The sequence below is a fragment of the Polyodon spathula genome, chromosome 17 (genome assembly GCF_017654505.1).
Source record: "Polyodon spathula isolate WHYD16114869_AA chromosome 17, ASM1765450v1, whole genome shotgun sequence".
Taxonomy (NCBI): Eukaryota; Metazoa; Chordata; class Actinopteri; order Acipenseriformes; family Polyodontidae; genus Polyodon; species Polyodon spathula.
The window spans coordinates 9881319-10015309 of NC_054550.1; the positions used below are offsets into that span (position 1 = coordinate 9881319).

The 133991-nt window shown below is 37.8% G+C and overlaps 4 protein-coding genes across 8 annotated transcripts; 1 reads left to right on the forward strand and 3 right to left on the reverse strand.

Annotated features, from left to right (window-relative positions):
* Positions 1–10594: 10594 nt before the first annotated feature.
* Positions 10595–16907, reverse strand: LOC121329587 (ras-related and estrogen-regulated growth inhibitor-like). 2 transcript variants are annotated; one of them, XM_041275242.1, is made up of 5 exons: positions 16239–16312; positions 14689–14847; positions 14130–14186; positions 12813–12886; positions 10595–12355 (listed from the first exon to the last, which is right to left on the reverse strand). In XM_041275242.1, exons 2-5 carry the CDS (start codon positions 14708–14710, stop codon positions 11873–11875), a joined length of 636 nt encoding a protein of 211 aa, XP_041131176.1. In that variant the 5' UTR covers positions 14711–14847; positions 16239–16312; the 3' UTR covers positions 10595–11872. The 2 variants fall into 2 exon arrangements, with proteins under 2 accessions (XP_041131176.1, XP_041131175.1); XM_041275241.1 differs by lacking the exon at positions 14689–14847 and having other exon boundaries at positions 16239–16907.
* A 2767-nt stretch (positions 16908–19674) lies between these two features.
* On the reverse strand, positions 19675–26780 carry LOC121330262 (39S ribosomal protein L21, mitochondrial-like). Its single transcript, XM_041276635.1, has 7 exons — positions 26647–26780; positions 24346–24406; positions 23981–24066; positions 23672–23835; positions 23220–23272; positions 20889–20992; positions 19675–19929 (listed from the first exon to the last, which is right to left on the reverse strand). Exons 1-7 carry the CDS (start codon positions 26741–26743, stop codon positions 19865–19867), a joined length of 630 nt encoding a protein of 209 aa, XP_041132569.1. The 5' UTR covers positions 26744–26780; the 3' UTR covers positions 19675–19864.
* A 42-nt stretch (positions 26781–26822) lies between these two features.
* ighmbp2 (immunoglobulin mu DNA binding protein 2) lies at positions 26823–53096 on the forward strand. Its single transcript, XM_041276634.1, has 16 exons — positions 26823–27060; positions 28025–28114; positions 28549–28718; positions 29789–29984; positions 30827–30924; positions 31385–31548; positions 33334–33534; positions 36633–36780; positions 38000–38174; positions 43808–43990; positions 44939–45057; positions 46296–46390; positions 47507–47630; positions 48464–49279; positions 50401–50594; positions 52682–53096. Exons 2-16 carry the CDS (start codon positions 28038–28040, stop codon positions 52871–52873), a joined length of 2952 nt encoding a protein of 983 aa, XP_041132568.1. The 5' UTR covers positions 26823–27060; positions 28025–28037; the 3' UTR covers positions 52874–53096.
* Positions 53097–59086: 5990 nt separating this feature from the next.
* LOC121329642 (synaptotagmin-12-like) lies at positions 59087–119519 on the reverse strand. 4 transcript variants are annotated; one of them, XM_041275341.1, is made up of 9 exons: positions 119229–119519; positions 113535–113565; positions 85656–85716; positions 80600–80793; positions 78032–78421; positions 66979–67194; positions 65684–65804; positions 63552–63685; positions 59087–60658 (listed from the first exon to the last, which is right to left on the reverse strand). In XM_041275341.1, the coding sequence occupies exons 3-9, from the start codon at positions 85699–85701 to the stop codon at positions 60485–60487; spliced, it is 1275 nt and encodes a 424-aa protein (XP_041131275.1). In that variant the 5' UTR covers positions 85702–85716; positions 113535–113565; positions 119229–119519; the 3' UTR covers positions 59087–60484. The 4 variants fall into 4 exon arrangements, with proteins under 4 accessions (XP_041131275.1, XP_041131276.1, XP_041131273.1 ...); XM_041275342.1 differs by lacking the exons at positions 113535–113565; positions 119229–119519 and adding exons at positions 103370–103449; positions 103540–103645; XM_041275339.1 differs by lacking the exon at positions 113535–113565.
* Positions 119520–133991: the final 14472 nt, after the last annotated feature.

Consider the following 133991-nt stretch of genomic DNA (forward strand, 5'->3'; position numbering starts at 1 on the left):
TCAAACTTCAGTTATTTTCATACACTGACATATAAAATTAAATATGAAAGTGTTAAGTTACATTTAAAAAAAAAACAAGGTCCATCAGTGTGAATAATGTCTGCCGTAATCGTACTGTAACCATTAAAAATCATGAAAGATTATCATTAAGACTATATTCTTTAGCCTCTTCAAGGTTTGTAGTACATTTCTTTGTCAAGTTAAAACACCGCCTGAGGTAATGTTAACACAGGCTGGGTGAGTTTAATTAAAAGAATAGACACGTCTGTCATTCAAATATTTAAGCAGGTCTAGCGGTCGCCTTGGGATTCTTTAATTCTTGTTCAAACTACATTTTGTTCAGAAAAAGATTAAAGTACCAATAGATAAAGGGCCTTTAATTAAGAATTACTGTGAGAACTGATTAGTCTGACCACATTCTGCACAAATGTTCATTCCCCTTCAATTAGGACAGGCCTTCCACTGAAACACATACATTTCATCCAATTGGAAGGCTATTAAAAGCAACCTATTCTGCAGGGAAATGTTTTTAATCTCATGCCACATGACAGGGACCTCTCACCCTGCCACAAACTGCTATATTTTTTACATAGAAACAGGAGATTTAAGGTTGATTTTTGCAGCTGCTATCAGGATGCATTTAATAATGACCGTGTAACAGGCAGTGTTGTTTGATGCACTGACATTATGAGTCTGTCCCCTCCTGCTGGGAACAGATGGGCTTAAAATTGAGTGCGAGACATTGAATAGCTTGCAAATAATTTTGACATAGAATGTCTCTAGGGAAAATTTTAGGATCAATCATTTTTTTGTACAGCAGTTCCTAGCAAAGAGCTGTAAATGAAAATTACGTGCAAGGTTTACACAGGGGGTGATAATGTCTCCTCAATCATTAAAAAAAAAAAAAAAAAAAACCCACTTACACAAGCTATTCTGTATCCTCAGGGGGCTGCAGCTTAATAAAGTACTTCCTTTCAACTTGTTTGTTTTTGCCTGCCTGTGGTTCAAATTAGAGTTCACTGGACTGTCACTGAATATTTGGGGTGACCTGCTGTAAAAGGGGTGTGGGAATCCGCTGTGAGAGATTGAGAGAGAGAGACAGATGGATGTAGTTAGGAAGAATGCTTCTAAAACTTGCCATCAGCACTTCTTTCTTTATCTTCATTGACTTTAATCGAATCAAAGACTAGTGTATTGAGTTCACCATTAGGCGTCAATCTGACAGGACCAGCAGACTTCTGAGCATTTTTATGGGAAGATCAATCTGAACGGACCAGTAAATGTCTGGGGATCTCAATGAGAAGATGAATCTCACAGAACCAGCAGATGTCTGGGGATCTTAATGAGATGAATCTCTCTGAATCAGCAGGCATCTGAGGATCTTAATGGGAAGGTCAATCTGACTGGACCAGCAGGAGTGTGGGGATCTGTGGCAAAGTGGTTGATAGTGTGCAGGTGCAGGTGATTAAGGAACAGACAAACAATTGTAATCCAAAAAACAAACACCAAAACATAATGTAGGTAAGTAATACAGCAGCAACTCCGGAACGTGTTAGCTGTCTAGTGATTTACAAACACATACGATTACTAACAGAAACAAACAAACAAAACACTCACGAATATTCTTAAAATTTCAGCAGTAGTTACTGCGTCTCTCACGGTCCTTCAGGTTCAAGATCAGAAACCAAGCGAAGGAACAGATTACGATTCTCCGCTCCCTTATATGCTGTCACTCATGACCCCTTGGTAAATGAATGCAGCTGCCTTTACAATGTGCGGCTGCAACATTGTTTCCCTTCCAGGTCGATACTTCCCGCCCCGGGGAAAGAACTGTCAAGTCAGTGCTTGCTTAGCAACCTCACAGGTCGGGAGGGAGATTTAAGGTTCATTATATTTCTGTCACATGATCTCAATGAGAAGGCGAATCTGACTGGACCCGCAGGTATCTGGGGATCTCAATGAGAAGACGAATCTGATAGGAACAGACGATAACTGTTTCAGCCTCTGAGAGGCTGAAACAAAGTTCATTACCAATTCAGGGAGAATTTTAAAGGAACAATTCATTCAGGGATTCAATCGGTTTGTGGTTATCAGCCCAGTATTGTATTTTGGAATTATCTCTTGAGTAACCAGGTTCAGTAGTGAAATTCCTGTTGTCTTTTGCTCTTAAGTAGCTACAAATGTCATTTGTAATTTATTTTTACCTTTTGTGGTAAAGCCCCTTCGTGTCAGGCATGGCCCGAGGCTTTATCACCGTCTTATCTATGTGCGCCAATAAACTCTCCAAGTCTGCAAGGTACATTTTAGCGCATGTTTATTGTTTACACAAAACAAATAAATAAGCCATCAAAAACCTAACTCCCATTGGAGTACTAACTAAACTTTTTTTTTTTAAACCCTAACTAAATGGGGACAGGCTACGCCCATTTCCCCAAACACAGCCAACATATACCACACAGGCATATTTTGCAGTCCACACAGGACTAATAAATACAAACCCTCACTCAGAATAGTTGTCTTCTTCGCGTCTTGTCTTGTCTTGTCTTGTCTTGTCTTGTCTTGTCTTGTCTTGTCTTGTCTTGTCTTGTCTTGTCTTGTCTTTCCTTTTCCTTTTCCTTTTCCTTTTCCTTTTCCTTCTCCTTCTCCTTCTCCGCCACACTCTTCCAATATCCATAGGATTTTCATTCAATTTATGCAGGGGCTAAGTGTGCACAGGTGTTTCAATTAACTAATAATTAACCCCTTAGCTAATTTAACAATTACCCAATTTCTTTCCTAAGATGGCTGCCTCTTGCAACCAACTTCACCAAGATACAGTAGATGTTTCCTAACCCCCAGCGTCCAAAAGCCACCAAATTAAGGTCGGAACACCGACTCTATCACACTGTGTATGGTATTTGCAATCATTCAGTATGGTTCTGGATTCTGTTGTTGCAATTATTTTATTTGCCTTTACCTGGCTTTGAGCTGCTTTGAGCTTGTGTGGTGAATCCCAAGTGCTGGTAGTCTTCCTCATCCCACTGAAATCATGTACTATAATGTAACCTTTCAACTCTATCAGCCCCACCTACCCCCTCTGTCTATACATACTGTATGTAGAGCAGAGAACCCAGACCCACTCAGAAAGGCTACAGACTAGGAACTTAAATAAAGCAATTAAAAAACATTTGACGTTATTCTTTAATATTTTTCATGAGTGGCCCCGTAGTTGCTCAGCATTACAAATGTGTTAAATTTAAGAAATAAGTCATTGTGGCAAGTTAATATCCAGACCCTGATTATTTCAAACCTTGGTAAACCTTATTTTTTATGTTAGTGAACCATTTTCATGAACAAACAAATAGTGAATCCAACATTTATAAATTAAATACTGATACATAACTTTCCAAGCATATGACAGCTTCTAATTATTTTGCACATCAAATCTCGGGAATGTATAGGTCTGGGCTAATAAGCACTCCCAGTTTTCATTGTTAACACATTTACTTTTCATGAGCTGAGACTTTTCTATTCCTAGCAGTCTAATTAAAGTAATTGGGTTTGGTTGTTTTTCGCAGAGCCGCAGCAGAAGTGATTTAGGATCCTGTTTTCTGTTTATTGACTTAATTGAAGTTCATATCAATCAGGCTCCTGGTTGGTGTAAAGGGAGAGGCCTGGATGAGTTTGTGAGTGATGCTGTATTGTGAGGTGCCTTGGAATTGAAATGTGCCTTCATGATGGACATCTTTCCGCTGAACATTTTAACTTGTGTTCATTATTACATTTAGAACTGATTTGGTTTTTAATGATGAATAACATTTTTGTTCAAAGACTGAACTAGTTAATGTGCACCCAGCCTGCAATGTTATAGTTAATTAACTACTGATTCACGAAAGACAATTAAAACTGCTATTGATCATTTAGAGCCCTTTATTGGTTCAAACCAAAAGAAAATAAATATATGTCAATATTATGAAATCCACCCCAGTATTTGTCTGGTAAATCAAATTAAATATCAACAATGTTGTTGCAACCTATTATAGTTTCTAATTATTATTGTTTTTATTTAAAACATATATTAAAAACATAATTTAAACCATGACAAATATTTTCATTGCCCACCTCAAAATTGAAGAAGCCTTACTTATTCTTGGTCTCTGTGTTCATCTCATTCTAAATCAAGCAGACAATATGTCCTATTATTTCCTGGAAGCAGGTTTCGAGTAAAGTATTTGACTTCATCACACAATAAAATTTCTCCTGCTGAAGAAGAGGTAGACAGGCCCCAGTGGAGGACCTTATTGAGGGCCCTCCCAAACTTGAATATAACACTTGTTTATACACATAAAACAACATGCCAAGTCAAGTGTTCAGTTTTTAACTATATTTAATTCTTAGAATGTTAACATGCATGACACAGTATAGGACTACATGTAATAAGAAAGGTTTCAATCACTTATTTGCAGGTGCGTCATTTTCTATAGCAAGGGGATCAGTTTTCTGAAATGACGCCCCTGCTACTTGAATTGCATTTTGCATTCATCTTTAGACCCAACACTACAATATTTTTAATCACAAGTTAACAAGTTTAATCACCAGTCCCTTCAAGGAAACTCATTTTAATTAATTTAGCAACAGAACCAGAAGAGGGCTATATCATCTGGTAAGGCCCGCCTCATGTCGTTAAATGTCTCCAGCCGAAGGCGAGGGCAGGCATTTAACATAATCAGACGATAAAGCCCTCTTATGAGGGTTCTATTGCTATCATAAATTGTAAACTTGATTGCTTTTCTGCAAGGAGAATCTGCCCCTAACCAATATGTCATCAGCAAGCACATAAAAGCTCTCTGTTATTCTTTCATGTCGCTTCTTTTTGTTTCGGCCTCCATCCTCCCCAGCCACCACTTCGCAGCGTGCCCTCCCAGTCATTGGGTCCTAAGCACCCATCACAGTTCATAAATCATCTGCAATTGCAATCATCATTTAGTCATTGCCATTCAGTCATAGTGGATTCTCCGTGCTGAAATGGATACACACTGAAATGGATTTACACTCATCTTTCAAGCCGGAGACTAGTTGTTACTGTACTGCCGCTGACAGCAAACCCTGTTCTCGATTATTTATTTATTTTATTTGCTGTACTAAATTTAAATAGATAGATAGGGCAACAAAGAATCAGAACACTGTACACTGACAGACAACCTGCAGAGGGCTTGTACAAGAACAGAGATTAGTTTCTGGAGGATTGATTTGGAACAGTGATTAAACATAGTTTGAAAGATGACATTCAAGGTTCTTTATCAGAGATTTATTTCCTTGTATTGGTCAATCAGGTTAAATGAAACCTCCGATCCATTTTGATTTTTTTTTTTTTTTTTTTAAAGATTAGCGATGTTGCAAAGAGGGAAGATAAAAAGTGAATTTCTGGCACTGGTATCTACATGATGCAAACATGAAGATCGTGACATCTGCAAATCTAAATGTGAAGGATATTATCACTGTTAAATATTTTTTGGGCCCATGTGCAGTTGTAATGTTATTCCTCTGCCACTGGCGAATGTATTTGTAGTTATTACTGCACAAAGTTACTGACACACTGGCTGCCTGCTGGCTGTTCACATTTGAAGCCAGGATAGCATCATGCAGGAGGTCATATATATCTTTGCACATAATTATGTAAGAACATGGAGTTTATAAGGACAATCTATTACAGTGCATGCTCACTGTGTACCAAAAATGTCAGTACATCAGCTGTGATTCAATGCAAAATCTGTTTTGTTTTTTTTTTTCCAGTTTTCAGGTTTGTAACCTTGTAAGTGTTAATCTGAACCATCTCTTGTTGTAGAGCATCAGCACAGGTCTACACCAGTTTCACTGGTTTAAAAGCTACTGTAGTCTCAGAATACTTCGTACAACCTAACTTTCATGTTTCAACAGCAATAAGAAGCTCAGACTCTACACAAAGAATGCTCCTTGTACTCACAGTTTGACTGACCGGCGAAAAGCAACCAACTAAAAAAGGTCACCATGAACTGTAGAAATGGCAAAGAGATAAATGAAACTCCCAGGCACAGATAACAGCCTCAGTCATTAACAGCCTCAGTTCACTTATCAAGATGTCACCCTCGCATTGTGAAGAAGAAACTGCTACATCTCATCTTGGCAGGTCTCAATGGGAAATTGTAAAAAAAAAAAAAAAAACACAAAACCCCTAAAAGAATATACTGTACAGTGTAGGTTAAACATATGCTTCTGGTTATAGGCGTGCGTGTTTTGTTGTTAGAAGCTAAACTGCATTCACATCAGTGCTCCCCTTCAGGGAGAAAGCATGTAGAATTAGTTTTTTTTTCCTATTGGGATTGCAAACCATCTGAGTGCAGTGTGCTTCTCCAACTTGTGACGATCTCTAAATACTTTTGATAACTCTGATAGCCATGCCTGCAGGCAGTGCTGTTTGTTATGTCTGGTACATTAGAAAGTATGAATCATCAGTTTGGCTAGAAAAAGCGACAGCAGTGCAGGAACAGGATTATGGATTGGAGCACTGGGTCTGTAATTCCAACAGAGACACCCAGTAGAGGGATTCAGCTTTTAATATCCAAGTAAATTACTTTTCAGCTAAGGTGTTTTACTGAGCTATTGGAAAAACAACTATACCTGTTGGGTGTGTGTGTGAGAGAGTCTTTCTCATAATTTAACCTACAGACAGATAACAACATCTTACCTAATATTAATTATTGTTATTTTGTATGTCTCACATTTTCCTGTATAAAAGATAGATGGGCATTCAGCAACCAATTTCCTAATGAACATCGCACAGGTAATTAACAATAATTGTTGTTATTCAAAAGGAAGAAAATACTAAAAACATGCATGTGCATTTTATTATGTTGTACATAGTAATATAATATTAATTGAGGCTCATAAAATAAAACCATGGCAGTCACTAAGGATGAACCCTAACCCTAACCCTGAGCAATGAATGAACAAAATGTACTGATAACTTCTTGTGGCACAGCGAGAGCTCTGCCATGTATATTTATTGGTGTTAGGTGGTGGTTGGCAGGGGTGGGGTTAATTCCTCCCTGCCAAAAACATGTGAGAATGTGGCTAGAGCCTTAATTAGACAATCACTATTTATTGATTAATTAGGCCCCAACCACAAAAGGTATCCCAGGGCCCCACTAGAGGAGGAGGTGGGACCACATGGAAAGTCTGTTTGGTTTCTTTGATTTCTTACATCAACGAAGGCATTGCTCAGCCTGACTGTTTGATTTGTATTTGTATTTTTGTGTAAACCTTTTGTTTGGCCCAGTGCCTATTTGTTTTGTGTTTTTGTTTTATTTCTCTTTAATAAATACTTGCTTCCGCACTTCACTCTGCAGTTTTGGTGACTGAGAGTCTCTAGGGGACGCTATCCCACTACTAACACAATATGTGAGAGATAGAACAACCAGACAGAGACTGCAGAATGACGCGCCAAAGCACGTATTAAGCTGGTTTCACAGACCTGATTAGCATCAATCTTGCTACCTTATGTTACTTTAAAGTAGTCCCAAATTTCTGTTAATCAGGATGTGTGAAACCATCCTAGGTTGTCCAGGATTAGTGATACTTGATATCTGTGAAACTAGCTGATAAAGTTCAAGTGTGGCATTATATCATGGGATGTAGTTTAAACAAATGTAAACCCTTCTGACGCCACTGCCTGCTCCATGGCCTAATCGTCTTTCCAAAATGGCACAATACATAATGAAAACTGCCACAGGAGGCAGTGAATAATACATGAGATTTAACACGCATTAAAGCAGAGATAAAAATGTCATAAACATAGTTTCTGGAATCTGTACAGGCAGAACAACTGACAAGACAATGACAAAAAAACACTTCATAATGAGATTTAACAAACCACTGGCAGGATTGCTTTGAAACGGTTCGATGAAACAGATATGGACTGAAGGGGAAAGTACTCAGGGATAGAAAAACAAATACATGTTATACTTGTTATAATTCGTTACAACTTCAGCAATGCAAAATACAGATTTAATAGTAAAAGTCAATTTTCTAAAAGGTGTCAGTTCCAAATACTAACATGCATAAATAATAATTCATGTTTGGGGTATTTTTTATTTATTTTTGATCCACCACTGTTTAGCTTAATTATATAGACCCTTAGGGTTTTTTTTTTTTTTTTTAATATAGAAATGAATCAGACAATGCAAACAATTTATGAATCCTATATAATATGACATGAATGCATGGTCTACCCCAGAATATACATGTAGGGCTTCATAATGGTGTGGGGATGAGTTAGGTACAGTCACTGGGTTTTATAGTTCACGCCAAAATCCCAGCAGTTGGCTAGAGTATTAGATTTATAGCATAAGGATAATCATTTACTTGCACACAATAACATGATTAGCTGTGTTTTGCAAACACCCTTACAGTAGACTAACATTATTTATAGGAAAGACTTCAATATACAGGCACCTTAACAACACTGTGGCTACACTGCACTTACATTAAGTAAAACACATACTTAAAACACATACTTACAATAAATAATATGACTAGCTGTTCCATCCTCATCATCACAGAACTGTGTGCCAAGTGCATGTAGTACACTGTATTACAAAGGTAAAAGCACTCTATTAAATGATTTAAGTATTGTAATCTTTGTTCATTTCCTTGCCTGTATTAGCAACAGTGTCCACAAATTAAAATGAGTAATCTACATGTAATTCATAGTAAAATTACTATTCATTTTCAAGTCTGTATTAATTATAATTTGAAAGAAAAATCAGTATTTGAATGCTGTGCTCATTACTTTTGTTTCAATGTGTAAAACTTGAGTCCCCATCCTTGAAGAAGATTCTCTTTTTCACCCCTTTGTGATGTCATGCTGGAAGGAAGCCTATCTATTAGTCTCAGTGCAGACAGAACACGAGGCTGCCAGCTAGCTATAAACATATCAGATGGCGTTCTCAGTCTTGTCTGGTTTACAAGTACAGAGTGTGGATTACTAGCAGCCAAGCAATCCTAAACAAGGTTTCACCTACCACAAAGTTTCATATTCTTCCCTACATGCTTTAGATTTATAATCTGTGTTTCACTGAAAACTAAAAGCTTGCTATAACTTGACTTTGCTTTTTTAAGTGTGCACCCTGGTAAGTACAGATGAAGATAATAATGTGCTTATTATTTCTACTGCCTTTGAGTTCAACTTACCCAGAAAGCCAAGGATGAGGCACCCTGTAGGGAAGACTACAAATTCAAAACTTAAAGGTCCAGTAGAATTGAGATGGTTAAGAAGTGTATGACTCTCAACTCGTGTGTGATGCATATTGTTTGCAAATTGTTATATGTATTTAGCATTAAAGTATTCTCAAAAAGCTTCCGAGTGGCACATCTGGTAAAGGCACTCCACGTGGAGTGTAGGATGAGCCCCATAGCGTGGACGTCGCCGGTTCGAGTCCAGGCTATTTCATTGCTGACTGTAGACAGGAGCTCCCAGTGGGCGGTGCACAATTGGCTGAGTGCGGCTTGGGTGGGAGGAAGGCTTAGGTTGGCCAGGGTGTCCTCGGCTCACTGCACACCAGTGACCCCTGTGGTCTACCCAGGCACCTGTGGGCTTGCCTGTAAGCTGCCCAGAGCTGTGTTGTCCTCCAATGCTGTAGCTCTGAGGTGGCTTCTGCCGTGTGTAAAGAAGCAAACAGCTGACGGCACACACTTCAGAGGACAGTATGTGTTCATCTTCTCCACTACCAAGTCAGCAAAGGGGTGATTACAGCTTTTCTATTACAGCAGTGTTTACAAAATGCATTAATGACAATCCAGTGATATTTGATAAGATTCAAGCTAATCTTTATTTTAAAATAAACTTAACAAACAATCCAGCAAACAAAATGCATTGTCTCTAGCACCCTACTGCCCCCTCTGCAACTATTACAACTGTATATACAGTACTGTAGCAGGGCAGGAGCCCTGCACATGAAGAGTGGGTCTTGTGTGTAAATAAGTGTGTAAATTGTTGTAATTAATTTAATGAAGTACCTGATGCTCCTGGGATAGCCTGCCTGCTGTGTGTGATTGCCCGCTGTGGATAATCAGCAGGTAGGTGTGTTCCAGCACAGCATCGGGTATAAAGAGGTCCTGTTTGTTCACCTCGGGGCTGCTGCAAAGCCACAGACAACGGGCAAAAGATCGTCCACGCTACCCGGACATGGAGACCTGGCTGCGTAATCCTGATCGCCGTGAGAGTAACCCGGGATCAGAAGCGAAACCGCCGACTGTCCTGCTAGTAGTCGGAAGTCGGGGTTTGTTTATGATTGAACAGAAAAGATTAGTTCAGGGATTGTAAATACCACTAATGTATAGTGAGCGAGGTGTATAAACCGGGACCTCCATGTCTCAGGGAGTAGCGCACGCCGTTATTACGCCACCTTTATTTTGATAGTTTTTTGTGCTGTTTTATTTGGCATTATTTTTTTTTGTACAGCTTGCTGTAGCAGTCCTCTGTGCGTTACCATCGCTGGTAACGTCACATGACCATTTGTATTTACTTTCACTTTCTGTTTCTGTTAATATATCCTGCGCGCCTGTGCTGGCGTTTCAACTTCAACCCCTGTCTTGATCTCCTGCCTGTCACTCAGCAGCGAATGCACACACCCAGAAGCAAGACCCTGTTACAAGTACAAAATCACAGTTTTAGAGGAGACATAAATTACAGCTGCACACCATTAGTGATCCTTTCCTCATTTCATAAATTCAAATTTAAATGTGGTTGGAAGTTAGCAAACCTGGTAAAAGAAATTAGGGGGAAAAAAAGCAGAAACCGTAGGGAACACACTTGGCAGGATATAAAGCAAAAATGAAATAAAGACTACACATTAATAGCAGAATAAATTGAAGGGCAGTTCCCTCAGTATTTTGAGAAGACTTTTATGACTGTCAACCAGTTGCTACATAAAGATATTGTTACCAAGTGCTTTTGCAGGGCTGCCTTTTATTTTCCCTCACATTCCAGGCTTTGCTGTTCATAATCACAAATGCCCTTATAGATTTGACCAATACAGTACATTTAAAATTGTACATAGCAGTTACAGTTTTGGCTGTTCTTGCCATATGTAAGCCTCTTGTAAATGTCCTGCTGTTAAACTTCCACTCATCAGGTTTCTCAGGCATTATACTTGCCCCTTTATACCAGTTTCCTTTCTAACATTGGGTGTCTTGTCATGTGTCAAAATAAGCACCATACCAACTTTATGATGATATGATACACTGAGGGGTCTGTTTACTATCTGCTGAGTGATTTTACAAAAGTGGCATTTTGTTGACCGGCTATATCTCACAGTCTTTTCTTAATATGACTCACAGTGTGAGTCACCTCCTAAAACAGAAACTGAGAATAAATAAGCTATGCATCATTATCAATTATGGGAAACAAACAGCTCCTGATACAGTTTGAGTGATCAGTGAACTTTATATTCAGTGAAAATCCTTCAGTACTGTCTTGTCACAAAGTACCCACAGTATGCCATGGATGATAAGATTTGTTCTCCTCCCAGCTTAATTGTGCTATTGAACAATAAAGCATACAATCAGGTACCTGAATTTCCCATCCCTACCCTATGCAATCAAATACATCTCACTGGACAAAGCAATCTGTACTGTGTGTGCACCACTATATTCCACTTGCAGTGCAATCCGCCACCTTGTTTTGAGCAAAATCTGCCACAAATGCTTTCCCAAATTTTACAATTCTTCCACCTTGGCTACACGTAGGGACTTTGTGACAGTCCTCTCCAAGCGGTAGAGCAGTTATGACCAGCAAACTAGTTCATCATCAGTATTGATCCGTCATCATATTGAAAAGGGTCATTAAAACGCTCACTTACTCAGGCAGGAAGTCTCTAAACGAATTGAAACTAAAGCTCCTGCCGGTGGACCCCAGCGTGGAGTTAGCATGGACCTTTGGGATTTTATCCATCAGTTTGGAAACGGCTCTTCTGCGGAAGGAGGTGGGAGAGGAGCTCAGCTGCTTCAGCATTTCGCTGTAAAGCGTGTGAAAGACCCCCACCGTTTCCTCGTAGCAGTCCCTGGTGGAGACCTCACAGAACGGGTGTTTGAGGGCCCTGGAAAGGTTCTCTCCGTCCTCAGTGGTGACCATCCTGTCGAACTCCAGATCCCGCTTATTGGCCACGATTACGATGGGCGGGGGGTCGCTGCTCCCTTTCCTGGAGTTGGAGTGAATGTGGTTGACCAGGAAACACAGCCTCATCACCTCGTCGAAGCTGCATCTGTCCGTCACGGAGTACACAATTACAAAACCATCGCCCCATTTAATCTTTTCTTCTATGAGTAAGGCATCTTCTTCCTGTAAAGAAATCAGCCAGTCAGTGTCGTTACCATACAGAAGATACCATCTAGAGCTAGCAGGATTAGAAATACGCTTTAAATCATGCAATATACATGACTTTCATTACGATTCCACATCCACCACGCATTATAAAGGACACTGTCTGCTTTTAATACACAGGCTCCCACTGACAGCTCTGCTTGAAGCCTGATGCCGAATGACTGAGCATCCTTGATTTTATTAAAACCAGGGCCTTATTACATTTTTTTTTTAAATGCCATGTAAAAGCCATCTTGTGTATTTGGAGACAACCATTTTCTAGTATGCTTGATGCACCTTTTAGTTATCATTCAAAGGAATACTATACACTTAAGATTTGCATAATATTTTTTATTGGTTTACTGTCCCACAACTTGTGTCTTTAATCATCATTTATCAAATCATGAACACAGTCCTCAGTGACTACTGTACATACCTGACCAGCAGTGTCTAAGATTTCGAAGTGAACAACTTCTCCACCTATTGCAGCTTCATGTCTGTAAATAGTTTCTGTAAATCAATAAGGGGCATATCATTATGGCTGTAGCTAAAAAAATAAATTAAAAAAACTTACCTTGTGAATTTCTATTCATTATACAGGACTCCAGATGTGCAGTTCTGAATGAATGCTATAGAAAACATGTACTTTCATTTTACAACATCTGCTATCTGCTACTATACTAGGTTCAAGAACGTTATCAGCTTGACTTCCAATAATCTATTCCTATTTCATTCATCACATCAGCAGTGTTTTCAGATCCAAACTTGTTACTACCTGTAAAGCATGTCAGTCAATAGGGGAAGCAGCTGGTTGATTGATGGCAGGTGGGGACAAGGTCACTCTTCAGATGAAGTAACCAAGCAAACAGATTTCTTTAACCAGGTTAAGTACCAGATACCAGGTTTAAAAAAAAAAATGAAAAAGAAGTCTATAACATCTGTTACAGGTGAGATGTTTTTGTTTCTATCAAATATATTAATATTATTCCTGTTTATGTTTCTAATTTGAAATACCCAATTAAATGTTTGCACAGCAGTACATTAATTCATTTTTTAATGTAGATTTATCTATTCGGATGTGACTTATTCATGTTGTGTACAAATAATAGTTAAAAACATAAGAACATTGTAAACATACAGATTGCATTGTTCTGTATGCTGTATCTATGGAACATTTCAATACTGTACGACAACTTACATACATGTAAACCTTCTAATATTGTGCTTTTATTTCCCAAAGTAATATTAAGTAGGGTGGACAAATATGACTGATATTACCCAGAGTGTTGTCATGACCGAAGTGAAAAATTGACTCTCATTACATTCTGGCCAGACATTTCACTGTGGTAATAGGAAGCAGGGGGTGACATTAACACAAGTTTTGATGATTTAAAAAATGCACGTGTCTGCATATTTCCAGTTGAGGTACTCATTTCAATGGTGGTTACCCATTTCATGAAATGTTTCACCTTGAGATAGATTTGGGAGCAGTCTAGGGTTACCTTTCTGTTTGACAGTGTGCATGTGACATGTCAGTCTAGGGTTACCTTTCTGTTTGACAGTGTGCTGTCAGTGTGCTTGTGACATGCACTCTACAGTGGGCTTACTTGGTAAAGAACAGTCTTGAAATATCCTTTTGCTCTTCTAGTCAGTTTCTCAAATCCCACCACATTCATTCTCACATTAATCATTAGCAGAAAAGTCTCCTCTTTGTTTAAGCCTGTAGGCTGTTTGTTTTTCTTCAAGTACCTACCTAGTGTTGGATCGTATTCCCCGATGAATCTCTTGGTGATGAACCGAACTGTCATGGCTTCAAAACATAAAGACATGTTTTAAATACTGGAAATATAATTCAGCTGGAACACATAGACATAGTAGTTACTGCCTGTGTAGGAGACTGTGTAGGAGTAGATGCAGGACACCAACACTAAGATATTACTGTACTGCCACACTTCCATTTGACACTGGGACTGATATGAAAAACACTTTAAATTTTGCTGAATGGTTGCAGATAGGACTGTTGACAGCAGATGAAACGGGTGCCAGCGCTGACGGAGTTTAACAGACCGGTTTCATGGTCTAGTTGGAAATGCAGCATTAGAACCACTTGTATATAGTTTCTCTAAATACAGATTCCTGGCCTAGTATAAGGATGATACTAACTTAAGTTAGTACTTTAACCGTCTGTAACCACCTACTGTTTTATTTCTTTTTAAAATGTTGGTGAATGTAGTTCTCATGGTGTGTAATTGACAATGGCATGGGCACACTTAGGTACAGTGCTGGCTCTAGGACTGCAGCTCAATCCTGACCTGAACATCCCCTGTGCGCCATTCAGTCCTGGGCATCTCTGAAGAGGAGACTGTCTATGTAACTGCGTGGTGGTTTTGTGATGTGCACAAGTGATCACAGAGGGCCAACAGTTCATTTCACTTATGACCTGAGTCTCATTCTAACCCAGGCATCCAGACCTGAAATGCATAGTGAATTAACCTGCAGCCCCATAAAAAACCACAACAAAAAACTGTGTTAAAAAAGAGCGAAAATGTGTATATTGGTACCAACATTTCCAGTACATTTTTCATTATAGTTTCTTTTGGTTGGATTTTGAGCAAAGGGATTTTACCAAAAACCCATCCAAATTCTGTAGTTGGTAGTTTAAAAAAATTATAGGTTCATCCAACACCCCCACTTTTCACATGACCTCTCAAGTAGGATGGCGCAGCTTGAATCAGTTAGCTGTTACCAGTAGGAACCAAATGTCTTGCGTCTATTAAAAGCCATTTGGCAATACTATACTGTATATATTATATTTTGTTCTGTCCCAGCTTACAAGACTATCAACTTTCTTATTGTTGTGCACTATATTTCAATGTTTCAACTGGTATTAGGCTTATGTTTAGACAAATATTAAAAGTAATAAATATTATGAGGGTCAGGAAAACCAACACGATTCTGCACTTCAAAAACAAACTAGGAGGGTTTCAACTTTTACAAAAATAATAATAATAATAATAATAATAATAATAATAATAATAATAATAATAATAATAATAATATGGTTTAAAGGGTTATTTTACCTTACATATGACTCAAACTACATTGACAGCACATAGGTTGTTTGTACTACCCCAAACAATTAAACATATAATACAGAAGTACACGAAATACAATGATATAGTATAAAGTGTATTGCCAGCATGGAATATTAATAGGAGTGTAGTCAGCATGAATAACTTACTAATTGTAGCTGAATTGCTCATGATTAAATATGAGAAGCATTTCTAATAGGAAACGCATGCAATGTATTACATACAAATTATAATTAATACACTACTAAAACATATTTTCATATCAGTCATCAATGATGTGTTAGCCATTTATTAACCCTAAACAAATAACAGCTGATGAATAGCAAGATTCAGTTATAATAGCTTTCGCCTGAATTAAATAAAAGTTCTTGTCATGCCATTGATTCTCTTTATAACTGTTAAGATCTCACCATAATTTGAAACAGAAGGATCCAGTTCTACAATTCAGCCAAATAATGCAAGTATTGATAAATAACATATAATTAACACAGTCCATGCAGGTACAGTACGGTCTTAAGTTTTGCTGATTTTGAAAAGGCACAGATTTATTATTATTATTATTATTATTATTATTATTATTATTATTATTATTATTTAAGACTGCGTTTGTTTATAACAAAGACCGAGATAACACAAATCCACTTTTGAGTGATCTACAAACTTTAAATAAACAGAAAAATAACAACAAACATTTCAGATCTTTTGTTGCGTTCGAGTTGGTAACACCCGCACATATACAACATTCATGAGAAGGTAAATGCATCAAGTACCTGTTTTTCCAACCGCGCCTTGTCCCAAGACTACTATCCGAATAGTCCTCGAGGCAGGCAGACTTCCAGATCGCCTCAATGGTCTGGGTAAAGCAAAATTAGTGCTCATCTTTCCTTCTCGGTAATAAGCTTCATAGCGAACACAGGACAACAGCAGCAACGATGGTCCTCTGACATAAACCAGTCTTGAGCTGCACTATTAGGGCTTGTTCAAATTCATAGAAGACTTTTTTTGGTCTTATTATCCAGTTTAATATTCGACTTGGCTCCCAAACTTGATGAAGAATTCTCTGACAGCCCTCATTAGGGGTGTGCACTCCAGACAGACTAACGCCTCCCTGCAGACTTTTAAATTTCCAAAATCTCCGTGTCCACTGACGACCGTAATACAGTTGATAAAGCCATAGTTTCCTTGAGAACATCAGATTACGTCATATAACATGGAAATACATCCCGAATTTCCGCTGTCTTTTTAAAAAGCCTGTTAAATAGTGCGCATGCTGTACAGACTAGATTCACTGTTTTTATAATAGCCTAATAGCCTGTATTTTTTTGATAAGTTTCATATAGTTTCAATTAAATAACTGGATATATTTTGTTTGTAAGAATGAACTGGCAGAAGAACTGACATTTAGCATTGTTCGTCTTCCCAAATCCTCCGGACAACGATCAACCTCACTAACAAAAGAAGAAAAAAAAACTCTAGTACTGCGTGCAAGCATATACAAATTCATAACACTGCAGTATAGCGCAGTTGAAAATGAAAAGGATATTGTTTTAATTAAATAAAATACTGCTTATTCATCTGTGTAGGTTTGACCTTGAAAAGTAACCCAAGGACATTAATTCATATATTCTACTAAAAGTAACAAACAAAAGCAAGTTTTAAAATATCACAGGCTCATCCAACTTTGTCAGTGAAAAATAATAAAAAAAAGAAAATGAAAAAAGTGATACCGAGTTGAAATCGTTGGAGTTTGTTTACAACTCTCATCCAGTTTAGCCTCCTGTGGAATTTTCCAGGAAATAGTAATTGTTGATAGTTCAGTTGGTTTACATGCCCAAATGGCAGCTGTAGCTGTCTGAATAAAGCTTTGTCCACTTTTTAAATCTGCAAGTTTTGCTACGAGCCAAAAAAGTAGAGCTGCGCGAGCAGTAGAATGTTATAAGTTAAATGCCCCACGCTTCAGAAAAATACCAGAGATCAGTTAACATCCTTCCTAAATTTAAAAAAAAAAAAAAAAAACCGTAATTTTTAAAGTCTACTTTTAAGTCTACGAGTTCATTTGTGGAGTTCAAATGTGAAGTAGATGCAATCTTTATGTTTACCGGCATATGTATATGTCATTATTAAAAGTAATAGTTTATTACACAGACAATCGACACCTCAGTTTTTATCAGTGCCACCTACTGGACTGTTATAAACAGTTCAACAAAAGAACACGACAATGCTCTGCTTTCCCATAGTAAATAGCCTGTTTGGGGAAAAGGATCTATTTGTACGTGTGGTGGAATGGGCAGCTCCCCCCAAACCCTCCCGCACCTGACAGGAGTTAACAAATATATGAAGGCTTTTTCTCCATCTAGCCCAAACCTCTGCTATGAAAAGGTGAGCCTCTAGCTTAGCCAAGGGTGCATTAAACTGCATGTGATCTATTGGCTGTCACACTATATAATACAAAAAAAAAAAAAACCCTAAGAATATATTATTAAATAATATCAAAACAAAAGATTATCAGTCTTTTGTTTGAAATATTATTTGAGAAATGTATTATTTGCTTATTGGAATTACAACATTTTTCTGATCATTATGTGTGGAATGCGCACTTTCTCATGAAGGGAAGGGCAGCTTGTGAAGTGTACACATTTTTACATTCATCATGATCAGTAGTGTAGGTACTGCAGAAGCATTAAAAAATTGAATTGTTTTCAGTTTGTACTGCTGGTGTTGCAGCTTGCTTGAACCAATGTCAGCTACCAAGAATGTTCAATCCAAGTACATTTAACCAACCTCTCTTTACAGTCAGCACTGTGCTCTGAGTTTACCTCCTCCCCAATTTTCACCTAATTTTTATCCTCATCAGGGGTGTTGTCAATCAGACTGCCTCCCTGACTCAGCTCTGGCAAAATTTCAAAGCAGCAGACAAGGCCAAGCACTAAAACCATGCAAATCAAAAAGCAAGTCATGTTTATTGTTGTTTTTAAATTGCAAGAGTCTTCCTTACTGAAATATTAGGAATTTTAACCAAATCCTGTTTCTGTAGGGTGGAATTTTGTGTTTGTATAAACAGAAATCTTGTGTCCCTACTGCTAACATCAACTAGGGACTGTCAGCAACCTCTTAAACACAGAATACAAAATGAGTGCGGGATAGAGTGCAGCTTTAACACACAGCCAAGATAGTTCAAATTCCTTTCCCTCAATAAAAACTTAAAAAAATAACTGGACTATTAGTTATTTTCCCAGCATGTTTATGTATTTGCTGTTTAGTTTGTAATCTGTGCTAATGGCATTTGTTTTATACTCTACTGATTTCTTGCTTTTTCTGAGAAATTGTTGAAGATACATTGCATCCTTACTGTCGGAGAAAAGCACACCCCATACTGTACTGCAGCACTCGCAAGTCTCACTTCAAAGATATCTGTACCGTGAATCAGCTGACATCACAGGAGCAAAGCATGTTTGATCTTTCTCCGACGTTGGTTCCTGAAATAATAATTATTTTTTTTAAATTCTATTTATAATTGCGGACAGTCGAAGGCTCTGGATAAGGAGGACAATAAACAATTAAGAGCAACGCTGTTTACCACACTAAGCACTCAACTCAAATGAGCTTTTAAAGCGCACATATTTTAATTTGTTTTAGCCCCCTTTTTTTTGCTTCAGTCAAGATGCCTGTTGCAAACAGTGCTCCAGACACAACACTGTTCCCAAAGTACAAGACCTTCCCAGGGTCTTCTGGACATGGCTGCCTGTAGCGCTGCCGGATCAACCACATGAATGCTAGTATCCCGGAAAAACAACACAATAGAAAAAGCTAGTTAGAAGCTCTTTCAGGTCTCTGGGTGATTGTAATCTTGCATGTGTTTGGAGGTAGGCGAGTTTTACAGAATTAGCTTTAAAATGGAGATGCAGCTCTTCACAGAAAGGGGGTAGATCTGAGTCAGGAAACATAGATAACAGTAAGCATAACCATTATAAAACGGTCAGACACATTTTTTAAAGATTACTATTTATGTTTTTGCAATCTGGATGTGACAACACTGTTCCTGAAACGAAAGTCACAGCGCTATAAATGTATCTTAACAATATAAAAAAATAAATAAAACAGGGTCCAAAAAGGACCAATAAATTACTAGACGCACATTTCAATGACTAGAAAGAAGCCGTGACTTATTGTCGCAATTTATTATGATTACAAATGATTTTCACTGCATCATTGTAAAACTTTTTTTAATGGGATTGGTTTCTGCTTGTACATACATAATGGAGTTGTGTTCACAGTACAAATACAAACAGGCCCTATTGGATCACATGGTGATCAAACTGGCTAGTCACAACAAACTGGTCAAAGGTGTTATCCAACTTCCAAAATCAGCAATATCTCTTCTTTCAGAACCAGAGGATCAGGACAAGCTTGGGGCAACTTCAATGCTATTGATCCTCAGCACTGTCTGCGGCTGCACAATTACTGAAAAACAAAATAGAGTCAATTTAGAGACAAGGAAGGATTTATTTCAGCATGTGGCTTCAAATGACATTTTGATTGCTTTTCTGACCCTTACCTGTTTATGATGTTTGCAAATCACTCCAAGTTATTTTTATTGCAAACACTAAAACATGTTTTTATTTTCCGTGTGTGTGTGTGTTTAAGGTGCTTTGTCATGAGTTTGAAGCTTTTCTTCAGTTCTAGCTCCCGACAGACATTACCTTGGCTAGAATAGTCAGTCTCTGTACTATAAAAATGCCATTTTAATTTAATTACTCTATAATATTATAATGATAATGATATAAAAATGGCAAGGCCACTACAGCTAACTGAAGATAGAACATTGATTTAAAAACATGGCTTACTTAAAGGTGCCTAAAACTAAATGTACCAACTACGTTATAATAGTTTTACTGCTAAAGCAGTTTTTGTGGCAATGGATTTTCAAATAGAATGGAAAAAAAAACAGATATATCAGTGCCATCTTAATGGATGCAGCAGGCATAGCATAGACTTCAAGTGATAGTGCCATTTCCATGATAAAGTTAATGTCTTAGTTGACTTCAACTTAAAATAAACACAGCATATTTAGGCAGGAATGGACACTTACCTACACCCTGGGGAAATCAGAAAAAACAACACCACCACAAATTATTATTTTTTGTTTGACTATAAAACTTTTTTTTTATACTGCCCTCATTACAAAAATTCTGGTATTTGTCCTCATGTAGCAAACTCACAGAACTGAATATGCTGTCAAATACAGTTTTGGACTAGTTAACTATTGTAGAGGCAACAAACAGTGCATTAACATATCTTGTATTAAAACAGCATTACTGTTGCTACTTCCTACGTATTTAATACATAGGTGGATATTTTTTACAATATTATCATCTTCAAACTTTGTTTTCGTATAGAAGGGAAACTGTCACAAAACATACTTCTCTTCCTCTGGTATCTGTGTCTTTTCCAAAAGCGCATGTGTACTTTGGGCCAGGATTCAGTCTTCTCGATGACCGTTGCCTCAACTCGCACCAAGTCTCGCCTTAATGAAGAAATAACGCCAGTTTACTCAACCATTACTTATAGAGCAAGGAGCTTAAACTGCTAAACACCTTTTTCTTCTTTAACTTAATGTTCTATAGTCTTTCTGAGTAGCTCTGATTGCCACTGCTCAAATTTTGACATGCAAAAATGCTTTGAACTTGTCTGAAAATACCAATTCCTTGTTCCAGTAAGGGACACAGAGAATACCAGTAGCATCCCTTTAGTCTGACCCCACTTTGATTCTCAAATGTGGAACCTATGCAATTTGTCTGTGTTTATTAGAGTAATACATACATGCATCAATTTAATTTGTGTTATTTGTGATCTGTGCCTTTCAACAACTTTGTCCCGGAGTTCTTTTGAAAGTGCTCATGGTTGAGTCATTTGCTTTGAAATGCAGTACCCAGCAGAGGGAACCTACAGGAACTGCTAAATTTATCCCAAAATCACGTGAATCAGTACAATTTAACACAGGTGGAGGCCACTTAACTTGGTGTGTGATTTTGAAGACGATTGGTTCCACCTGAGCTAATTTAGGATTGCTCTTACAAGGGGGGTGGACACTTACACAACCAAGCTATTTCACTTTTTATTTTTAATTAATTTTCTACAAATGTCTAGAATATTTTTTTCACTTGGAAGTTTTGGGGTAGGATGTGTAGATTAAAAAAAAAATTAAAAAATAATAAAAAATTATTTTAATTCCAGGCTATACGGCAACAAAAGTTGAAAATTTTGAAAGTGGGTGCAGACTTTCTACAGACTCTGTGTGCATGTGTGTGTGTGTGTATATATATATATATATATATAATATCTCAGATTCTGCTGAGTCAACGCCCTAGGGGCGTAAAGTTGTCTTTAAGGCAAAAGGCTGAATGATATTTACTTAAAACTACTAATGAGGCCTTTTTTTTTTTTTTTTTTTTTCAAAAGCCTTCAACATTATAGACTACTTTGGGAAACTATTCGTACTATAATAGAAAATCTATTATTAATCAGAACAAATGCCCAATATCCAAGCCCAGTGTATGGAACATCTCTTTCTGAAATAGAAACATTTTGGATATGCCTACCATCTATCATACAGTGGCATTCTAAAAATATCTTCTAATGGACTGCTTGAGTTATTAAGGTATTAAGGGAGCATTTACCTTTTTCATTTTTAAAATTAATTATTACCCCCGCTTGTCTCCCAATTTGACATATCCAATTGTATTTTAAGCTCCGCTCACTGCTGCCACCCCTGCACTGACTCGGGAGTGGCGAAGACGAACACATGCTGTCCTCTAAAGCATGTGCAGTCAACCAACCACTTTTTTTTCCCCCACTCTGCAGGCCCGCACCTCTGGGCAGCTTACAGACAAGCCCACAGGCACCCGTGCCAGTCTACAGGGGTCACTGTTTCACTGTGAGCTGAGGACATCCTGGCTGACCTAAGCACTCGGTCAATTGTGCACCACCCCCTGGGAGCTCTCTTCCACGGTCGGCAGTGGAACAGCCTGGACTTAAACCGGCGACCTCTAGACTATAGGGCGCATCCTGCACTCCATGCGGGGCACCTTTATCGGATGCCCTACATTTATCTTTTCTTTTAATAAGTAAATATATTAGGTTCATAGAACTACCTGTGATTTTAACTGACAGTGGTTAATAACCTATTCTACTCTCACTGGGATATTCATACCCTTTCACTAGCTTTAATAACTGTCTGATGATAAAGGATAATAGCTGTGCTAGACTGGGCCTACACCTCTTTCCAATGTAACACCTTGAACAAATGCATAAAGAAACCATAATCACTGACACTTTGAACAAATAAGAACTCACATTTAGAATTACAATTTTAATGTCTTCTCTTGCTAGTTCAATGCCCTTCTTTTATTATTTCTTTCAGTCTGAGCTAAGTAAAAGACACACAGAATTCATGCACTATCAAAAATGACTGCATTCTATATTCAGAACTGCCTCTCTCTCATTTAGAGATTGAGTGGTGGCACTGTGATGTAGAGGACAACATGGATAGTTAATTAACCCAGATGAATGTGTACATATAGGAAACACATATACATTTAAATATTTTAAAGTGATTCAGGTTTAAGCTATCTTTTAATGAAGAATCTGTGTCACATATGTCATTCTAAAATGTGAGTGCTCATAAATACACAGAAAACAAAGAACCCTAATGATCTTGTTAGAAATACTGTGATTTTCAGAAAAATCCTTACCCAAGAAGTGGCTTTCCTATTAAAGTGAAGTCAGCCCCACCAACCAGTAACACCTAGACAATGTGAATAAAACAGTCTGTCAGTAACATTAGTACATATCACCCTTCTAGGATATTACAGCCATTTTACAGGTGTCATTACTGCATCATGAAGAAATCCATATCAACAGCCATGCCATTTTTTTCATCAAGTTTCCAAGCCTTTAGAGAAGTTTCTTGTTAGTGGCCTAAACAGTAGGCACATAAATTCAGTTATGTAGCAAACCCCTCCAAGCAGTAAAAACAGTTCTCCTATTACTGTAAGGAAGAGTTAAACAAGTTTTTCTCCATTTCAGAAAGGACTTTAATTGTATGCAGTAATTTTCATTTCTGCATGTATCAAAATGGTGAAAATGGTCTTGCTGAAGGTATGAAGCATACGTTCTAGTAATCAGACACAAATAATAACGGTACCTTTTCCATTCTGATTCGCTCCCCGCATTCAGCATCTATGTGGTTTTCTATCAGTATCAAGTCTTCGTTTGTTACCTTCCATTGACGACTAGCAAAGTGCACAACCGCAAACAGCCTACCGTACTGCCCTGCTGCAACAAGACTGTTCACTTTCTGCACAACCTCTGCAAAGCAAAGATTCATTTAAATATTTTCAACCATGACTAAACCATGGTTAAAAAAACAAAGTAACAACAGTACCATTAGCTCAAAGACATGCTCCCATTTTACAGCAAGTAAAGTAAGTGCAATTCAGTCCAGTTACTGTACCTGCATGCTGCTTTGTCACCTCAGAAGGGTCTGGGAGTTTCACTTCAGGCCAAGGTGGTTTAGATAAGGAGGTTTCTGGGACATACCTTTAATTATATGAATTACATTATTTTAAGCAAATAATTACAATTTACTACAGATTGTGGTTTAGACGCCATGCAGCACTGAATGTGGCAAAAATATGGGATTATGATATCACACAGGTTGAGTGACTTAAACAGAATTGAAAGGTCACACTGCTGTCAGTAATAATACTGCTAATAAAAAGGTATGAAAATAGATTTCCTTCACACAAGATTAGCGGATCTTTAATATATGAATATGTCAATAACACAACAATATATCATATTTTAGTTTTAAGTTACCCAGGAATCGGTTTAAACTTCTGCGAACTTTGATGCCTTACAGCAGCTGACAACAGGGAACCTGAAAAAGAGAAATACATTAATCTACCTATAAAATATGTTTGCCATTTTGAAATTCAAGACGCCTGCAGCACAATCTGTTCTCTAGAATATCCTAAAGACGTAACTGCATCATTTAGATACTTTTCTTCATCAGAGTATATTATGCAGTCTTGAATACTGAGTCTGTTTATCAGTTTCAGTGCCAATTTTCTGCCTAAGTCTGTAAGGTTATTTATTTTTTTGCAAACCTCAATTAAACATAAATTAATCACCATGGTCCCCTATTTGGAGCCTCACACAGCTAGCTATCCAGAAACATGTGCTTCTCCTGCACATTGCCAAACTTCCCTTTGTGTCAGATTCTAATGAAAACATTTCTTCTTGCTTTTCAATATTACACTATGTGTAACAATATGCACATGTACACATTTTTTCCCGTCTTGCTTTTGAATACAGAAGTGTTCTCAATGCGTCTAGTTACAGTTAAAAATGTAAAATTACTCTGTAGATATGATATCGAATGAGAACTCCAGTACTATGTAATTCAGTTTACATTAAACACATGCAGACACAAAGCTGCATTTGAAGACTTTTGGTTTACTCTGGATCTTAAAATATTTTGTTTTCTTTATTTAAAAAATTATAAATATATCAAAAGGTATTCACTTTCATTGAAGAAACTATTACTATAACCTTTGTTCTGTTAAATATATGTGAAGCCTTCCAAACTACTGTATTTCACACCTCAAGACAAATAGTTTTAAGTTATTTGTTGAGGATCTGAGCAATGAAAAGGTCTAAGGTTTGTTATTAATTTCTAATACCTTTTGATTTAGCAAACATGGATTATTTTATGAAACTTTAATTTCAGATTTCTGTTTTTAGTAAACAATACAATACCAGTAATGCAGACTGTATACAGTTTGTAGAGTAAGTAAACCAAGGATTGGTTGAAGCTGGGTCTGGTGATTACCACTACACTAAGACCATAGCAAATAAAATAAGCTTGCTGTGAGCTACTCAGACCATTGTTTCATATGAAAGGAACAGCCTGTGCTGAGGTGCTCATTGTTGTTTTGCTTCTCAGAGCTACAGCCAAGCTTGCAGATTGTGTTTACATTATAACCCTTCTACTGGGGTTAATATTCCATATAACAGGAGCTTCTCTTTTGTTCAGTGACTGCCCAACAAGAAGTATTCAAAGAGGAAGGAATACAAGCAAACTGGAAAGCCAATACTGTGATGAAATATGAGTGCATTAAAGCATTCATAGAAAGCTAGTCACCCAAGAGTTTTTTTTTTTTTTTTTTTTGTATAACTGTACCAGGGTAAGGTTCAAGTGAAGTGCATTTGCTCTTAAATGTGATCATGAAATCATTCACCACATTTGCATTTGAATGCGTCTGCAATGTATTTGACAGATTTCGGTTGGGCAAACGCATGTGTATAATCTACTAAAACGCATTTAGCAAAGGTTACTATTTAATCAAGTCTAAGTGCAATTAATGATACAGGTATTTATTAGTGATTCGTTGTTAAAGTGAATGCAAGACTAATTGAGAATTTACACGTGTGTGAAGTCATTTCAGAACACATCGCTAATTATATGGAGCATGATGAAAGGAGGTTGTAAACAAGGAGTGCTTTGAATTCAGAGAAAAGCTTCCATGTTTGCAATTGGCAAGGGGTTTCAGTATATATTTTGACAAATGGATTTGAACTCTCTGTCTAGCATTCGCATTTCTATTTAAATTAAACTGCGGTGCATGCATTTGTAAGATTTACAAGCGTTTTTACTTGCACTTAAATGCACTTAACCCAAAAGAACTACACAGACGTGGAGCAATTATGCCCCCTCAGTTGCAGAGTACCGCGTACACTTAAATGAATGGGGGTCACAAAAATATGTACTGTAACTGCCTCTAAATCGTCACCTGATCTAACATTCAGTAATCTTAGTGACAACACACTTTGCTCTGTGACAATGACATTGAAAACAATGCGTTTGTATTGTGTGACAGACCTTTGGTTACACCAGATGACATAACTCCACAGCATCACATGCAACATGTTTCTTTGAGCACAAAGGGTTAATAAACAGTTTATACAAATTAATACATTAATATTAAAACATTTCCTAACTTTTTGACATTGACTTTGTGTATCAGTGTGTTACTCGACACATTCTTCCAACACACAGACTGGTGTTTAGCCTTTTCTGGCTCTGTCCCATTGCGCACATCCCGCAGAGGTTTTTACCTGCTCGAAGATACACCGGTGAGGGGATGATTTTCCCGGTTAACCCGCACGATCCACGCAAAAGTTCCCCACAGCACCGCACCACGGTCGCCGCCATCTTCGTTCGGCACTCCCCCGGAAAGAGAGCAGAGCATGAACCTGGGTCAGCTGAGAAAGCCTTCCGTGTGCTACAAGGAGCGAAAAGCAAGACTACTAAACCGTCCGAGAAAAATCGTTTGTTTACTGCAAGTGTTTAACTCCATGATATTCTATTAACTCAGTCTATATTTATTTATTTTAATACAAATGTACATAGCCACACACTTACTGGTAGATCAGAACGGGTTGTTTTCTATGTTGCAAGCATTTTTTTAAAAGGGTATTTCCGCTCTAAATACATTTACATTTTAAGTGTTCTGCATAAGTGGTTGGCGAGTAAGTGCTGTTTGTTTGCTTTGGAGTCGATTATACGTGTTGCATTATGTAAAATGCTTAATAAATTATAAAAAATAGATACTGTACGCATAAATTCTTCAATGTTTTGAACCAATAAATTACCTATTCTTCATTTCATGTATCATTTAGCAGTAACCAACTCGTTTATGTGTTAATATGTGTTAAAACCATATAAAGTATATTACAGCTTTTAATACCGGTAGTAAACTATTTTCTGTGGCTTCTTCTTAAGTCATAACCGCAATGATTAGTGGAACGTGTTTTACAAAATGTGTAAAGTTCACTCTAGTACAATTCATAACATAACAGTGTAGGTTATTTATCTAGAGAGAGAGAGTGTGAGAATACTGCACGGGGTAGTGTGTGGTATCAGAATTGAATGCAGACCCGAGGGGTGGGATGCTGCATAAGCCAGGCTTTATCCAAGCAGGGTTTATCCAAGCATCCCACCCCGAGGTTACACTCTATTACACCCTTCTGTGCTGAGTGGCAGTTCTGTTGTTTATTGCGGTCAGGTTTCAGTGGCAACTTTGTTGTTTTTTTTTCGAGGAGGCTGAAAAAAAAAAATGGTTAGGGAGCGTGTTAAAATTACGTGCTTTAACAGTTTTTATGTACAGCTATTTTGCCCTTTTAAAAAAAAAAAAAAAGAAAAAAAAAAGACGTGACTTACCTTCAGTCATTAGGTCTTAGCATCTTCGCCTGTAGATGGGAGATTTATTTTTTTAGTTATTGTTGAGTATCAGTAGCTGCTGTCTATACTACTTCAGTGCCTTCCTTTACAAACATGTGTAAACAATGGAGGTCAGGGTATTTGTGTCTGTCTTTCACACTGACTTGCATGTGCCTTGAGGAAATCTGATGAAAATAGATTTTCCTATTTCTCCAATGTATTGCGTCTACAGTATTCAGAGCTGCACTAGTTAAATAATTGTATTTGTTTCAGGAGACTGACAACCATGGCTGTGGAGAGCTTTGTCAGCAAAACGTTAGAATTACTACAAGAGGAGAGAGAGGCAGAGATTGAAGAAACCAGGTACAATCATTTATTCATCTATAATCTGTCTGTTTCTTTAGAAACACCTGCCATCACGCTGTCAATATCATTGTAGGACCAGAAAAGCCTGCATGGTATTTCAAACCTTCTGGAGAGTCCTCAATAAAGACTCTCTTTTAGCCTCAGGGAGGTTAGGAGAGAGAACAAATTGTGAAACTGATTTGTAACAGGGCGATGCAGCTTATATATTTTACATAATTATATACTTATACATATACTTTTTCATAATTCGGTCTTGTTTCCTCATGTGAGGGCTGCTTATTTAGACCAAAGTATGTGCTGCATATTGAAGTTGTCCCCTTTTTTGTCTCCCCCTTGTCTGTCAACATTTGATATTTTTTCCATCAGCATTATTGCAATGCCATTGTAAAGCTGCAATAGTGACACTGCTTGTAATTTGATGGTGTTTGCAGGTTATGGCAGGAGAACGTTTCTTTAAAAGAGCTACAACGCAAAGGAGTTTGTCTGTTGAAACTTCACATAGGGAGTCAGAAAACAGGCTTGTACGGGCGGCTTCTGGTAACATTTGAACCAAGAAAATATGACTCGTCTGCTGTACTGTGCAGCAATAGTTTTGGGCCAGGTAAGCATGTCTGTACGTACGTGGACTGAATTAACTAATGCCCAACAAAAGGTGAGGATCTGGAATATTGGTGGTATATTAGAATTCCCCTTGAAATCAATTTTCAAAACTTACCTTAGTAGATTGTTTTTTAAAGAAGAAACACACCTCACAAGCTATAGGTACTGTACAGCTATGGCCAAAGGTTTTGCATCACCCTGTAGAATTAACTAATTTTGCTTCATAAAGTCGAATGAAACCTACTGAATAATGTTACATTAATATATTGAATTTCATACCACTTTGTAGCTTCCATACTTGACTAAAAACTGACAAATTAAAAAATGTGACATTTTGAAATCGAACATGAAATACTGTACTGCTATCATGGTTTCCGGTAGACACTTGCAATATCGTTTTGTAGTTTCTTTGATTACATGATGTTAAATAAAATATCTAAATTATGTTCATATAGTTTCAATCCTAAAATGCTAGGTGCTACAAAACCTTTGGCCATAGCTGTACGTAAGACCGGGTCACAAAGGGTTGCAACGATTCAGCATCAACAACATGGCTAGCTAACCCATTCCATTGCACTCTCTGTGTAACGTAGTGTCTGCTACCCTCTCCTAATTCTGTCACTGCATCATTTCCAACTGTGTCTGCAATTTAAATATTGGCTGTTGTCGACTCCTTTTAAGATTTGAATTGAAGTTGTCCCTACTGTAAGTCATCTTTATTCTAGATTAAATAGATTTTATTCTATCAACTGGTCTTCATAGCTTATATCTTTAAACCCTTATTTTGGGATTGTTCAAGTACAGCTGTTTCAGACCTTTTACTCACAAATTAAGTGTTTTATGGTTTCAGTTTTGCATGCTGCTAGACCTGAAGCATGCATTGAGCATTCTGATCCGAGAAACCTTTTGTAATTCTTGAGTTACGGAGTGCAAAGGAGAGATTAACAGAAATAATAATTTTAGTTTACAGCACCACGTTGTGGTAGTTCAGTAAGTGAATATGTCAATGAGAAAAGCCTTGATTATTGACCATTTTTATTTGAAATCCATTCTGATCCCTTCTTGTTGCAGGTGACATAGTGGGTTTATGTGATTCAGAAGGAATTGGTCCTTCCTCCCAGCTTGCCACTGGTGTTGTGACTCGTGTCACGCAGAGCTTCCTGTCAGTTGCCTTTGATGAGTCCAGTGATGGTTTGAGTCTGGACAACGAGGGCCCCTTCAATCTGTTAAAGCTGGCCAATGATGTCACCTACAAGAGACTGAAAAAGTAAGTGCATCACTGGATCGAACTAAAACCAAGATGTATGTGCAATTCTTAAAAACCTTTTATCAGTTCTGAGTGTCTTTTAAAAAGCTGTTTTACATTTACTGACTTTTTTTTTTTGTTGCAATTTTTTGTCGTTACTTGGCTTTGAACTAGCTTTGAGCCTTTTCCATTCAAATAATTTCACAATGTCACCTTGCAAGCTCTGCTAGCCACACCTACTATCTGTCTGTGTAAATATGGGGGGGGGGGTTTGCATAGAACACATCGTCACAAGACTTGTTTGGAAGGCTGTTCAGTCCAGGCACTTAGCTCAAAGCTGGAACAACAGAACACAGAACCACTCAGAATGCATTCAAACAGCATAAGCTAGTAATAGGAAATACATTAAACATAAGTTTAAAAAAAAAAAAGACAGAAATAAATTAAATTACTACTAATGCATCTACAATATTCTGCTTGGGAGTCCTTCATCCTTCTAGACCCAGAAAAAAAACACCAGAAGATGCAATAAATTGGTTTTATCCAGTTAATTTATTAATGTTATATTCTGTACAGCAGGGTACACAATTCTGAACACGTGAAGGTAGTAATAAATGTAAATCATATTTCAAAACATTATATTATATTGGCAAAACCCCTGTTGCTCCACCCCCACGTGAGCTGGGATTTAAGCTCTGTTTTAGATCAGGGAAGCACAACAAAAATATAAACAGGATTGCAACAGGGGGACAAATATAAGAGGAAGGAAACGAAATACAGCACATTAAAATGAAACCGTTTTCTCCATAGCCTGACCACACCAGAGCCCTGTTTTTCACTGCAGCTAAATTCTCTTTCTCCAGTGCTTTGAACTCCTTGAACCAGTATAGTACTGGCCCAGCTTCTAATCTGATTGGGGTCCTGTTTGGCTATTCAGAGCCAAGTCCCTGCCAGGAAACAAGTGAGCAACACTTTTATTTGAGCCTTTAAAGTATTAAAAACATGTGTTATCTATCTATAATAAACCTCATGAGTAAATACATTAAATATAATGATAAAGCTACTACTTTCTAGTACCCAATCACTTCCTGTGCTACATACAAGTCAAGCTACAGCTGATCAGCAGGAAGTGAATAGGTACTAAGAAGCACTATTTTAAATGTTTTAAGTAGTGTTACAGTGTAAAGTGCATTAGAAATGCTAATGGTTCATATTTCACACAGCTTTAACCCTTGAAGAATGCCTGTTTTAAAATTAAAATACAGTGTAACTGTTCAGGATAGCTGTTGACGTCTATCAGTTCTGTGATACTGTCAAACTGTATTGTATAAGCTTTGTGAATAGGAGCTGATGTTACTATTAAAACAAAATGGTCAACATACAATAACATCATTCTAACCTTTTTTTTTTTTTTTTTTAAGAAATGCTAGACCTGTATAACACCTCTCTGGATGAGTCGCAGAAAGAAGCAGTTTGTTTTTCTTTGTCTCAGAAGGAACTGGCAATAATCCACGGCCCTCCTGGTACAGGGAAAACTACCACAGTGGTGGAGCTTATACTGCAGGCCGTCAAACTGGGCCTAAAGGTAAGCCTTTTCCCTCATGACTGTGATAAACACACACACCCCCATCGTTATCATGAAAAAGAAGATAACCATGTGCTAATGTTCAAACCAGTTTCCATCACAACTGAATAAACATTCCTCTACATATAGGTAGAAGCACACGTATGACATACAGACTGTCTGACAGCTGTCAAAGAATTTGCATAGCAAGTCTCATCACAGTACGTAAGCAAGTCTGTCTCCACTCTGTCTCTGTCACCAGAGTTTGATTGGGAGGTTGAAACTAGTTAACTAATTCAGTGAAACTTATCCTTAATATGTTAGCATTAATTGTCTTGTGTAATATTTAAATTTAAAAGAAATATATATTTCAGTCCTGAAGATGCATTTTGTACTGGGTTGTGTTTTGTCATGCAAAGCATTCATCAGAGCTGTATTTGTTATTGTAAGACAGTAGACTTGACTGCCTCACTTATGTCCTACAACATACCGACTCAGTAGCATCATAAAGGCTTTACTTTTGAAACCTCAGCACAGCTCAGCCTCCAGCCACTGAATGAAACTGACATTGACCAGCACTTTCAAAATAACTTTCTATATAATAATAATAATAATAATAATAATAATAATAATAATAATAATAACATGGCTGTATTGCATTGAAATACACTTTTTCAGCTTAAAACACTTGCATAATTGCTATACCTTAGAGCAGTGGTTCTCAACCCTGGTCCTGGGGTAACACTGCCCTGCTGGCATTTGTTCCAACCAAGCACTCGATTACATAATTGAACCCTTAATTGAACTAATAATTTGGCTAATCTGAGCTTTTTAATTATTTTAAACAGATGGAGATTTTAGGTATCAAATTGTATAATGAACATAAACTCTTAAACTCTATTTAAAAAGCTCAGATTAGGCAAATTATTAGTTCAATTAAAGGTTCAATTATGTAATTGAGTGCTTGGTTGGAACAAAAACCAGCAGGGCAGTGTTCCTCCAGGACCAGGGTTGAGAACCACTGCCTTAGAGGTCGGTTGTGTGTTAACCTCACTAATATAAACAGCCCTTGACTAGGTCGTTTATCCACTCGGGAGTCTCTTTTCTTGTCCACTTAGCAGGCATTAACCACCTTGCTCTCTGAACACATAACAACCTCGTTATTGCAACACAGAGCATTTAAATCTGCAATCAGTGACACCCCCAGAATGTTATCCCTTGACATTCAGAACAACTGCGGTTGCTTTATTTTCTTTTACTGCTTAGCAAATAGCTTGGTGGTTCTCATGGAGATTCCTGCCACTTTTCTTAGTACTACCTTGCAGACAAATATGGAATGTAGCAGACGTGTAGTGTTTTAGCTGCTGTCCTATACCTCTTCAGTGCCTTCCAGTACAAACACAGTAAAGAATGGGGCAGTCAGTGAACAAGGGTGCAAGCTGTGTTTCAGAAGAAAAGCCATAAAACATACATTTTTAAATAATGAATAATTGATATAAGGTTCTTGTAATGGGTCTCATAAACATAACACTTTTCTTTCCTGTTACTGTATTAGCACTAGCGATGTCTGTATTCGCCCTTTTCTTCTGATGAAGCTACTTGGTTTTGTTAAATGCCAGAAAGGGTCTATTTCAAATGATTCAACAACAAATAAGACCCCTATGAACAACTTGAGCCTGCAGTTCAGAGCCACCATGTGAAATCTGTTGAACCAACGGTCCCCTGTATTTAGAGTGATCGTTGTATTTGATTTGTTTAAAGAGCCCTTATACTTAATAACCTTCCCTTCTTATCCCTGTTTCAAAGGTTCTTTGCTGTGCCCCGTCTAATGTTGCCGTGGACAACCTGGTTGAACGTTTAGCAAGATTTAAAGCAAAAGTCCTACGTCTTGGCCACCCTGCTCGTCTTCTGGAATCCATTCAGAAATATTCTTTAGACGCGGTGCTGGCACACAGCGACAACACTCAGATCATCGCAGACATCCGGAAAGACATCGATCAGGCTTTTGTAAGTACTGGAAGTCGTTCTTACTGTTGTGGTTTACATAAATAATTCATAAAATGGAGAAGGGTGTTGTGTTTAGCAGAGATGTAGGATAAATGTCAAGGCTGGCTCATGCTTAAGTCTTTGAAGAATACAAATCTGACCATCATTCTTCCATGGGTCTCCAGACAGTCGCACAAGTAGAGGGAGGAGAAATCCTGAACGACGGCTGTGCATTTGAAGCATGAGTCAGCCGTTAATCCATTTGCCAGGGGTGGCCAAAGTTAGCCCTTCCAGTCCTGGTCTTTGTTCCAGCCCTGTTCTAAATTGTTTAATTGAACCAATCAAAAGTAATACAAATTGATTTAAAATGACATTTGAAGCTACTTTTTAATCAATTCCTCTTTGTCTAGTTTTTCTAGAGATGTAGAGCTGCTGGCATTTTGTTCAAAATTCTGCTTTTCACAATCCTACTTTTTATATGACTTCCCCCATCCCCCTCACAGCAATAGAAGCTCTTTATACAGTCTTACTGTCTTTGCCAGTTCCGGATGAGAAGGTGTCATTGTGCAATCAAATGAAGTCTCAAGCCTTAAAGCCCTGGTGAAGAAGAGAGGAAATCAGACAGGCTCTCCTTTGATACTCAAGCTGTAGATGAGTCTCACTCAGAGGTGTAATGGTTAACAGCTTTTGGTTTAGAGCACACAAAAGACATAGGAAAGAAACTGTAGAAGATTATAGAAGAGACTGAAAACTGGATGTTTGAATTAGGATCTGTTTAATCCCAGTAATATTTCTAAGTCTGATTTCTGTATTTTAATTATATAGTATGTAGTATTGTTAATAAGTGGTCCAATAAAGCAGTCCTAGGTGAAGGACTAATAGAGTCAAAGATCCACCACTGATCAGCAAAAAAAAGTCTACCATTCTTACAAAGTAAAGTTCCTTTGTACACTAAATTAAGTGCAGTTTTTCTACTGCCATCTCCCTACTGTTTCAACTAAAATAAATACATATTCAATATAAAAGTAAATGGAGGCTGACTGTACAGTGCCGTGAAAAAGTATTTGTGCCCTGTCTGATTTTCTGCATTTTTGCATATTTTTGACACTGAATGTTATCAGATCTTCAACCAAAATCTAATATTAGATAAAAGGGACCCTGAGTGAACAAATAACACAAAATGTTGATACTTATTTCATTTATTTATTGAAGAAAGTTATGCAACACCCAGTGCCCCCGTGTGAAAAAGTAATCGCCCCCTTAGACTGAATAACTGGTTACGCCACCTTTAGCAGCAATAACTGTAACCAAATGCATCCTGTAGTTATTGATCAGTCTCTCACAGAACTGTGGAGGAATTTTGGCCCACTCTTTCATGCAAAACTGCTTCAGCTCAGTGACATTTGTGGGTTTTCGAGCATAAACTGCTGGTTTCAGATCCTGCCACAACATCTCAGTCGGGTTTAGGTCTGAACTTTGACTAGGCCATTCCAAAACTTTAAATTTCTTGTTCTTCAACCATTCTGCTGTAGACTTGCTTGTGTGTTTCGGATCATTGTCTTGCTGCATGACCCAGCTGCGCTTCAGCTTCGGCTCGTGGACGGGTGGCCTGACATTTTCCTGTAGAATTCTCTGATACAGAGCAGAATTCATGGTTCCTTCAATGATGGCAAGTCGTCCAGGTTCTGATGCAGCAAAGTATCCCCAAATCATGACACTACCACCACCATGCTTGACTGTTGGTATGACGTTCTTACTGTGAAATGCAGTGTTTGGTTTTTGCCAGACATAACGGGGCCCATGTTGGCCAAAAAGTTTCACTTTTGACTCATCTGTCCATAGAACATTGTTCCAGAACTCTTGAGGATCATCCAGGTGCTTTTTGGCAAACTTGAGATGAGCATTCATGTTCTTAGTGAGCAGTGGTTTCCATCTTGCTACTCTTCCATGAATCCCATTTTTGCCCAGTGTCTTTCAGATGGTGGAGTCATGAACACTGACCTTAGCCGAGGCGAGAGAGGCCTGCAGATCCCTGGATGTTGTTCTAGGTTTCTTTGTGACTTCCTGGATGATTTTATGCCTTGTTCTTAGAGAGATTTTGGCAGGATGGCCACTCCTGGGAAGATTCACTACTGTCTTAAACTTTCTCCATTTGGACAGTATTGCTTTGACTGGGGTTTGGTGGAGCCCCAGAACCTTAGAAATGGCTTTGTAACCCTTTCCAAACTGATAGGCATCAACAACTTTTTTTCCGGAGGTCTTCAGGAATTTCTTTTGATCGTGGCATGATGTGCCTCTAGAACCTGTGTGCTGACAAGTTCACTGATGGTAAGGGGCAAAGTTAGTCAGATTTATATTGGGCAAGGCTGGCCCAAATCAGGCCTGATTGCTAACCAAAGTATTCAAACAGCTGACCCTAACTAACCCTTTAATTGGGTTGAGTTAACTAGGGGGGGCAATAACTTTTTCACACCTGAAGATTGCTTGTTTGATTACCTTGCACACCAAACAAATGAAAGAAGCACCAAACTTTGGTGTCATTTTTTTCTCTGACTCCCTCTATATACTACTACAACCCACAAAACGATCTGACCAAATTCAATGTGAAAAATGTGCAAAAATGCAGAAAATCAGACGGGGCAAATTTTAACTTTTTCACGGCACTGTATTTATGTGTTTTACAATGCCACATTTTACAGATTTTAACACAGGTGGAAATCACTTAAAGATGAGCTCACTTAAAGACGAAATTGAAAAAACTTTAGAAAATCCTTTTGAAATGTCTTAGTTTCCAAAGATTGTTTTTAAATGTGAAAGAAATATCTGCCTATCCCAAATTACAGTATTATCAATAGAGGTTCCTCATAATCATGCAACAAATGCACAGTACGTAAAGGGTTAAAAATATTTGTATAATCAATCCAGAACATCAATAAAATGTGATGAAGGTTGAAGCAAAGTTAAGGCAGTTATCTTGCTCACCATGTAGAGTGTAATGATTGACTGATCTGAGCATAAGAACCAAGAGATCTTCAAGTAGTAATGTTGCTGATGATACAACTTAAAACCTTTAACAACTAAAATAGGATTGCAATGCAACATTTTTGTATTTGTTTAAGGCCAATGTGAAGAAGTCCCGTGACAAAGGAGACAGGAGCCACCTGCGCAGCGAGATCAAGACCCTGCGGAGAGAGCTGAGGGGGCGTGAGGAGACGGCCATCACGCAGATTCTCAAGAGAGCGGAGGTAGTGCTGGCCACTAATACAGGTGTGTGTCCAGCAGTGCTTGTGCTTATTGAGAGCTTCCATACTGGAATCTCAATCCTCTCTCTCATACAGTATGTACTGACAGAGCGGGATACAAATATATAGTCTTTGTTTTGCTGTGTGATTCACTGCTTTTACGGATGACCCATTCAGGTGAAATGAGGTTAAAAGTGCTATAGCTGCTTGTGTAAACAAAGCTGGCCGTACATAGTGATGGATGATAATATGTTTTTTACATCGGCTAAAAATGATCATGTTATCAGGAATTTCTTAAACCATTTTTAGTAGGTCTTTCTCTTAGTAGGTCTTTCTCTTTCACACAATTAGTTTTTCCACTTTTTAAAATAAAACAGTATCACTATTCTCCCTCCAGTATCGGTCTGTGGACGAATCAGTTTTGTACAGAAAGAGGAACAAAACATCTCTGTAGAGTGGCACTGATCCTTTTTAGCATTAGATTACTACCCATAGTACGATTACCTAATCATTTTTCAGTACAATAAATAATCAAATTAGCAAAATAAACATGATTGATTATATCGTGATAGCTGATTTTTCCTGCCGTACTGTACATCAGTTGAAGCGCTTGTGTGAGGCTGCTGGTTCTCCCCTAGCATACTACCCTGTGCAGGAATCTGAAAGCTATTTACTCCATACCCTGATTAGCGTTATTTTTGTCTGAAAGGAAGAAAAAAAAAAAAAACACACCATTTACAATTCTAAACAAATAAAAAACAACTTTGGACTACTCAGAAGCCCTTAAATTAAATAAGTTGTGTATTTCTGATTTGATAACTTTATTGTTTTTGCTGTCTAAAAAAAAAAAGTTTTGGAGTAAACTTTGAGAATCTAGCCCCCTTTCTTGGCATCTTTCCAGGATACTCTTGGAAACGAGATGAGACATCTCAATTAGCTTTATCCTGGTTACTGTGTTACCCAACACCCTCCCTGGCTTGTGTTTTTGCTGTTCACTGACAACTAAGTTAACAACGTCAACCAACCTCTTCAACACAATAGAGTGATGCTTAGATTCTGACTAGAACTATGGATCTTGTTGCCTCCGTTCCAGAGTTAAAACCAAAAAGCAGATATTTATTGCATGCTACTTGACAGAATTATGCTGAAATTAATATAGGGTGTCAATGCTCCCTGTGTTTGAGTAACAGTCACATTGCAATATGTGCAAACACACTCCTATCTGGCTTGTGTTTGTTACCCAGGTGCCTCTGCTGATGGCCCTCTGAAGCTGCTGCCGAATGATTACTTCGACATCGTTGTGATTGACGAGTGTGCGCAGGCATTGGAAGGGAGCTGCTGGATTCCACTTCTCAAGGCCCCCAAGTGCATCCTGGCTGGAGATCACAAGCAGCTTCCACCCACCATCAAATCACACACGTAAGCTCCATTTCCATTCTTAGTTCCAGCATGCTATCTAAAATACTGTGCACTTCATTACATTAGAATACATGGTTCTGTTAAATCAAGAGAACGACGCTCCACTTGCTTATGAAACTTCTCTTTTCTTTAACATGCTGATATTGTTCTTTTGATCATGGTATCCTGCAGGAAACTGTTATTAGGGACTATAGTGGACGTGTTGTTGATGTAGATGAAATTGTGTTTTGTTATGTGCCTGGTTTGCTACCAAAACTACTAAAAAACATATTTGCCTGTTCAATTAAAGTACCCAAGCCTACATAGTGTTCCATCACTATGTAGGCATGGTATCGTTAGCTTGTGAATGCACAGGCAACTACAAAAAAATGCATTGGCACATATTTGATATGCAGTCAAGTATGTGCACATCAGCTTTTAAGTCCCACTTTTAGCATCTGTTTATTTGTTGCCTATGCAATTTTTTCCTCGTGTTTTTTTCATGTTCGTTGTGCGTTTAAAGGGCAGCAGAACTATGCCTGAGGCAGGATGTTCCGTGAGAAAAGTGCTACAGTCTGGATGCTTCCATTGTATGGTGTCCACAGAAGTTCACCAGGTTTTTTTCTGAAGTGCCATCTCGTCCTTGCCTGTCCCATTTGTCAAAAAGTAGATCACATATTTATCGAAGACATGTAAAACAAAAATTCCTGCCACATAGATTAAAAGCAGCTATTACAAAAATCTTTATATTGGCTGTTGCTTTTTTGTTTATCAATAAATGGGGATGTTGGCAGTGGCCCCAACTGTCTTTCGTTTATCGAGAAAATACAAGAGCTCATTGTTTGAGTTTGACGTGCTGGACTGAGCTGGAGCATGTCCTCGCTGTTGGGATACAGTACTGCTGTCCTTAACCCTTCCTATTCAATTCAATGGTGTGAGACGCCAGCTGACTGCCACGCAACTGCTGTGCCGCCATAAAATGGCACTTTTTTGTTCTATTAAAATCAGTGGTTCTACTGATTTTAATGTGTTGTACTTACTGTTTTATGTGCTGTATTTTCTTAAGTAAATTGCTGAAAAAAAATCCACAGCCATTGCAGTTGCCTATATCTTAAACTCACCTCCATTTTAGAGACCACAATTATTTTGTAGCTTGCACACTGTTACAACTGTCCAATGCATTTATTTACAGAGTATTTAAGTCTGGCACTGTTTAAAATAGACCTCAGAATTGAATAGGATCAGAGGTACTTTATTTGCTGCTAGGTTGTAAAATAAAAACTTACAATGTAGTCAAGGTGGACTATATACAGTAGATATAACTGCCCTGGTGGCTTGTGTTTGACTCTGCTCTAATGTTAAAAATGCCACAGATTATATTACAATTCTGCATACCTTATGAATAAGGGAAACTTCAGGGGGAATGTGCACAGTATTATGATGTGTGTAAGGTTGAACAAAGTGCTGTATCATCTCTGGAGTGAGGTAGGGAAGCATTTGCACTGTTCACTGAAGTCCTGTGCAACATGAATATGCTTCCCCGGCTGAAGTCATTACGGAAGCAATTTCAGCTGGAATACAATGGCGTGTCAAATTATACACCACCTCAGATTATACATTCATATTAAATCCATATGTGAATGTGAGACTGAAATAAAGTAGTAACCTGGAAGAAATACGCTGCTTTCCATATCAAAATGCTCATTTCAGTCTGTCATCATGAAAGACCAGAAAATAAACAAATATTAAAGCCAGAGGAAGCTTTGGTTCTCATTCCGTTCATTTCTAATGTCCTGAATATCTCTTTGAAATGCTGTTAACTTACTTATGCGATGCAGTAATTCCAAATTCAACTAACCGTGTCAAATTCACACCCTTTCCATACATTCAGTTAAAGCAACTGCCATTATAATACGTAATAAATAAAACACTAAGCAATGTGTACAGTAACATATAGTAGCAAGCACACATTGGTTTCATGCAGATGATGGCAGGGCAATTAGTGTCTTGAACAACAATTCAAAATGGAGAAGAGGCTATAGACAACCGTTACTGAAGAATAATGTTTTCAGTTTGGGTTTTATGGTAACATGTTTTGGAAACACTAATGTATTTATAGGGATTGCTCTTTCTTTCTAGATCTACTGTACAGGGGATGTAGTATAAAAGAATAAACACCTATACTTTCTATTCTGATTCTGTAGATGAGGGAAGCCATTTCTGGTGCTTTACACCTGTCATGACTTTACTGTGCCACCAGAGGGCACTCCAAGAGCTTTTGAATGCCACAGAGCAGTCCCAAAACTCATGTTATATTTAAAGAATATTTAAAGTGTTTTTATTACTGAAATAGTGTGCTTATCATGCAACTGTTATAGATTGTTGTTCTTTTAATAGCCAAGAACAGTTTAATGAACTGAAACCTTTTTTTTCCCCTTAAATAACTCAAGGTTGTAAAAATGTAAAGCATAACTGTAATATAACTGTTCAGTGTTTTCAGTACACCTGATCTGTTTAGTGAGTTGCAGCGACATGATTTGAATTGTGTATTTTCAAATTGGGTTGAAAAAACAGGGTTTAATTAAAGTTGAAGTACTTGGTGCCACACTTGATCCTGTCCATTCCAGCTGTGTAGAGTTGAAAGTGGTGCTTCATTATATTGAAGAACGCTTCACTGCATTATTCAGCATCATTTCCATTCAGCCTTCTCTAGATGAATCCATTAAAGAACACGATGAGTTAGTAAAGATCAGTGTGTGAGTGCATCGCTCAGCTGTCATTGAAAACTGAGACATCAAAATGGGGGTTTTGTAAGGAATCTCCTCCTAGGGGCTCATGAGTTAATAATACTGACACCAGCATAAGACGTGCACTTCCCTCTCTACTATAGGGCTTGCCCTTTAGTTGAATGGTCTTTGGAGCACATGGTTTGCGGTTTGCATCCAGCCCTTCCTGTTCAATTCAGTGGACTAAGATGTCAATTAATTGCAACGTGATAAGAAATGTTTATTAGTGCTGTTATCCTAAAGATATTATTGTGTCTTTTTTTCATATAAAAAAGTCTATCACTAGGGGTGTTAGAATCTGTTTAATTTCTTAAATGTTAAAACTTTAGAATTAAACACATTTAAATATTTCAATTTGAACATATTGGAAGAAATTTTCTAAGTGACTGCATGTTTTCGGATGTAAGACTGTATGTATGCAGCATTTCATTGTATATGGTAAAGACTGTGATGCAGTATTGAATATTAAATGCATTTGCCTACACTGTACGCACTAAATGCCGAAAACAACATCTGCACAGTATTTGGCGAATGTATTTTTGACAGTGGTTAAATGTTTAAGCAAAACCACTGAGCCAACAATTAAACGTTTAAAATCTAAATTATTAACACCCTTGCTGTTACCTTATAAGCATGTGTTGAAAATATCAGCTTGATCAGTGATAACTTTAACCAAATACTGTTGCAGGTATACTTTTTTCATAGTTATCACTTGCACTAGCAATAGTAAAAAGCTGCATTAAAATAAAAATTCAAGCTGTTCCTACTTCCCTCCAATCATCTGTCAGTGTCATACTGCAACAAGCTAAATTTCATTTCACTCAGCTTGTCTCTGAGAAAATAATGATGTGTGGATCTTGGAATATCGGTGATTTCTGATTTGCAGATACTTTAGAAGGACGGTTGAAGACTTTAATATTGCTTCTAGGTAAAATGAATCATGTCAAGATCTAGACATGATTCATGTTTGCGCTTTTCTTCCAGAGGGTCGTGACGATGCTTGTCTGCGAAGATAAGAAAGCTAGCAGCAAAGCTAGCAATACCTATTAAACCGTTACAAGTTGGAGGTCATAATTATATTGAAAGATTTCCCACCCGTTCCAACACAGCAAGTGATACATTTTGAGGATGGACAAAAAGCTGCAATATGTAGCATGTATTTTCATGTAAATTGTCAGCTATATACAAGCTGCATCTCCCTGTTGCAAGTCAGATCTGCTGCAGAGGCTACTTTGCATTCATTTTTAATGAGAGTTCCATCTTAAAATAACCTAAGTATGTTTAGAATTATGAGATGTGAAAAGGCAATTACCTTAAGTTGGCCTACAGTACATAAGACTTAATGCACATGGTAAAATATAAGAATGTGACAAATCTACCTCCATGGTAGTTTCATCAAAGCTTAAACAACTTAAATAGTAAATATTTCATTTTTGGCCATCATATGTAGGTACAATTCCCATCATCTATCTAGACCCTTGTACTTGTATCAATAGTTTGTAGTGGAGTACTAGTTTGTTATGCGGCTTGTAACCTCAGAACTTTCGTGCACCATTGATCAAGTGATCAGTCTCCAGGTCCATTACTGGGCGCTAATGGATCTGAAAAAATGTAGTGACGTGAATTATCTTGTGATCTACATCAGTCAAGGTCCATGATCACAGACAGGATCAATGCTGTGCCTATGGTCTGTTTAGAATGATTAGGACATGGAAACTACCACCTTGGTCCAATAGAGAAGAAAAAGCACTTTCAAATGTTTACAGGTATATCAATATGGATTAAAGGTAGTCTCCTTTAATCCATATTGATATTTAATTGGAGTAGTCCGCTCTGCCTGCTGCAATTCATGGCATGTTTTGTTTCAAACATCTTTATTCCTGTAATGTGTAAAATATCATATCCTTTCAGTTACCATATGATCATTGCAATCATTGGAGTGTGACTCAGGTTTTTGTTTTTTCCAGTAGCATGCATTTGGCTAAATTGAGTGATGCTACTGAATGCTGAGTACCCTGGCATTGATGTTCTCAGTGGTATACTGTGGTGAAGAGCAGTCCAGAGACAACAGCCTTTTGACTTTATGGAATGGGTACATTAAAGTCCACTGGAAGTCAGCAGTCCACAGCAGCAGTGAACTTAAGTGGAAACTAATGGGAGACAGTTATAGGATAATTTACTCAGAGCCACTAAGAATTGTTTCTAAAATCACAGAAAGGCAATAGGGATATATACGACAACAGCAATATAATTTTTCACTTAAGAGAATCAAAGCTAATTATTATTTTCTGGTCATGTAGGAAATAAGAGCTACCAAGTACACTGGGGAGAGAATGGTGCTCTTATTGGCAACAAAAATGCTTAATTTTCTAAAAGCTCATTTAATTGCTCTCAATGGATCTTTTTCCAAAGCGACACATTTACTGTTGGATATGATGTTTCTGTTTTAAATATGCCTTTCAGTGCCTATAGGTCGTCTGGTAGTATTTGAGTAAAATCCATTTTGCTTTGCTGTCAGACATTGATGCACTGATATTAATGAATGATAAAACAGAAGTGCTTCACCAGCATTATGCTTTTGCCTTTAAGCTTTATCAATACTTACTCGTTTAGTGAACGATCTCTGTTACCAAGGTTCACACGTCAAGCAGTCTAGGCTTAAAATCTTAATTATAACTAATTCACCCTTTTTAATCTTTTACCCTTTTACTACGGCATAACATCTCCATTCTGCTGATCCCTGGCAAATGTGTCAAACTGAGTGGCGTCTCATCTGTCTTGTGAGCCCTGTAAGGGATGATGTCTCTGTCATGTATCTGATGAATGACAGGCCAGCTCTCTTCACTTCCAATACTGTCTCCAATGCAGAGCCGCTGTGAAGGGTCTCTCTCTGAGCTTAATGGAGCGTCTCATACAGAAGTACGGAGACCAGGTTGTGAAGATGCTGACAGTGCAGTACCGCATGAACCTCTCAATCATGCAGTGGGCCTCTGAACAGATGTATGATGGGAGACTGACAGCCCACTCCTCAGTGGAAGGACACTTGTTGAAGTAAGTCGTGCATATTGACTCCCTTCAAGAGAAATGCGATACGGGTCTGGAATCTCACAGCTATCTTATCTAGTGAATTCTTGTTCAGAAACACTTTGGATATAATTTTCTGTTTCAGTCATCGCATCATGGAGCCTTATTCAAAATTAAAAACACCCTTGTGACCTCAGGGGAGCTCTCAAACATGTCTTGAAAGACAGTGTGTACCTGTTCACCTGTCCCACTGCAACACTGTTGTCCCCGGTGAATGTAGACACATTTCTTCTTTGTGATATTTCTTACTAATTAATTTCATGGAGCGTTGCAAGGGTGCGCTTTGCGTTGGCTCTGCCATAAAAAGCGCTATATACAAATAATTGGATTGCTTGATTGGTTAAATGTTAATGGTTACAATCTGGTACTAGGAGGGTATTTTATACCCATACAAAGTTGCTTTTTGAAGGGTCCGAGCTTTAAGGCAAATATTCAGGGAGGTGTTAAATAATGTTGAAGATATAAGCTAGCAAAAAAACTGCTCAGAATACTAACCTTCCAGCAGAGTTTGTACTACTTCTATATTGTTATCATTGTTTTATTCCACTTCCTTCAAAAGAGATCCTGTAGAAAACCATACAGTTGTACAAATGTTTTTATTTGTCACAATTTTGATTTTTTCTAATAATCATTTTGAGTAGTTGTGATCAAATCATTAAGCACCTAATATGGAGCTTATGTTTTTGTTGGCAGAATAAAAGAGGGGTACAGTAATTTTAGTAAAGTCCATTAAAGATACAGTTCATAAGAGCATTCCTTTAAGGTGTGTGGTGAATGTGTTGTAGTCTGTATGGTATCTCTTGCTGTGGTGATTGTACTGTAGTCTGTATGGTATCTCTTGCTGTGGTGAATGTACTGTAGTCTGTATGGTGTCTCTTATTGTGAGTATTAAACTGCTATCATGGTGTTTAACAGGGACTTGCCTGGGGTCATTCCCAGTGAAGAGACCAGCATTCCTCTGCTGCTGATAGACACAGCGAGTTGCGGGCTGTTTGAACTAGAAGTGGAGGACGAGCAGTCTAAAGGAAATCCAGGTACGCTGTTTTGAAAATGCATTGAAGCTGTATATCCCAGTTCCAGGGATCTGCATTATGAAAATAAAGGTAATTTAAGAATAAAATAAACAGTTGAAATTATAGCCTTTCTATTGCCCATCTTATTTAAGTCTTAAATTTAACATTACAGTGCAGTGGCAAATAGGGCCCATAGCCACTGTTATTATTTAAAACAAAGAATATTCCATAGTACTGGTTTGCCTGTGATACAAAGGCATTGATTTGATCAACCTATACCCAACCGCCAGAACTATTTTTTTCAGAGAATTTTAAAGCACTTGGGAATCCTGGCGAGGTATAGGTTGACCAAATCTACTCAAGTGTAATGTAGATACCCTGTTAGTAGGGTTCGGGGCAACTATGGGCTTCCAGGATGGAACCAGTTCAGTGTGACAAGTTTAAAAGGTGGAGGGATACGTGACTATTCCTCAAAGATTACTGCCTCTAATTCATTCAGGCAGGTGTAGAAGGCAGTGTTCAGTCAGCAACAATCACTTCAGAATCTTTCTCATGAAACATCAGTAAGAGTCCAGTTACATAAGGTACTGTAGTACATGATGCATGCCAGAGATGCTAATTGCACTGCAATGTATTAACTGTTGGTTTGCTGTGACCTGACTCTGGATTCTAATGTTGGTTAGGTTGTCGTTTTCTCAACAAAGTACAAGTTAATAATTTTTCTCTTTCCGGTTTATCCTTTAGAAACTGTAAGAGAAGAAAAGCTGTCTGTTAGGGCTAGCGCCAAATAGTCAGCTTGTCGAATAGGAAAGTGACAGTCGACCTCAAAAACTGTTAGCCAACTAATCGCACAACATGTGATTGTGTAGTTATTGTGACACGTCCGTTTTCAGATAGACGGTAGTGCAGTTGTGGTTGCAAACCATTAAAATATAAAATTGCATGAATAAATAGTTTAAAAAATGTCCAAGCATTTTTAAATATAGTACACAAAGTGTTATCAAACAGTATGTTCACAGATAGAGCACCTGCCATTATCAAATATGTTATTTGTTTTTAATGTGATATTCTTTTTTGTTTCACATTAAGCAGATATGTATCTAAAGGCAGTTGACATTTTAATAAGAATTTAGAAACAGGTTTATTAGTTCCATAAACCCGTAATAGCACTAAAAGGTAAAACAAGAAACATATTTTTATTTTGAAAGAAATCTGTCAGATTACCTTAATTTGGTATTTTGTTTTTTCACACTCTACAGGGGAAGTTGAAATTGTGGCAGCTCACATACAGGCATTGACTGAGACTGGTGTACAAGCGAAGGATATTGCTGTCATCGCTCCTTATAATCTGCAGGTGAGAGGTGTACGGCAATAGAAGTATTTTACTGTACTCGTTACGCTTCGAAATATTCATTGTTGAATAAAAGTACTTAATAGAAACTGTGAACACTGTTCAAGTTACAGTACAACAGTACTGTAAATGCTGGTCTACACTAAGGGCACATTTTCTGTAAGCATTGCAGGCTCTTTCTAAAGCTAGACATAGCTAATTGTGTTAATGAGGTGTAATAAAGGGGATTAGTGCTTAATCTGCAGTCCTAACACTGCTGGTTATCTATGAGTTTGATTGTTTGAAAAGCAAGTTAAAAGATGTGTCTTTTTAACACTAAATCCACACATTATTCCTGAAGAGCAGCAATGTATTCACATTGGATAAGAACCACCAGATCCGATTCTTAATTTAATATACATCTATATCTACATTCAGGGGATCAAACAAAAATGGTGCAGTTCTCATAGGCGGACTGCCAGAATTGTTTTGGTTCACATTGAGATCAATATAATATAATAAGATAGAATAAAGGCTTTAAACGTATACCTACATTAGCAGTAAAGATCAACAAACATCAAACACAAAAGGTAGGACGAATAACACCAAGTACTCGTACTTCCAATAACCTACCCCAATTTGAATATCCATTTGTGACATTTTTGGTTTCTAGGAGTGTGTTTCCAAAACAATATTAGTGGAATTGATATACATGCTATGGAACACACACTCTCAGAAAGCATAAAGAACATCCGTTGATATTCAAATTGGGCCCCTCTTGAACTTTTCGGAATACACACTCTTCAATAACAAACACAAACTGTAGCATGATTTTGTGCTGCACTATGTGGAATTTTAGCTGATGAAAGACTTTCATGTCCAAAACATCTTAAGCATTGTTTATGTGAATCCTTATTTTTCCAAGCAGTAAATTCAGTGCTTAAAGACTAAAGCTTATGTTCCCATCAGTAATTTTTGCATTACAGTGCTGTGTTAGCATTTAATATCCTGGCAAGGTGTTTTCAATACTGAGCTCTCAGCACTGCAGCTTTACTTTGTCAGAGCACAGCTGGGAGTGTACAATAATAGAGAAACGCTTTCTATCTTTGGCCTGGATATTCTTCTCTTGTTTACCCGCAGGTCGACATGCTGAGACAACAGCTTTCCCACAAACATCCTGAGCTGGAGATCAAATCTGTTGACGGTTTTCAGGGGAGAGAAAAAGAAGCCGTGCTGCTGTCCCTAGTCCGATCGAACAGAAAGGGTACAGCACTGAATAAAGGCTGCTGCTGTTTTATTATTGTGTGTGTGATCTGAAGAGATTACAGTGAGGGACACCTGCTCTTTCATAATCTGTGAAGAACAAAAGCATGTTTCACAGTAGGAGATATGTATTGCAGATTCAGTCACTACAACTGATATAAAAACATTTTATTAGACAATAGAACATGAACATGTATCACAGAGATGGGAATACGACTCTTGTTGCATTCCTGGTTTTAATATGTGCCTGATTAGCCCCAGTGTAATAAGCTCTTACTATACTCATAGTTCTCACAGTTCTTCAATGAAACTGTAATCAATACTATGTCTAAAGCTTTCACTCTTCCACCTCTTGCTTTAAAGTTTTGTCAGATTGATCTGGATCTTATAGAAGTCGTAGTGTTAGGTGAACTTTAGAATAGTTTACCTAGGCCTTTTCATGATTTTAAAAATAGAATACATTCACTTTTTTTTTTTGTTATGAGGAAAAGGTGTGTTTGTTTCTACACTAAAAACCAAATTAAAGAGAGGAATTGCATGTACCAAGGCTTTAAAAACATTTTTGGGGTTCCCATTCACTCACCTAGTAAAAACCTTGTGGAGTGCAAGCATGTTAAACTGTTTGCACCAAGTTTCAGATCTTGCTTGATGCAACAATAAAAAGCTGATTGGTGTGACATAGATCTACAAGTCCATCTGATAAATGGGTTGTGGGTGTGAGGTGAAATTGGGCTTTTCAAATTGGGAAGAAAAGAAATGTATGACAGGGAAAAGTGTGTGAAATTACTTTGTTGGCTACAATTACTTTTAATGTTGATAATTTTGCCTTTGCAGGTGAAGTTGGGTTTCTGGCTGAAGACAGAAGAATCAACGTTGCAGTGACCCGAGCGAGACGGCACTTGGCTGTGGTGTGTGACTCCCGCACTGTAAGACACCATGACTTCCTGAAATCACTGGTGGATTACATGACAGAGAAAGGGGAGGTGCGGACTGCATTTGAATACCTAGATGACATTGTCCCTCAGAACTACACCCGGGATGAACTGAAGGAACAAAGTAAGGCCAAAGACCCCTCCAGAAAACCAAGGGAAAAAAAACAGCAAGGAAGCCAAAGAGAAATGGACCGCAAAAAGAGCAGCTGTGAGACTGCAAAGCCACTCAACTCACGAAGAGATGAAGCCATGGAGGGCATGGCAATTAAAGACAGTTACGGAGTGTTAAAAGCCAGGATTTTAGACTATCTTAAAGATAAGAATGAGAAAAGGCTGGATTTCCCGCCATCGCTGAACTCACACGATCGGATGTTGGTACACCAGATTTCAGAAGAACTGGGTCTTACACACGAGAGCACAGGGGAGGGCAAGGAGAGGTACATCACTGTTTCCAGACCGCACACTTTTCAGAGGAATTCTAAGGCAAGCACAGAAATGAACGTCCAAGAATCAGTCGAGAAAACCAAACAAGAAGATACAGAAGAAAGGGAAGAGAAGGAAGTGCCAAAGACTACTGAGTGTACAGCTAAAGTGGACTTGAAGACATTGCACTTGGAACGAATGCAGAGAGAGCAAGCGAAAAGAGAAGAGAAGGCTAAGCTGAATCAAGCGAACACACAGACAAAGTCCTCAAAGAAATCAAAAAGTGCCACCAAGGGTAGGTGCAGTTTTACTAATAATGTGTATTTTAGTATACACACTTTTTAATACACAATGGAATGGAATAGTAAAACACAAGTTTGTCATTTTTAAACAGTAGGAGTGCTTTACAATCAATTTCACCAATACATGGTAATTTTAATTAATTTGGCTCTGTACTAGTATTTATTGCATTACAAGCACAGATTGTTCAAGTTCGACTCTACAGTATACAGTAGTTAAAAATTGTTAAATGTGGCATCCTGATTCTTAATCCCTTCCTGTGCTGTAGGTCACCTGATTTGATTACAGCTAGAGCACAGTGTATGAGTGAAATTGGCCAGTATAAAAATACAAAAAACTAATACAATCTTCAACATAGAAGCCCTTGTTAGCACTTTGTTTCATATCCATATCGCCATTGATTTGATGGCCACGCTGTGTATTTGTAACAAAGTGCCCGCCCCTGTGTATTATCTGTTATGTGTTGCGTGTGGTGTGTTTAAATGTTGGTGTATAGACATTGGTACACGGGATATAAACGGGTCTGTAACACGAGTGTTTAAAAATGTATATGTGTATTTAGGCACGAGGATTGCACAGCACTTCACGTGCAAGTAAAATGTAGTAATATGTGAGCACGGGGAATTGCACTTTATTAATTCACGTGCTGGGATTCAAGTGAATAATTAATTGGTAATTGAATCCCAGCACAATAGTATATATAGATGCACGTTGTCACATACTGGCGGTTGGGTGTTCGGTGAGCGGAGAACGGGATTGGAGACGGAGGAAATAAGGAAAGTAGTAGTAATAATAATAACAACAACAAAGTATCTGCTCACCGTGTTTGTCAGTGTCTGTCCGTGCACCGTTGTGTTAAGTTTAGTCTGTTTTCGTTTGTCTATTTATTTTGGCGTAGAGTGCCGTGTCCTGTGTTTTTCGTGTTTGTGTAAACCTTTTATTTGGTATTAAACCGGCGCCAACAGGCGTCTTCATCACTTCATTTCATCCGTCCTGTGTTCTGTGTATTGCCTTACCTTTCCTGGTTCTGACGCCGCCCACTTCGGCCGTCTCTGTGACAGTATTACATACATGCTTGATTGTCAGATTCTAATTGCAGTTTTTGTGTTTCTGTAGGAAAGGAATCCACTAAAGGGGCTGACATTGCTGCCGCTGCCACTGCTGATACAGATTTTGATGACCTCATTGCTGCTGTTGTAAAAGCTGATGGCATCTGTGGATTTTCCAAGTGCAAAGCCAGTGTGCGGACAATGGGGCAGCACTGCATACACTGTAACAAGTATTATTGCCTCAGTCACCATATCCCTGAGGTAAGACTGCCCCTTTACTGGAGCCACCAGCCACTGAAAGGGCTCTCACACATAGAGCATTTAAAAACAATCCAACCATTTGGTTAACAGGTTTCACAAGGTGATGCCTTGATACAGGGAATCTCTGCTATCCCACCTGTTTAAAGCTGCACAAGCAGCTTTCATAGCTACAATTTCAGAATGTTTTCAGTTATTTTACCATGCATAACTAAGCAATAAGACACAGAAAGTTGTTCGTTGTCTTGAAATTTCACAACAACATATAGCTTGAAATGCCTTATTGCCCATTCCAGAAGAAAATCCTTACTAGTAATAGTAAACGCTTAGTGATGAGGCTAAAGAGATCCAGCCCTTGTGCGGTATAACAGCACGGCTTGACACGTGCGCAGCCAATCGCTGTACTCTGTTAACCCAGGTCATTTTCTAATGAATAATCTTTTCTATATATATAGTAGACCACCATCACAAACCACTTTACAAGATACGAGACTAGGGTGTGTGAACTATGCATCAGTTGCAGAGTCACGTACAACAGTGTCTCACATGAAAGACGGAGCGCACAAGGAGGTTGTGACTTGCTCAGGGTCACACAATGAGTCAGTGGCTGAGCTGGGATTTGAACTGGAGACCTCCTGGTTACAAGCCTGTTTCTTTAACTACTGGACCACACAGCCTCCTAAATAATAATATACATCAAACGAAACAAGGTTGACATTTTCTTTTAAGGCTGCATTGGTTTGGTTTAACTACCAGAACCCCTCAAGTGCTATATGTAAAGTTCTGGTATATAATATTTGTTACCCTACATCGCAATATAGTTTTAAAAAATTACTTTATGCATTGGATGGCTATGTACTGTATCAAGCCACTCAGTTGGGTCCAAAAGTATTGAGAACTTCCTTTATCAATGCACAATGTGTTATTTCACGTTTGATGTTATTACCACTTTGGAAATGCAGATATGTATGTACTATACATAAAAGTTCTCCTCAACTGTAGTTTTCAATAACCATATTCCTTTGAATTTAAGACACCCTTGAATTTAAGACTTAGCCCAAATTTCCCACCCTCAATTTGAGGAAAATTTAAAACATCAAATAAAGATGCATTTACAAAGGTAGAACCCCAATTGCGCATATAGAGGCAGTTTGCATCTGTCTGCTGCTGTCACACAGAGCATTACAGTTATGTGCTGCTTCTCATTTCCAGTTGTGATTACTCTCACCTGTTTTTCTCCCAATTTGTGAACTGTGGTATTGTTTGGCATGTCGAAAAATATCGGGGTCTGATCAGCATTTCCAACCTGTCCAAGCTTGTGATGTTTGTTAGAACTGAGCCTTAAAGCAAAATGCTGAAATTGCAAAAGCCTCTCTTAGAATTCCTCAGGAAGCTAATGATGCTGCTTTGAAAATGGCTGCCAGTAATCTTTATTCATCTTTTCTCTGCAGTCAGTCATGTTGCTGTTTGTGTACTCGGGTAGTCACATCTTTTGTTGTTGATTTTAATACACGCATCACTATACTCAAATTTAAGAGGCAGGCCTTTCTTGAGAAGGAAAAATTAGTTTAAAAAGCGTGTCTTAAATTCAAAGGAATACAGTATATATTAATAACTTGAGTGTAAACACATTTGGAATACAGTATATACCAGAGATTTAAAAGTACAAAACACAACTATTCTTATTGTAGAATGTATTTTTTTATCTTGAAAAAAATTCAAATTTTTTCCAGCTCCTTGAGAAAGCCCAAATTATTTAATTTATCACAATGTAGTTAACTTTAAAGTATTCATGACCTTGTGTAGTGGATATTTCATGTAGTTTTGTAATAGCCAAAACTAGTATCAGATTGAATGTTATACCAGGCTTTGCTTCTTTAACAGTCTCAGTCATTGAAATGTATAATTAGGCAAGCAGAGGCTGCAATTGAAAAGAAAAAAGATTGCCCGAAGGTAAAAAAGAAACAACTGTTTTCATACAACTACATTACCACAAGTGCACCATTAATGTAAGCACTTAAGTGACAATTAAAAGCCTGCCATTTCATTGCTTTGCTGAATGGAAAATAATTTGTCTGGCTGTTCTGCAGGTTCACGGTTGTGGCAACAAGGCTAAGGCCCAGGCCCGCATGAGAATCAGCCGGGAAGGGGTGTTGTACGCAGGCAGCGGAACTAAAGACAAATCCATAGACCCGGCGAAGAAAGCATACATGCAGAGGAAACTGGACAAGAAACTAGACGATTTAGCAACGCAGAGGAAAACCAAAAAGAAGGAGAAGTGAAGCGGGATGTGCTGTTCCTGCACTTTCCAGGAAGATGTATATAGTCTTCATTTCAGACTTGTACTGTATGTTGTATCTCTTGGACAAAAGGCTGCATGTCTTGGCTTGAATCACGTGCAACATTAAAAACCAGGCACAACTTATTTTGCTTGCGTGGATTCTGATCTCTTGGTCTTTCATGTATTACTTAGTAGTGGTGGTGGTTAACGATATGAAAATTGTATATCGATATCGTGCACGTATTCCAATATCGATAATATCAAAGTCTTGCAAAACACAGAAAAATATAATAGCGCAATATGTAACATATATACATATATAGGTGTTAACAGCTATTTTCATATGGAAAGCGGTAACTTACTTTAACATGGTGGTGCTTTGCTTCACAATATCCATGGAGAAAAACAAAGTATTGTTTTACTTTTCTATCCTCAGCCACATTAAAACCGAAATATTTCTATACTTCACTGCTCACAGTCCTTGGGGTTGTTAATTTTCTAGACAATCCTGAAGTAATTGAATCTTCAGCTGCTTTGCATATGGTGTCATGCATTATTTTGGGATGTAATAATAGCGAAAGTAAAGTGCAATGAACCGATGACGCATGGGCAGATCTCAAAATAATGGCCATCACTACTTTTTAGTACCTCTTTGAATCCTGTACTCATGGATTTTTATGCAGCGTAATGGTTAATTGTTGCCAATGAAACTACTATTACGTTAAGTTATCGCACCACTATTACATATATTTAAGTAAGCAAACTTCTTTTCTGTGAGCTGGAGTGCTGACGTATGCTTTTCGTCACTGAAGATTGTCTTGGCAATGTGGATAACATAGCAAAACAGTAATTTGTAAAATGGGTTGATTAAATATTATGTAGTAGAGGGTGTTTGTGTACAGTAGTTCAAAAAAGATTATTTAGTACAAAGTAAACCAAAGCCTGCATGCTTTTTATATAAGCCAACTCTAGGATTGGTACTTCTTAAAGCTAAGTAGTGGGGTTCTGAAAAATATAGCGTTGTATGTCCCCACATTTTGCTACAACTGTTTAAATAACATACCTGTCTTTTTTCTTTTCTTTGTTAACGTCCTGACAACTTTTTATACAGAACTTTAAAGTTTGCTTCAGAGCTCTAATGCACTCTTGAGAGCTGTCCTCTAAATCACTGCAGAAAGAGCGATTAAAAAAAAGTGCTCTGGCTTTTCTGTTCCGTACCACATCATGGATCGTTATTGCTGTGTTACCTGCTTGACCCTGTGGGCAATAATCCTTACACTCTCAGTGCACTAGAGCAGACATTTTGAAAAGGTCTTTGAAATGGACTTTAAAGTTATAAGTGTAAAAAGTTGTTAGGACCTTAATAATGAAAATAAAATTTACTGCTACGTTATTTAAACAGTTGTAGCAACACGCGAGGTCATGTAACGCTATATTTTTTGGAACACCATTACTTACTCTTTAAAGCTGCTGTACATATAGCTACAATTTATTATAACTGTAATCCTAGGGCTAATGTTGTTTTAAACTGATTTTTTTTTTTCTTGCATATTTTCCAGTATTACATTATTCGAAAACTTCATACAGATCTTGCATTATTCACATAGTATAGCTAGAAAGGTAGATCTAGCAATTTTTGGATAAGCAATGTCTCCGCATAAAAATGACAGTCGATGATTTGGCCCAGGGGTCTCCATCTGTCCCTGTGACTGCAGCCAAGTCTCTAAAGAGAGGAGGTGACAGACCTTGTCCCTCAGTTGAAGGACACCACAGTTAAGGAGAGGATGAACTGAGACAAGAGGTAATTATTTGGGAAGATATTGCTTGAACTAAAACCCTGTGAGGTATTTATTTTAATTCAGAGTACTGTAAATCACTAGTCATCTGCTGCCTTATTTTTTTGCAGTTTTTCACAAATACCATCAAAACATTCTTACAGACATAAATAAACTACAAACAAAATCATAGTTGAAAAAAGGAGGTTGAACGATAAGCCACAGCTAGGTTGTTTTAGATCATTTTACAGCATGGGGCTTCCACCAGCTACATGAACATCGCTGGAGATTCCACAGGGAATATTGCATTGACTCGGATTCGTCAGGGAATGTTTCTTGGTGGCTCCCTGGCCAGAGGGAACTGGCTTAGCCGTGGGATTGGAGAATACCCACAGGCCTTTAGTAGTCGTAAACTGTTGTGGGAACTGCTGCAGTGAGGAAACATAATTGGCAATTCTACATTTGGGGAAAATAAATGGCTACACTACATGTAAAAAAAAAAAAAAAACATTTAAGGCTATTTTTGTTTTTGACAGATGCACTGAGTTGGAGAAAGCATTTCACCTGAGATTCTATAGCATCCTCATTAAATAATGCCGGTTAATACAACTATGGCCAAAAGTTTTGCATCACCTAGAATTTTAGAATTAAGACAGTCATTAAAAAAATAACTATATGAACACAATTTAGTTCTTTTATTCAACATCATGTAATCAAATAAACTACAAAATGATTGCAAAAGTCTACCAGGCCCATAGTGCAGTATTTCATGTTAGATTTCGAACTGTCAAATGTTTTTATTATTCTTAGTTTTTTGTTAAAACTACAAAGCGGTATGTAGTGCAATATGTTAGTGTAACCTTATTCAGCAGGTTTCATTCAACTTTATGAAGCAAAATGAATTAATTCTATAGGGCGATGCAAAACATTTGGCCATAGCTGTGTATTCTTTTGTATTTTACAGTGTGATTTGCTTTCTTTCCACATGTCACTGCAAATTGCATTTTGAGCTTTGTTGGAAGTGAATATTTAGGCTTGATCACATAAGAGAAAACTGATTTGCAGTTCTTTTATTATTTCACATTCAATTAATGTGAGCTCCGAATGTCCATCTGGGGATTGCAGATTGTGTGTAGTAGATGCGAGACTAATTTAAATGACTGTGAAAGTCAAAACTTTGTCAGTAATACTGGCTAGCAGCATTATGAGTGAGGGTATTATATTATAGTTTAAACTTCATGTATAATCAGCAACCAATGTCCTTATCGAACATCAACAACAGGAATCGATGGCATTCAGAATGGTTAATGTTGAAAACATGCACATGCATATAAAGACAGTGGGATTTCTCATCACAAAACAAATAAACGAATGAACGCCTGAATCAGGCATCACGCAAAGAAAGTACATGTTATTGGGTAGCTAGCCACCTGAAGTTCCAAATGGAGTAATTCATTTATCAAGCCATGATCAATTATCAAATTTCATTGTTACATCTCTAATCATACACTTGTTATTTGTTGCACAAGTGTTACCATATTTGCAGGCCAGAACCTTGCATCTTATTAATGTATATTGCTTGTACTGCATATTGATTTAAGATTTATTGGATCGTTTTTACTGACTACATGTAATTGCAGGAAAGCATTGTTGTTTAAGAACTTGAAAAGTCAACTCCTCAGCACTAGTTAGCCTTAGCCTTAGGTACATGTTGGATCAGCAGAATTAGTATTTGAAAAAGGGAACTATTGGCAGGGATGCTGAAACAGAAGCTGTACTTAGTGTAATTACCAGTCTCAATAAAACTGGAGCACTTTGTTTCATGCGTAGAGAACGGATAGACAAATCACGGGAAATAAGCAAAGACTCATTTGTGTTGCGCAAACTTCGTCCCAAAATGTTTGTCTAATTTATATAACCAGGTGTATTTTTAGTAGTATGTAATATCCTGTGATTGAATGTTTTGGATAACGATTAAGTACGATTATTGAGTGAGTCAGGGGTGAAGAGAGGTGATTGGCTTGACAGCTTGGATATCTCTACTGCATATGAAACCGATCAACATGACTCCTCATGATTTGTATTGCCATCTAGCACATCACTGAAACATGTTCAAAATGTGTGTTTCTGTCTATGGACACCGTTCTCTTCATTCACACGCTTCGTCCGCTCTCACAGCTTCTTAATCACCCCATTAGTCTAAAAAACAACATTGTGATGTCTGGCGTTGTGAAAAGAAACATCAAAGCAGACAATTATGAAATCTGTATTAAAATATCTTTGATAACGTGTAATTTAGGAAACCTTTATAAAAAAATAAATACATACACTATCAGAGTCAGTGATTATCAGAATTTGCTGGTTGGGTTTTTACTTCAATCTCAGCCTTTTTAGAAAACCCTTAGTTAACACTGGAAACCTGGGCATGCATTGCATTTTGAGGGAGGTGGGTACTGTACTTCATGTTTGGTTCAGAATTGTCATTGGTATGTATGCTCTATAGTTGCTGATGAATAGGGGTAGACCCAGTAATGAAATAAAGAAAGCCCAGTGAAACCAAGCATATATCAAATAATAATTTATACCACAGCTGCTCCAAAATACAACTATTTGTAGAGGCTTACCAAACAGACTGATATAGAAGGTCATCCCTGTGTTTGTGGTTGGTGTGGACTGACATAGTACTTCCTATTGGTGTATCCCATTTCACACAGCAAAGTGCAGAAGTGTTTGTGGTAAACCATTTTATATTAAACACAGGTAAGCAGCAGGAATCCCACCCGGTTTGCTTGCATGGAGAGGCAGCATTACACCCACTCAACCATTAATCTTTTTTTTTTTTTCATTAAGAAGCAGCATTAAGCTGGACTAATCAATTGCATCTATTGATTTAAATGCTAAATAATATAAAAAGGCAAAGTACCATTAATAGATATGTTCATGTTGCACCAATAGCTGACCAAGAGAAAACAGTATTGACAGGAACAGGAATTTAATCATGGTTGGTAATGCAATTTAAATAGCTTTTTAATATTAGCAGGAACTTATTTTAATTTAGTTGTTGCTCACCAAAAGCAGTTTGAAACAACTCTTTCATACAATATTAGTTTTTTGTGAATCAAAAAAATTATAACAATTTTAAAAATACTGTTCAGGAATTGTTAGTACAGTAAGAATGGATAATATTAAACCAATCTAGCAAGTTATTTAATGATTCTTAGTTTAAAAGATAAAGGTAATGGTACTGGAGCTAACAAGAGACAGACTGAACCTTTTAGAAACTTCACCTTCACAATTAATTTAGCTTAGTTTAGCCCCTTGAGATTATGTCCTATAACTAGTGGTTGGGAGACCAGATATATCTATATAAACAAAACATTCAAATAAAAAACTGGACACTGGCATAAACCACACCATATTGATTGTGACTGTTCAGCACAAAGCACAGTTTTTAGTTGTAATAATAGTTTTCTTGTAATGGGCACTTTTTGGTTTGACCAAGGTTGCATTTGATATTCATGACATTAGTTTAAGGTGGTGGAACATTTTACTCGCATCACAATTCTATTTGAGTTTGTGAAAGGTGGTGGGTTAGTCTCCTAGGAAACAGACTATATATAAAGCACAGGCAGCAGCCTTTTAATGCCCTCTTCTTCCTCCTGTGAAAGAAGAGTTACAGTTTGCATATGTTGCTGGATAAATGAATACTGCCCAAAGCTATTTTAAGAAATGGTGTTCAGCAACATTTCTCAGTTTTTGTCATGTAAATGTTGCTAAATCTTTTTGTTCATCTTGTTTTTTTTTTAATCTATACATAAGATTTTACTGGAAAAAAAATGATGGTGTATGTGGAGTTTAGGCAGTGTGATTATGCTTTAATATTATTCAAAAAGTTATATGAAGTAGGGTGAAAATGAGATGTAACTGATAAATAGGATATTAATATAATAACTAAAGTGATAATATCAGGAGCTTGTCCCAACTCAATCCTATTACTGTATATTCTGTCTGGGACACTAGCGATAAAATAACACGGGTGATATTCAGTGTGTTACTTTATATTTATAATATACCCATTTGTAATAGAAAAATGTTTTTCAATGAGTGTCAATTCAGGTAGTTCCTTGTGATATATACAACCTCTCTATTACTGTTACTGCACACAAGGGAAATACTAGAATGGAACTCGACAGGACAACTAAAATGAAATCCAATTTATTAGGGAACAGGACCTTCACTGACCTTTCAAATGGCTTAACTTCCCATCGCAGAGGTCCCTGTGGAATCTCCAGCAAAGGTCGGCAATATCACACACCCAGGACACAAACCTCCCCTGACATCCAGTGCAATGATACTTGTGTTTCACTTAAGTGACACAAGTAAAAGGGTTTTAGAAATATCACAGTAATCACATACAAATACTACTTGACAGAAGCCAATTTAAGATATATATTTTTTTATTTAAAAGAATACTGAACACAACATTTTCTTAATGACACATTCCATAAAAGTCTTTTGATAAATCTGCAAAATTCCATGCATCGAAAAACTATTAATACACTCTAGTTCATGAAACGAAGGGCTTGGGGCAAGACAATGGAAATCCAGAAATCATTACTGAGATAACAATATCAGTGACATTCTAGCCTGCAGTGCTTTCTTCAATTGTCCATTGTGATTGAATCAGGATGTGCCAATATTAATCTAGGCAGCTGAGTACACACAGAAAGCCCCAACAGACATGTGCTTGTTTTCAGCTTTGCAGGACAATATATTTTGTTATCTTTGTAGCAAATTAAATGAAGTAATGTGTGTAGAGGACAGTTCACACTAAATCAAACACATTTAATTGACGCATATTCTAAAATTCAGTCAAACGAGGTTTAAATAAATAGCTGTTAAGTTAATGATGAGTGCATCAACAGATTGAAAAAGATATGATTCTTCAGTTTTTTTTTTCAAAACCTCTGTGAGTTACCATTATCTAGCTATGACCCCCTTCAACTACGAAAATGCACACTCTTAAAACGTTGTTCCATTCACAGTAGATTTGGCACGTTCTCAAAGTAAAGTAGAAAAGTCACAACCAAGTTTTAAAATGAACCTGATTTTTCTATGTATTTATTTTTCCTGCACACCTTCAAGAGTCCTATGATATCCTTTTTGTAGACCTTTCCTAATAGAGGATATTATTTTATTTTCCAGTTTCAAATGGCATTATTTTTTGTACATACAAGCTAATAATTAGACTGGCTTCTTTTTAAATATTTATTTTCATGTTCACAAAATACTATAATAAACTACTGACCTTTTAGAGGAACATATTTGTCATGATGTGCCAATGAAGAACCCCAGTCAAATGCTGACTATACAAGGAGACTGACTTATTACAGTATCTTATGAGGTCCTGAAAAATAAACATCTACAAAGGTGCAAGCCTACTTAGAATTAATTTAGCATTCTATCAAAACAATGCATTACTACGTATAAATAAATAGTGGTACCAAAATCAAAGTTATTCAGCTCTCTATTGTAAATAACACTGAGGTCATAAAGGTGTATTATCTTTATTTAGATTATCAAAGATAAATCAATATTATACTGTTACTGAAAAGTGTTCCAGATGAAACGCCTGACTCCATCCGTCTTTTTTATACACCACAATATCTACTGCTAGTTTCAAAAGATAATAAAAGTAGAGTAGAAGGATTTTAGAAAAAATAGCCTTTTATTTTTCCACATTATTATTTTGCCCCCTATATGCCAATGTAGATTTATTATAAGAATTAGGCACCATGCAAGAAGACATTTCTATTTGGAGTGAAGTGGGGAGGATGTTAATTCCTGCGGAGTGGATGCCACATGGAAACAGGTTTCCTCAGAGTGACCAGCATCTGGTTCCAGTGAGTGATTCCCATCCCGCTGGCTTCGGGCCCGATGATCACGTGACCTACATTCTCAGCTCTGCCATCTTCACAGTACTCCGCCACCGTGACTCTGAGTGACAGGTCCTGCGGGAAGTCAAGAAACGTTCAATATAAAGGATCATGACACTGCTGTGGTCTGTTACAAGGTAACAATGGAAGTTACCGAGTCAATAAATCCAGCGAGAGACCAGTGTTTCATTATTACCGAGGAACATGACAAAGTAAAGTCATTAAAGTGTATTTATTTACCTCAGTTTGTCTGACAGTCTATTGAAAGAGTTAACTTTTTGAGGCAGGGCAGTGGTTTTAGAGAAGGTATTGTTATTTAGTGTAATCCTTTTCTGTTACTGAGTTAACAGAGCAGTGGTTGTTGTATAATATAGGGTTATAGGGCGTCTGTGTGTAAGGGTAGATTAGTACGAGTAGAAGTGAACGGTGGAACGGTTTACGTGCTCAATATAACCCATACACAGTAGCTCACAGTCCTATAAATATCATATACTGCTTTATTGTTAATATTACAACTACAAAAAAATCCAGCCATATTTTTTTTTATTCATAACCAACTTTTGTTTAGTCCATTGTGATTTGCATTGAAAAAAAAAAGATTATTAAGAGCATACTCTTAAAGGACTGAGATAGGTTTGCTGATTCTGATATCGTTTTGAACTGACTTTGCAGTTAAAGCGAATTCCAAGATGTGCCTCAGTTATGATTTTTAAAAAATCAGGTGATACCAACTGTACCAATTGTAAGAATAAACCACTAAACTCAATACGGTATGGTTGATGTCATCAAATGTTTTTTTGTGATGTGTCATGGCATACAGTAGGCAAATCTTGCACTGTGATTGGCTGAAAGATCCTCGGCAGTTTAATATATTATAAATCACGTATTAAAAATCAACCACATCCCCATTAAGGATTTGTCAAAATTCCAGTACAGTTCCAGTATGTTAAAAAAACAACACTAAGTTTAATAGTAGTTTCTTATGGTTTCAGAAGATGGAGAAGCAATATAAAGGCTATTTTTGCTTGCAAATGTGACAAAGTCATGCTGACCAAATTATACCAAGGAGGACAATAAAACTGACAAATAAAGTTGAAGGTAATTTAATGTTTTCCTGCTACCATAAACTACAAGGACTGCGTTCAGTACTGTAAGTACTGTACATATGTTCTTTTCCCAATTGTAATATAGTTGGTGGCATGATCTGATGCTTTAATGTACGGCACTAGTGTTCCCCGCTGGCACCTAGAAATGAAAAAGCCATTTAACCATTAATTGTGTTATTTTCATTAGGGCTTAAATGCGACTTGCATTCAAGGTGTTTTAATTTAAAATTTGGTCTTCGAATTTGGGGGTGTGACTTGAATTCAGGGGTGACATTATTATTAATTAGTAATTTAGCACTGTAGCATGAAACACATTGTTAGTTTTATAGTTCTGAAGGCTGAAGGTGTTGATTGTCTTGTGGGTTTCCAGTAAATGGAAAGGAAGCTGTGGTGATGCATATAAAACTACAGGGTGTTCCATAAGTCAGGCATCATAGGCATAATTGTTAATACTGTCTCTCTATTTCTATCAGGTGTAAAATGTATTTAAGCAAAGAGGGACAGCTTCACATTTTGATGTGTGGTGTAGATCAATGTGTGACTAATTAACAGACAGTGTCCTAATCGGCTTAATAAAATGCTCCACATTTTTATAACAGCTCTTTATAGCCAGAACCAGTTATAACATGATATGGTCATGGATTCTACTGCACTAGCACTTTTTATGCAACGGAACACAAATAGCACGGTCTCATAACTATGGCTATGGCCTTCAGCATTGTAATGGGGAAGCACTGTATATGCTATTGCCTATGATGCTTGACTTGCAGGATTCATTGAGTAATTTTGTCCGACATCTCATTCATTTCGGGAAGTTTTGATACCTTCTGTCAGCTCTTTCTCAAAGACTGTCAGATCTGCAACAGGAAGATGCAGCCAGTAATTACAAAAGTTTGTGCTCCGTAGTGCAGGAACATCACAATAAAAAATGAGGCCCAACTGAAACCCAACACTTTGTACTGAAGGTCATTTCAGTCTTCATTAGCGTTCAGTCACTACATGTTATATGTTTAATGAAGCAGAGCTGTGTCTGGCAGCTCAGAAAGACACACCCAGAGAGGCAGGCTCATGTATTTGGAATGTAAGTTTTGTTACTCTTTGTCCCTCTTTGACATGGCACTCCAGTTCTACCTGGCAAGTTTTTAAGAGAGTAGAAACCTTCCTGTGAATTCCTTATCAGTGCATTCACCCATATGCCTCCTCCTTCATGAGAGGCCCTCTTGCATTCATGAGCTAAAGTAACATACTCAGATTCTCTGTTGTAGACAATAACATTTAAAGAATAGTCCGTTCTAATATATAGACTACTACAACATTCCTACAGATTGTATAATCTGCTGGATCTCATTTTGGAATCTCGCATTCATTCAAATCCAACACAAGAATACACTGTTCCGAATTAAGCTGTGTTGCCAGGCTTGATCTAAAATAAAATTGTACAAATTCAGCTGTTTATTTTATGGTTAAACACTTTTAAATGGTGTGTTCTTGTCATAGAAAATGAATACTCCATGAAAGTTCATGGAGTGCTGTGTTCATTTCACTTATGAGGATGACCATAACCACATTCTGATTTACAGCAAATGCGGAATACAAGAAATCTAAACAACCTTGATTGAAGACTTTTTGAATCCAAACAGTGACTTGGTAAAATGAGCCAGATGTATGTTAATTTAGTTTATTTTAGATAACTTGGATAATCAGAAATAAAAAATGAACCAAATATTTGGTGAAAGGGCAAACTGTATGGCACATTTTATGCTTCAAACATATCTAACATTACTATAAAGAGGTGCAATCCCTTCTGTATTTCTATCCGCAGTGCCATTTCAATGCATATCCTGGTTGTGCCTGTGACTCACCTGCAGCACAATGGCTGGTACTGAGAAAATCATGGCCTCATTAAAGATGGGATTGTTCTCATCTCTCTTCACAGCTGTCCTCTTCTTGCTAATTTTCCTGTTGTCTTGGAGGACATAAACTTTGACAAATGGATCTGTTTATGGAGGAGAGTCGGAGAGAAAACTGAGTCATTTACACATTAATGAGCTCCTTTATCTGGCCACAGAAGATGCGTCATTAAAATACATACATAAGACGATGAAACTGAAATAGCTATCCTTGGAAAACCTTTTTAGAAAGTTACTTAGTGCTGCTAATGTCCTTCAACTGACTGCTGTAATTTTTGGGGCAGTGCAGTTTATATATATATAAAAAAAAATAAAAAAAAACATATAATACATTCCACAATAAAATACATTATATAACTGGAAATGGCTACTAAATGCCTTTCTACAGATATATTGGGTTTTAATTTCTGATGTAAGGTTGCCAAACTACAAGCGCTAAACACAAAGTGGTCATATTCAAGCCCAAATATGGGTATTCTACCTAGGGATCAAAGGCTTAAAGTACCAGATCATTCTGCTGCCTTGCAAGTATATTGTAGAGAATGTAACTAAACTTTGAAAAGCTCCAACTCTGCAATATATTCCAGTTTATGTGGGCATGCAGTGTCATGAGATCCACTAGACCTATAACCAGTAAACTGCGTGAGAGTTGTGTGCAACTATTCAAAAGAAAACCACAAGGATGCAACCAGCTTGTTTCTCATCGCAAGCCTGCAGGCGTGTCACGTATTGTGATAAGTAACAGACGTGTTACAGTGGCCCAAGTCACCTGTTTTCACAACATATCTGGAGCTATGTAGCAAGTCACTTTCATTTGGCCAGTTAGTGCACAACAGTGCATACTAATTGGCAGTGAAACATCAAACCAAGAATAGACTGTAAGTAGACGTGTCCATCTTGCGATCAATATTTGTTTTCGGTTCAGTAGCAATCCAAAAAGTCAATAAATAATTACAAGCACATGTACCCCATCACAGTTGTTAGCTTTTCCCATATCTGTCATGGTTTGTAATTCCCAAAAGGATTTCAGCATAGGATGTGACGTGAATACGGACTGTAAAGAATGGCAAACACACCAGAATATAACAACCAATCTATCTATTTAAGTGTGTCCTGGAGTGACTGCTGGTGCCCCAAACACTGAAATACATGTACTGTAGTGAGCAAGCTGTATCAGCTAGACCAATGCATCTACTATCATCTCTGAATGAAAGCACCCATCACGACTGGAACTTTTTTTATATTATAGTCAGCGCTCCAGATAAGGTTTTGGGTTATTGAGTAATTTGATTCCTAATTTAGATACTATGTGAGTAAAATGCAACATTACCTTAAGTCATGAGCACTTTCAATAAATACTGTACATACTTTAATGCTACCTTATGGGGTAGGCTTTAACTACAGCCTTACATGTTAACTGTAATGTTACTTTGAACTACTGTACAACAACCTGGTCTTAAAATAAAAACAACACTTATTCCTATTTGCTTTATTGACCACAAACAATATGGCTGTGAAGCAAAAACACAGAAACAGATTTATTTTCCCAATGCTGCAGATGGAACATGCACATACTATATATCTCTAATATTAAAAAAAAAAAAAATACTGTACCGATACTGCCCTAATGCAAATAAAGAAACGACTCTTTCCAAATACAGAATATTGTATTTATTATACAGATTTACAGTCTACAAATCTTCAGGATCAAGAATCCAGTCGTTTATTCAATTCCCAGTCAGGCTACAATTATTAGATGCCCCAGCATTACCGTTCCTTAGCTCCCGCACGCAGTAGATTCACAATTCACTGTTGAGACGCCGGGAGCCAACGCAGTATTGCAAACTCAAGCTGTGCCGCCAAAGTGCTGTGTGTAATCTTTACGTATTCAATTTAAATATCATGCGGAATTCATATTTTTTCAATGTGGAAAGCATGCAGTATGCAGCTTATCTGGAGCGCTGATTACAGTATCACATAAGATTAAAAATGGTAAAGTATCTCACAGGTTTTCATGAAACTGCCAATTCTTCAGGGAACCCTAATGGTTTAGTCACACAGATCAGGAGCCGCAAGGCACTGACCTGCACTGTTCTTCTCATTTGTCCACACCAGATTTTTGGCTTTGGCCACCACGACCGTTAGCCTCTCCGCAGTCGGCAAGTAGCTGAGCGAGAGCAGGATTTCACCCACTGAGTCGACTGCCTTTAAAAACACAAACAGACAGTTCTGGTTAGGGACTTACACAGACATACAATTAGGACATAATTCTCATTTTGGAATCCTGACTGATATTCAAGCCATTAATTCTGAGCTTGATCTAAGGAAAGGACATCTCAAAATTCAGCTGTTTAAGCATACTTTTTTTTCCTTTCACTGATGTAAAATGGAAAACTTCCAAACATTCGTGGAGTTCTGCTGTGTTTATTTCACTCATGAGGATGGCTTGTCAATCATTCGTCTCAATTGTGGAATAACTACAGTGCCCCTTAATGTGAATTTAAAAATATCCAATAATTATCAATTAAGCTTATCAAGAAACTACTGGGCAGTGTTCTCAACATCATAAAACAGGTAAGCAGCAGGGGAGTGCCATCACCTAATCAATGCGTTTAACAATACGTACGTAGAAGGATATTCAACTGATATACACGGCACTGGTCTATATGCTGCCATTGTACAATTAATGAATTACATGCCCAAGGTTATGAAACAGCAATCCAGGCTAGCATGTTAGACTCTTGAATTTATTCACGTTTGTTCAAAAACTCCAGACAGCTCTTAGCTGAATGATTTAAATGACGTCAATATTTAGATGCATCACTGCTTGGATCAACTGAATAGAATAGGTGAATTCAATCAGAAACTAGAGCTCCGTTCCACAGTGACACTCAGTCAAGCTTTACAGCACAGTAAAAATGTGTTTTAAAATAAATGCCTACTGAATGTTAACACATTTTGGGCGTATAGGAGGCTGTGTGGTCCAGTGGTTAAAGAAATGGCCTTGTAACCAGGAGGTCCCCGGTTCAAATCCAAGCTCAGCCATTGTGTGACCCTGAGCAAGTCACAACCTCCTTGTGTGCTCAGTCTTTCAGGTGAGACATTGTTGTATGTGACTCTGCAACTGATGCACAGTTCACACATGGACTAGTCTAGTCTAGTACAAGCCTAGTCTTGTATCTTGCAAAGTGCTTTGTGATGGTGGTCCACTATGAAAGGTGTTATATTAAAATAAGATTATTATTATTATTATTATATTGGCTTACGCAGTGGGACCTTGCAGGACCTCTCAAGTTTGCTTGAATAGCGCCTATCTGTTTCGACTGAATCCACTGTAGAATGTACAAAGCTATAATTAAACAGGTTGTTCTGAATGTACCTTATTGACATCCTGCAAGTAGAGCCAGGCATTGAAAGGTCGAATGGACAGGTCCAGATCAGACAGTTTCAGCTCTGCCACCCCTGTGCTGATGTTCCTCTCGTCCTCATCGATGCCGAATACAGAGAAGCGCAGGCTGTTCTCTTCCAGTGCTGAGGGGTCCAAGGCAATGGAGAACTTCTCATCAAAGAGCACTGAAAAAGCATTCCTTTGTATCTGTGTCAAACAAGCAGAGAAGGCCAGAGAATACAAATCAGCTATACAGAGCTTCTGCACCTCTGCAGACAGCAATAACTGGGAAGACAACATTCATCCAATACATTGAAAGCATGCATGCATGCATGCATATATATATATATATATATATATATATATATATATATATATATATATATATATATATATATATATATATATATATATATATATATATATGTGTGTGTGTGTGTGTGTGTGTGTGTGTGTGTGTGTGTGTGTGAAGGGTCTACATTTTGTCTTCTTCCTTTTTAATAAAATGTTCTCAATGTATCAATTGTGACAATCATCACTTGTTTGATGTTGGTTACTGATCGCACAATCTTCTGTCAAATAAAACAAAACAAAAAACAAAGCCTCTTTATTAATAGACAATCTACCCACACAAACAGAGGCACATAATATATAGTTTTTCATGCAACTTAGTGCATTATATTACAACAGGAGAAAAGCCACAAACGTTTCCACAGTTTCCACAGTGCAAAAATGTAGTATATTTGGACATTGGAATATTACACTGATGCAATTTTTTTTTTCAAGTGTTTATTATGCAGTCAGTATTTTTCTCCTGTTCTACCAGTATTTTAGATCTGAGCTGTAACATTCACCCCAATGAGCTGCAGATCACGCCAGACTGGCATTGTGGTTTCTGTTAATGGAGGAGGACATTGTGGAAATGCATAATTCCTTTCTGAATCTTCTTAAGATTCTGAGAAAACTATAGCATCTCACGTCCATTCCTGTCTCCTTGGTAACGACTCATTTGTCACGCCAAGGCTGTTTTAATCAACCCAAAGCCAAGCACATTTCATCCGCTGTGTTCCTCTGGCTGCATTTACATCTTACTGCCATGCTTACTAATCCAAACAAGCCTCAAATTAAAAGTGTTGGAATGAACTGCAAAATAAATATCTATTTGCCTGCCAAAACCACTGTTTACATCACAAGTGTGTTGAAAAAACTGGAAATGGATTCTAAAGGATACTCACAGCATAAACATGATTGCACCACTTCGATATTAGTCTCAGCCACAATAAGCCATTATGATAAATGATTTAACTCTACACTGCAAGCCTGTAGTGGGGAGTAACTCCACTAAAGCAGAAGGCTATTGCAGTCTAGGAAAGATAACGACACCCAGAACAACAGGCTAATTGTAGTTTTGGTATTATTTTTAATAGAAGACCCTAATATTGTATGTTATTCCTTATTTGTCATGTAAAGGGTATTTTGCTGTACAGTTACACTGTGGTGAAATAATTAAACACAGACCAATTGATTTTTTTAATTTATTTTTTAATCTTCCCAATATTTTTTTTTTTTAAAACTCCCTTTTTATTACTTCACCCCCTTGCCCATCTTACTACATTGCCATGTGTGTTATTTACTGTTTCCACTATCTTTCAACCACAATTTCTACTAGAACTGCACAAAGATAATGTATCACTATGGATACCATCATAGTCAATAGCTGTTTTTTTGCTTAATTTGTATTTATTAAAAAAAAGCCAAAAAAAAAAAAAAAAAAAGCTTCTTGTTACCGGTTACCAGCAGAACAAAAAAATGCATTTTAAAAACTGAATTTTTTGTTTTATTTTTGTTTTCTTAGCTAAAACAAATCTTGAACGTAGCATGTATGACCTTCTACTGCTGGAAATAGTAGCAGGAGAACACCTGTTGCACCAACAGAGTGATGTCATAGCTACAGCTAAAAACCCTTTGGGGAATGTAAACAAACCTGACTGTCAACAAAGTCTGCTTTATGGCTCAACTATAGAATAATGCAGTTCCTAGACATATTCATTATATGCTAAATTTTAGATTTGTGGGATACTGCAGCTGTAAAAATAGTCTATTTTGTTCATATTCACATTTTCCTGTACATTGTGTAGTTAATGCACATATATTGTGTATATTTATTGTAGTACGGTACTGTATAATAATAGTTTTAAAACATGTCTTTGCATCTCTCAGTTTCCCTATGTATTAGTAATTACTATATGCTGAGGAAAATGAGATGCTGCTATGAGTCATCTCGCCAAATACTTTGTAGCAATGGTACTGTTTTGTAGTTGTTAGCTTGGTTTTATCATGAATAAACCTTCACCTCTTTCAAAGGTAGCCACCTCTCTGTATTTTATTTACAATGCTCAACAATACTGATGCACCCTACAGTGAAATATTAAACAGACACAATTTAAATGTGTAGAAACCTGGACACACAAAGTGAACGTTTGTGTTCCTGGCACATTTACAAAACACACAGAATGTAATTAATGTAAACTATGGATGGAAAATGCAAAGCTTTAGTAATTACCTCTCTTTAGGCTCATCATGAATCCCAATGGTTTTAAGCATTACAACAGTCAAAGCAGCACTGCATTTAATAAGCATCAAGGTATTCTGTTTGATTGTAACTGTTGGTGTTAGGCCAAAAGACTTTTTTTATTTTTAAAGAATATATTTTAGTTCATTTTATTCACTGAAATAAATCCTGCTGTTCCCTAATGGCCTGTAGAATCTCCACTGAGACTTCTTCCCCTAAAATGCAGGGCTACCACTTTGTAAGTGTGAAAAACGAACGGGTTTGTGTTAAAAAAGGGTTGCTAAATATATACACTTGTACTTCCATTACTATACTAAAGTAATCTGTTTTAGGTAATCTTGCACTTTGTTGGTCATTTTACAGACCAAGAAAGTGAATGAGCATGAAATTGTACACACAGGTTCAGTATCATCTTTCCTGTCACTAACCAGCCAACTACTGCTTCCCCTATGACTGACATAGTTTACAGTCCATAACATAACTCCAGAGACTGCTGAGGTGAAAGGACCGAGGAAGTGCAACAGTCACAGTCTGAACTTTCTTAATGTACTGCAGTATTCAAAGCCATGACTAGTAATAATATACAGTCAAAGTCTCCTACTTTGGAGCAAAGTCAATTGTAGACACAGATCACAAAGATAGATGCAATGGATTTCCCAAGAAACTGCAATGTTGATCAATAAAAGTAGCTGCAGTATGGTGTGTTTGTGTCCATGACTGAACGGTATATTTATAAACTGCGTGCAAGGTGCTTTACGAAAAAGCAATTTCCTGCTCCAGGAAGTTGTGATGAAATTGGATTCCCGAGGCCGTCTGGCAATCATTTTGTTGGATTTAAAAGATGTTGCTATGAAAACTGTTGGAAGGAGAGTTTATTTACTTTATCACTAATGGGGGAGCATGTGTTTTGCTTCTTTTAGATGAATGGACTATAATGGAACACGTAGCTTGGCACATAAATCTGAAATTCTTTATCCAACAATAATGTCCAATTGTCCAATATATATATATGACACACACAAACACATGTAGTGGACAAAAAAAACACCAATATAAAGTCACTTAATAGGGCATTGCACCACCACGTGCGGCCAGTAGGGCCTGCATGCACCGTGGCATAGAGTCTACCAGTCTCTGGAATACTGCAGGAGAGATGCGGCACCATTCTTCCACGAGAAAGTCAATCATCTCACAACTGGTTGATGAAGGTGGGATAAGCTGTCCCATAAATGCTCGATTGGGTTCAGATCTGGTGACTGTAAAGGCCATGACATATGGATAACAACAGAGTCATGCTCATCAAACCACTGGACAACCACACATGCTCTGTGGATGGGGGCACTGTCATCCTGGAAGACCCCCTAAGCATGCTGGAATGTTATTTGCTTAATTAACCCATGAGCCACACCTGTGTGGAAGCCCTTGCTTTCAATATACTTTTTGTCCCACATTTACTTTGGTGTTTCCAATTTTTTTGTCCATTACCTGTATGCATGTATGTATGTGTGTGTGTGTATATATATATATATATATATATATAAGGAGAAAATATATATTGATATTCAGGGATTTAATATTTTTAATTAATAACATGTTTATAGATTGCATATGACGTAGCAGGATTTTGTGTCAGCAATGTGTGGCACTAAATACAAAAGACAGCAAGAAGCCATCCAGATCTATAGGAAAGTAACCACTTTTACTAACTTATTTGGTAATAACCTGTAAGCTTTTAAACACAAGTCTTACTTTTTCCATGCATAAAAAGTGGGAATAGTTCACCTCCTCTCCCTACTGGGCAGGAGCGCCATGCAGACAGAGACTAGCCAGACTAGGCCCTCGTCTCTAGTGTTCAGAAGTGTAAAAGTTCAGCAGGTGAAGAGACGATGAGTGAATACTAAGCTCACCGATTGATCTTCAGTCCACAATCGGAATTTCAAATTTGGTGGAAAAATGTAATAATTGAAAAAAAAAAACAACAACTTCCAAGATTTTAGATATTTGACCATTCCTCAACGATGGCCGCCGCTGTTTCCTTCAAGGACGTTGCAGGTGGAAATCTCCTCTAAAAACAACCTGTGGTAGCAGGGACATGCAGCTTTTATACAGGACAGAATAGATGCCTGAATGCAAGCTTTAGAATATAACTAATCAATCCTGAGAGTGTCTATTTACACAAATATCCCTGGCAGAGAGACACCAGTTAGCCACTCAGTCCTAATATCCCCACAGGCAGCAGAACACCTTGTCAAAATTAAACATAGCAGATGTTTTTTATGCCCGTCTGCCTGCAATGTGGGAAATGATAGATTCCTATGTTGAGTCCTATTTATTGTGTTCAGTGATGTACAATACTGTACACAGGATAGTATCCATCATAACAAAGTTTGCCAAGTATAATTAAAAGACTTGCAGGCACACACAGTTCCTGACCCAAGCTGACTGCATTGATTCTCTGACTGAGCTACAGCAGAAGCAACAGGAGTGCACTATACTAATCCTGATTTAATATGTATTGCTTTAGGCATTCAGTTTAGCTCCCGTACCCTTTTCACCACACACCTCACCACTGTCCAGTTAAACTTTTAATATAATACATTTCTTCAATGACATGATGGTACAACACTGTGTTGCAGTCCTACCCTTTAATTAGTGTCGCCCTTTTCATAGTTTGCAAAGTTGCTAAGTGCCAATTATCTCAAAATGACCTAGGATAGGACAGGCAGGAGACAGAACCGTTCCCTTGTCTGGGAGATGTTAATGAAGCCATGTATAAAACAACAGTTCAGAAAAGTTTAATGAATAGCAAACATTCTTTAAATAACCACTGACCTTTGTAAATATGGTATTAGTGCTAATTTTAATTATAAAAAAAGAAATTTGATTATAAAGCCCCGCTTATCACTAAGTGATTATAGCCAATACAACAGGTTACCTTGGTGTTGGCAATTAATTTGTTTCCTGTTTTCTGTTTCAAAAAGCAAAGCCTGAATGATTCTAATTGAAACAAAAATAAATTCTAAATACTTTTCTCATTAAAACTTTTTGCTTCACCAAATCTTATATTATTCAGCTGAAGCCAAATTCCTGATTTAGTTCAGTGCAATCTCTAAGGGCATTCACAGCAATTTATCTCTTTGTTTCCATGCTGTTTTATTGGTTTGCCAGTGGTGTGCCTGCCCTGTAGAGAACAGGTCAGGGCACATCTTGCTGGGAGCCTTGTCTTTAGTACAGTTTAATGACTACAGAACTGCATGACTGCTCAAAGAGTCCATTCCAATTGTTCCCATACAAGCATTTCCAATCACCACATTGTATACAGATGGAAGATGGAAGACTGCTGGTGTAGTCAAACTTGTTTAATTTACCTCTGATTTTCTCCCCAATTTAGATTGTCCAATTACATCAGTCAGTGGGCATCATCCAATCACACAACCAAGTCAATCTCCTCTTCCTCATCCAAGAACTCAACAGCGGGTGTCAGCAAGCTACCAGCCTCTGGAGGACAAAGGTCCTACAGCTGCCCATTTGAGTTCACCAAGTGCCTAGTCAGGAGGGTTCGATGTAGTGTGGTAAGGAGAAACGGTCGCTGTTGGTTTTGCCTCACTAACCAGAGAGAGCACTAGAGCCAATGCAGGGTTAGAAACTTATGCTCGCCTGAGAGTAATTAAATCTGATGAGGACTATTGATGTCAGTCTCTCAGTAGTCCTCTGGGCGAGTTCTTAAAACAAATGTATACGGAGCCTGTTGAAGAATATCACTTTCAGCTGAAGCACATTATGAAGATGTCTGAGCACCATGGATCACTGGAAAAATCATGGGATTTCGACATCACATAGAACATTTGTTTTATCGATCTGGAGAAAGCATTGGACCCTGCCAAGGAAGGATTTATGAGCAATATTAGAGTAACTGTGAGGTGGAGAGGAGCAATCACAAGTGGATATAAATACACACATATATCCTGATCATTTTATCAGTCTGCTCTGTTATTCTATGTGATCATAACAACTACTAGATCATGACAAACAGGGCAGCTGACTGAAAAAAACATTTTCAAATGAACTGCCTCTTGGCTGAGTGAATCAGTACTGGCAATAACAGTAAGGAAAACATATAGACAATAATAATACTGTTAATACTAATATTACTACTAGGCATGTCAGTGAAAAACATCCCATAACACTATATTTCGACCACCATCTTTTGTATGACCATGAAAACATGTCAGTCAGATGACATTTAGAAATAATTAAATTCAGTGACAAACATCTAGTCTAGAAGTCTTTGTCAATGTCTTTTTTTTTTTTTTTTTTTTGAAGACTTAAAAAGACTTCTAGTCGAAATGACTGTCACTGAATTTGTTTCTTTTAGTATTTCTAAATCCAGCATTGAGTGTTTAATAGTTATGGATGGCATTCAGACAGAAAAGTCAGTTGGAAGTGCAGTTGCAGGCAGTCAGAGACTGGCAGCCAACATATACCCCAGATCATGGTACACTAAATAGCTGGTGCTACAGAAGGTCCTTAGTATCTAAAGGGTTTACCAGCCTTAACTGTCACCAATGCAGGAACCTATTTTTGATGAAAATGTGTTTTGTCTACTAAAAACCCTACTGGTAAGTAAGGAGGTGTTTGTTTGAGTCAGGTAAAATTGGAAACACCTCGCTGTATATATTTGTCTGTCCCACTACTTGTTTAAGGACAGTATACCGCATCAAACAGAATTGTACACCCTTTTAAAACAATGCTGTAATTTATACTCCCAACTGATAGATACACACACCACTTATTCAATGTGAACACTATAAATTGTTGCACATGTTTTGACTGCTATCTGACACGTTTTTCAAGGAAGGTGCTAATGAATATTATTAGAACAAGTTCAGCTGTAAACAGTTCCCCCACTTTAATCATCCGCACTTATCTTAACCTAGCAAAGTGACATGCATCATAGCAGCTCCTGACTTCGAAACCCTCTGAAATGATGAAAATCCTGTTCAGCTAAGTATAGGAGGCAATTAGTGGAAGGTTGCAGGGATACGGATTGCTGTGCTGATGTAGGCGAATCAGACAGAACTTCCTTTGAACATCACCCTGGTGGGAAAACAAAAGTACAGCCAGTAATTCATTGATAAAGTGTATGCAACTGCACACCCACACATGATGCAAGTGTGCTGGGAAGCTTGGCAGGATCATTAGCATTTTTACTTAAAAGACCAAGGCTTTATAAAGAAAAAGAAAAAGAAAAAAAAAAAAAAAAAAAAAAAAAGATTTTACCCCTGTTTTTCTGCCTAATTTAGAATGTCCAATTACGTTCTCCGATTCCACGTACAAGCCAATTGCCTCTTTACACCCAGGAACTGGTGTGCTCATGCGGCTCTCCAAGCTCCTGGCCACTGAGGGGACAAACAGACCCTGCCAATACCCCATGGAGACCATGTTCCCTGAGGAATCCCCAGCCATGACTGACAGCTTGACACAGCCAGGTCACAAACCTCACTGTGTGACTCCCCCTTCAGACCATGAATATAGTAACTGCGTCACAAAACCTAACGAGGGAATTTTTGCTCTTGAAGCTAAACCTGGATCTTCACATTATTAAATGTAAATATCTCCCTTGATGACTCCGCAAGGTTTAAAACATCAATTTATTAAAACACCATTAACCAGGCAGGTTATTATTGTAATTGTGCTTCGGAAGTGCTGTGAAGAAAATTCAATTAAAACTACTAGAGTTGACTGTCACATTCTCTTCTCAGAGTGAGTGATTTTTCATTAATTCATACCCATGGGAGGGTTTTAAAAAGATATTTCAAGCAAGTGATTACTGTGAACAAATTGTCCTTACATTTAAAGTGTTTCTAATTCAGCAGTGAAAAACAAACAGATGCTGGTGTGAGCCCCTTATCCCAAAATGAAGAGAAATATGAGTTGATTTAGATCAATTTGTTTTTAAAAAGTCATTATTTCAGTTAGGACAACTCTTGGGATTTTAATCCTTCCCCCCCCCCCCCCTTAGAGAATAAAAACAGCTGACATACATCCTCACAGGATATGTACTTGCTTGGGTCAGCCTCCCTTTTCAAGGCAGTTGCTGTTGCCTCATTTTTGTTGACATCCCAGTCTGACAGCAAAGCCCACCCAGAGAGGTGGGGCAGCCGGTAAACTCAAAGCACGGAACTTGTAGTGGGTTTAAATTGACCTGGCTTGATTACTACTGGCAGCTACTGCTGACTGAAGGTCAACATCAATATGGGAACCATCAATGTCTGCTTGATTTTTGATAATGGTTGCAGGGATTTTAACATATTTTCAGTATTTAAAATGTCCTGTCTGAAACTTGGCACAGTTTACGTAAAATAAAAATAAATGTACCCAGCAAAAACTCATTAAGATGAATTAGCTAGTTTACAAAATCACCCAGATAATCAGGGCTACTGAAGATCACATGGCCACCTGAATCCCTTTGGCAAGCCAATCACCTCTCTCACCTCTCAGGTTTTCACAGAGTAAAAAACAGAGAATGGTATTCAGGCCTGGCACTAGTGAGCAGGGTGGGCTGATCTCCACCAAAAAACTTTCAGCCTCTCCAGCTCACACTCAGTCATAATGTCATTTTTTACTCACATAAATAAAACAGTCAAAGGCAGAATTAAACTGACACTTATTCTTTGATTTCTTCATCCTCACCAAGGCTGTGTACCACTGTTTAACAATGTTAGTGAAAACCACATCAAGCAGTTTTTAATTGAGTCTTAGATACCTCCAGTAAAATCATTCACAAGCTTTTCTGCTTGACATTCATATATGAAGGTGTCGGCAAATAAGCTTAAGCTGACAGGACCGGACCCTCCTCTAACGTCTGCCTTGTCAAATGTAAAAAAAAAAAAAAAAAAAAAAAAAAAAAAAACATGGATTGATTTGTTACAAAATAAAGACTCTTTGACTAGCACTGTCACTCAAAATGAGCAAAACCCAGAACCTTATGCTGTTGCTCCAGTGCACATGTCACTCGTATGTGTTGTGGCATCTCAGCCTTGCAAAATGCATCTTTAACCATAAACAAAGGGAATACTGACTGTATGGTGCTCCGTGTTCAAGAGTTTTTAGCTGACAGCCAAATGTATTATTTTCGCACCAGGAGCACAGTTTGCTCCACTTCAAATTCGAATTAAAAACAGCAAATGGTTTCAAACTGGGGAGAACTTAAATTTAAGTGCTTACCTTTTTTAAATTCCATTTAGAAAAAAAAGTGGAGCAAACTTTGCACCTGCTGCAAGTAAATCTTAATTAAATTGTAATCATCAGCCCCTCCAGTTTAGAGAAGCAGGAGGCAGACCTGGTGGTATTTATTTCCAAAAACTGTCAAAGCTGAAAGACGGTGCTTAGATTATAGTCACGATTCTGTTTTGTAAAGAGACGGTTTGAGCAAGAATCAGAGCAAGAGAGAGAGAGAGAGAGCAAGAGCATCGCTTACACCAAATCATTAAGACAGACAGCAGTAAAGATGGATTATGAAATGGAAGCTGGAGCTTTCTGAATATTCGCCATCACTAAAAGTCTGAATACATTTTTAGAAATATAACTGATGTGTGTATTACCGGATACACTACAACTTGACTGACTTAAAGATAAAGAAATAGAGACACTGCTAAGAGTGGGGCGATACAGTACAATGACGCACCAGTATAAATGTGAAGAACATACAGATACTACATCAAACTAAAATATTGAAGTGGCTGTATGATCTTGTAAACCTTGACATTAACATGATTTACAAAAAAAACATTTGTGTGTATACTGTATATACATCCAGCCCCACCACTGCTGTAAATACAAAATACAGAGGCCTCCTTACAACTTCAGATTCTAATACTCTCACTAACTTATTTGAAAAGATTATCTAAACAAAATTTCAACAAAACTGAAAACCCATATGACCCCAGACCCTGAAAGTGAGTGCTTATTATTGTAATTGCTCAACTGCCTTTTTGATAAGTCTGCGTTAATGTGCTTTCACCTGAGTTCAGGGGTTGCTCTTTAGTTCTAGCTGTCTGCCATAGATGTATGGGACACTGGCTAGATCAGCTCAGTGCCTTTTGCTTTGCTGTTCACAAGAGGGTGCTGCTGTTTATTAATAAAAATACACTGCTCTAGCCTACATAATGCACTGCATCTCTATGGCAGGCACCTAGGACAGAAAAGCTCCTCCTGAACTCAGACAAAACCATTTTATACATCAATAAAAATAAGAAAAAGCACTTGAGCCACTGCAATAAATGCAATCATACATTTTAAGTTACTTGCACCTTAATGTTTTGGGCTTTATGCCGGGCAGAATCAGTTTGCAGGTATTAATTTCCTAGTTAAAAGCCCCGGGTGTTCCAGTTAGCTTGACTGTGGTAAGGGGAAGCTCCACAGGCAGTGTTATCCTGCACTAGATTCATAATGAAAAATTAAAGCACTTACCTGGGAGATACCCACGATCTGCTCATCGGGAAGCAGGCTGATGCGCACGAAGCACGACTCGAAGTTGATCTCCTCTTTCTCCAGCAGGTCTTTTCCCTGCACCAGGGTGACATGCAGGCTGCTGGAGTGTAGCTCATACTCCATGTTGACCTCCACCTGTCCCACGCTGAAGTCCTGGCCAAAGTTGTTCCCGATGGAGGAGATGGAGCTGAGGGAGTCGGTGGAGAGGGATCGGCGCATCGGCCCATATGGAGTCAGCTCCATGTCTCTGTTCAGCTCCAGTGTGCCCAGCTCATTGATGCTCTCGTAGTTGTCATCGATCCTTAAGCTGGACTTGCGGCTCACAGGCGTCTTCTCTGCAGCTTTCTTGTGGTTTGAAGCGGCTACTCTCTGCAAGAAACACAAAGGAGAAGGTTGCAAAACTAACACAATGACTCTCTGCAGTTTCCTAACATTAGTAGCCTCAAATGATAATGTTTGCTTTTACGGTTCCCTTATCCTGTTACAGCACAGTAATCCCTTGGTAGAACACTGTTAAAGGGGGACAGGGAAAATAAGCATTATACTGGGGGGAGCGCTATACTACAAACATATGCTTTTCATTCTTAAATACTACATTACAATACACAAAAATGGGTTTCCTGAATATGTTTATTGAACACTGCATCAAATAGCCTACATATGACATAAAACAAACAAACAAGGACTGCAGTGAAATAAAATCAGTATAGTAATACAAATTTATATAAATTAAATACAACAGGGGAAAAAATGAATGCAAAGTACAGTACATTCTATTGCCGTCTCAAACTTATTTTTAAATGTCAAATCCTATTTCAGTCATGTACAGTAATAGTACAAACTTGTACATAATAAAATAAAAAAAAATCTATTGTCAGCCCTGGCTTGCATGTGTGTACAGATCTAGATTTCTAACCTGTTGCTACAGTTCTTTTGTTTCTGTGTTGTTGCTTTGACGTGCTGTGCTGAGCAAATGAGACTAACTGAAACAGTAAGCCGTCGAGTTGAAGGAACAAATGTTATCGAAGCTATGTTTTTTTTAGGTAACCAAAGCAGTTTACACATTAGTTGAACATCACTCTGTTACATACTTAAGCTCTCTTTTTCGCGATTTGCTTACTGCATCAGAAACCAGGATAAGCGCAAAGCAGCAACTCAAATATGAGAATCACAGTTAGCGTTCATCTGCCTATATTCTCAAGAGCAAGAACAATGGTGGGAGAGGGGGGGGGGGGGGGGGGGGTCTGTCTGTGCTCTTCAGGTGCCATAGACATATTTAATGCAGGCTAGATCAGCAAAGTGTCCTTATTAGTAAGCAACAGCACCATCTATTTCACAGCAGTGTATTGACCGCTTCTATAAAAGACATGCTGGCTGATCTAGTCTATGTTACACAGATCTATGGAAAGCAACTAGAACTTAATATCAGCCTCTGAACTCAGAACTATATCACAGTCTTATCAAAAATACATTTAAAACCCCACTGTATTTAGAACATGTCAGTATGAACCACTTCAATTAATTGCAAACATCATAAAATGTAAAGGGAAAGTGAAAAAAAAAAAAAGGTAGAGTCACTCCAGTGGGCTCTACGACATGTCTTCTCCCTAAATTCAGCTGGTATATCAGAATGTAACCATTAACCTTTCCTCTTGCAGCATTCTGCTCATATAAAACGAATTTGGCCACAGCCTTTATTATAAGAAGTTTTCGGTTTTAACCGATAACCGAAAACAAGCTTTTTTTTTTTTTTTCTTTTTTTTTTTTTTTTTTAAATCGATAAATGTCAGTGTTGGCAACATATTTTAAAATTATATCAAATTAAGCACTACTGTCTTTCTACATGAAGAAAATGGCTTTTAGAAGGCAGGCAGTGTGCAAAGACATTGCAACTGACCAATCATTCATTTTGTGCACTACGTGATATGTGTAATTTGCATCAGTGCATCATTTGCTTAGCAAGGGGCTTACGACCACGAACCCACCCAAACAATTATTTACAATACAATTATTTCTCACAATTCTCCGCATCCATTCAGAGTTCTACATTGCTGGAACCCTAATGTGGGCGCCCTCACTTCAACACAGTAAGTGAAACGCACATTCAATGGATTATAGAAACTGAAAATGTGTGTTTGATTGGTGTTCATTTTTAATAACTGAAAATAAGCGATTTGGCCAAATAATAATAAAAAACGATAAAACCCCTCTCTGAACTGAACAAAATAAATTCCAAAAAATTCAAGCCTGTTATAATATTGCTGAAACATTTATATGTAAAATAAAATATTACTGGTACTTTCATCAAGTCTGGTTTTGTGCCTGGGAGTTGAGAGTTGAGTAGCACTGCACTTAAGGGACGATTTACTGCATCAATTCATTATCTTTAAGCCTTTTTAATAAATATGCTGTACTGCAATAAGCATCTGTGTTGAATTCAGAGCATCTAAACAGCTCATTTCTACTTGCAGTGCTTGTGCATTTAAAAGTCAAACAGTAATTTACTGCTGCAATCTGAAGCTTCAGGAGCACAGTTTATTCAATTACCTTCTGTCTGACCTCCGAGCAGGAAGTCCCGTATTTCTGCTCAAGGTATCTGAAATCGAAGTTTGGGAAAGGCGAGGGGGTGGGATAGCTTCCAGATCTCCACAGCTTCCACAAGTTCACTCCCACAACTCCCAGTAGCACCAGGAAACCAGCAATATAAATCCCTACCTCCCATCCGGGCGGACTTTGAACCACTAAACGAAAGAGACAGAGATGAGGTCCTTGAAATAAAACCATTAGTCGTTTGATAAACATTTGTGATTAAAAAAAAAAAAAAAAAATCTTAATACCTTGCAAAGCAGAACTTGACTTAACTTGTAAAGCAATTAGCAGAATGCGCTGGACACAACCAGGAAACACTTAAAGAACACTTGCTACTAGCAGGTTTAGTTTCCATTTAATAAACTTTTTAGTATTGAACAAAACATGCAATGTATCACAAGTGTGCATCAGTGTGGCTAATTTGATGCCGGGACTTAACGATAAGAACATAAGAAAGATAGTGGAGCCCATCTGGCCTATGTAGCTCATTCCTTTAAGTTCTGGGATTAGCGCGGTTGCTGTTTGCTGGACTCTCTCCAGGGTCACAATATCCTATAGGTCCTATGGTGACCAGACCACATGTCAAATCATTCTCATGAAAACTAGAACATCTGCAAATCCATTTATCTGACACTCTACTGACAGTATTATGGCACATTTTTCTTGTGTAACCCCTGCATGCTGCTGCTCACAACAACAGTAACAATAACATTTCATTTCTATAGAGCATTTTAAGCCCATCCTAAAGCATTATTACTACAATACTACTGCAGTATTATAAACTGGTAGTGCTGCTAAGTGATTCCAGTGGAAATATAAGTCCTCTGCAAAGTTGCAGTCTATAATATACTGTTCAGTTCATCAAACAACATTTGCTTGGATATTACAACTACTTAAAAATATAACAAGCAAAAGAAAAAAAAAACAACATTCAGAAGATATAATCATCTTTCTGCTTCACTTTGGAAAGTGGGATGAATTATTCATTGAGCTGCTTTTTAATTTAGATGATGGTCTCGTAACCTAAAATGGAAGATCTATTATAGAACAGTGCATGTGGGCAGACAATGCTGTTTTCAGGTGGGCCACTACACTGTGACACTGACACACTCCTGGTACTTTCTCTATTAACACTGGAATTAATATCTAACAGGTTAATGTTAAAGAATGGAGAGGCTCCTGACATCACTGCCCTTTAAAACATGTCTGCAGTCCTCCTTGGGTACTTGCTATTCATAGCCTGTGCAAGAACATTACATGCATTATAGCTGCTCTCAAAGAGGGAGTTTCACTGCAGTCAGATTTCTATCCTGTGTTAATAAGGGGTAGTTTTGCTAGTTTAAAACAGCCCTAAAAGTATTTTTTGTGATGACGGGCCCAATTCACAAAGCTTTAACTCATTAATTATTCAAAGATAAGAGCATAAGAAAGGGTATAAATGAGAGGAGGCCACTCACCCCATCTCTGCTCATTCAGTTCCTGGTATCTCAGTTATTCAACTTCAATAAAACAGGATTAGGCAGCCCATTCTCTTTGTGTACATGTGTGTCCTACCCTCCATCCTAAGTCTATTTCCACTTCATGTCCAACTGTGTCCTCTGGTCCTGGTGTCTGTGCTGCACTGGTTAGGGTTAACTTTGTCACCTATTTTTAAGTTTTGAAAGACTTCAGTTATGTCCCCCTCTAAATATTTCTAGTTCAAGGCTAAATACCATGTTACTTCAATTTGGGATGGCCCTCGAATTAAAGACACCCTTGTACTGACGCCACAGTCATATATCAGCTTTATAATCGAGGCCACCCTCGAATAAACGCCGCTATCAATAAGGAAACATTAAGGTATTTTTTTCTACCCCTACTAAAAAAAAACACACAGTAAACAAATAAACGCGCAACGCTGACTATGCACATGAACAAAAATATAAACGCAACATGCAACAATTTCAGAGATTTTACTGAGTTACAGTTCATATAACAAAATCAGTCAATTGAAATAAATTCACTAGGCCCTAATCTATTGATTTCACATGACTGGGAATACAGATATAAATCTGTTGGTCACAGATACCTTAAAAAAAAAAAAAAAAAAAAAAAAAAAAAAAAAAAGGTAGGGGCGTGGATCAGAAAACCAGTCACTATCTGGTGTGACCACCATTTGCCTCATGCAGCGCGACACCTCTCCTTTGCATAGAGTTGATCAGGCTGTTGATTGTGGCCTGGAATGTTGTCCACTCCTCTTCAATGGCTGTGCGAAGTTGCTGGATATTGGCGGGAACTGAAACATGCTGTTGTACACGTCAATCCAGAGCATCCCAAACATGCTCAATGGGTGACATGTCTGGTGAGTATGCAGGCCATGGAAGAACTGGGACATTTTCAACTTCCAAGAATTGTATACAGATCCTTGCGACATGGGGCCATGCATTATCATTCTGAAACATGAGGTGATGGCGGCGGATGAACGGCACGACAATGGGCCTCGGGATCTCGTCACGGTATCTCTGCGCATTCAAATTGCCTTCGATAAGATGCAATTGTGTTCGTTGTCCGTAGCTTATGCCTGCCCATACCATAACCCCACCGCCACCATGGGGCACTCTGTTCACAACGTTGACATCAGCAAACCGCTCACCCACACGACGCCATAGACCTTGTCTGCCATCTGCCTGGTACACTTGAAACCGGGATTCATCCGTGAACAGCACTCTTCTCCAGCGTGCCAGTGGCCATCGAAGGTGAGCATTTGCCCACTGAAGTCGGTTACGATGCCAAACTGCAGTCAGGTCAAGACCCTGGTGAGGACGACGAGCATGCAGATGAGCTTCCCTGAGACTGTTTCTGACAGTTTGTGCAGAAATTCTTCGGTTGTGCAAACCCATAGTTTCATCAGCTGTCCAAGTGGCTGGTCTCAGACGATCCCGCAGGTGAAGATGCCGGATGTGGAGGTCCTGGGCTGGCGTGGTTACACATGGTCTGTGGTTGAGAGGCCGGTTACGTACTGCCAAATTCTCTAAAACGACGTTGGAGGCAGCTTATGGTAGAGAAATGAACATTCAATTCTCTGGCAACAGCTCTGGTGGACATTCCTGCTGTCAGCATGCCAATTGCATGCTCCCTCAAAACTTGAGACATCTGTGGCACTGTGTTGTGTGAAAAAACTGCACATTTTAGAGTGGCCTTGTATTGTCCCCAGCACAAGGTGCATCTGTGTAATGATCATGCTGTTTAATCAGCTTCTTGATATGCCACACCTGTCAGGTGGATGGATTATCTTGGCAAAGGAGAAATGCTCACTAACAGGTATGTAAACAAATTTGTGCACAAAATTTGAGAGAAAAAAGCTTTTTGTGCTTATTAAAAATTTCTGGGATTTTATTTCAGCTCATGAAACATGGGACCAACACTTTTATGTTGCATTTATATTTTTGTTCTATGTACAGAACAGCAGTCCTTCTTAGGTTCTTATCGGTGGTTTTGTTTTCAGTTCAATTGTAATTCCTGTACTCAATCCCTTACAAATAAAAACAATGCACTTACTAGCTATGAGATGATTTAGTTTCAGTTTCTCTTGCAGAGAAATTACAAACAAGCAAGTTACAGTGTGAAAAAAATAACCAAGTAGGATATATTGACAGAAATCAAGCTGATATTCTGAGGTAATTTTTGGTGCAAAAAAAACACCTACGTCACACCCTTGGACTTAACTGCCACATGAGCATTGTCCCACCCCTTAACAACCAATACATACTCCTGATTTGCTGGTACAGTACTTACCTGACCTTCCAACTCCCACCTAACTGTAACTGTCACCGATAAATGTACTGTAGTCAAAGTAGGTTAGCCACAAACGCTGCTACATACAGATTACAGGCTACTGTATTACAGAAAATAAGCAACCGCAATACTTCTAAAATGTCATAAATCACGTAATAAGTGTTTGAAAATCGTAGTATTATTAATAAAGGTTACCCTCATATAACGGCCACCCTCTTAAGCGCCACAGTCATTTTGATCAATTTAAAATAAACATTGCAGAGCCAAATTGAAGTAACACGGTATGTTCAGTTCTTTCAGCCTATCGTAGTTCATTCTTCTAAGTTATACTGACTGGGAGTCCTCTTCTGTTCTGGTTGCCTATGTAGATCATACAGTCTTTGTCATCACTTGGCTGAATCACATAAATATCTGTCAAAATGTCTGCAGCCAAGAAGTTTGCCTACATCAGTTTATGTTAGGCTGATAAGTGAAGTCAGTTTTAGTTGTGCTGCATCTGGTTTATGAAAGTGTGGATATTGCTTATGCAGTACGTGTTTATTGTCTGGGTCAATGAAATAGTTAAAGGATTGTCATCATGTGTGCTGTGTGAAAGTTGTACTGAGCAGGTTGTGAGGGCTTACAAAAAAACACGACTTGGAGTTGCTGCCTGCTGTGATGTAAATATTCCTGAACTATCTGTTTTCAACATAATTTGCAATTATGGCTGTTTGCACGCAACCAGAAACAATGGTTCCTGACTCACGAAGTTCAGCGCTCTCATTGGTACGTCTGTTTGTCTGTGCATGGGCATGAACAAGTTTATGAATGAGCATGGATGACAACTACCAAAAGCTAAAGCACGGTTTGCAATAAGTATTATATTTGGACCACTGTGTCATTAAAAAAGTTGAATTGCATACAGCAATGTACGTCAGGAACTGTCCTCCAGTAACCTGTATGTCAACCCAATTACCGATGGCATCATCACAAAGATGGTGCAATCCCATTTACCATGGGGCCTATGTGTTGTCATTTCTTAATGTTAACTAAGGGGTTCCACTGAAAGAACTGGGTCACGGGGAGGAACACACAACATAAACTTAAGGATTCAAGGTGCAATCTTTGAAAAACAAATTGAAATACTGAAGCAATTGCACACTTTGACCCAAAAGTACAATAAACCAAGTCAGAACTGTACTCTCCAAGTGACATGCACATAGTGACATGCTGATGGATTTCTCTTTGCTTGCATACTCACCACTTATACGGTAGTCTGCTATATCTCGTCCAGCAACTGAAGACATTCTTTAAGGATTTGCCTAAAAAACATGATATTTTTACATTATTTCACACATGAAACGCTAAGAAGTAATTTTTTAATTTTTTAGAAGAATAATTCTACTAGGTGTGCTTTACTTGGGGGTGGGTGGGAAAACAAAAAAAAAATAACGCTGGTACATGGTAAAGTTTTCACATGTATTTCCGTGGTTATTTACCATAGTTTACCTTAGCTACCTACGTTTTTAAATATACTTTATCATACCATGATTACCATGCTTTCACTGTGATTGTCAGTAAATGTCAAAACTAATTCAGCTTTCTCAGTGTCAACTCTGCTGGTTGATTTTAATGCATTCTGCCCCACAAGGCTGGTAAGCTTTACAGTGGAGAGAACACATGGTCATTTTTTATTACTTTCTCAAATGCAATGTTGTGCTCTTTCTTTCTAAAAATAATCATCATACCTGACCAACAAAGCGTGCAAACAGGCAGGTGGCCTTACTACTGAACTACAGGGATTCCCTAGAGTACTGAGGTTATTTCAGTCATGAGGACAGCCCTAAAAAACAATTTATTGAGCAGTTTAACCATTTTTCCTGTATGAACATTGTTCAAATTCAACGTTTTTGTTAGTGTTAGTGTTTAATAGTTTCATTTCTAAATCAAATGTGCAAAAAAAAAAAAAAAAAAAAAAAAAAAAAAAAAAAAAAAACCTGAAATACAGTAGTTTAGAGCACATTGATCTTGTTGGAGAGGTAATTTAACAGACATAGGGTCTTTATAGTTGGTACATAGCTGTATTCCATAATTCTCCCAATAAAGCCACATTGAAGGTGGTATCCAGTGGACATTAGCTGTTTCACTGCCACAATGTTTTAACCACTGACAAATGATAGACCACTCACTTGTCTTCACAGGTGGTACACAGCTATATTATATGATTCTCTCAATAAAGTAACTTTAAAGGTGGTGTCCAACAGAAACTTTTCACTGCCACCCACGTTTACAGAAAATTCGGTCTGGGGATGCTTTGTTTTTTGTTCACAAAAACTCCCATTTTTAGTTTAGAATATAAGTTAGTATGAATGTTGTCTTACCACGACAGAGAATATTTCAAAAGATAAAGCTGCATTCTATCTACTTCTTATAACATACATATTTCAAGCAGTGGTTGCCATGGCTACACTGTAGGGTTTATTAAAATTAACCTACAAGAGTAATAGGTTCATGCTAAATTTATTTTTGTATTATTTAAGTAAATATACCCTTCAGGATGACATTTTCCACATTATAATTTCTTATGCATCAAAAAAAATTACAGCAGCCCTTATAGCAATAAACATTGATATGAAGTTACTGAGATGTATGTGCTGTCATGAGAAACATGCTAAAGTGTAAGAGTTATGAAGAACTGAAATGAAGTCACTGGAGCCGGCTATGAAACAATACATGAATACAGTAATTATCCATAACTTTAAAATGCTCAATCAAAACAAGAGTAGTGCCTGAAGAATCATTTGTCTGCTTGACTTTGTTTCTTGTAGTTGGTACAGTATTGCTATAAACACGTGAAATGCTCTACAATGCTGCATTTGTCATGCAGGAACTTCCAGTGTCATTTTAATTCCTTATTTACATTGCCCTGTCTTTGCAAATCACTCAGAGTGGGCATGTGTGTTTTGTTTTTTTTGTTCCAATAATGAGTTATTATAATTTATAATCTCTACCTTTACTGCCTTTACTTAGCTTTGCGCTTGTCTGGAGAATCCCAAGTGATGGGACTGTGCAGCCTTCCTCATTACATTTAAACCACGTGAGATTGTTCCCATTAAACTCTGCCAGCTCCAGTAACAGTATGTTATGTACTGCCATTATAGCCTATGTCCTCTATGTGAAATTAGATGAGGTGAGGTTAAAAGCTGTATGACCATGAACAGCGAGGAGCCTGGCATAGTGGTTAAGACGCTCGCTTCCTGTGAAGGGTGCAAACATTTGATTTCCAATCAGAGAACCATTTATTCCAACGCCCCCCAGCCCCCCCCCCCCCCCCCCCGAGTCAGAAGACAACAACAAATCATTAACAACCTTGACTAGAGCTGTTTCAGTGATGTGCAACTGTAGAAAGCCTGACTGTAAAGGTTCATAAAGTTTATTTACCAGAAGATGATTATTTAATTGTGCTACAACACGTTCCAGAGCTTTAGACAGGAAAAGGAGGTTTGAAATAGGCCTATAGCTGCCCATATTATCAGTGGGAAGATTAGATTTTTCATTACTGGTATGATAGTAGCAGTTTTAAATGTAGAGGGTACAATTCCAGAACTCAAGGACTCATTAATGATTATAGTCACAAACAGACCAAGAGTCTGGAAACAGGAATGAATGAGGAAAGTAGGAATTGGGTCTAGCAGGCAGGTAGTCTGCTTCATTGTAAAAACCAATTTGGTAAGCCCAATGACAGTAACAGGAGTGAAACTATCCAGTGGAGTGCCGGTAAAGACATGTTGATGATAAAGTGAGGTAGGTGGCGCAACGTCTTGGAATTGGCGTCTAATATTGTCAATCTTGGTAGTAAAAAATTCCAAGACATTATTGAGAGGCAGATAATGCGGAGGAGCTACTTGGACCCTAACATCCTGAATAACCATAGGCCAATCTCCAAGTTACCATTCTTAGAGAAGGTTCTAGAAAGAGTGGTTACAAATTAAATTACAAAACAATTCTTAAATAATGTATCTGAAGTTTCAGTCTGGATTTCGTGCTGCACATAGCACAGAGACAGCCCTTGTCAGAGTTGTAAATGATCTGCCGATAAGCTCTGACTTGGGCTTTCTACCTGTTTTAATTCTATTAGACCTAAGTGCTGCCTTTGATACTGTAGACCACTCCATCTTACTGAATTGTTTTGAAAACACAGTGGGACTGTCTAGCCTTGTCCTATCCTGGATCAAATCTTATCTTTCCGATAGATTTCAGTTCATCTCTATTGGGGAATCTGAAATCTGAAAGGTCTGAAGTTGTCTGCAGTGTTCCACAGGTCTCTTTTAGGTCCTTTGCTATTTTCATTATATTTGCTCCCATTATGTGATATTATCCGCACACAGTCAACTTCCATGGCTATGGAGATGGTACCTTGCTATATCTGTCCCTAAAGCCAGGAAATACCTCTGCTGGGGTTACTTGCTGCTTAAGGAGGCAGTGTGGTCCAGTGGTTAAAGTCCAGGATTTGTTACCAGAAGGTCACTGGTTCTAATCCCACCTCTGCCACTGACTGACTCACTATGTGACCCTGAGCAAATCACTTAACCTCCTTGTGCTCCACCCTGCAGATGAGATGTTAAATCAATGTCCTATTGTAACTGACTGCATATAATGCACAGTTCACAGCCTACCTCTGTAAAGCTCTTTGTTATGATGGTGCACTATGAAAGGCGCTATATAAAAATAAATTATTATGTTATTGTCTTGCAGACATCAAGTGTTGGATGCCTCGGAATTATCCAATGCTAAATTCAGATAAAACAGAAGTTATGCTAGTGGGCTCTCAGAACCAACTAGCTCGACTGTAGTAATCTCTCATTAAATCTTAAAACTACAAATGAAAAATTTGGGGATCATCTTTGATCCTGATCTATCACTTGAGACTTATATTAGGGAAGTTACAAAAGTATTGTTTTACCATTTGAGAAATACAGCCAAACTTAGACTAATTCTGTATCCTATGCCGAGAGACTAATGCATGCCTTTGTTTCATCTAGAATTGATTATGGTAATGAACTTCTCTCTGGTATCCCAAAAGGTGTGGTGTCTTGCTTACAGATAGTTCAGAATATAGCCGCTAGAATTCTGACTAAAATCTGGAAAAGTGAACATATTACCCCTGTTGTAGCCTCCTTATACTGGCTCCCCTGTGCAGTATAGAATATATTTTAAAATTTTGCTGTTAACCTATCAAGTCCTAAATGGATTAGCACCTAGTTATTTGCAGGAGTTACTGACCCCGTATCATCCAAATCGCACTCTTAGATCACAGCTCAACAAAATGAACATGGGAGGAAGGGCTTTTTCATGCAGAATTCATTTCACAATGTACAGATTTATGAACATTTTAAATAAGAGACTGTTTGGATTACAGGCAAACATATTCCCTGCAGCTCAGGTGCAGTTACAGTCTTGCAGCCATTTATTAATTGAAACATTTGGATGTCCAGAAAGAAAATGAAACCAAGTACACTGTTCGGTATTGATAATTATCATTTGTGAAAGGATGGTAAAAAAAGTTATGATTTTCATTTTTTCTCAGGAGTTCTGACAAGTAGCTAAGAAACGTCTTTAAAGATACCTAAATAGTTTTTCCAATAAGTTAACGTAATTCAAAATGTAAGACACTGCTCTCAGCAAAGAAAGTGAGTGTACTTTTAACAGGTTCTACCCTTATCAAAGTGCCTAATAGTAAAGTGTAATAAAGCACAGTGACAAGCATGGTTAAGCACAGGTAAGCACTGTAAATATGTGGTAAACTATTAAAGGGTTAATTGTATTTTTGAAATAAGAGTTAAAGTTTCACAATAACAATCCATTGGTCTGGCGAAACCTGGTCTTATCACGATTGTATACATGTTAGTGAACAGAACCAAGATTGTGTATGGGGCAGGGTGAACAGAACAAAGGTTGATGTACATGTGTTAAAGAGGTGACTTAATATCTGTTAGCATACTCACAAGTAGATACATTCAGGGGGCTATTCGGAAGACTAATGATGACATACTCCACTCCTGTCCTGGAAGACTCAGAAATGTCTTCATCTAGACAATGTGGGGAAGCTATAAAAAAGGCTAACAAGATGCTCGGATACATCGTGAAAAGTGTTGAATTTAAATCAAGGGAAGTAATGTTAAAACTGTACAATGCACTAGTAAAAGACCTCATCTTGAATATTGTGTTCAGTTCTGGTCACCTCGCTATAAAAAAAAGATATTGCTGCTCTAGAAAGAGTGCAAAGAAGAGCGACCAGAATTATTCCGGGCTTAAAAGGCATGTCATATGCAGACAGGCTAAAAGAATTGAATCTGTTCAGTCTTGAACAAAGAAGACTACGTGGCAACCTAATTCAAGCATTCAAAATTCTAAAAGGTATTGACAGTGTCGACCCAAGGGACTTTTTCAGCCTGAAAAAAGAAACAAGGACCAGGGGTCACAAATGGAGTTTAGAAAAAAGGGCATTCAGAACAGAAAATAGGAGACACTTTTTTACACAGAGAATTGTGAGGGTCTGGAATCAACTCCCCAGTAATGTTGTTGAAGCTGACACCCTGGGATCCTTCAAGAAGCTGCTTGATGAGATTTTGGGATCAATAAGCTACTAACAACCAAACGAGCAAGATGGGCCGAATGGCCTCCTCTCGTTTGTAAACTTTCTTATGTTCTTATGTTCTTAAGAATACCGGCAGTTCAGGTAGATACTGTTACTGTAAACTAAATAACTATTATATCACATCTAGAGGTTTAACTGCGTTTAGAGGTATAATAGCAATATCTCTGTATGACTAATAATCTTTGAATGCTAAATGTTGAATAATGTATGCTTCAATAAATAAGTCTGAATTTGCAATTAAGATAGAGGTTAATTAAGAGAGATGTCTCTGGGGGCTGATGTGGTCACTCAAAATCATGCTGGTGGCCACTTTTGAGAAACACTGAACTAAAGGAGAATGTGAGGTGAGCCAATACATAATGCAACCACAGTAAACGGCAGAACGCATGACAGGGAAAGAGAACACAGGCAGAATAATAAAAAATTCTGCAGGGCAGAATAGCACATTAAAGGCAAGAAAGCACAAGCTAAATCACTAGGAAGGCGTCATTTCAAAATCAGCCTGTCTGACTCAGCACACCACATTTACTGTAATGAAATCATGCAAGGGACAGGGCGTGTAATCGACAATATTCCATGGTACTGATTTATGCAGCTGTGTTTTCATCCACTCTGGCTTCAGACAGGGGTCAAGCCAAATAAGAAGGGTTAACCGAGTACCAAGGCTAAATAAATATGAACCTAATAAAATGTAGGGTCATACAGTATCCCAGTTGGGCTACATGCACTGTAGTTCATATGTTACAGTTTTGCATACATCTACAGAATTCCCTGTCAAATTCTGATGAAACTATCTACTGTAAGGACATTCTTTAGTACATGTTAGTATCGTAATCTAGTGGGGCTAATGGAGGCTGCCCGTATCATAAATCCAGAACTGCTTGCTCAACTGTGATGAAATTTTAGCACAAAGTATCAGAATCTTGGTCTTAAAAAAATTAATAAATAATGTGGTAATTTAATTTTATTAGGCTTGCTTTTGCCAAGACAGCAAAACAGTTAATTTCAGTTTAAATGAAAACAGGTATAGTAATACATGTACTCAGTTTTAGAGGATGATAGAGTGAAGGTTTATATTAACTAATGTTATTTTTTTAATGGATTTTAAAAATGAAACGAAAGGCTGTTCAAATTAAGTCCTACTGTCTGTTTTATCATGTTTGAAGTGGTTTTACTGCAGATGCTCAAAAGATTATATGAAACATATAGAGAAGGTTAGAAACAATAGTAAGATTTACAAATGCTTCACAAGAACCAATTATTATATCTTAATATTGGTCACTCACAGTTAAGCCACGTTAAGACAGTAAATTGTACAGGAGAATTTAATTGTGCTTATGACAAAATCTAGATATCTGTACATCCATACAGACACCTCCATATAACCCCAGATACATTATAACTTGTTCCTTCGCACTTTTCCAGATAAATGAAAAAAAAAAGAATAAATTCAGGTATGTGTTGACCGACAGGCAGTCAGTCAGACAGACTCCAAACACCCCTAGATTACGATGCAATAACTTGAGCTAAAGAACGTCTTAGAAATCACAATTAGATAAGCGATACTTTCAATGTAAAAATGTACAGATATGTCTGACATACAAACAAACTGAAAGACAGATCAGCTACCATATACCCTGATAGTATGATACACTCAGTAATATGTGAGAAGGTCATTAGCACCTTTAATCACCACTGGATAAGAGGTTCTCTATACATGCTGTAAATCTTTCACATACAGATATATGACATGCATTCCCAGTGTGGCATAACAACACTGACCCAATGATTGCACAGGCACAGTGTGTTCTTGTAAAAAGATGTGCAGGATGCTCCAGGAATACCTATGGCTTCTTAACCTCCTCTTATGAATTATTTATATTTCTACCCATTTCCCTTTCTCTAAACTTATCAATAAGATAGAAATATATGCTTTTCTGCAGCCCTGATGTTATCTGAGAAAAAAAATTAAAAATGTAAAATGCCTTTGTGTTGAAAAATGAATTAAAATGAATATGCATTATGACATTCTTACTGCTTTACAAGATATTCATTAAAAAAAGAATATTCCCAACTGCCATTCGGAGGCTTACAGCAACAATGAAACAGTTCCCTGAAGTTTACAGGTGTCTGATCCCGGAATTATGTGTAGACACTCCTGCAGACATGAATTTTCTCACAGCCCTTTTCAGTGGACCAACCAATAGCCTGATTCACAATTACTACAATTAACATTTCAAGATTATTTTATGTAAAAGTCTGATTGAGAAACCCGGGGCTATATTGCAGGGCCACCACTGTGAACGCTTAAGAGATCAAGTTTTTTTTTTTTTTTTTCTTTTTTCTTTTAATCTTTAGATACACATGAAAGGAACATAAGCCGCCTTGTTTTAAACAGCCTGGCTTGATTTCAATTCACAGCTGGTAGCAAAGAGCACATAATTACATTATACACAGAAAAACATAATTAGGCATCAAAATCACTAAACATTCTATGGCAAACACTGCAAGGCAACACCAAGTTTAAGGCAGTCATTTCCTCATTTAGGAATTATATATATATTTTTTTTATCAAGTACTACACTATCATAATTATAAAACACAGCTCTTTTCAGATATTACAAAGAAAACAGATTACAGAAAAACTAGCTTTCAGGACAAAATCTTTTTCAGGTGTACAGTAAGTGGAAATTACAATTTAAGTACCGTGCATCTGTAATATTTCCATAATGTGCGTCTCAATCCAAAATGTAACCAAATTGATATTAAGTGATATTACTGAGAAATCAAGAAAATTACAGATAATTCATTACTACATGGTTAATATAACAGCACAAAACACATACGGAAATATTTAAAGGAATATTTTGTAATAAAATCAGATTTGCATTTCATGGAACCTTTTTGTTTGTTTCAGAGAAAGTTTATTCTGAAGAGGTTAAAACTCTCCTTAAATTTTTGTGAATGGAGTTCCCTTTCAAGTACGAAATGTAACCATTATCGTGTGGGTATTTTCCTTCTAAAGACCCAAAACCTGAATAAGATATATCAAAGCTGCTCGAAGAGCCTGTAATGCAGTCATGGCCCGCCCCCATGTTTTTACACAAATTGCAAGTGATATCAAAATAAATCGCTGTGTTTTACTAATTACGAGTATTTGTGCACTACAACCTGTAGTTTGTTACATCCCACTGCGGCCTTGTGCTCCACGTGAAGCCAGTGTAACTACGTCATTTTGTTGAGAAAGGTGTTTTTCCTGTTTTTACAGAGACTAAGCACAGCTACTCACTGCAGTTCAAGCACGGTCCCCCTCCCTTTCGGGGCTTGACTACAACATCAGTCACAGACCCACAGGAAGCTGCTGTGGTGTCTCAAGAGGTAGCACCTTTGCTGCAAAAACTGGCTAGTCACATAATAGAAATCATCAACTTGGAGGACGGGCTCTACTCAAGGTACTTCCTAGTGCCCAAGCGGGATCCTCGACCTCAGACCATTTAACCTGTAGCAGAGCTGAAGGAGGTTCAAAAGGACGACGCAACAACTGTTGCAGTCAAATCAGGCCGGGCGACTGGTTCACCACGGTGGACCTCACACCCCCATAAAACCAGCGCACGGAAGTAGCGGCGGTTCGCATTTCAGGGAACAGCGTATGAATTCCGTGTCTTGCCATTTGGCTTCTCGCTAGCTCACTGTGCCTTCTCGAAGTGCATGAAAGCTCCTGGCCCCATTGAGAGTCAAAGGCATCAGAGTGCTCAATTATCTGGATGAATGGCTCATTTGCACCCAGTCTCCAGCAGAGGCCCACACAATGGTGAATCATGTGAAGAGTCAGCTCATGTCTTCTCAGGCAGCCTCCTATCTAGTATCTTTGGACTCCTGGGCCATGCTGTCCACTCTGTTGGATGGCAGGGTGCAGAGAACATCTGTCTGTTTGGTGCTCTTTCAGCTCAACAGAGCGCTAATAGTTGTAACATTCCACAAACTTCTGGAATTGATGGCAGCAGCTTTCCAGACCCTTCCAATGACCTTTCCACAGATCTTGCACATGCGGCCTCTGCAGGCCTGGTTGAACAGCAGGGTTTTTCAGCCCGCGTTGAACCATGACCGCCTATTTACAGTATCTCATCACTGTCTGAAAGCACTTTCTTGTGGCAACAACCCACACATCTACACTTCAGTGTAGCGCTGGGCAGTGTTAACAGAAGAGAGGTCGTCATCACAGATGCATCCAGCCTGGCTGGGGTGCTGTGTGTAATGGCATGGATGTGCAAGGTGTGTGGAACCCCCTTTGGCATGGTATCCACATCAATGTTTTAGAGCTGCAGGCAGTTTATCTGGCCTTGCAGAATTTTTTTCAAAAGGTTCGAGGGAGACATGAACTTTTCTGTACAGACAATACAACAATGGTGGCTTGCATCAACCACCAGGGTGGCCTCAGGTCACCCAGTCTCCATCATGTGACCAGCAAGCTTTTGATGTAGGCACATGATAACCCCCTCTCACTACAGGCAATACATCTGCCTGGGGTGACAAACTGGGTGGCAGACCTCCTCTCAGGAGTCCCCAGCGCCTCAGAGTGGTGATTTCACCCCGGGGTAGGGGGCCTCATTTGGGAGAAGTCCAGGAGAGCAGAGACTGATCTCTTTGCCTCCCATGAATCAACCCACCGTCCCCTCTGGTTCTCCATATTAGGAGGCAGGGACCCACTGGCAATAGATGCCTTGGCACAGCAGTGGCCGAGGCAACTGTTATACAGGGGCTTGCGAAAGTATTGACCCCCCTTGGTATTTTTCCTATTTTGTTGCCTTACAACCTGGAATTAAAATGGATTTTTTGGGGGTTTGTATCATTTGATTTACACAACATGCCTACCACTTTGAAGATGCAAAATATTTTTTATTGTGAAACAAACAAGAAATAAGACAAAAAAACAGAAAACTTGAGCGTGCATAACGCCCTAAACTCAATACTTTGTAAAGCCACCTTTTGCAGCAATTACAGCTGCAAGTCTCTTGGGGTATGTATCTATAAGCTTGGCACATCTAGCCACTGGGATTTTTGCCCATTCTTCAAGGCAAAACTGCTACAGCTCCTTCAAGTTGGATGGGTTCCGCTGGTGTACAGCAATCTTCAAGTCATACCACAGATTCTCTATTGGATTAAGGTCTGGGCTTTGATTAGGCCATTCCAAGACATTTAAATGTTTCCCCTTAAACCACTCGAGTGTTGCTTTAGCAGTATGCTTAGGGTCATTGTCCTGCTGGAAGGTGAACCTCCGTCCCAGTCTCAAATCTCTGGAAGACTGAAACAGGTTTCCCTCAAGAATTTCCCTGTATTTAGCGCCATCCATCATTCCTTCAATTCTGACCAGTTTCTCAGTCCCTGCCGATGAAAAACATCCTCACAGCATGATGCTGCCACCACCATGCTTTGCTGTTGGTGTTCTCGGGGTGATGAGAGGTGTTGGGTTTGCGCCCAACATAGCGTTTTCCTTGATGGCCAAAAAGCTCAATTTTAGTCTCATCTGACCAGAGTACCTTCTTCCATATGTTTGGGGAGTCTCCCACATGCCTTTTGGCGAACACCAAACATGTTTGCTTATTTTTTTCTTTAAGCAATGGCTTTTTTCTGGTCACTCTTCCGTAAAGCCCAGCTCTGTGGAGTGTACTGCTTAAAGTGGTCCTATGGACAGATACTCCAATCTCCGCTGTGGAGCTTTGCAGCTCCTTCAGGGTTATCTTTGGTCTCTTTGTTGCCTCTCTGATTTTAATGCCATCCTTGCCTGGTCCGTGAGTTTCGGTGGGCGGCCCTCTCTTGCCAGGTTTGTTGTGGTGCCATATTCTTTCCATTTTTTAATAATGGCTTTAATGGTGCTCCGTGGGATGTTCAAAGTTTCGGATATTTTTTTATAACCCAACCCTGATCTGTACTTCTCCACAACTTTGTCCCTGGCCTGTTTGGAGAGCTCCTTGGTCTTCATGGTGCTGCTTGCTTAGTGGTGTTGCAGACTCTGGGGCCTTTCAGAACAGGTGTATATATACTGAGATCATGTGACAGATCATGTGACACTTAGATTGCACACAGGTGGACTTTATTTATCTAATTATGTGACTTCTGAAGGTAATTGGTTGCACCAGATCTTATTTAGAGGCTTAATAGCAAAGGGGGTGAATACATACATTTATTTTTTAGAATTTTTTTAAACAAGTTATTTTTTTCATTTCACTTCACCAATTTGGACTATTTTGTGTATGTCCATTACATGAAATCCAAATAAAAATCAATTTTAATTCCAGGTTGTAAGGCAACAAAATAGGAAAAATGCCAAGGGGGGGGTCAATACTTTCGCAAGCCACTGTACGTCTTTCCACTGCTCACCCTACTCCCGCTGTGTCTGGAGAAAATCAGGCAGGACTGGGCCAAGGTGGTCCTAGTAGCCTCTTATTGGATTGGCCTAGAAGACTCTGATTTTCAACCTGTATGCAGCTCCTGAGCAACCAGCTGTACAGACTACCCAAGGGCCTGTTCAGTCTGGTATTGAGGACCTTATAGCATCTGACTCAGCGAGCCATAGCACCGTCCATGCATTTCCAGTATGTCCCCATGACCTGTCCCATGGCAGTTATACTGCAATTTTTGCAGGAACTTATAGATGAGGGGAAATTCCCCTCCATGTTAAAGGTCTATCTGTCAGCCATTTCGTCTTGCCATGTCAAAACTTACTCGGTCTCCCCAGGAGCTCACTTCCTGGCGGGGCAATTTTTTTAAAAGGGGCTTGGCGGCTTTGACCACCTATGAAGGATACTGTTCCTCGCTGGAGGTCAAAAGTGGTGCTTAATGCACTCATGGAGCCTCCATATGAGCCCCTGTATTCAGCTGAGCTGAACTATTTATTGCGCAAAGCGGCTTTCTTGCTTGCAATCACTTCCACAAAGTGGGTGAGACACAGACTTTCAGCAAGGTAAAAGCCTGCTTAACGTTACGCTCCGTACCAAGCCTGCCATTTTGCCGAAGACGATCTCGGCATTCCATGTTAACTATGTGGAATTAGAGGCTTTCCATGTGCCTCCTTTGCAGTCTGGCTGAGTGTGACCGCTCCATACGATCCGCCCTGGCATACTATGTTGACAGGATGAAAAGTTGGAGACAGGCCGAACAATTTTGTCGGGTATGGAGAGAAGCCCTCTTTAAGCAGAGGCTGTCCAAATTAATAGCAGACGCTGTCAGGACTGCCTATGAGCTGGCCAACTTGCCCCTTCCAGAAAAGCTCCCTGCCAATTCCACCAGGGGCACAGCAAATTTGTGGGGTTTTTTTTTTCCCCATGGTGCATCTGGCAATGACATTTGCAATGCAGCAGTGTGGGCTACTCCCCATACTTTTACTAGGTTCCACTTACTTAATGTGGTGGATCCTCAAACCCTTGTTTTGGAACTAGAGTGTCAAGGGCGGCTTCTCAGTCGACCCTTACAGGACAGACACAGAGGCGAGTTTGTCCCTCAGTTGTTTAGTCCGAGCTACTTGTTACTGGGATTCCGTATGGTAACGCACAAGGCAGACTCTCGGGTTAGTCTTGTAGCATTCTAGTCGTTTTGCAATATTGCCCATACAATATTACCCATACGGTAATGGTTACATTTCATACTTAAAAGCGAATGTTAGGTTACTATCATAACCCTAGTTCCCTGAAATAGAAATGTTAACTGTTAACCTTCAAAGTTGGAGGCAGTGTAGGAGGTATTAGTCAAGCATAAAAGCAACAGTGGGCTTTGAGAGGATTAATCTATAGTACAGTAAATGTAGGGGAAAGGGCTATGTGATAATTACACCACACTTAATGCTGTGTTCTTATTGTTCTTTCTATTTTAAACATTATCCAGAGCTTACAAATCCAAGTTATGATCTACTAAAACCTAGCATAAAGACATTTCTTTCCTTGCTGTATAAGCAAATATATTTTGGGTCTTTTTTTTTTTTTTTTTACTGTTAGATTCTCTCTTTAACTATAAAGGTTACGGGTACATGTCATACATTAAATGAACGTGCACATATTAGGCTTTCATAACAAAAAAAAAAGTGAAATAGTCTGAAACTGACCCTGTTCAATACAGATAACAAAAGCCACAGAAAAAGAGAGATGCTTTCTAGAAATAAAAAAACATTTATTGTTTGTAAAAAAATATTTTAGCATGGCCAACTCAAATCTGACAGTGTAAAATTAAACTTCAACATGTACTGAGCATGGAAAAAACATTTTGAACAAATTGAATAAAAAATTAATGAATTCTAGCCATATACAAAAGGGACCAAAAGCAACCAAAAACACAGAGTAATTGAAAATGTGCAAAACCCCCCCCCCCCCCAAAAAAAACAACATTCAAATTATTCGTCCCAGACACCCTGATATATATATATATATATATATAGATATATATATATATATATATATATATATATATATATATATATATATATATATATATATTGTGGCAGGCTGGCGAGTGGATAGAGGCCCAGAGACAGACTGCAGTTCAAAAAAATAACTATTTTATTATAAATAAACACAAAATGAAAGGGCACAAGGGCCAAAACAAAACAATTTAAACACAAAGAAAGACAAAAAGCAAAATTTACAAAAATAACAATCTCCAGGCTGGGCAATGCCTTCACTGGATTCAAGCTCTCCAAACAACCAAAAAAAACCAACCTGCTTCCTCAGCTCCCTCTCTCCAAATGAGAAGCAGAGGCCTCCTTTTATATCAGGTGGCTGGGCGCTGATTGATCGTTAATCAACCTAATCAACTAATCAACCCCAGCCACCTGAACATAATAAACCCAGGCAGGCAGGGGAAGTTAACCCCATCCCTGCCAATTTAAAGGGCAGAGCTTTGCTCTGCCACAATATATATAGGAAAATAGGTTCTCGTGCCTTCGATGTCGCCATTTCTCTTACTTTGTAAAGATTTTGGATTGTAAAATATGTCCATGCAAAGTTTCATTAAGTAAAAGTAAACTAGTTCATTCACTATAGACTTCAGAAGCCAGACCAAATCAGAACTGAATAAGTAGGTCTGCATTATGAATGTGACAAGTATATGAACATACACTAGATACCTCTCCACCTCCACTACATCCTTGTGACAAAAAAAACTTGTAATAATAATTACAAGCAGTACTATGAATATTAAACTTGTTTGGTTCAAGTAACATTTAAACCAATTTGGTGGCAATTTATGAAACTGTCATCTACTCATGCAGCTCTGCTAAAAGGTCCTCTGCAGAGAAATAAGCATTCACTGAATGCCTGCAGCGGTCCCAAGGAGGCTGCAATCCAATTGTTTTTTCAATTTCTTTGTAGGAATAAACAAACAAAGAGTTCCCAGATGACAAACAGCATGGACTAGTATGTTAATTTCACTATAAAAAAGCACCTGCTTGTGGTTACTGTTCTTTCTACACTATTAAAGTCCAGAGAGACAACACAACAGTTCCACTGTATTTTAACATAACAATCTAACAAGCTTCTAACGTTTCTGATCTCCATCATGAGACCTCAAGAAATGGGTGTGGGGCCATGCCAAAAGTGAAGCATTGAAATATCTGCAAAGAGCAAACCAGTAAAGACTGTTCATTAATACTTAATATTACTAATTAATGAATGTACCGCCATGTCTGTCTTTTAAAGACAGTGTGATACATACCGAGTGATTGCAATAGCTATTAAGAATTACTGGCATTATTTTAGTACCTCTACGTAGAGTACAAATTATTTTATTCAAAACCAATCTCACCTTACATTGGACAACTTGGGGGAAACCCATCCATAGAGAATAATTGGAATAATAAAAGCTACTGTGTAGAAAAATATTATACAGTACAGAATGCACATGGGAGAAACAATTACAGTTTCTTTTTAGAATGCACATAGTACCTAAACTGGAACCTGTAGTTAAAACCGGTTATGCATCATCAACCAGAGGAAACATCTTGCCAAAATCCAGCCCGCTTCAGCTGGAAAGACCCCTATAAAACATTGCACTACTGCATGTATTCATATGCTGTTTGTTTTTTATACTTTTCATTAAAAGCTGATAAACATTGGGAAACACTGCCTCTGATTTCTACGCTACAGTATCTCAGTGGTATTTCTTTCTTTTCAATAGTTAAAGCCTACACGTGTGAGAAATTAAACTCAGGAATAAATCACATCCATAACAAGTGTGAATGGATTACCCAGACCCAAGGTTATAAGTAAGAAATTACATATGGCCCTCAGTTTGACATCTCAAACGAATGGGCTTCACTTGCGGCGGTGAAAAGTGTATTTCCCACAGCTGCATCCATTTGCAAGCTTAGGTTTTTGAACTGCTCTCTCTAGCTTTGTTTGTTTTTCACATTTTGCGACGGGAGACAGTTATTAGACCAATGGCCTTTGCTCTTAGCAACAAATTGGGTCGTTAGGTTTATTGCTATCGATTTATTTTGAAAAGAAACATTAGTTGGTATCATGGAACAAACATTGCAGAGATAATAATAAAGTTAAATGTCAACTCTATTAAAATATGTATGCAAGTAATTTCAAAACGATGTTAGCCAGTTGTATCTCCCAATGGTAAATAAAGGAATTGGCAAAACGAATAACACAGGCCTGCACTGGGGATTAAACTGCCTTACAAACACAAAACAATCTTAAAATGCTTTAACTATTAGTTTTAAACCTATTTTCTCAACTGGCATTATAATAACATTTACACAGCTCCTTGTCAAGTTTTCAAGACTTTATATTCAATTACATTATTATAACTCAACTTACTCTGCAACAGATACAATATGAGGATCCCACCCAATCTCACACTCAATATAGGACTCCCTGTCTATGTCTGGAGGGGTCCCTACATCTGTTGCACAGGAAGGGGATTCGTAGCTTTGTGACAGGCTTCAGGAGTGAAAATGATCAACTGTGTTTGATATATGACGGAGTATTGCTGTATTTAGATTAGGGCGCTTCCCTTAATGAATTTGCCGTACATTTGGACTAAGGGCTTATTATAGCCATATGCTCAGTAATCTTCCAATAGAAGGGGTAATGCTAATTTTCAGTATTTACTGGTAATAGTTAAGGACAAAAGAATAATAATGGCAATGCCAATAATAACGAGCAATATAACAGTTTAACGATCAGCGTTGTAAACAAAGATGCAGGTTAAACAAATACGTATAAATGAGAAGAAACATGTGAAAGTATATGAATGCTTTATTGTAAAAGTATGACTGTTAAATAGGAGTTTATTTTTTAATAAAATCATTCCAGGTGAAAAATGTTTATTGAATAATTAATCCTGTTAGTAGGCGGGGCGGGGGATTCTAAACTACTGTGTCTTGCTTTAGGAGGATTATTAAATCAGTCGAGATCTTGTCTGTGTGAATGAATGTCAGTCATTGCATTTACAACCCGCTTGTCTGTGAGCATTAGTTGTCATTTGTAGCCTGAGTAAAGTATCCAGAGCATGAATAAATATTGATTTAAACCTGTGAACACTACCACGTTGCTGTTTTCCTACGTTTTAAAGACCTCCGTGTTCCTGTGAGTATAATGTGGCTGGGGGGAAGCTCGGACCATCACCCTGTTACAGGCAGGATAAGGTGAAACGGAAGGCATTCTATAAGCTATCGTTTGGGGGCTATTTTCATGTTGCTTTCTCATTTTCAACGAGCTAAAATTGGCATTTCATTTTATTTTGAAATACGTTAATAAACTAAGAAAGCCATAGAAGCTGTGGATGTGTTCAATTAACCGGTAAATTTGTGCTGTTGAGATAAAAAATAATGAGCAAAGTGCACTGCAGAGAAACCAGGACAACAAAGCCGGAGAGGCTAGTAAACAGCCCTCTGCACTGAACAGCTCTCTTCAGTGTGTGGGCGTTTAATCGCGCTCTCTTTCTTCCAGGCTGCTGTCATCGGCTCCCTGAGGAGCATAAGCCATTACAGCAGTGTCCTCTATAGAGAAAGCACGGGGGCTTTCCCAAGGACACATTGTTAATCTTATATCTATTTGGGCACATGCTCCACTTTGTTTTCTTCTTATTAAAAAAATAAAATAAATAAATAAAATAAATACATTTAAAAAAAATCATGAATTATTTTTAATGAAATTCTATATTTTAGGCTATTCCTGCCACATTGCAACACCCAGTCATAATCTAATTAGGAAATGTTTTCTCAGTTACTGAGTTGAACATTCCTCAGCTCGTATACTTGAGAATACCCCACTGGCTACTACAGGGTCACATAACCAAAAATAGTTCAATTGCCCACAAACCAGCCTATATTCACTCAATATGGTCTTCTGACGTCACTCAGCAGTCAACCGTCAAATGTATTGCCCTCTGACATCGTAGCCTGAAAAATACGAGACAGGGAGTGACCTTTTATCATTGTGATGAAACTTGTGATGAAAATAAATTCAGGGAGTGAATTTAAATTGAGTACCATTTTCCAATTGTAGGCAACTGCTTAAGGGTTTTATTTAACCAGAGGTTGGCTTTTCTTGTGGTACAGTCCAGCTTTACAGGTTCATCACCATCTTAACGCTCTCCCTCCAATAACAAAACAGGAAAAGGAAATAGTGTCTTGAATATGCAGTGCAGTAAACTAATAACAGCTCTACTCCAGTGATTCCCCCATATAAAATACACAAATTACAACTAGCAACAAAATAAATGTGGTTCACCTATTAAACATTAACACTGCCACTAACATTATTCAAAACATTAAAGTTGCTGCTATACACTAACTTGTTTTTCTTTTTTTTTCACAAAGCCCTTATCAAATTAAGTAGATGTGTAACCAAGGTTTTGAGCAGAATGTGGAGAGGAAATTAATTATTAAACCACTATGAATGCCTGTCACTTCATTCCCATCTGTCACGCCCTGCAGGAAATCGGATTTGTCTTGCAAATTCGTCAATTCAAAAATAACCTTTTAGATGGATGTCAGTATTACTAACAATGATTACATTTTTTTTTTTTTTTTTAAGTTAAGCTCAGACTGAATTTTTTCTTAATTAATAACATTTTGACAGGGAGCTTCCCATCCATAGCTATCATTACACTTGTCTCCCTCCCTGTCATTTGTTATGTAATATACATTCTTGCAGCAGTTTATAAATACAAACAATAGAAATAAAAAAAAAACACTATTCTATATTTCTTGCTTATCTGTAACATTTGCAACAATACTAAAACTGACAAACAAGAAATACTGAAATATTTTGTGTGTCAGTCATTTTTGTGTTCTTTAAGAAACATAAGATTATATAAAATAACACATTTTGCGCCATTCATGTATTATTTACCAAAATCAACTCAAAACATATATTTTATTGTGTGATAATATATTCTGACCCTCACATTATTCTTGTTCTATTTGCCACACCAATACCCTGTACTGTGAAGTGGGTGCAAAAAAACTAATCTTGTCTGGCCTTCATTAAAAGTCCATGGTACACAGAGGGCCTGTTTTTCATAACTTGGGGAGTGGATTTTCACTAAACTTATTCAGGGTCAAGGGAATAAATCTGCTTTTGTATTTTAACAAATATAATGCTTCTGTTCCACTCAGTAAAGTTATTTATGTTTCTTTAAAATAAAAAAAACATTGTAAAAGCATAACAATGCCTCTAAAATTATAGAACAAATATTGTAAAGTAAAAACTTTTAAAATTGCAAATACATAGAACAAATATTGTAACGTAACAACTTTTACAAATGCAAATATCTGTAAATTGACACAAATGATAAAGTGGTAAAGTTACAGAAAGCTACCAGTAAAAAAAAAAAAAAAAAAACTAATTTGTTATGGCTACACTGCTGGCATTTTCTGTGATTTTAATGGCATGTACCCTATATGAAACAGAAATTTGAAAGTTTTAAACTGATTTATGGATCAATGGATATGTGAAAAAAATATTGTTGAAAAAGATATTGCAGGAATATGTACAACACAACAGGAAGCAATGGTAAATAATGTGTTTGCTGTTCTGTAACACTATTTGTACTAGGGATGGCATGTGGAATCGAGTAATCAATTAGAAAATGACTAATCACATAATCTATCATGTATTGCAACAAATATAATGGGTCTGAACAGACCCATTAACCATGCTCAGTGAACATTACATTGTGAAATATGTAAAACTGAAGATAGAATACCATTCTTTAAACAATCCCTGAACAATCCCTGTGCAGTATCCTCCTAATCCACTGTGCATAATTTCATCACATTGAAAATGTGAAAAGATAATTACATTTCCTTTGGATGCAAGTAATAACCAGTTAATGTGTGATTGTAAATACATTAGGTCACGTGTGGAATCTGTTCAGTTTTCAGTGGCAGCTCCCGTGGATTCTATTGTGGGTACCTGTCTAAGAAATTACATGTCTTCTTCACATTATGATACAGTGTGTAATTAGTTCTTGACTGTTCCTGTAATAGAACAGAGATCCTGGGCAATCCTTCTCCAGATTAACAATATTGAGTTTTATGCATTAGTCACACATACCTGTCGTCCCTGTCTGGGAGGGAAGGGAACAGACAGCCCTGTAGATATGAGACCCAGTCTCTCATCCATCAGGACAGTGACACTTCTTCTCCCGGAGGTTAAAAGTAGCAGAAAAAGAGGACTAAAGCAATTCCCTTTGCTTTCAGGAGTATTGAGAAACACAAAGAAAGGCTCTTCTGTATTCATTTTTTAAGCATCTCAAATACTTTTTATTGGCTTGTTAAAGTTTAACCTTTTGAATGCCTCACAAATAGAATCTTTCTGATCCAGATGTGCCATGGTAAAAATGACGGTGCAGCGAGATTTGGATAGTTCAAATAAACTGTCACTGTCAAACACTGTCAAATCCGATCTACCTCCACTAAACACAATTGGTTACAACATCTCATGATATTTATATCTCCCAAAAAAGGTTAAATGTCAGCACAGACACAGTCCCGAAGGAGGCAGAAGTGATTGACAGGTTCGGCGGCGGAACTGGATCTCATGTAAAGGACCCAGGTGAAGAGATTCCCATTGGAAGACGTCACTGAACTAACTTATCACATTGTTTGCTGAAACCCTCTGGCTTATTGAACTAGATGCTCTAGAATGAGTATGAAGGGGTACTATGTGACATTCATAGTGAAAAAAAGAGGTGCTCCGAATTTCTATTGTTTTTAATGGCTCATGACTTGAGCTTGTTTAGTAAGAAATCATTGTACTGAATTGATTAACAAAACACTAGTTCAGTCTAAGGACACCATACATCCTTTTCTTCAAGCAAATGTCACTGTTTGGCAACTTAATAGGCAAAAGATAAAGAAAAATGCTCCAGTTTAAATGTGTTTATTCTGATTTACATGATGTGGGCTTCTCTCTGAAGTGCAGAAGTATGAAAGAGCTCATTTAAAACCCCCTGGACATAAATCCTCAAATCAGACATTTAGGCGACCCTGTGATCAATTCAAATTCAGCCACATAGTATTGAATTTGCTTGCCCATATTTTTTTTTTTCAAATATGCATTGCACGGTGGTGGAGAATCAGAGATTGCAGTGCCCAGAAGCAGCACTGAAAAAAAGCTTTTTAAATTTAAAAAGACTGTTGGGTTGTAGATACATTAAAATGTATACTTAATGCTTCAGCTGTTTTAATGGATTTTAGAAAACATCAGTAAGAAATGCTATACAGAACAAATTAAGTATTTCTTACATCTACAGTGTTGCAGGAGTACAGGACAATGATTACACTCTGGTGCACCAGTACCTAGAGAGATGATAAAATAAGATGTTTTTGAAGAGAACTACTGAAACCACAAGGGTGCTTTAAACTTCACCAGAATGTGATGACCGAAACAGCAAATAAAATACAAAGTGATTCTAAACAACAGAAAAATATATTAGCAAAACAGACTTATTTTATCTGTATTTTGTGTACTGTTGTACTGCGTGGAAGTGTTTTTCTCTTTTATTTTGAAATATGTGATGGTGTAGAGGGTTTTATGGAAGTCCTGAGATGCTGGCTATATAGGTCAAATATTTAGCTAATTTAAAATAAAAATACAAACATATCAGCAGGAATAGATGTTTCAGAACTAGAAGGTATTATAAAGTGTTACTTTTTTGTATGTGTGACTTAACAAAATGTTGCTTTACTTCACCCTCCGAGTCCAGACCTCAAAAGATCACTTCATCCAACACACACTGACAGTGCCTTGGTTCCCATGCAAAGCAGCAGCCTGTAATCAGGAGCATCTGCAATGTATTTCTGCCTCACTGTGCACAAGCCTGTGCAACTAAAACAAGGCCAACCAAAAACACTCACTGGAAATACATGTAGGACTTATTTCATTGTCAAGTCAACCACACTGAACTCAGGAGAAGCAAATGTTTTATGACGAGCTAAGATAAGCACCTGGAATTCAAGGATTGCAACTTAATATCTCCCCAGTTTGAACTGTATGCATAGATGTATATTTCCAGCTGAATTCTGGTTAAGATCAATAATTTTGACCAGTTCTCGTGTTATTCTTGCTTTGGATTTGCATTGCCTTAGTACTACAAAAGAGTATATTGCCTGTCCAAAAACAGTTCCCTTGTACAAAAATAGCCAAGTTACAATCCCCAGTAGGGGACTGTAACAGGGGGATGTTACCTGTGTGAATAATGATAATAAATGAGTCAGACACAGAGCATTGGTTGTTGAAACACCACACAGGCGCGCAGATTTAATAATCACAAGTGTTGCCATTAGGGTACCAGCTAATGGTAACCTACCTGACCTACTGCTGTTGCTTCCCGAGTACACCCCCCTGTGAATCAGGACCAGTGGCGTAGCTAGGAGGGTGGTTTTAGGGGTTAAACCCCCCCCTGAAATGAATTATTGAACTACGTGAGACAATTTAAAATATTAGCCACGTGCAGAAATTCTCGATCCATCACCAACATACACCCGACACCCCCACCCCACACCAGTGTTATTAACCATCATCAAAAAAACCAAAAACAAAGCGCTCACCCCGAAATAAAATCCTGGCTACGCTACGGATCAGGACTTAAGCGCTAGGCGAGCCTACCTGCTCTATCGGTTGCCTAGCAATGTGTCTCCTGTTGCGCGTCCAAGCTGCAAACGTTCGCGCAAAAAACAACGACAGGGCCCTAGCTGTCACATGGATAAACACAGAAAATTCCACGAACATTCATTTAGTATTGTGGTTATTCCACAAAGGATGATGGACCCTTATTAAGGCGTTAATTGGTTGTGTATGGCTATCCATATGAGTGAAAACACACCACTCCAGGAAATAAAATAGATCTGTTGAAAAATGTGTTCTTATGGATATGTGGCACCAAAAAAAATGAATGTATGTACTTCAGTACTTCCAATTGCACAAGCACTTCTCTAGCTAATGTACATGCAAAACTCCAAAATGACAAATGGTCAATAAACTAGACAGATTAACTTCAAACAGCCTAGGATGTATTAAACTAGCATAGCTATCTAAGCATACAGAGTACATTATTTAAAATAGATGCTTTATTACTGCGTGCCATGAATGTATGGGCAGACAGATCCAGACTATTAGGTATGAAATTTTACACACACACACACACACACACACACACACACACACACACATATATATATATATATATATATATATATATATATATATATATATATATATATATATATATATATACATTTTTTCACAATTGACCATGTTTTACGTTGTATATGTTTCTGCAAATACTTGAAAATGAAAACACACGTTACAATAAAAAGTATCAAAGCAATGATCAAGAAAATTGAAAATTGTCTCTAAATCTTGGATTCCTCAAAATAGCCACCCTTTGCCTTAATAACAGCCTCACAAACACGAGGCAATCGGTTAACAAGTTTCAGCAGGAAATCACCCAACATGTCTTCCCAGCTCTTCTGCAGCAATTCCCAGAGATGTAGGGCACATCTGGATAGCTTCGCTTTGACTCTTCTGTCCAGTTCGTCCCATACAAGTTCTATGGGATTGAGGTCTAGAGACTGGGCAGGCCAGGTCATCAGATTGAATGGTCCTTCACTTTCCTTCTTTGCCCGATAGTTCAACTTTGAGGTGTGTTTCGGATCATTATCTTGCTGAAGAATGAAGGACTGCCCAACTAGCCGTAATCCTGATGGAATGGCATGCCTCTGAAGTATGCTATGATTGACATGCTGGTTGAGCTTACCATGGATCTTGTAAAGTTCACCAACTCTGTCACCAGCAAAGCAACCCCAGACCATGACACTGCCTCCTCCATGCTTGACAGTGGGAACCACACATGCAGAACTCATGTGCTCACCCTCTCTGTGTCTTAGAAATACTTGGCGGTTGGACCCAAACATTTCAAATGTTGACTCACCGGTCCATAAGACAGACTTCCACTCCTCAAACATCCAGTTTCTGTGTTTTTTGGCCCAGGCAAGTCTCTTCCTCTTATTCTGCACTCTTAGCAATGGTTTCTTTGCAGCAATTCTTCCAGTTAGGCCAGCTTCACGCAATCTCCTCTGAACAGTTGATGTTGAAACATCTGTACTTCTAGTAGCATTTAGCTGAGCTTGTATTTCAGGGGCAGTTAATAGCCAGTTTCGCAGACTTGTGACTCAAATAAACCTGGTCACCCTTGGCCTGCCTGACCTTGTTCGGTCCTCATGAGTGCCAGTTTCTTCAAATCGTTTGGTGGTCTTGGCCACAGCAGTTACAGACACTTGCAAAGTTCTTGCGATTTGTCTTAAAGATTGATCTTCATTTCCTAAAGTAATTACAGACTTTTTCGCTGCTTAACTGAGTGTATTTTGCCATTTTCTGCTCCCTTACATTCAGGAATGACAAACTTGTGCCTATGCTACCTATATTTATAGTAATCATGGACCCTAACCTGTTAACAATTGGGAACAAAAGGTTAATTAGGTAACATGCTAGTTAACTCAGAGAACATCTAACAAAGACTCTTTTATATTTAGGCCAGTGTTCTAACACCGAGTTATACACATTTCAGACTTTTAACTGACTTGGGCTTCAGACTGAAATCCCCTTGCTTTGGGTGACCAATTCATTCAAATTGACAAGATTTACATTTTCATTTAAAAATTAAATTTTTGAACGCAATTCACTTATGATTATCAGCTTATATTAGTACACATATCATTTAACGAAATATTAAGTGTTTATAGACAAGTTTAAACAGTTAAAAGCATAGATAATCATGAGGTGTAGTCAAGCAGGTGTACTCAGACTTTTGACTGGCACTGTGTGTGTGTGTGTATATATATTATATATATATATGTATATATATATATATATATATATATATATATATATATATACACACACACACACACACACACACACACACACACACATATATATATAAATATATATATATATATATATATATATATATATATATATATATATATATACACACACACACACACACAGAGTGCCTTGCAAAAGTATTCAGACCCCTGACCAATTCTCTCATATTACTGAATTACAAATGGTACATTGAAATTTCGTTCTGTTCGATTTTTTTTTTTTTTTTTTTAAAACACTTAAACTCAGAATCAATTATTGTAAGGTGAGATTGGTTTTATGTTGGGAAATATTTTTAAGAAAAATAAAAAATTGAAATATGTTGCTTGCATAAGTATTCAACCCTCACACATTAATATTTGGTAGAGCCACCTTTCGCTGCAATAACAGCTTTAAGTCTTCTGGGGTAAGTATGTACCAGCTTTGCACACAGTGTCGGAGTGATTTTGGCCCATTCATCTTGGCAGATTTGCTCCAGGTTGTTCAGGTTGGTTGGAAGACACTTGTGGACCGCAATTTTCAATTCTCATGGGATTGAGATCAGGACTGACTGGGCCACTGTAGGACATTCACCATTTTGTTCTTGAGCAACTCCAATGCTGCTTTGGCCTTGTGCTTGGGATCACTGTGCTGCTGAAAGGTGAATTTCAGCTTCAGTTTTTTAGCAGACTGAAGCAGATTCTCTTGCAGTATTTTCCTTCAATTGTAACAAGATGCCCAGTCCCTGCTGAAGAGAACTCTCACAGCATGATGCTGCCACCACCATACTTCACTGTAGGGATGGTGTGTCTTGAGGCATGGGCAGTGTTAGGGTTGCGCCACACATAGCGCTTTGAGTTTTGGCCAAAAAGCTCTATCTTGGTCTCATCTGACCACAAAACCTTTTCCCACATCACAGCTGGGTCACTCTCATGCTTTCTGGCAAACTCCAGACGTGCTTTCAGATGGTACTTTTTGAGTAACGGCTTCTTTCTTGCCACCCTCCCATACAGGCCAGTGTTATGCAGAGCTCCTGATATGGTTGACTGGTGCACCATTACTGCACTCCCAGCCAATGTACTCTGTAGCTCCTTCAAAGTGATTGTTAGCCTCTCTGTGGCTTCTCTCACAAGTCTCCTTGTTTGAGCGCTGTTTTGAGGGACGGCCTTTTCTTGGCAGTGCCTGGGTGGTGTGATGCAGCTTTCACTTCCTGATTATTGATCCGACTGTGCTCACTGGGATATCCAAACACTTGGATATTATTTTGTACCCTTTCCCTAATCTATGCATTTGTATTACTTTATCTCTAACTTCTGTAGAATGCTCTTTGGTCTTCATTTTCCTTCAGATTCACAGCCTTACCAATGATCCTTCAACAGCAGGGTTTTTATCCAGAAAATGTGACAGCAACTTTAATGGTTCACAGGTTGAGGCCAATGGTAAGGTAATTGTGTCCTTGTTAGGGCAATTTCTTTCATCGGTGCAAACTGGGAGCTTCCACAGCACAGGGGATGAATACTTATGCAAGCAAGATATTTCAGTATTTTATTTTTCTTAAAAATATTTCCCAACATAAAACCAATGTCACCTTACAATAACTGATTTTGAGTTTAAGTGTTTAAAAAAAAAATATCGAACATAACGAATTTCAATGTACCATTTGTAATTCGGTAACATGAGAGAATTGGTCAGGGGTCTGAATACTTTTGCAAGGCACTGTGTGTGTGTGTGTGTGTGTGTGTGTGTTTGTGTATATATATATATAAAATGGAGCAAATGCTAAGTTGATACATACACAGTAATACAAAAATTACTGCAAAAGACACACTGTTCTGAACCAATGTGATATTCTGACCACAGTGACAGCAAACATCTACTGTAAATGTTGCGCAATTAATATAGCAGTTCCATGTGAATGGAGACTAAGCTCACTGGCTAGGGCTTACCTTTCAATTGGTTTTTTCCCACAGGGTGTTACAGAAATCTAAAATAAGGGAGCTGGAGGAAAGCAACATGTACGCTGACGGATATACATTCAAAATAACTGGCACTGGGGTATTTGTTGCCTGTTTTACCCCACCCAGGCCCAATGCTCACCTAATAACACTCTTCAAATAAATGAAAATAAGTGGTAACCCTGAATTGTTAGAGGAAAGTCTGTTGGGGTTATCTCACACGCTTCTGCGATCCCCACTAGACTAATGAGTCCAGACAGGGACTTCCCCTTCTGGACCTTGTTTCCAGGGTTCAGTAGCTTGGTAATATCCCTGGTTTATGTTCAGTGGGTGAAAAATAGTCAATTGGCTTGACAGTGGGTGGAGAGGTCACTTGTAGACCTTTAGTCATCCTGATCAGTAAGTTGGTTGTAGTGGTAAGGCAATAATCAAATTGATCATTCCAAATCGCGTACAAAAACATAACAAGACATTTAATAAGCAAGGGTTCTGAGTTACATCGGGCAAAAATTGAAAGATGAAGATGAATTAAAGCGACCAGGGGACCTTTAACCATTGACAGGCCATCCCCTTGCATGTTTCAATTTTTCAGAATCCTCAAAATGGTCACATTAAGGCAAGTCTGTTTAAAAAAGAAAATGGATGAAATACAAGTGAAGGCTGCAAAACAATCAATCAGCCTATTTTCACAGGCCACTGGTGGAAATTTACAACACATTCAAATTACATCTAATGGTTCCTCTAGAACAGATGATTAAGCATCCTCTATCCCCAGGCTTTCTCTCAGATTGAAGACCTGTCCAGATACTGTGTGGCTTTTAAAAGAAAATCTGGGGAGAGATAAGTCTTCCTTCCTGTCTAAGGATTTTAGGAGTTGATTTAAGTTTATTTATTTATTTTTTTAACAGCAGGCCTACTGATCAGTGTTTCTTACTACACCTCATCAATTCTGATTCTACCAGCTCCACTTCAGGAGACGCAGGGCCTACTCTGTTCATCTTACGTTTTTGTGAAAGGAATATAAGATATCATTGCATTTCCAATTTCATATTTTGACTGCAGAGCACTTCTATGTACATTTCCCTACAGTCAAGCTATTGATGTTGTGCAAATTGAGTAGCAGTTCCATGTGATTTGAGCATAAGGCTAGGGCTTACCTTTCAATTGTTTTGCTCCCAAAGGCTAATGCTGGAGAGAAAGAGGGAAAATATAAAGATAACAAATGTTAGGAATACTAGAAGACTAGGTCTGGGGTACTTCTTGTTGCCCAGATAACCCTATTTAGTCCCCTTGCTCACAAAATATCTTGGTGTACCTGAGTAGATAACAGTCATTCAATATACACTAACGATTATAATCAGCCGTCTCACCAACGCAGTGGAATGCTCATGTACTATTTTGGCACATGTCCAGCAGTTATTTTGAAAGTGGATCACTAGCAGGATTTAAAACCAGTGAGGAACAAGCCAGAACTGAACAGCGACACTTGTGGTTTTCAGGTCTTGATTTACACAGTAGAAGGATCTGAAATTTCGAAGCGGTGATGTATACTGTACTCAAGACTGCCAGTTATTCCCTTTAACATGTTTTTGCTGGCAGGTATTAAATGAAAATCAAAACAAGCCTTTTTTAATGTGTTATTTCCACAGCAAGATGCCAAGAATATGCAGCAACAGAAGGAGAGGGGGTGGCAGTATGTCATCCACGCGGAAATGGTGAGGAAGATGTGCAGGGTTTGTGTTGCCACTGCCATAGTGCCCCGCAATGAGGTCAGTATTGCCCTGCCAGTGCCACCACTACTACCAGAGAGCTGCTGGCCTGAGTGACGAAGAAGGGGAGGAGCAGCCGTGCCCGGAGGCAAGCATAGGAGTTGATGCCTGCCCAAAGGCCAGGAGGAGGAGGAGGAGCTCCCTGTTCAAAGGCCAGCGAAGGAGTAGCTATCTGCCCAAATGCCAGAAAGGGAGGAGCTGCCGTCCTGCATGTCTAAGGGGGAGGAGCCATTGCCCTCTCCAAAGCCTCAGGAGGGAGAAGCCACCATCACCACTGCCATAAGACCCTGCACCCCTGCCAGTGCCACCACTGTCGGAGGGCCCTGCGCTGAGGTCAGCATTGCTGCTGCCAGCGCCCCCCTGTCCGGAGTGCCAGAAACCACTGCCATCGCTGGAGTGCCCAGCCCTGCTGTCTCCAGCACCACAGGGAGAAGCCCCGCTGTCTCCAGCACCACAGGGAGAAGCCCCGCTGTCTCCAGCGCCACAGGGAGAAGCCCCGCTGTCTCCAGCGCCACAGGGAGAAGCCCCGCTGTCTGCAGTAATATTAAAACGTATTCATTGTATTTCTGTACCTTATCTCAGGTATTTTAGTTTAGACCTGATGTTGGTCGTTGAAGCCAAATAAACCATTGTAACCAGGTTAGAGAGAGCTTTGAAACAATTCTCTGCATCTGAAATCATTTTGTGCACCGAATGGATGGCCTGCTGTAACAAAAACCAACAACAAAGATAAAGAGCAAGCACAGCTGGTCATAGCCAGCAAGAACAAAGCCTGACGAAGATGAGGTAATTCTGTTAGTACAGCTACGGCTGCTTTCCAGTTTGCTTTAAGCAGAAACCAAAAGACAACCCTACAGCTATGGCCAAGTACATGGAAAAATACAAAGCGGTACTTAATTCAATATGGTTACGTAACGCTATTCAGCAGATTTCATTCAAAATGTGTTCATTCTATAGAATGATACACAACTTTTGGCCATAGCTGTAATATGAGAAATATTCATGGACTTCCTCCAATGTTAGCTTTAGTTGCCCGAGTTATAACATCAGTAACAGCGTGAGAGATATCACAATTAATCCTGTTTACCTAACTGAACAGGTGTCAATTGGCTTATCCTTTTACTGCCTGCTCCAGTCCCAGTAGTGTCAAGATGGATTAATAGGTTTGTTTTGTTTTGTGTCGAGACCTTTTATCTCTTTTCTGTCCGTCAAAGAAAACAGCAACAGCCAGCAACTCCCATATGGGCTGTGAGTTCAGCAGAAACTATTGCGACCCAATGCATTTATTGAAGGGCTGGGACAATATCTTGAGTCATCATGTTTTCTGTATATATTTGTTTTATATTTAAAAAAAAATAGATTATTGGCCTATTATTGTTCTCTTCAATTTAGAATGTCCAATTACATTCACTCACCGCAGCAATTCCCCACACACCTCAGCAGAACTGAAAGTTCAGTGGCTGTCCTCCGATCCCATGACCAAGCAAATTTCTTCTTTACACCCAGAGGGTTGTGTGGTTTGTACTGTCAAATACATCTGGTGTACACAGAAAATTAAACCCCCAAGTTAATTAAAGGCAGTGCTCCAATCAGCTCCCAGTGTTGAAGAAGACATTTTAAAACGAAAATCCATTTTCTTTAATGTGTGTGCCATGCAAAACTGCACATTTGAGACCTATAAAGATTTTAATATAATAGGGATAAAATGCAGAAATACTCGAGCTAATCCACTAACTAACTAAAAACTGCATGTATTTCTGGTTCTTAATTAAAAGCACTTTAAAACATAGGAATATTTCCCAAAGGAGACTCTTTCTTTATCTTTAAAAAGCACCAAGGGACTTCTTAATGAATCCAAAGCAGATGCAGAATTTTACATCTCTCCAAAAGAAACCTCAAAATGCACAGCAATCATGCAAACCGTGCATGAGTAGCCCAGCAGGAATGAGAGCTTGTGGAAATGCTACTGCCACTGTACAGTGCCAGAGTGTGTTCTGCTCTGTCATCAGCTGTGTGAATCACGGAGGCCTGGGATTAAGTACAGCTCTTTCACTGCATTATGCTGCTCTTAAACCTTTTACCAGTGTTCAATATTTCCTGCAATTCATCACCAGCAAACATAACTCACTTTAATACATTTGCAGTAATGTTTACATTCTTCCTGGACTCCACAGAGCAGGGCATAAACAGTTGTTGGAGATTATACAATGGGAAAACTTTTTTTTTTTTAATGACACCCCCAAATATCTATTTTTATATTTACTGTATAATCTTTTGTAATATGAATACAATTCAAATGGGTAAAAATGTTGAAATGTTTTATAGAAAACATTTGTTAGATAACATTTACTGGTCAACAAAAAGTGGATTATTCCATTTTGGAGAATGCATTGAAAGGGAGATTTACAAACTGTAGCCTCCAGGTGGCACTACGCTTTACAGAACAAAATAACGTAAAAGCATTCCGATCAGCCTCTCTTTCTTAATATTTCTTACTGAGGCAATATTTATTTTGTTAGTGTGCTATGGTAGACTTACAGAAGGAACAAAGATGGAAAATAGAAAATGCAACTGAACACAACAGAAGCAGAAAAGAAGAAAATCGAATTAGCCTAAAATAAAAAAAATTAAAAAATGACTCAACTGAAGCCAAAAGGTATTTTTAAGCTTTGCTGGGTAATATTCTTGAAAATCCCTGTGGTTAGCAGTATTAATGGGAGAAGCAATTTCATAAAATGCCTTGAAGGAAAATGAGAGGATGTTTATGAAAAGTACAGAGTGATTGACCAACACTCCACTGCATAGCTTAGTAATACTAAATGTAACATATTTTGGAGGGACACTTAAGAAAACAAAAACTGTACTGTATTTGTAATACAGATGTTTTTAATGGTGCTTTTCACACCTCTGCACATTCTACCAACTGGGGATGCAGTCCACATCACTCAGGGGCACAATACTTATTTAAACACTTATAACGTTAAAGTCAGTTTCAAAGCTGTTTTCAAAATGACCGCTCTAGAACACTGGGGTTTGAGATTTGTCCTCTAAATCACTGCAGGGAGAGCAGATTAAATAAATAAATAAATAAATAAACATAACACAACAAGTGCTCTGGCTTATGTGGACAAAAATCCTTACACTATCAGTGCACTACAGCGTCCATTTTGAAAAGAGCTTTGAAACAGACTTTAACGTTATTAGTGTAAGTGTAAGAAGTTGTCAGGATGTTAACAATGAAAAGAAAAATTACAGGTACATTATTTAAACAGTTGTAGCAACACGTGAGGCCATGTACCGCTATGTTTTTTGGAACTCCATTACTTACTCTTCAATATAGTCCCTGTCTGCAAAGACCAAATGTGGTGTACAGCTCCTGTATAATTTAATAAATTAATATGCAGTCATGTGCTTCTAAAATAATAACTTTTAAGACCTCATAAAATAAAAAAAATCAGTAACGTGCACCAACCAACACAAAGCTGACTACCAGCCCATAGAGATGGAAATACGACTCCTACTATGTAGCATTCTTACCCATTCCAGGTTTTAATATGTGCTTGATTAGCCTCAGTATTTATAGATAACAAGCTCAGGTGGGCGTTTTATTAAACTCATAGTAAAACTAGGAATGGAACCAACTGCTATGCGATGGGAGTCTTTTTTCCAACCCTGAGCCCACATTGAAATTGTCAGATCTGCTGTCTTGCCTTTTGTGACAAAGATTTACAGCAAGGAGATGCAGATTTTATATGTTATAGATTACATTTCCAGTGTAGCACTTGCATAACACATATGTGTTTAATGAACACATGTGCATCTGTATAGAACTACTCTGACTGTTACCCTTGTGGTATTTTCCTCAGGGCTACATTATTGATCCACTGTACATTCCTACACACAACAGAGGTTGATGAATCTTAGGACGTCAGTATAAGGATCTACCACGGTTTTGATTATTAAAATATACCCCCAGTGCATTAAACACACACACACACACACACACACACACACACACACACACACACACAAACACTTTAAAACCTAATTGCAGCACATATTTTTGCTGTGTTTTTATAATTATCATCATTGTGCTTTGTTTAATTTCTTGACAAGCATCCAGCAATATTAAAGCTGTGCACAGCAGCATTGCAATCAGTGTTCATTTATCAGGGTTTTTTTTAAATGCCACAGAAGTTAAATAAAGCCAATCAAATAAATACATGCATACATAAATAAATAAATAAATAAATAAATAAATAAAATGACAAATTTGACAATCCTATCACACTTACAATCTGGTATTTTTAAGTACATTTACTGACTTACAGGGTTAGCTTTTAGTGTATTTCTTGTTTTCAGCAAAAGAATGAACGTATTACCTAATGAAACAAAATTTAATAATAAAACAAACAAAACAAAAAAAAAGTGAATCCATGTTTTAACTTCAAACAGGACTATTCTGGCATGTAAACAAACCAGACTGTCAACAAAGCATGCTTAGTAACCAAGTAAAGTACACAAAAGGATCATTGAAGTCTGTAGTAAACAGAATACTGAATTATATTATTATGTCACAAAGTTATTTTGGACAGTGATGTTTTAAAACTGTTTTTTTTTTGTCATCAAAAAAGAACATGAAAACGGAAATATGGTCTAGTGCAAATTAAACAGATTATTGACGTCCATTTTACTCAAATACTGTTTTTTTTTTCCCCCATAAAAATGCAATGAGCTTTAAAGAAAACATGTTGTAGTTACCTTAGACACAATAATATATTTATACAACACATCTTTACTGATAAGTTTCAACCATAGTCCTGGGATTCTTTGGTAAACGTGCATCTTTGGTAAAGTCCATTTGAGATATTAAAAGAATATCAATTCACACGTATCTGCTAATAAATAAGTAAGTAAATAAATACAAAATAATAATAATAATAATAATAATAATAATAATAATAATAATAATAATCGTGTGCAACAAAAGGCCAGCTGCTGATACATACATCTATTTAACTGTATTTTAAAAAGCCGTTTGTAAATATAAATAATAAGGTTAATTGAACTGCGCTTACTTACTATATAGCAGGAGTTTAGTTTGGTGCAGTAGAGCTAGCGAAAAACTCCGCAGATTTTCTTCCTCCGCGCATCATTAGCAGAACCTTTCCTTGAGATTACTCGAGTGCCGCGGAACCAATGCAGAGGAAACCTTGGCTGGACAGCAGAGCCGGTAAATCCCTGTTTTGGGCACGAAGGCAAGAAGCAGCGTGTAAGAGGTGTTTTGGGGAAAAGGAGGTTTGCTCTGATACTAAACAATGAAGCCGAGCCCAGTGGTTCAACTCGGTAATAACAAATGAAATGCTACGAACAGCATTTAGTTGCGTCCACCTCTCGACTGCAGAAGCCCCACCCCTGCTTTCAACTTGCACCACTACTTTAAAAACAAGCACAGTAGGCAAGCAACTTCAGCACTACAGTTCATACCAAAGCTAGTTGCACCGTATTGTGCAGAAAGGAACCGGTTTAATTAAAAATAAAATACAATTAAAAAACATAACAGTCTATATGTTAAAGTTAACCTTACACTGTATTATTTATTTAATGTCTACAAAATAACACAAAACTGTGTGCGTCGATGTAGGAGGAAAACAGTACTGTGCTGTTGCTTTTATCTCTGCGAGTTTTGTAGTGTCTTTCTTATAGCACGGGTTTCAATAACAGATTTTTGAGAGTGTGTTCTATACAGTATGTCAGTGGTTCAAACGGCACCCCTGGCAGGTACCTGGCAGTGTTTAATTACTTTAATTAAACACACCTGAGACTGTGACGTCTAAAGCTCAGGTGATACAGTTAGGCAATGACGCTAACTTTTCTACCAACAGAGCGTTTTTTTTTAAATTATTTTTTTTATTTACTATGTGTGCACATTCTTTTCAATATATATGCATGTGTATATATACAGATGTAGTCAAAAGTTTACATACCTCAATGGAAATGTATAATTTCTAGCAATTTCTCAAAAATTAATAATTATAGGAACAAAAAATGTGTAGCAAAAGTTTTGCTTTTGTAGACGAGGAAAGAAAGTTACAAGAAATATATGTCTACAATTATTTATTTCAGCTCCAAAAATGCTAATTCAAAAATATTCAATCCCCTGTCAAGGAAAATCAAATTAATAGCTAGTTGAGGCACCTTTAGCAATAATAACCTCTTTTAAACAATTAAGATATTTGTCAATGGGCTTTTGGCATGATTCTTTAGTGATTTTTGACCATTCTTCAATGCAAAATTGTTCCTGTTCATTCAAATTTCAAGGATTTCTCTTGTGCACAGACTTCTTCAACTCATACCAAAGATTCTCAATCGGATTTAGATTGGGACTTTTAATAGGCCATTCCAGAACCCTGATTTTATTCTTCTTTAAACATTCTGTAGTAGATTTTGTGTGCTCTGGATCGTTGTCATGTTGGAACATCCAATTGCGCTTTAAACCAAGTTTTGTGGCAGAGGGTTTCAGATGATTGGCCAATATCTTTTGGTATGCTATGGAATCCATTTTACCATGCATTGCAACTAAATTTCTTGTGCCATTAGAGAAAAAAACAGCGCTACAGAAGGATATTACCACCTCCATGCTTCTTTGTACACCTCACCAGACTTTCTCCAAACTTAACAACTATCAACGTGACCAAATAGCTCGATTTTTGTTTCATCACTCTTCAAAACCTTTGACCAGAACTCATATCCATCGTTCAAATGCCATTTTGCAAACTTTAAGCAATTGTCCTTGTGACATTTTCCTAAGAGTGGCTTTTTTCTTGGCCTGAGACCACTGAGACCTTCACCATGCAATACTCGACCTGTGGTTGAAATGGAAACCCCAGTCACACATGCAGCCAATTCACTTTGAATATCATTGGCAGTCAATCTCTGATTGTTATTAACCTTCCTCACAATTCTTCTACTTGTTCTTGGAGAAAGAACCTTACTTCTTCCAGACCAAGGGACCGTTGTGACAAGACTACTTCTTGATAATAGAAACAATAGATGAAATTGGGATACTCAAATGCTTGGAAATGTATCCTTCTCCAGCTTTATAACAATAAATAATTTGCTGATCTTCAGATAGCTCTTTATTTTTTCCCATATTGACTTCTTGATAATGACAGCAGTCATCCTGTGCCTAACCCTTTTATACTCTCAAAGAATGTTCACCTACAATCCAGCGTTTTCTAGACTTTTCTAGAATCAGGTTCTGCATCATCATATTGAAATTTCTAGCACCTTGTAGACAATACTATCATAGCATCAAAGGGTATGAATACTTTTGAATTAGCATTTTATGAGTTTTTGCTGAAATAAATACTTGTAGACATCTATTTCTTGTAACTTTTTTTCCTCATCAGCAAAAGCAAAACTTTTGCTACAAAAGATTTTTCCTATAATTCTTTGTTTACCAATGGCAGGTAAAGCAGTTTGCTTTTAACTGGAGTCACTCTTTGGGTTTGCAGTGAAGCTCTCTGCGCTTCCCCCTTTGTGTGCTCCGATCCTTTCACCAGCAACTAACCAGTCTTTTGAAATGGCTGTGTCATACAAAATGATGTATGTGCACAACAAACAGATTATTATTCAAGGGAGCTGACAATCTTAGTGATTGCTAGTCTAGGTAAAACAAACACATTGCTTTCATTTCCTGTTACCTTTTATCAGAGTGTTGTACGGCTAAGGCAAATTCTATTATTTTATTTCAATGGCACTGGCTGAGGTAAGGTTTCCTAACAAAATTCGTTTTTCTGATAAACGGCATTAGACATAAACGTGTGCTGTATATTTATATGTATAATCTATAGGGTGCCATGTGTAAATAAATCTTTTTTTCCAGATTTAATTTAAATCTTGTATTTTTTTCCCAGATTTATAAATGTTGTGAAAACAAATAAATGTTTTTAAATGTGTATATTCAGACATAATTTATAAATCTAGCTACAAGATTTAACATTTAACTAAATATTTAAATAAATCTTAAATCTCTTAACAAGATTTAACATTTAGCTAAATAATTAACTGGGCAGCTAAATATGGTGTTTTCCCGATTAGCATTACAAGAGCCAATCAAATCTCATGAAAACACATTTTAAAACATATTTATTTTCACAACGTTTATGGATTATATCTTAAGATCAAAAATGCAATATTAAGAAACCCAAAGACGACAGACGTGAGTCTTGTGTTTTCTTGTTTGGTTCTAAAAACCAGGAAACAGAACATACCTGTCGGTTTTATAAGTTTAATAGAAGACTGTAAGTTAACAAATCTGAGTGCAACCCTTTGGGTTAAAAAGAGAAGAAAATTATAACGATGAACATTTATTGTGTTTGTGGAAATTTGTGGAGTTGTTTCCCACCTCCCCCAGATCACACAGTCCCCTGGTGTTTATGTGTTGTGTTGAAGTTATTCATTATTTGTTAGCACTTATTTTGTTAATCACTACTTGGTTGTATTCTGTATTTTTATTAAAACACTTATTTTGTACTTTTTTTGTTATCTTACTTTGAGCACTTTCTTCTCCAGGTGACAGGCATATGGCAGAGGCTGTCCTGACCTCATTTGTGCTTTATCAACCCATCCTTGCTTTCTTTTAGGTTTTGAACCTACCACATATAACTGCTTTTAGGTAGTAAAGAACATATCTGTACTAAAAAGCGAACATTTCTTTTTTTTGTATTCTTTTGTCGTTGTATTTAAATAAATACAACCTTGCCTAGGTTGGGTAAGGTTTAAACCAGATGTAGGTTTTCCTCATTATTCTTGTTTGAAAGGGACTCAAGCAGGATCACAATATATGGGCGATATTTTAATTCGGAGCTCTCCTTACTCCTGGTAATAATTAAGGGGTGGCATAGTCAAAACAAAAACTCTGCTGAAAGGGGGCGCCACATGTTTAACTTTTGTACTAAAATGAAGAGGCTGGCAAACACAGAACCGTAAAATACATTTATCGTTACCTGTTAACCCTATTACTGCCCACATAGCTTTTTGACTTGCTGATTAAATTGATAATTGGGTAATGTAGCGCTGTAAAGATATGTTTCTTACCAGTTTCTGCAGATAAATGTCCCACACAACACATCGGGCGCAATGTTTTATTCACCGTTTGCTGACCCGGTGACATTCTGTGGTCACCAGACTGTTGTTAAAGTCAAGAGTGATGCTTAACAAACTGCTGTTAAATTCACTAATCGGCCACCAGACTCACCAGCTAGAAATCTGGTGAGATTCACCAAAAAAAGCATGGATGCCACCATGACACAGTCAGGGTGGACAGACCAAACTAAATGTTTTAGGCAACTCTGAGATGGCAAATTGTTTAAGAAATGGTAAATAATAAAAGTCCTACCGAATTCCATTAATTTATTAACTTTTTCATTTCAATTCAAATATTCAAATCCAAAAGCAAAGAAATTTGAATTTAAGTTGATTGAGTTTGTAAAGATCTGTGACAAAGTGCCCGCCCCTGTGTATATTATCTGTTATGTGTTGCGTGAGGTGTGTTAAATGTTGGTGTATAGTCATTGGTACACGGGCTATAAACAGGTCTGTGTAACACGAGTGTTTAAAATGTATATTTGTATTTAGGCACGAGGATTGCACACTTCACGTACAAATAAAAATAATATGTGAGCACGGGGAATTGCACTTTATTAATTCACGTACAGTTGTACCGCGACTCAAATTGAATGATTGATTAGCAATCGAGTCTTGGTACAGCTGCATAAAGGCAACATGTTTTCACCCACTCGGGGTTGGGTGTTCGGTGAGTGGAGAACGGAAGAGAGAGTAGGAGAAATTTAATAGCTATTGCGTGCTGGTGGGACCAGCACGATACTTGTGTATTTAAAACTCACCTGTTTCAGTGTGTCTGTCCGTGCACCGTGTTGTTAAGTATACTCCGTTTTTTGTTTATCTATTTATTTTGGCGAATGTGCCGTGTCCTGCCTTTTGCCTGTTTAAAACCCTTTTATTTACAATAAATCGGCGCAAGCAAGCGTCTCATCATTTCACTTCACCTGTCCTGTCTGTGTGTATTCCTTTCTTGGTTCTGACGTCACCCACTCCGGCCGTCTTTGTGACAAGCTCACACTAGTTTTATTATCTAACTGTGGTGTTTAATGTCCTAGCAATTAAATCATATAAAAAAAAGGAGGGAAGAAATGTACTGCTTAGCATAATAAGAAATTAATTAAAAAAACAAAACAAAAAAAACAGGTCACAACGTTTGTATGAATTGATTATTATTTTTCATTTAGCATGTTACTATCTGTACAAAGAACCATGAAAAGGAGAAAAAAAAAACTGGTATTTCACATTGGTGTCTGTGGAAGCGGTGTGGGTAATTCACTGACCAGGAGACAGACAGGTGTACTTGGAAACACCACACAGGTGCCCAGTTTTATTTTAGACCGGTTCTTATTTTTTTCTCCGGCAGAGGGCACTGTTGACCGTGGGCTGCCTATCAACGATGATAGACAGCACCACGGAAATACCACAGCTGGTACACGAACAGCAAATGCACTCGCAGGTGCTCAAAGAAATAATAATGAAAACAGAAGGCGAAAAGAACAAGGGAAAATAAAACAGTAATAAAACTACAAATAAAAGGTGCTGCACTCGGCAGCGTTATCCCGGTCGCCGCTACCCGCACGACCCGGATCACCGTCCTACTCTGTAGGCTAACTAGCCTGCTCTTTTACAATACGCCGGGGTCTGCCCAACGGTTCCCCGCTCTCTCTATCTCGCTGTGAATCTTTCTTTTCTCCCGGCTGATTCCCGGTCCTGAATCAAAGCTTCTGCACTCTTGACGCGTCTAAGTGGGCAGACCTGAGGAAACAGCAGAGCGTTATTTTATAGGACCAACAATCACCCAAGACCCGCCTCTCAGCCATTCAGAGAGGGGGAAAGTCCACATACCCACTTTCCCACCTCCCCGTGTCACTGCCATGACTCACAGGCGGTTGTTGGGCGACTGCCGCGCTCTTCCTGCAGCCCGTGAACACGCCAGCAGAGTCAGTACAGATCTCTCCCTGTTACAGTGTCATATGAAGCAAATTAGACAATTTAAAAAATGAAGAGCTTGAAAGAAATGTTTACGAAATAAGGCTTTAATCTCAATTATTTTAGAAGAATCAGGTGTATCATTTATGAAAACACTGCAGTGTATTAGAACTCTGTTAAGCCAGTGCTTCAAAATGAACACCAGTGCCACACCTGAATTTGAGTCCTGCTCAGTCTAAGATTACTTTTGAAATCCATGCCGCAGTACTGATTCACACCATGTTAGTAGCCTTGAATTTTTACCTTTCTTAATTTAGATCGAATAAACTCGGACATTTCTTTTTCCAATTCAAAGTCAGAACCAGAATCTAACTCTGTGTTCTCTGACAACAGCAAGTCTGTTACAGCCTTGCCTGCCGCTGGAGCACAAAGTTTTCTCCTACTACTAGTTGCCATATTGATGTCACCAAACTGTTCTTTTAATCCAGTCACCAGTGCATGTACCGCCTCGCCAGTTTCTTGGCAGAGGTGAATAAAACAACCCGCCCAAACCTTCTCTCCTGTGTATGTGGATAAGTGTGGGTGGGTCATGTGAGTAGTCCAGACCCAATGAGAAACTATCATAATCTATGGTTGCTAAGGAATTTAAAAAAAAATTAAACATGTCAATTGGTGCCAGAGTTTAAAGTTTCTGGTACCCTCGAGCTAAAATCTAGTACCACAACGCCAGATTTGCACCACTGCTTATTCCTTGTCATCTCAGTCCTGGGCCTTTACTAAGCATAGGCTACCAATTCTATTGAATTGTGCCCTGCGTTTGTGAAGAACACTAATATTAGACAGGACACCAAACAGTGGGGCTGGATGTCTGTCCATCCCTCTGTATGTCACACTTACATGTATGCACATAGCTAGAGAACTGCTTATCCAGTTGTCAAGAATCTTGGTATTACCATTCTGTAAATAAACACTGAGTATCAGATGCTGGTTATTGTATTCATACTTTGAAGCACCATGGAGATCACCAATGCCAGCACTTCTTGCATTAGTACATCTTTGTCCAGCTAAAGCAATCCCAAAATTCAATAAACCAGTCACAGTTTGTAGTTACCTTTCAAACATTAATATTTAATTAGAATGAAATATGAGGCTGGTATTTCCCTATTGACCGTGATCATTAAAGGGATACAGTTTGGATCAATAGAATTTCTGCATCCGCAGCAAACTACATGCCTTTATCTCTTTATAAAACAGAGAAACTCTTCACATTTATTGTTCCCATACTTTTATGTTTGCAATCGTTCTAAGTGGTTCCTTTTTTATGCTTTTCAAGTATTACTTCGTTGCTGCTCAATTCTAGTTGCCACGGACATCTGTAATGTATGCTAGAGCAGCAAAAGTGTATTTATTAGTAAGCACCAGTGGAAGACCACTAGATGGCGCTAGTCCTTCAATAAAAACACTGGTTGATCTAGCCTTTGGTTGATCATAGATGTTACATCTATGGCAGACAACTAGAATTGTGGAGCAGCTCCCGAACTTTGATGAAAAAAGAAAAATAAGTGTAGTTGCAGTAAGAACTACCCTGGATGACTGCAAGTATAACCACAAGGTAAGGGAACAGGATAACAATTTAAAATAATAGCCACAAATTCATAATGAATTCCAGCTGAATACCACAGAAATAACACCTGAATATCTTATGCACTTCCTCTGAGTTCTGAAGTAACTCATTCTGAATTCAGCCCTGTTTATTCATGTGGATTTAATTACCAGTATTCATTTGACGTTCTTTTGTAAAAATGATGTTGATCACATGCATAATGCATTGTAGCAGGTGTTCCTAATACAAAATTTTTTTTTGTATTTGATTAAATAGTTTTTTTCAAAGTTCAATTGCAAAAAGAGAAAATGATTCATTTTAAAGACCATTAAATGTAACAGGTGCCCAGTGATTACAACAGGCTATTAGCCAATTACACTTTTTTATTAAAATATTAAAACTGCAGAAGCCAAGACCGCCTGCCAGCAAACCTATTAAACAGTAAATCCACCAGGTCTCTTTTTATCCCTGTCACACAGAGCATCTTCTAAATGCAATTGGATCTGAAGCAGCAGTCTGAGGCACTTGAGCGCATTACTCCTTGCAGTCTCTGTAGTTATTAAGTTGCTTTGGGTGGGTATTGACAAAGCATTTTTTGTTAACTAGGGTGCATACTGCAAGACAGCACAGAGAGATGTACTAAAGAGGTTTTCCTGCTGTGCCACCAGAAAACCTGCACAAATGTAAATCTCATGTCAGACTGCCAGTACCTCAGACTTCCATCAGTGGGGAATGCATGAGAAACAGAACTATGGAAATGAACAGATACGTATTTATTTCTATTTAAATCTACATGGATTACCGCAGAGTTGTCTGTGAAATGTTGTGTTAGGAATGAAACACAGAAATGTTTTAATGCAGAAGTTTGAGGGAACATATTTTAGCTAACCATTTTCTGCCTTGCAAGGCTGTCTACACATCCACAGTCTCAATGGTATTATTTTTTTCTTCTAAAATAACATCCATCAATGCCAAGCTAAATAACAAAACATGTCAAAGGTTACTTCTGAAAATACAGAGTAATACTAGCATACTGCCGCCTGCTTTAAAAGGTCAAAGGCTGATCTCGTAATGAAAATTAGCTTTGCCAGATCTTGTTTTGAACAGAGCAAAGGGCCACTGTGGGCTACATCAACTAAACAGAATTTCATTGTTTTGTCAGTGCTATTCACAAAGCTTTTTTAAAGACAGCTTTATTAAGTTTGTGAATTTGGCGGAGGTTTTAAAATACATGTATAAAACTACAGGTTTCATGAATACCAAGCTTTATACAACAATCTTTGGTAGGCTTAGAATAGCTTTTTCAATATAGTATATATTTCGTATATAATGACGGAATGATTGGCCAAATCATTGCTGAGCAGTTTGAGGTAATGAATCCTCTGATCCAATGCTGTGTCCGATGCCCTCCCATTAGGTAACTACTGTAACTACTGCTTAATTTCTGCTAAGAACAAGATGCCTCATTATTGTGTCTAATGATAATGCTTAAGCTGTAAAAGTGTGACTTTTTATTATCGGAATAAATAAATGTGTTAAGTTGTGTTTAAATCCTTGTTCTGTGTGCTCCTTCACTCACAGAAATACATAAATAATTGACTATTCTTCCATTCTTTTCATTTATCTTTCATGTCCTCATTCTGCTGAGTGACTGTATCCATGGCAGCAATAATGTCCCTTAAACCTTGAGAAATATTCTCTAAAAATCCCAGATAATCTAATATCAATTATTTCTGTATAACAAGTACACTGCGGGATGGGCAGTAAATTAGATTGCTATAACAGGGTTATGATTACACTAATTAAATCGATATGACTATTACATGAATACACCTCCAATAAAAATAGCTCCACTTTCAAAAATCAAAGCAGATTTAGTGAGGGGTAAAAATAAAAGGTTGCTAATGGAAGTCATAGATGGGTTTTTTTGCAAGAGAAAGTATAAAGTTACATCATTTTGATAAGGAGTTGAGCTTGTCTTAAACCACTTTCTTAAAACATATGAAAAAAAAAATAACAGCATTCAGAACCATATATATCAAATGCACGCACATACTGATATTACCTAACGGGTTCAAATATTTTTATAAAAATCAAGAGTTTAATCAGATTACAAGCAAATGCAATCCAAAACATCTAAGGAAGCGGGGACTGTATGATAAAATATTTGATGAAGATAGGTGCAAAATTCAAGCAGTTATTCAGGCACATAGCAGACGGACAAGATCAGCAGAGAGTCCCCATTATTTGAAACAGGACCCTGAGAAGGGAAAGTAAATCAAGCGTAAATATAAGCTGCTTGCTCCTAAATAAAACATCATACTGCAGATCCTAATTATATTATCAGCTGACACAGATTAATGTGCCACTTTTTTGGTACCAGTCTTGATGATGCACTGTTGTTCACCTTTTTTCTTTCCATTGAATAAAACACCAGAAAGACAAATGCTTCATTGCCTCGTCCCGAATTAAAGAAGATTGGATCTGACAGCTTGAAATGTGCTCTCCGTACACTTCCAAGGTATTAAGAATTTAGAACAATTTGGAGCTTGGAGGGGAATCCAATTATTTAGACCATTACACCCAGCGGTCCAGATAAGCTGCATAAGTGTTGTTTTTTTTCTGCATTAAAAAATCCAAAATACACACTACATTTTAATTAAATGTGTAAAAAACGCATAGCAATTTTGCTGCACAGCTTGTCGGCGTCCCCTAAAACGTCCACTAACAACTACATCTCCCAGAATACAATGTCATCAGTTATTAGGAAACTGTATACGAGAAAAAACCAACCCTACAAACAATATCCAATCTCTGGCTAGCCCTGTTGTCTTTGCAGCCAATGTAAGAATAATAAAAATTCAAAGCAACACAGATTGAAGCTTAAACACCCCAGTCCAGTTATAAATCCAACTGGAACCATCATCAGAGGCAACCGCTTATAGAAAAGGTGCCTACAATATTAAACAAACTGTTTTATAGCTTATTAATGCATTTCCTCATGTTATTTATCTGTATGGCTTTATATTGAAGTTTTAACACGTTCACTGAGTTTAAGAATGTAATGTTAAAATATAAGTTGTGTTTCTATCTTCATATATATGTTGTTTCTGTACATCAATCTCTCTTTCCTGCTTTCACCTGAAGAAGAGACCTCTGAGGTCTTGAAAGCTTGTGAATAATTATTATTTAGTTAGTCCAATAAAAGGGATCACATCTCCTTCTCTTTGTCTGTGCTTATCTTCAAATTCATATTGTCTGTGATCAATAAAGTGAATAAAAGAGATGTTGGCTCTGATTTTATTTTAGTACCAGTTTTTTTTACAGTAACAAAGTAGCATTGCAGTTAAAATGGAAGACTTTTTTAAATATCTACCCCATTACCAACAAAGATTGTATAGTATTTATTGAGATTATTCATTACTTCAGGATAATGTTGCATTTTACCTTCTGAAAATAAATTTTACTCTCTCAGTTTTAAAACCCGAGCGTAAGTTATTCCCGGTCCCAAAACCTTTTCTGGGGTGCTGATTATACCATCTAGAATCTCTTTCTGGTTTTCGCATGGCAAAAGTGGGGCAATTGATTAGAGAACCAACAAACATGACAAACAGTGTCATTTAATAATCAGGGGGTTGGTTGTGCATAATGGTTACAAAGGCTACAAAGTCAGACAGCTTGCCTCTTTGCAGTATTATGCATGTGGTTTATGCAAAGGTGTTATGAATGCAGGGTCTGTGTTACCCATTAAACTGTTGTAGACTGCTAAAGAAGCCAAAAAAATAGGACAGTTTCATATACCAAACTATATTTCATTCATAAAACAATTTTGAAATAACACTGAAATGGCTCATGTGGTAAAGCTTGCAAATAGGGCCCATTAAAAGCACAAGCTGGAGTTACAGCATACTATAGTGTTTAGATTCTGTTCTCTGCACAAGCTCCTGAACCATAGCTTTGCACACACTGAAAGCAGCAGATGGGAAGGGGGCATAGCTTCCCTGTGGCACACATATAAAAGGACTGGGAGTACTCCTCCAGTAAAACCATCTGAAAAGATCTGAAGGATGAACGGTGAATGTTAAAACAGTTTCAGAGAGATATAATAGGCTGCATTGGGAATACACTTTTATCATGACAGATGGACAGGTGGAGTCAGAGATTTTTACAGATTGCATTTTTGATTTTGTTTAAAGTGAATGTCGCATTTACTGACAGAATGAAGCCTTTTTAAAACAGCTTTCATGGCTCCAGAAAATGTGCCTTACTTACAGTACTTCTCTCCTACAAGGCAAAAGAAACGCAAGCATTTTTTCATTGCACATCAATCAATGTGTTTATATCCAGACGAAATGTGACATAGCGCTGTTTTATTATTTGTAATTCATTTTTGCATTTTTATGTTAATTTATTTCACTTTATTCTAAAAGATACATGATTTGAATCTGGTTCTTAAAGATACGGTTTCAACAATCATTGTCACTAAAATAATCTATAATATATTTGATTCTATAGCCTTTTGTACACTTTATCAGAAAGCAAAATGTTTTGACCAATTTCGTGGCTTTGAATAGTGAGTTAGCTTTCAAATTGCATAGAAAAATGGGAGAAAAATGGGAGGAAAATTATTTTTAAAAATGCTAGTTTTCTTCAGTTGTAACTAAATACTCATTTAAACCACTTACAGTATTGTGAAGCCCAAGGCCTGTAAACTAAAATAAACAAAGAGTGATAGATTATTTGAAACACAGGGGGATGATCGTAAATGTCCGTACAGGGCTTTAACCTTGTCTTTAATTTAGGATATGTCTCCCTCTTGTGGACAAACTGTAACTTCATCAATATATGCTAGGTGGCTGTAGTATGTTAATGGTTACGCTGTATGATAAGTAGGGCTTCTAGTTTTCGGGTTTTATTTTTGATCACGTGATGTCCCTTTAAACATATTTCGAGCCGATTCACTTTCTTAATCAAACACTAATTAACAAATTAAGTTGTTTATTTTTACCCTTATATCTTGATGGAGTTAACGAACGACGTGCATTGATCTCACATGGTTCTATTTGAACCTGCATTTCTTACTGGCTCTAATCGCCAAATTCAGTTTATTAATTTCCATTGCGTTCGTTTCTAGTAGTGCGTCGCTAATTGAAAAAATCTGGTATTCAGTTAACAATTAAAAACTATTAATTAATGTTTAAAGGAGGGAGAGATGGAAAACAAAACCTGAAAACTACAAGGCCTAAGGATAAGCATGTGTGTGTGTGTCTGTTTTTTTGTGTCACACAGATATTTCTAAATGTGGTGGTGCTGCTATTGAAATTAGTTTGAACAATGTTGCTGTAAAAATGAAGTTCAAGTTTACTTTGCACCCCGTTCCCTTGGTTAAAGAAATCTCAGTTTGCAAGCCATGTTTTCAGTTAGTGTTGTACTTGGTCATTTTACCTGAAGGGTATTATTCAACAGCTTATTTCATTAATTAAGCAACCATTTGCTTCCTCTGTTGACTAACATGCTTTGACCCAGAAAACTATACTATTGTTGTATTGGCTGACACTCAAAAATAATAAAAATTTAAAAAGTGGCAGTCAATACAGTATATGGCCTACTGATGTTTAGATCATTCAAATAAATCCCTGAATGTAGCAGCAAAAAATCTATGGTTGTGACAAACATGCTTTAATGTTTTGTAAAAACCAATATGTAATTTTTTCAATAAAATGTTAAATATACAGCAGTGTTCAGAAGTTTGGAAACAACCAATCATTTACAGCAAGACTAGGTATTTGGTGATCAAGCAGGCTGTTTATGCTATTGTAATAAACTACAAGTAAAATGCTTTTAATCTTTAAGATTGCAATTGAAATAATGTAATGCATATTAAAGTGAACAGATATCACAATTTGAATAACTGCCACCTGCATTGTAAATATTTGCATCCCGCTGTATGCAGTACCTACAAACCAATTTCCATTGCAGCCTACCTATAGTGTTTGTTAAACAAGGGCCAGTGATAATAGGTAGCAGTGACGTCACTAGAAATAGAGCAGGTGATTGTGACAGGACTGTGAGGACAGAAGCTAGTATACTGAACTCAACACCTAATTGATTGAGTCCTGACCCTCAGCAATGCCTGTAATACAAGAAAAGCAACAGGTAGGCGACCTACTATTAAATGTAAATACAGAAACTTAGATTCCTTAAAAGACAGGGAAGTAAATCTTTTTTGTTTAATTGATTTGCATTGTGTTGTGTTCAACCAGTACTGACTGTTTTCAGAAAAGTTTTAAAGTTACTTTGTAGGCTGCTGTTGGCGTCTTTAAGTCAAGGGAAGTTTTGTGAACTTCTTCAATTCAAAATAAAAACAGGCCTGAAGGAAGTAAAATGGGTTGCATGGTGCAGAAATATTTGGGATAATACTGTATATCAATATATTGTTCTTACCAAATATATCCTCAATATATGTATGAATCAATATAATATATTTTAATAACAACTAAACATTATATATATATATATATATATATATTTCAGGACATTTCGGGTAAATGCCTTCTTCAGCTGTCCTATATATAGCCCATGAAAAGCAGAAATTAACTGTAAAATGACCCATTGAAATATACTGTGATTCACCCAGTATGACTCTTTGGTGTGTAAACATGAACATATGTCAGTTGGTAACTACAGGTACACCTCAACTAAACAAGAAAACAAGAGTATCGATGTATTAGTCTCAGTAAGGGACTATTCAAACACTACAGATCATTGGGCAGAAAAACGATTCAGTAAATGTATGCCTTCCTTTGTCCATAGCTGCTTCATTTGAGAAGAGCTGTTAGAACATTGTTAGTTAATCTGTGAAGGAATTTACCTTTATTGTTATCAAATGTTAAGAGGTAAGGTCGATTGCAGTGAATTTATTCAGCCATGTATTAAGTTCAGTTTTCTTGTAATGGAATGTTCCTGTGTACTACTGGGTTTAAATAAAGAATCAAATGAGGTCCAAAGACAATGGTTCTCTAATGGAGCAATAGCACAAATTGGTATGAGTGGTATAATGCTACTAGCATACTTATATTTTGATTGATCAACAGTATTCCAATGGTGTGAATGAATGTAGTGTGCGTGTGTCCTTTGCAGTTACATAATACCATACCAGTGCCATCGTGTTATTGTATCAAGAC

What these genes read in the sequence shown, in the direction of transcription:
- ighmbp2 (XM_041276634.1), top strand. Translation starts at nt 28,038, where the DNA reads ATGGCTGTGGAGAGCTTTGTCAGCAAAACGTTAGAATTACTACAAGAG. An exon ending in GCAGAGATTGAAGAAACCAG is followed by an intron (nt 28,115 to 28,548) that starts GTACAATCATTT and finishes TGGTGTTTGCAG; the next exon opens with GTTATGGCAGGAGAACGTTT. An exon ending in CCGTCAAACTGGGCCTAAAG is followed by an intron (nt 31,549 to 33,333) that starts GTAAGCCTTTTC and finishes CCTGTTTCAAAG; the next exon opens with GTTCTTTGCTGTGCCCCGTC.
- LOC121330262 (XM_041276635.1), bottom strand. Translation starts at nt 26,743, where the DNA reads ATGGCGGCGACCGTGGTGCGGTGCTGTGGGGAACTTTTGCGTGGATCG. An exon ending in AAGTTTAAACCGATTCCTGG is followed by an intron (nt 24,067 to 24,345) that starts GTAACTTAAAAC and finishes ATATAATTAAAG; the next exon opens with GTATGTCCCAGAAACCTCCT. An exon ending in AGCGAATCAGAATGGAAAAG is followed by an intron (nt 23,273 to 23,671) that starts GTACCGTTATTA and finishes CACATTGTCTAG; the next exon opens with GTGTTACTGGTTGGTGGGGC.
- LOC121329642 (XM_041275339.1), bottom strand. Translation starts at nt 85,701, where the DNA reads ATGTCTTCAGTTGCTGGACGAGATATAGCAGACTACCGTATAAGTG. An exon ending in AGCAGACTACCGTATAAGTG is followed by an intron (nt 80,794 to 85,655) that starts GTGAGTATGCAA and finishes TCTTTCGTTTAG; the next exon opens with TGGTTCAAAGTCCGCCCGGA. An exon ending in AGATCGTGGGTATCTCCCAG is followed by an intron (nt 67,195 to 78,031) that starts GTAAGTGCTTTA and finishes TGTTTGACACAG; the next exon opens with ATACAAAGGAATGCTTTTTC.
- LOC121329587 (XM_041275241.1), bottom strand. Translation starts at nt 16,347, where the DNA reads ATGAGCACTAATTTTGCTTTACCCAGACCATTGAGGCGATCTGGAAGT. An exon ending in GGAATACGATCCAACACTAG is followed by an intron (nt 12,887 to 14,129) that starts GTAGGTACTTGA and finishes ATTGATTTACAG; the next exon opens with AAACTATTTACAGACATGAA. An exon ending in TCTTAGACACTGCTGGTCAG is followed by an intron (nt 12,356 to 12,812) that starts GTATGTACAGTA and finishes ATTTCTTTACAG; the next exon opens with GAAGAAGATGCCTTACTCAT.